The sequence below is a fragment of the Aedes aegypti genome, chromosome 1 (assembly GCF_002204515.2).
Source record: "Aedes aegypti strain LVP_AGWG chromosome 1, AaegL5.0 Primary Assembly, whole genome shotgun sequence".
Lineage (NCBI taxonomy): Eukaryota > Metazoa > Arthropoda > Insecta > Diptera > Culicidae > Aedes > Aedes aegypti.
The window spans coordinates 273,423,671-273,567,849 of record NC_035107.1 but is presented as its reverse complement, the minus strand read 5'-3'; the positions used below and the strand labels follow the sequence as shown (position 1 = coordinate 273,567,849).

General features: G+C 37.6%; 1 long non-coding RNA gene across 1 annotated transcript; it reads right to left on the bottom strand.

Annotated features, from left to right (window-relative positions):
• Positions 1 to 80,921: 80,921 nt before the first annotated feature.
• On the bottom strand, positions 80,922 to 129,718 carry LOC110674126. The gene is made up of 3 exons (XR_002498688.1): positions 129,395 to 129,718; positions 94,513 to 95,257; positions 80,922 to 81,474 (listed from the first exon to the last, which is right to left on the bottom strand). It is a non-coding gene; the product is annotated as an uncharacterized LOC110674126 (long non-coding RNA).
• Between the last annotated feature and the right edge of the window lie 14,461 nt (positions 129,719 to 144,179).

The following is a 144,179-nucleotide window of genomic DNA, read 5'->3' as shown; positions in this document are numbered from 1 at the left end:
AATTCATAAGGTATTGGAACAGTTGGAGTATTAAAAGGTACAAGAGGTTTGAAAAGATACAAGAGGTTTTAAAAGGTACAAGAGATAAAGAGGAGAGGATGCGCGGTGGCTTCGGTGTATCTCGTTATCAGCTATATCACCGCGCCTAAAGCGGTGACACCCAAATTGGGGTGTCACGAATGACCTTTCCTTGCTCCGGCAATCAGGTTAAAGTGACATTAATAAAATGAGGCATTGGGGGGTCACTGATACTTAATTCTATATGATTGTATATAACGATAGTGATTTATGTGTAGAGAATCGAATATAATCAGTTAACAAGTAAAATTGTTTCATCATTTTTCAACATATCTTGACCCCAACGGGATCCGGAAAAACTAAGAAACCGTTAGATTAACCTAGAGGGCCTGGATAGCCATAGTGGTAAACACGCAGCTATTCAGCAAGACCAAGCTGAGTATCATGGGTTTGGATCCTACCTGTCGATGATCTTTTCTAGTTGGAAACCTTCTCTTCTTTTCAGGGCATAGTGCATCTTCGTACCTAACGGTGTGTTTCGTAGAACAAGTTTATTACAAAAAAATAGGTAAGTCTGAAACTTCTCCACAATAAAGTCTAGGTTTCTAGCGTTCATTTGCTGCTAAAACCAAAATAATCGGTCGGGGGGTCCAGAGTTTTTTTTTTTTTTTCGAGAGACTTGCACATATGTTTGAATTTGCCTATCTATGTGTTTATGTACATTAGGGTGGTTCAAAATTAAAAAATGTTTGAGAATTCAATCTCACATATGATCCTTACTATCCTTACTATAAAAATAGTGTTCTGTGAAATTCGCAGTTTTCTAGGTGGTGATTTAAGGTGGCCCAAAAACAATGTAGGTTTATATGGAAATTACTATGAAGAAATTTTGAGGTATGTTCCAAACACGCTTGTACTGTAATGTAAGTACAAACTTATTATCCCATTGTAAAAGCTTATTCTTCAAACCATAATAAAGAAATTTGCTGAAAAGAAAAATTCAATTCGACAGATAGCAGAAGAGATATTCATGAGTTTTTTTTTGCTATTATTTAGCTTAACCCCTCTACCGGCAGCTTCATTTTTTCAGCACAAAAATATATTTGAATCGTGATAAATTTTTTGTTTCTCTATATTTTTCCACCATTTTTTCACAACTTCTCAAAAAACTCTTCTACTTTTGGAATCTATGTCGGTATTGACCATTGGTCAACTGGTTTTAAAAATATTTCGGTGTTCCTTGGGGGACCGACACTTCCCATATAAAATTTAAATATGATGTTTTAAGAAGTTTTCAAGATCTCGTTACGGCTAGAGTGGTACCAAAAACATAAAAGCTCATTGCTAAAAAACAGTTACACCGATTTGTTCAATTTGTTCACAATAGACTTCCATCAAAGTTTAGTTTTCAAAAGCGAATAACCGAATATGAGAAAAAATCTGTAGCCAGAGATAATTACGAGAGTTATGGCTATGCGTCGGTCCCCCAAGGAATTTTGGAGTATCTCCGAATATAGATGACCAATGCTCAAAACCGATACAGATTCTGAAAATAAGAGAGGTTTTTGAGAAGTTGTGGAAATTTTTTTCAAAAATATTGAGAAACAAAAAAGTTATCGCGATTTGAATGAAGCGAAATGAAGCTGCCGGTAGAGGGGTTAATATGGGGTTATAGTACTGCAAACAAGTACAAAAATCCCAAACCCATTTTAGCCTCATAATGTTAGTTTCTGATCTTTTCATAAGCACTGTGCCATTAAGAAAATAACATAAAAATATAAGATTTGAAGCTTCTCATATACCATCCAAATTAGCGTATTTTTCAGCACCATGGGGCAAGTATATTACATGCCTTATAACAAGGTTTATCACATGCGAAGCCCTCTACTAGTTAATTCGAATAACTGAAATTGTGTTGTTTGAAACGCGGATAAGTCACTTTTGTATCTAGGAGTCATGCACAAATTACGTCACGCTCCAAGGGGGGGGGGTGTTTGCTGGTTAAGCCATGCGTGACAAGCCTTACAAAATTATCGAAGGACTCATACAGAAAGTGTGACAAAGGGGGGGAGGGGGTCGAAAAAATTGAAATTTAGCGTGACATTATTTGTGTACCATCCCCTAAGAGTAAAAAGAGAAATCTCGCATAATTTATGATCTCGTCCTAAAAGCCATAGCTTGTTATTACTGAGCAAACGAATGGATTTACACTTTATTTCACAATGCTACGACGAAGAGAAGATCCTCCTCTGTCTCCCAGCGGTAACAGTTTTTATTTTGGTTCGTTTATTAGACTGGCCCTTAAACAAAAAAGTTGTAAAACTCAACGGGGCACCCCCTAGATATGAGTTTTAGGGTAAGAAAAACGCTCTCTCAAAATTTCAACTCAATTGGTTGTTCCACCAGCTGGCGCATTCGATTTGAAGTTTGTATGGGATATTCGTCTCAAATATATTGAAAATTGGTCCTATGTCACTGTTTCGTTCCGTATACTAATTGTTCGCGTTCAAATAAGCCCAAAATGACAAATACACTAGTTGATACCCTAATGAACATAATTGCAGAAGGTTGTATCTGGATTTAATCTCATTTTCATTACTCTTTCAGTTGTTGAAAGTTAGGCTTAGATCAGCACGCCCGTACAGTCACTTATATGCATGCGACATGTGCCTCAGCTCGCCCAGCGTCATAGGTGGCTATGATGCATTTAGTGGCTACCTCCAAGCTATGTTGAAGAAATACAAGCAGTAATGCATGATGAACTTCAGATAGTTAAAACACCAACTTTATCAATTTTGATCATGGTACAATCTTCTACAATATTCTTCGCTATTACATCAAGTAGTGTTTTTGACAATCTGGGTCCAATTGAACGCGATCATCAATTTTCCTGAATCGAACAGTAGATAATGTGCTGTTGCCCATATGTTTGAGCTGAAAATCCCATAATAATTTCAATTCAAATGCGCCAGCTCATGGAACGACCAAATGAGCTGAATTTTTCAGAAAGGCTTCCTCTAACCCCAAGAAATAATCCTGGGGGGTGCCCCGTGGAATCATACAACTTTATTTTTCTCCCATACTGAGCTGGGCCAGTCTATTCGTTTATCTGCTTAATAACAACGAGCTACACACTCGGTTATCAATGATTTTAAGGGTGAATATACATAGAAGCCAAACCTCGAATTTTCAAAAGCACAAGTCTAGAGAAGCAGACAGCCGGTAACTCACTGGTCACTCGCTGGTGGCGACTAATCAATAAAATGTTTAACGCAAAAGGTTGTCAGGTTCTCAAGATACAAATCTACAAACAAGTCCTTGAAAATTCGAGGTTTCGATATCGATGCATCTTCACCTATTAAACATATTTCCTAATAACTTCTTACATCATTAAGACCAATTTAAGTACGATTTTCAAGGTTTTTCGTGGACAATAACTAAAATGACGTTTGAGACAGTTTTGCAATTATGCGTATATCATATGTCATATATGCTTATTACAGCTCTTTTGAGCAAGAACAACTTTACCTTCCAAGCCAAGGTGTTCAAATGGTTTGATCTTGCGGTTTGTCCCTTATCTATGTTCAACGCAATGTGTGTCGGTACAAAAACACATATCCATGAATACTTCACACAATATTAAAAAAATGTTCTGGACTCCCCGACCGATTATTTTGATTTTGGTCGCAAATGAAAGAGCAAAGTCTAATTGTTATTAGTTCGAAATTTCAGACTTACCTATTTTTTTTGTAAAAAAGTTACTCCACAAAGACACCGTGTACCTGCGCATGATATAAAACTGCAAATATGGTCAATTGACAAATAATACTCTTGGTTTATAACCATGCAAGTGTTCATGAGAATGGTAAGCTGAGAAGCAGGCCCTTTCCCTGTTGGGACGTAGCGCCAGAAAAAGTAGAAATTTAACCGGTTCTCTAATGTGGCCCTTGCAAATTGGACCAAATCTGGATCAGATGCCATTTGCTTCGAAAAAATCGTTTGGAAAATGAGTTTTCGACAACTGCTAGAAGATTTGAAAATCCTCTAAAACAAACCTTGAGTATGCAAAGGTTAACCGGACGGAGAGGACCGTCCAGAATCAGCAACGGCAGCAGCAGCATGCTGGAGAATGAAGCAAATTGTTTTATATCTTCTGCGCCGTTTTATTTGCACAAACACTTTCCGCCCTCGCATTTCCTGGGCACCGGACGACGAGGTACGAAAACACTCGAGACAGAGACAGAATACAACCCAACCATCCGATGAAGACAACGACGATGACTATGGCGACGTGATGTGCCAGCTGTTACAACTCAGAACCAGAATCTGAACAGGGAGTCAACGAGAGCGGATTGAATATCGGAGGCAGCTTCTTTTTGGGTGATCGATTTTGATGCCGAGGCGTGGTTCTTCTGCACTTCCGTTGTTTTTTTTTCTGTATTCTTTGGGGATAATACAATTTATGTTGAGTGCGTGATGATGGTCCCGCTTCCTGTCTCTAGTAGTAGCCATCGTACTGCATTGATAAAAAGGAAGACTTGCTTATTGGAGTGTCTGACACTGTAGATACTACGTTCTGGTGGCGGCGTGGCAGTGGCTGTTGAAGTGACTCATAAAATCCGGCTGCTTCCTTACTACTCTGCACAGCTCTGCAGGAATAATGGGTGTTTGCTGCAAAGATGGATTACAGTCGACACCGGAGGGATGCTGGCGCAGGAAATGGCTCATTGATATTGCGGCAGCTTGCCGTAATGGAAGTTTGCAAAATGTTGCTTGGGTGGATGAGTTTTTTTTTGTGTAAAACACGATGAATGACTTCGTGGGAATTCTTTGATTTTAATTTGAATTGGAAAAGAATACGATATTTATTACCAACTATAGACTCTTTTCGTAATGTAAATTTCCCTGACTTCCCTGGGCATAGAGTATCATCGTATCGAAAATGGCAACTTTGGCAAAGAAAGCTCTCAGTTAATAACGGTGAAAGTGCTCATTGAACACTGAGCTGAGAAGCAGGACGTAAGGCTAAGAAAAAGAAGTATCTGAAGTATATTTAGAAAATTTACATCCAGGAATATTCGTTATCATTTTGACACTTAATAGATGATTACTCACAGTTTTTATTCCAATTTTAAAACTTCTGGGAAGGAGAGACTATTACCTGAAAGAAAACCGAAATAGAAAAGGGCTATTAGATATTTGACGATAATAATGAAGAGAATTATACCAAAGGCTATATTTTACTACACAGACAGATAAGTCAAATATGGTGTCAGTTTAAATATCTCATCTATATTACCATAATCAACGATCCGTAATATGAACATAATACATGCCATTTCACGCTGGGCTTCCTGTCAAACAAATTTACATACGCATCTTTAGCTTTTAAACAAATTCATCCACTCCCTATATCAACACTTAATTTTCATCCCCATCGAAGGAAGAGAAGCATGGAAAAATGTTGAAAAATGCTAATCTTCTCGATCCCGACACTTACCCTGCCATCCGGAAAGGACATCACGAGAGGTCGTCCCTCTGGGTGCTTCATCCTTCCACAAACACACAGTTTCACACCCATCCTCCGGAAGTATTCGACCCAGACGACCTCCCCCAGAGATTCGAAGCCAGGAGTTCAAGTCAAGACCTCGAAAGCGATTGGCTTTGGGTGTCATACTCTTGAACGGCGTGTGCGCGATATGGTTTGCGATTCGCCCCCACCCTCTCCGTTCAGTGTAATGTAATTATGAAATTTATGAACACTTGACTGAATTATTGCTCCGGAAGCCCTCCAACCGAGACGACGACGCTGCGCTGGTGGAACAGCTCCGGCTTAGGAGAAGAAGCACTTCCTTGCATGCATGGCGGCATCTATGGGTGTAACCAGGATAGGGGTTTATCCTCCTCTCCTGGCTGATGTAAAAATATTGAAAAACTGGGTTTTTATTGAATTTTTCAAACAAATTGCACGCAGAAACTCATGGGCCATTTTCAGAAGTTATTGACTGATCGATTATCACCTTTGTAGGTGGTAATCGATCAATCAATAACTTCTGAAAATGGCCCATGAGTTTCTGCGTGCAATTTGTTTGAAAAATTCATTAAAAAACCAGATTGCTATTCGCCAACGAAGGACTCTTCAAGTGGTCTCAGTTTGTTAAACAGAATGCAGGCAGTGTTGATAGACTCACACACAACATCTCAATCAATACACGGATAAAAATCTGATCCCCACACCATAATTTACAAATCATGAAATTCATAAATTGGTTAGGTCAAAATATCAGGATCACAAATCATGGTTCCTGGAGTCATAATCATGATTCCTTATAAGCGTAACATCCAGTGTGAAAACACTAAGCGGCGTACTATGCTTCATCTCATTCGTATCGATCACTCGTAATTCAAGATGACGAAGCGGTTGAGTGGTAAAGTACGTGGCTTACAATCGGAAGGTTCTTGGATCGAACCTCTATGTATGCTATTTTTAACTTTTTTTTTTATTTTGTCGATCATAAACGGATGCGCGACTCAGCATTTTTGGCATTTGAATCATGATTCCGAGCAATCAGCTACAAAAACCTAACGTGTGTGTTGCGTTACGGCAATCTGACTCATGATATCATGAGTCCAAATCATGGTGTATTTTCATTAGACGAAAACACGTTGCATGATTGACAACTCACGCATGAAAAATCTCAAGCGTGAGTTGTGAGAAATTGAGTTTTTCACAACACTGAATGCAGGACAGAATTTTGTACACAGAATTCAACAGGGTAATTCCTCGTTTATTGACACACTCCTGCCTGTGCTTTTTCTTGCACATTGAGCGTATTAGGCCATCCAACCAGCCGGTGAGTATTTCTTCGTCCTCCCATACCTTCAGTCATCATCAATGTTCATCCTGTTTCTCGCACCATTTCCATTTTCACTATTGAACAATTGCTGGTACTGATATGGTATTGTGCCCCGCACCATTGACCGTTGCAATCTCCACACATCGTTCCGGATTATGATGTCTTGAGCTTCTGCTACCACACTTGCTTCGTGCTCCCTTTTCGTTGTGCAGTGAATTCCTTTTTCTTCGGCTCTCGCTGCCCTGTATCGTTCTCTGTTCTGTCGGGTACATGCCACAAGCATACGGCTTCTGGTGACATTCTTGACGTCTGTCACTCTCTGACACTCTTAATCAAACCAGTCGCTTCGTCTTCGTCGTTAACCAGTGCCAATCACCTCCCGCGCAGACGCTGTCACAGTTTCGAGGATAGGATCCCACAGGCTGTTGACATCTCCAGAAACGTTACGTATAGGGTAGGTGTACCAATTATGGATGCAATATGTCAACAGTACGGATAAAAATCAAATTTAAACCGCGTTTCTAAAACGTAAGCATGACTTGTTGATGTTAATTACTAGTTTGAAGCCTTGCGAAACAGTTGAATTAAACAGTTTTAGTACTAAATTAACTTAAAGCTTCTAAAAATTGGTTTTAAAAAGCGTTGTCTTTATACCAATTATGGCAATAGCGTTCCTATCATTTGAAATAAAAGTGTACCAATTATGGATTATCGAGTATTTGCACGAAATGAAGTCAAACGCCATCCAGAGAAAATGACAATGCAACGCTAATAACTAATGAAGTGATTGCTCATAAATGTTTCCAACAAATTTGTGTTAAATAGATGTTAAATCAATTTATTGCAATGGGTTCATGGGAGAAAATGAATTTCCGAATAGAAGCCAAAATGCAGTGAAAATTCAAAATATGATACAAAACAGCATTAATGAACTCACATTACCTTTCCAGCACCTAGTTTTGAAGAAAAAAGAGCGAAAATTCAAAAAATCGAGTATCGCTGAAAACCCCTCTCTACCATGAAATTAGCATCTTCCGCTTGTGAACGTTTTCGAAAGCGTGATTGAAAAATCTAGGTAATTGATTACAAAACATGAAGATAACAAGACAAACATGAGCCACCCGTAAAATAGCTTTATTTCTTTTATTTTACTGATCAAAAAATGTATCCAGAGTATCGCCATAGTTGGGCTCTCATACACTTTTTGTACCAGTTATCGACATAGTGGAAGTATCACGATTTCCAACTTAAAATAGTAGATTTAGTTGCTCACCAGCTAAATTTGTTTATTTGTTGTCACTAGGCAACATACATTTTTCGGTTGAAGCAGTTTTACCGGATGAAAACATAAATTTCGTGACAGGTGTTCTTTAGCAAACTGCTAAGAAGGTGACGTATGTGTGAGGCAAATTTTCAAATGTTCATTTTTCAAAGCTTATTGCACGAATGTGCTTATCACGGTTTAGTTATCATCAAAAACAAAAAGGTTTATCCTTCCTGTGAATGTTAGCCGTTGTATTCTATTAAAACAATAAGATAAACCTCTTTTTGTTCCCACTATTGCCATATTTGGTACTATAGCCATAATTGGTACTTCTACCCTACACTGAAAAAACTTCGTCCAAATTTCCATAATGTTGTTTTAGAAATCAACATGATCAAACAAGAATTTTGAAATTATTCAGATTCATAATTATGATCATAATTTCTTCTTTAGAAGCGCTCGTTTTCAATCTAATTTAAATCTAATGCAAAAATTTATTGAAAAAATAGTATAATAATCCGTTTTCATTAGTTATTCGCGATTCTTTATCAAGAATAATAACTCAATACTTTCGAAATTTCTTTGTCCTTGTCCAATAATCCCGATTAATTAATTAAAGAGACCTATTTCATTATTTCATTCAAAAATTTTGCTTTACCTTCGCTACCAGCAGCTTCATATTTATACCGCTAACCTTCATCCATCCAACATACTTTTCACATGCAAAAAATACACTTAAATGTGCATAGCTCTTTTGTTTCTCGATGGATTTTGTTAAAATTTTCAGAACTTACCGAAAAACTCTTCTAGTTTATGGTCCAGGAAACTTGAGAATATGGTCCACGTGGTTCCGGAGTTATTCCGGATTGTCTTGGGGTACCAAAATTGGCCACATCGTCAATTCAACGGATATCTCCAAACCCAGATGAGCTAGAAGGTTGGTGTCTTGGGCAAAATTGTTTATCAAACTAAGGGCTATCTGGCAATATTAAAATTAGTTGAGAGTTTCTCCACGAGGTGGCGCTAGTAACAATTTTCTTCAATCATCTATAACTAAAGAATCTGATGAGCTAGAAGGTTGTTGTTTCGGCGAAGTTGTTAAGCAGACCCAGAGCTATCTGGCAGTAGCAATCGTAATTGAGAATTTATCCGCTAGGTGACGCTAGTAACAAATTTTCTTCAATCTTCTATATCTCAAGATCCTGATGAGCTAGAAGGTTGGTGTCTTCGGCAAAGTTGTTCAGTAGACTAAGGGCTATCTGGCAATAACAAAGTTAGTTGAGAATTTCTCCGCAAAGTGGTACCAGTTACAATTTTTCTTAGATCTTCTATATCTCAAGATCCTGATGAACTAGAAGGTTGGTGTCTTCGGCAAAGTTGTTCAGCAGATCAAGGGCTATCTGGCAACAACAAATTGGGAATTTATCCGCCAAGTGGTGTTAGTAACAAAATATCTTCAATTTTATGTATCAAAAAGTAAATGTTGGGTGGCTCCAGTTTGTCTTCGGCAAAGTGGTTCACATCGTGGCGAAAATTTTGAATTCTCATATATTATGTTCGAGATTTTTAACGCTTGATTTGTAACTAACGTAGCTCAACAGCCACAATGCATGAGATGGATCATCAATTTCTTTTATATGCTTTTTTCACTCAATTATATTTTCACTTATATTTTATTTACGAGATTTTTTGGTGGAACCATCTTTCGCCGAGTGGTTAGAGTCCGCGGCTATAAAGCAAAGCCATGCTGCAGATATCTGGGTTTGATTCCCGGTAGACCCAGGATCTTTTCATAATGGAAATTTCCTTGACTTCTCTGGGCATAGAGTATCGTCGTACCTGCCACACGATGTACTAATACTAAAATGGCAACTTTGGTAAAGAAAGCTCTCAGTTAATAACTGTGGAAATTCTCATTGAACACTAAACTGAGAAGCAGATTCTGTCCTACCCGAGCAGAAGAAAATAACTACTGAATACCAAATTGAGGTATTCCATACCAGATGATTTCCAATACTAAATACCTGAATGAGGTATGAATTAGCCCTGCATAAGAGGTAAAATACCTCAAATAATATCTCAAGCATATTCTACGAACACCAAACTGATAACTAGATCAGGTATTGTAATACCTCAATAATACTTGATGGATTTTCATATAAAAATGAAATTTTTCAATTGTAGTTCAATACCTCCAGCAGACCTCAATAGCTGTTTAATACCTCAATGAAGTATTTTTAATTGTTTTAAAGATTTTTTTCAATACCATTATAATACCAAATTGAGGTATTGACAACTGAACAATACCTAATTTTGGTATGATACCAAAAACTGGTATGCATAAGTTATTGGGGAGTTATTTGTTCCTCCTCGGGTAGTGAGGACGTTATGCTATGGGCTAGTTCATCTCGTGTCCAATGGCTTTACTTCCCTTCAGAAGGAATTCGTCACTAAAATTTGTAACGATTATCTCTTAGATGGGTCGCATCCCAGGTCCTCAGCGTATGTTCTAACCACTATAGTCAATTTCCACATGAAGTCCTAATCCTTTGTTTTTCTGCAAGAATTATAACGAACCTTTTAAATGTAAACAATAACATTGGGTTTTGACAGACACTCAATGTGTTTCATGATTGAATATTTTCGACGGCATGAGCGCGAGCAAGTGATTTTGCATCCAAAAATCATTCGTGAGTATTTCGAAGCATATCTCAAAAGATTTTGCTTTTGTGGGAGAACCTCATGGTTGAGATTTGAGTGTCAATGTACCAACACTGGATGTTCAATAGATCAAGGGCCATCTGAAATGGAAAACTGAACCAATATTCATTCGCAATATGGTGCTAGTAATCTCTCCAATATTCTGAATTTGAGGATCCTAAATAGCTAAAAAATGGTTAACCAAGCAGTTCAGAGTCCCGATATCTGTCTAATAGTGATAAAATTGATTCAAATATTGTTCTTCAGATATCACTAGTGATATTTTCATACAACTTATCTAATTTAACAATTTGATAAGCAGGAAGGTAAGTTTTTCTGCAAATAATATTGGATGGCGGAAATCTACCTAATAGGGATCAAATTTGAAATTCGGGGATTGCTGTGAAGCTAGGGGATGCATTTTGAATAAGATTTGCAACTGCCCAAAAATTCTTGATCTGCTGAAGAACTATGTCAAAGACACCAACCCTCTAGCTTATCAATATCTCGTGATATAGGAGATAGAAGAAAATTTGTTACTAGCGCAAGCTAGCGAATAATTTCCCAATTACTACTAGATAGCTCTTGGTCTACTAAACGACTTTGCCGAAGACACCAACCTTCTAGCTCATCAGGATCTTTAGATATAGATGATTGAAGAAAGATTGTTACTAGTGCCACCTAGCGGATAAATTCCCAATTAAGATTGTTACTGATCAATAGTTTTTGGTCTGCTGAACAACTTCGCCGATGACACCAACGTTCTAGCTCATCAGGATCTTAAGATATAGAAGATTGAAGACAATTTGTAACTGGCGCCACCTAGCGGATTAATTCTCAACTAACTTTGTTATTGTCAGATAGCCTTTAGTCTGCTGAACAACTTTGCCGAAGACATCAACCTTCTAGCTCATCAGGATTTTTAGGTATAGAAGATTGAAGAAAAATTTATTCTAGCGCCACCTAGCAGATAAATTCCCAATTAAGATTGTTACTGATCAATAGCTCTTGGTCTGCTGAACAACTTCGCCGAAGACACCAAAAACCTTTTAGCTCATCAGGATCTTGAGATACAGAAGATTGAAGAAAATTAGTAACTAACGCCGCCTAGCGTAGAAATTTTCAACTAATTTTGCTATTGCCAGATAACCCTTAGTCTGCTGAACAACTTCGCCGAAGACACCAACCTTATAGCTCATCAGGATCTTGAGATATAGAAGATTGAAGAAAAATTGTAACTGGCGCCACCTAGCGGATTAACTCCCAATTAAGATTGCTACTGACGGATAGCCCTTAGTCTGCTGAACAACTTTGCCGAAGACACCAACCTTCTAACTCATCAGGGTTTTGAGATATCCGTTGAATTAACGATGTGGCCAATTTTGGTACCCCAAGACAATCCGGAATAACTCCGGAACCACGTGGACCATATTCTCAAGTTTCCTGGACCATAATTTAGAAGAGTTTTTCGGGAAGTTCTGAAAATTTCAACAAAATCCATCGAGAAACATAAAAGTTACGCACATTTTAGTGTGTTTTTTGCATGTGAAAAGTATTTTGGCTGAATGAAGGTTAAAAATATTCAAAACGAAAAATATTTCAAACGGTTTTTAAATATTTTTGCACCATGTTTCCATAAAATTTCCATTGTCTTGAGAATCTGCATTGATATTGATCATTGGTTCTTTTGACTTGGGATATATTCCGATGTTCTATTGGGACCGACCTTTTCCATATGAAATTTCTTTGATCGCCATCTTGGTTTTAGTCAATTTATTAAAAAAAATCAAAGAATTCATCAAAAACTCTGATAAGAGATATTTTTAAACTGCGGAGTATTTTTAGAAAGTACTCAAAACCAAGAAATCGTGTGTTCTTCTGAATGGATCATTGAAAGTAGTTTTTGCAAGTGCTCACCGCATCAAAACGAAGGCGCCACTGTATATGGGATTTAACATTGTGACAGCATTGCTGTTCTGTCAAACACACAAGGCTACGGTGGCGCTATCTATGCTTTCCATAGCGGCCGTTTTGGTCATTTTAATGATCCATTCGAATCACATAAGAAGAGAAACCTCCAAATTTAAGCCAAAAATGTTAAGATTCAAGTGACTTGACAGTGAAAAGTTATAAAATGTGATGCACAGGAAGTTTTCATAACCTTGGTATTTTCTAACATATTTTTAAACTTTCATCAAAATTAAATTTATTAAAGATTCGTGGAACCTCAAAATTACCTTTAATCAAAACTAGTCTTAGTTAAAAGGAGTTTTCTTAATTTTCTAAAGAAATCATATTTGTGACTATGACATATTTTTATTAATTTTTGAAGCTCAAACTGTGAACATTTAGGGTCGGTGTTCCCTTAGTGGACAGTCCCCTATAGTCGCACTAGTGACTTTTCACGGCCGTTTTGCTATAAATCTTTTCAAAACATTTTTTGACATGAAGGTCAGGACCTATTTATCTAAGTACCATTGATTTACATCTTGATTTTGCTCAAAAAATGATCGAAAAAAATATTTTTGCTTAAAATTTGAGTTCCCTTGCGCCTATAGTAAACCTATTGTTCCTATAGTAGCACTACTGAGAGAAACTATTTTTTGTTATACGAAATAATTGATGAATTGATAACTTTTTTTACATCAAACGAAAGCTTAAGATCCACACTTTGTAGGAAAAATATAAAAGTTTTGTAAAAATACGGTTTTGATAAGTATTTTGCCAACGCCGTGATGCTAGTGCTACTATAGCAACAGAAATTAGAAACAGTGCTACTATAGGCACATGTATTCCTATTGTGGCACAAGCGATACTAAATACAAACATTTGAGTTTTCGTAGGTTTTATATTTTTCCTACAAATCCAAGATAAAAAGTTATCAGATGATGTAAAAATAATGACGCTAGCATTATTTTTCGATTTTATACGAACTTTTGTTCTAAGCTATGCGGCTATTGGTACATCGACCCTACTACACATTTAATTTGAATATTGATCTAACTAAGTTATTTGAGAAAAACTGCCTAAAAGCAAGATTTTTTTAACGAAACAAACATTTTTTTTTCAAAATTCCGCCAGATAAACATTAATGCTAATGCTAAAATTGGTTATGCTTTATTTGATAAAGGTCTTAAAAAAAAACTGGTAGTTATAACAAGACGCTTTAGAAACTTTAATTTAAACACTTACAAAAATCTTATTGGGGGACGGATCTGGTGTAGTGGTTAGAACACACGCCTCTCACGCCGAGGACCTGGGATCGAATCCCATCCCCGAGATAGTCACTGAAAATTTCAGTGACGACTTCCTTCGGAAGGGAAGTAAAGCCGTTGGTCCCGAGATGAACTAGCCCAGGGTTAAAAATCTCGTTAATAAAGATAGAAAAGAAATCCTACAAAACAAGATTTTTTTTTCACTGGCTTATGTAGTATTTATGAAGTTATGGTAGAACAAAATTATTTTTCTGGCGAAATGAAGAAAAAATCGAAGAAAACTTTTGATAAATAATGCAAGCTTTGATTTAAGACAATAGATGTTCCACAAACTTTTGTAAATTAAATACTGAAGAAAATGATGCAAGAATCTTCAAAATTGGTTAAAAAATAAGAAAGTTATGGAAACTTGATTGAATTTCATATTTTAAAACTTGAAAATTTATCTTTCTTTTGTTTGCGCCGCCACTATATACTATATTTTCATCCCAAACTTTGAGGTTTCTCTTCTTATGTGTTTTAAATCTAGAAAAACACGCGAATTTTTGGTGACGAGAGATTTCGAAAAATAAGTCGCTTTCTTATGAGCTTGAGCTTGAGCTTGCTTGAGCTTGATTGGCCGCCCGTGGATGCACTCCAGTATCGCCAGATCAACTGCACTTACACAAGGAACCAACCGAATGACTGCTTGGGACTAACAGGCATCCTCAGTGTATAAGTGCTGGTGATCTTCTATTTTTAGGCAACAATGGCACCTGCCACGTCAGAATGCAGACCAATGAGGAGAAGGGGGAGGAATTGATGATGCATTGAACTGACTCCCACGTAGACCGTATATTCCACTGCATCCACGTCAGTTCATGCGGGAGTGTATGGATTGGGGGAAAGGCATGGCAGAGAGGTTTGCTTTTGTGGTTAGCAGACTGCCTATGTATCAGGCGTAAGAAAGGCGTGCGCGTGGAAGTAGGAAGCGTTAGGGAAACGGTTTCTTGTCCGTCTCTGGTTCTAGCGTTTGCTATGAACGAATAGTTTGAGTGTGATATATTATTTAGAATGGAAGATAGAAGCAAGTGAGAGATATACAACTACAAAGTACGAGGAAAGGGACGGGCCTGGGATTGAACCCATGACCTTCTGCATATGAAGCAGAAGCGGTAGCCATCAGACCACCAACCCCGTCTTTGAAAAATAAGTCGCTTTCTTATGTTCATTAACTTGAAACATTTATTAATGAATTTTTTATGATAATAAATCTTCGAGCTGTTTAGTAGAATACCTATAAGTAGATGAAAAAACCGAATTTAGTACTATACCATTTAATTCCACTAGAGTTTGTATCCTTTGACAGATACGCGTATTTCGACCTCAACTGTAAGGCCGTCTTCAGTGTCGTGTACTAGACTCGACTAGTACACGACACTGAAGACGGCCTTACAGTTGAGGTCGAAATACGCGTATCTGTCAAAGGATACAAACTCTAGTGGAATTAAATGGTATAGTACTAAATTCGAATTTTTTATGCCAATCTGATCACCTTTTGGCCCATGGACCGCCTTTCGTGATAACAAATTAACCCGTTCAGGCTTGAGTGAAAGAAAAACAATTAAAACTCTCACCGCTCAGCGAATACCTAACGGATTTCAATCATTTTTTGTCAGCATACTCACACACATATCTAGTTACGAAAACGGAGTCAGAGGATCTCGGGAATGTTCTTATGGCCGGAGTTATTCCGGTGAGGCCCTTGGTCAGGTCGGGTGAAAAGGGTGCTGTGTGTTTGTCTCCCTGGAGGTAGGCAAATTTCAAGTCACAGATAATTTTCGGAATCGGCTATGAATCGACTTTTAGAACTTAACAAAACGCAAATTTCCATGCAAAAAGATTGTTGATATCTATTTTATTTTAAAAGTTATTTAAGTTTTTGTGATAAAAAATATTTGTTTTTTAAGGTATTTTATAAGAGTTACAAAAATAACACATCTGTAATTTTTTGATATAATATACACTTTAGATTTGTCTATTGAATGCTGTCAAAAGATATTTTTTATGTTTGCCCCAATCAGAGATATTCACAATCAAAGTAGGCATGTTTTTGAGAGAAGATAGCGAGTTTCTTCACTCACCAAATTACGCATTTTTAAAGCTCTAAAAGTGTTTCATTGGCTACTTTGATGAGATATAAGAACTGAAAACGCTAGAGCCAGAAAACCAATTTTTCTCGGACCACCCTATGTCACCGTAGGTAAAAAGCTCTAAATCGGTCAAAAAAACCTTTTTTAGCAAAGTTGCTTGAAATTGAATGGACTACAACTTTTCTGCAGCATGTTTAATATAATTTCTACGAATAAGAAAGTTAGTTGCACAATTTCTATGAAAACGTGGACCACCCTAATTTTCAAAAACACCAAACAAAGGGCCTTACTAATACAAACAACTTTGTAGAAGACCGTTTTCATCTAATCTTTCATTCTAAGGCTCAAAATGCATCTTTCCGCGTAAAACTGCTTTCTGGACCATAGTGCACTGATGGTGGCCGTACAGTTGAGGTCGAAATGCGCGTATTTGTCAATGGATACAAACTCTTGTGAAGTTAAATTAAATCTACTCAAAAATTAGAAATTTTCTCTCATTTTGAATATTTTATTCAAAAGGTAAAACATCCGTTAATTATTCAAAAACGAGCAAAAATTGTAACACTGCCGTCTGATTTTTTGCTAGAGAGCGATTCCACAGAAAATGACGACTTTTTTTCCCAAATTTCATTTTTATATTTTATGATTTGGATTAAATTTTGCACTTGTTTATTTTATGCCCAAAAATGCCTTTTTGCATCATCGGTTCGCCATTTTGACTCTAGCCTTACTTTTAAGAAGGGCCTAAGAAAAAACATCCTTAATAATTTTCAAAAAAAATATAACTTAGAATCGGTTTGTCCGATCAGTTTGGTGTCTTCCGCAAAGTTTTAGGTTATTGTTTGGGCTATCTGAAAAAATACACTGTAAAAAAATGTTATAATTTTTTATATTTCAAAAATAAAGATTAAAAATCAATTTTCTCAACAATCGTATCTTTGATTTTTTTTATATGTTAAAGTAGACAAAACATGAAGTCTTTTGCACAGTGGGTCAAGATGGAAAAATCATGAACAAAAAAAGTTATGATTTTTTAAATAAAGGTCAAAATGGTCATAATTTACTTTTTAAATGTTTTTCAACTCGATTTTATGAAGGTACGCAAAATTTACTACAAAAAAGGGATTTGGAAAAATCAGGCTAACTTTTACCGTTTTAGAGATACAGCGATTTTAATACAAAATTATGATATAAGTTTCAATTTTCGGTCATTTTCGAATGTTTTTCGAGGCTCATAAGCATAGATATTTGTTCATTGTCTGAAAGAGCAGATAATTTTTGACTGAAATGTTTGAAAAAATATTGATTTGGTAATTTTTCATGGTACAGGTCGGACTCGATTATCCGGGATTCGATTAGCCGGAATTTTAGACTCGATTATTCGGAATTCGATTTTTGATGTTCTTGTTTTTCAATTTTTATGCATAAATCTTAAAAAAATTGGTATTGCAATATACAAAATGAATGGTTTTGCAGTTTTCAACGTATTTGGGTTTGAAAAAGTGTTTTTTGTGTATGCTTATCAAATATTTTTTTTCTTTTAAAGACCCCTACTGTTCCTAGAAATAATTTCTGGCTACAACACCGCATCATATAAATTAAACAACGAAAATTAATAATATTTGAGTTCTTTTATCGAAGATTTCAACTTTTTCTTAGTGATTCGATTATCCGGAGTGAAATAAAAATCGATACTCCGGATAATCGAGTCCGACCTGTATGAGGCGAAATAAAAAATATGCCCTGTAAAAATGATTTACTTATTTTTCTATCGAAACACAACTTCAAAATTCAACATTGTGATATTTTGATATGTAATTATCAGGAAAATATGGAACAAAATGTCGAATATAAAACAATCAATACGTGAAATGTATTAATATCGATTTAAGATAATGAAATCTTTCCATTCGAAAACAAAAGCTTTATGAGTAGAGGAGTAACGTACCCAGTTGTCTCGCACAAATATACCTGATGTTTTCTTAAACTACAGCACGTTAGGATATTTTTGTGGTCCGACAGAAACGTACCCAATAATTGATTCAAATACCCATGTTGGTATAAAAAAGAGCTGATGCAGCAAAGACACAAGCAAGTGATAATCAAGTGAAAAGTAAAAGATAGCTTAGAACAATGAAGTATAAAATGAACACCATCAACAAAGGTTGTGTAAATGTGTTTTCAAAAAAGTGTTCAAAAAGTTACCGAAATCTCACGGAAAGTAGTATTGCCAAATTAGTTGAACTAGGATTTGCAGATGAAAATCAGCTCAATAAACACTTTAAAATTTGCGATTCGTGTCGTTTACAATTGACCAAAAGAACAGCATTATCAAGCAGTGATGACTTATCAAGTAGTGAAGAGGAAGATGGAAGAGGAAACAATAGAAGCATCAGCATAAGCAACTTCAATACAGTCAACGGATTCCAATATGAATATTCCTAGTCATGAGTCATTGGAAGCAACATCAACCAGTTCAATAGAATCAACGAACTCCAACTTGAATGTTTCTAGTAAGGAGACATTAGAAGCAAAGAAATCTGTATCAAAATAGGATGCTCCATCATTGTATAAAAACATGAAATAGAATGCTTTCAGAAAAAAAATTCTTTATTTTATCAACTCGAAAAACACCCGAAAACAACCAAAAGTTGTGAATTTTCAGTAAATTTAATTTTAAAATCGCTCTATCTCAGAAGCAGTAGCAATTAGCAAATTTTTTTTTTGTTGCAAATTTTGCGTACTTTCATAAAATCGGGTCGAAAAGCATTCAAAAAGTTTATTTAGACCATATTGAAAAACCAACCTCTTTTTTAAATCATAACTTTTTTGTCCATGATTTCTCCATCTTAACCCACTGTGCAAAAGACTCAATTTTTTTTGTCTACTTTAACATATAAAAACAAAATAAGAAAAACGATTTTTAAGAAAATGGATTTTAAGCTTTATTTTCGAAAACTTTGCGGAAGACACAAAACCGATCAGACAAATAGTTTCTGAGTTTTATTTTTTTGAAAATTGTAAAGGCTTTTTTTCTTAGGCCCTTCTCAAATGTAACGCTAGGGTAAAAGTGGCGAACCGATGATGCAAATAGGCATTTTTTGGTATAAAGAAACCATATGCCAAATTTCATCCAAATCAAAAAACACAAAAGTAAACCGACATTCGAATTCAAATGGAACCGCTCTAGAGTAGATCTCTTATCTATCATTGTAACGAATGGATGGAAAAACATATTAAAAATAAAACAAGCGCTAAAATATATGATCTGGTAACACTTTTGTGAACTATTTTTAAATGTCAGTTGTTTAAAACTACTAATTAAACTTTAACACTTCACTTTTTGCAAAAAATAAAATACTAAAAACACTAGTAAGGCGAGCAAATACCTTTAAACTCTAATATGTGTTGCTTATCTTGACAGATAGGCCTATTTCGTCTGCGACTTACAGACTTCTTCAGTGTCGAGTGCTCGACTTGTTGACACATAATTAACTAATCCTAATAATTAACTATGTGTCAAATGTTGTTCATAGCATAGCAATCGAACAGGATGTAAAAAAATAAATCTTTGAATCGCTGTTAAAAATTGTTTGCTTTCGACGTTTTGAGATTCGTCGGTTTGGCATTCGATGTCTTGGAATTCAACGTTTGATCTTTCGACATTTTATCCTTCAACCTTTTAACACATATCAAATGAATAATCCTTTCACCAAAATTTGCTTGTAATCGGTGATGGTCGATTACACGTTTGTTTTTTTAACTCGGTGCGAAATAATACATATTTTTAGAAAGTTTTTCTTGCATCCCTCTCGAGCTACACCAGAAATGTCACTCATAATAACACTTAGGAAATCATATTATTTCAAGAATAACTTCAAAAATCAGTTTAGGGACAAAATGTCGAAAGACAAAACGTCGAATGCCAAAACGTCGAAAGCGACGAATTTTCAACATTGTTTGCGAGACTTCTTTCTTCACATAGTGAGCGATTTAATATGGTGTGAATAACGTTATAATATTTACACGTTATATTATTTATTAAGAGAATCATTATTCCAAGAAATTGCGTTTCCTTGAACTTCTTTCTTCTCGACGTTTTGTCTCTTAGACGTTTTGCCCTATCGACCTTTTGTCATCCAATCTCAAAAACCGTTTCATTTTGTTCCTTGTTTAACTCGTCCAGTTTTTTTTTTGTTTATACATTGTTATTCTTCAAGATAATTCTACCCTATTACCCCGAATGCCATTACCTCGAATACCATTTCCCTGAACGGTTTGGGATCAAAATGTTGAAAGGACAAAACATCGAGAGGAGTAAAATTTCGACAGCGATTTATCACCCAGCCACCCTGAATTAGGGACGTTCCGATATTACAAAGTGTCGATATTTGATTCGATTCGCTTATCGAAACAAAGTATCGATACCACCGATATATTGATTCAAAATATCGATATATCGGAATATCATATGATATATTTCAATGGATCAAAATTCATGTAGTACTTAGTGACTTGCCGTTTAGTTTCCTAAAATTCGACAAAAAAATCTTTGAATACTCTAGATTATTGATGATTTGACCGACAATTACATAAATATCTTCTGTTAACATACATTCTTGTACAGTTCGAACAAAAAACTGCTTTGGGTTTTCTAAATCCAATTTATTAACTTTCCAAGTCCAATTTATGTCTTGAATTTAAACAAGAAATATGTTATATTTGCAGAAAAAATGGTTTTTCACTAAACTCTCGTCAGATCTTTAAATAATTTTAATTTACGCACATTTTGCGTACAAAAGGCGAGTTTTCTGATGGATGTAAATAGGTGTCCGGTCAATTATCTTTACATATCCTTTTGCAAGGATATGGCCAAGAGAATTCCCAATTGTTGAAGGATGCGTCAATTTAGACATAGAGGGATATTTCTCTCAAAACTTTGTCTATGATAACTGCCGGAAAGGAGGTAACCCTCATACAGCGGTCTAGCACTATACCAGTGGTAAAGTATACCACCTACAAATGCTTAATGGTTATACTAGTGCTAATGCTAAAACCCTACAATTGTTTTCTATATTTTAGTTTACGATATATCGGAAGAAAATATCGATATCACCGATATATTGAATAGAAAATATCGATACCAAAATATCGAATATCGAAAGCAAAATATCGATATTCCGATATATCGGAAGTATCGGAACGTCCCTACCCTGAATGATCCATAACCCCGGATGCTATTACCTTGAATTCCAATATTATGAGGCAATGTCTTTCAAAAAATATTGTGCATTCGGGGAAATGGCATTAGGGGTTATGAAGTTCCGGGTAACGGTACATACGGGGTTTTGGGTCATTCGAGAAAATAAAATACAAACTGATGAGGTAGAATCGATCCCTTAAGAAATCCATTTTCTTAAAAATGTATCTGGAAATCCTTGATGTAACTGCGACTGATCCAAAAGTTTGTTCTGAGAATCCTATATTATTGCTCGAAGGACTCGTTTGGATTTATTTTCACTAAAAAATCATTTCTCTTCTGAAATTCAAAGAGAATTTACACTAAACGATGCCTTAGGCAGGGATTTCCCTAGAAATTACTCTAAAGGTTTCTCCAGTAACTTGAATAAGTAGTTTTAACATATTATCCTGATTTTTTTTTCAGGAGCTTGCTGAATGGATTTTCCAGGAATTGCTGTGAAAGTTTATGTATTAATTTCTGATTAAAATTCTAAAGGTTTTTTTTTTCTATTATGCTCATGGGAACGCTAACAATAGATCATGTGAAAATAGATTCATTATTCTTTAGGTGTTGTTGGTGTTGAATCTGAAATAATCGTAGAAGGTATACTAAAAAAAAGGTATGTTGAACAAGGCATGCTAAAAAATATCTGAAGAAAATTATTAGAGAATGTTTAGAGGTTTCTCACAGAACCTGGAAGAACTTTTGGTGAAATCATCAGATGTATTTTATTAAGAATGTCTAAAGAAATTTCTACACAATGGTTGAATCCTTCTCAGTATTCTGGAACATGTATGTGCAGTGTTCCAGAAAAAAATACTGGGAGTAATGTCTAAAGCTTGCCGATATCCCAAGAAAGCAAAAGGGCGCTATTCAAAACTGAAAAGAAATAGATGGCTCTTTTTCAGTGGTAGTAAAAACGAAATGTTGTAGCAATGAAAGCAACACGGAAGATTAACTAAACACAAAAAAAGTTATGTATTCACATTACGCTTGATTTCTATTCACTACTTTTTCGATCCAGTTTCCTAATTGCAAGTAATTTACGTTTTTCATTATTTTCCACACATTTTGACAGTTCCCGACTACCATTCTTACATGCGCTTGTGACGGAAGTTTGAGAAACGAGCGAAACGCGATCAGTGAGTGGAATGCAAACATCAATGTCGCCGTTCGAGGGTCAGTGAGAGAAACTGCATATTCGAAAGGTTGTTGTCTGTACATTTCGCCGCTGGCGTCAACTGTTACCATTTTAGAACGATGTAAATGAGCCCATGCATGCCATAAAACGTTTGACTTATACTGTACGCCCTGTTTTAACGTTACCCTTGGGAGAGAGCAAGACAGCACCAGCACACGACGCACAGTAAAAGTCAAAAAAACAAAAGAATTTATGGCACGTACAAAGGCTCATAGTCGTTACCCTATTCGGAATAAATTTTTTGTAATAAATTGTAAATGGTTCCTGAAACAAACATTTACATTCTTCCTGAAGCAGTTCCTAGATGAATTCCGAGTGAAATTTATGAAGGAGTAATATAATCTTTTAAAGTTGCGCCCTTCTCTCCCCTTGGAGGGAACCCTATCCACGCCCATGACGACATCGTCATCGCCATTGCTTCAAGGCGGGAACCATCTGGAGCCTGGTTTGGAAGTGCTTTGGAAGGAATTTTTGCGAAAAAAATAATCTCTCCGGTGGAGAGGTTGGCTTGGGGTCGCTCCGGGTCCCTGTCTCTGAGTGTCTTCTGGGCTGTTGGAAGAGTTGAAAGCATTCTAGGAATTTATTAGGTCCATATGTAACCGGCAGAGCACTTTTTCATGCGCAGTTAATTTCGTTCGCCAAATTTCGGCAATTTTGTGCCAAGATTCGCCCGGGTGGGTACTAATAAGATCGCAGCCAGAGATGACGCATGAGAGGTTTTTAAATTGAATAAAAACGGAGAGAAATTGAAGTTTAACGATGTTGAAAAATCCAAGAAGAAACAATTGGAACTTTAACCTAGCGTTGTTCATTTTTTTTTACCAAACTTAACCTTCCATCGTAGCAACAGAAGCAAACAACGATTTGTGTAAAAAATCGAAGGAAAGTTTGTAAAAAAATGTTGAAAAGTTTCAAATAAAGAACTTTTGCTTTATGAAGGTATGCAATAAGTTGAATTTTGGAGGCAGAAAAAATATCCAAACTTTTTTGCAATCGACTACAGATGACACGCAGTCATGTGTGAATTTATTCTATAATACTTGTCCCAAAATACTGCCATGAGGAACACCAGTTCTTACAGGAAGCCTTTTAGACTTGGAGTTCTGATAGTTAACCTGAAGTGTACGATTTGACAGATAATTTAGGATTATGCTAACAATGTATGTTGGAAAATTAAAGTTTTTTAATTTAATAAGAAGAAGAACAAGTACAGTTGAATAGCCTTCAGATTTGTTGGAACGAGTCAAATTTGTTACACGATGAAGTTGGTGAGTGGTCGAATATCCATGTAGGAATCCGAACGTTCATTGGCAAAAAAAATGAATTTTCGTTAATAAGGCAACATCAACTGATAAGGCAATGGTACTCAAATCATTTGCCTAATCATAGGGCTTAAAACGAAATAAATAGTCTCGTAAAGACATTCCTACAAACGCATCAAGAACATAAACATAAATCAAGACGGACTCAAAAACCCGTTTAACCCACTGATGTACCCGATCCGAAATGTAATCCCCTATCCCTCCCACTAATGGCGACAATCACGGCAATAAAAGAACAAATTATGACACAATTTAACTGGAATCCCTTTCGATGCAAAACGGAATCAGTGGCCTTCTCCATAAGCACATTGTTGCGCCCTAATTTATGACGTATTACGTGGTCCATTTCCGGAATTTCTCCCACCTCGAGAACCTCTAGGAAGCGATTAGCCCTTCTTCTATTTGGGGCTACCATTTAAGTCGTTTGTTTATTCTTTTCACACAACTGCCGTAAAAGTTTGATGTATGTCACACGAAAAAACATTCCGACGGATTATCCTTTGCTGTTTACGTCGTCCTGGACCCCGTTATGGGGCGTTTCACTCTGGCGGAGACGTCGCCGTCGTTGGAGTCGTTATGTCCGAAAGCATTTTGTTCGACCATTTAGAAGCTTTAATCCTTGTTCTGAAGTTTCATCTTCTTTCCTCTCTCTGTAAGGGGAAAATGTCATTCTTTTTTGTTTTTCTACATCGAATGTGTTACAGTGAAAGGCTAATGATTCTCTCTTAGCTTTAAGGTTCTGTTCAGATCAAACTGCAATTCTGGCATTTGACTGAATACTTATATTTCTACCAATGTTACAGTTCTTTCTATATTTCTCTCACGAGTTATTATAAATGTTTATGGAATTTTGGAGTAGGTGTTATAACCTTTCTTTCATGTTATTTATCATTTGTTGTTATTTCTTTCTTTCATGTTTGTAATGATTGGTGTTTTTTTGGCTACCACCTCTTCTTAATAGCAGAAAAATTGAAGAAGAAGAATTGGTTCAATTCCAGGCCCGTACCTTTCCTCGTATTTTGTAGTTGAATCTTTAACTTGCTGTTTTCTTCCACTCTTAATCTTTCACATTCAAACTATTCGTTTATATCAAACGCTAGAACTAGCGACGGACAAGAAACCGTTTCCTTATGCCATTTTTCCATAATTATAGCAAGCCTTTCCCTATGCCTGATATATAGGCAGACTGCTAACCAAAAGCAGGCCTTTCTGCCATAAAATCACTTTACTCGTATTCCATCTTGCATGAACTGGCGTAGATGCAGGGGTATATTCGGTTTACTGTGGATAAGTTTTAAATGCATAATCAATTCTCCCACTCATTGTTCAGCATTCTGATAAAGCAGGTGCCATTGTTGTCTACAAATAGAAGACCACCAGCACTTACACTAGACAGTTTCACAAAAATCAAAATGTCTGGGATTTAACCAGTCACCCCCAAGTCCTAGTTGCAATACTAAAACAAACTACCAGACAAATTTTCATCCAATTTGGAGAAGATTAGGAGGTGCCTCAAGTCGAATTTGTGTTTTTTGGCTATATTTTACATTCAAAAAATTCTAACGAGAATTTGGAAACACGAAAATCAAAATAAATACCACTAGTTGAACGTATTATTAGTACTTTACAACTTTTGAGAACACTGTATGTCGATTAGAGATGGTTTTGACCTCATAAAATTGATTTCTGTCCATTAAAGTACCTGTAAAACATACATTTCTCTACAGTTTTTGTTCTACGAGATTCTTAACCTCATGCATAATCATAAAAGTTCAATCGTAGTATTATTCCTTTGTCATTTCTGAACATTATTGTAGTACATCATTTTTGTATCCGAATTACAGATAAATTGTTAAAAATCATCGGAAATACGACATTCCTCATTCCCCTGCATTTAGAGCTGCTGCCAAATGGCGCAATTGCTGACATGTTACAAAACTGAACATAGTAGCTTTGCTTTTTCAATGATGGATGATGATTGAAGAAAACAGCTATCAAATGTCGTCAACGCAGTCGTGTTTCAAACAACATTTGCATTTGATGCCAAGCAATTACAAATGTGCTATAGTCCCGAGGTCAAGCTTCTCGACTACCGATCTTGAGGATTAGAGTTTCATTACGGGAGTTCATTAAGAGTGTTATTTTTTGCCGACCAAATGACTTGAGACCAAAAAATTTAATCACGATTCGTTGTTCAAAAGTGCATCTTGTGACTGAGTCTTAATCAATAGGACTCACAAAAATCTCCCACTCCTAAGTGAATGAATAGAAATGCTCAAGTAGTGATTTGCACCTTTAGTAGGGGAAGGGGTGGTAAAATGAACACCTTAAGGAAATCATCTTGTTTCTGATAGAAAAACGAGAAATTTGTATAGTTCTATCGCACAACATCAAAAATAGGGATGTAATCTATAGCAGAGACATGGATTCAGACTAAAATTGCTAAATTTTCACATATTTTCATCGCCATCAAAAAGCAATGCAAATGTTCATTTTACCTGCACTATGTGGGTAAAATGAACAGCGGTTGGTGGCAAAACGAACACCATGCAAAAAACGTGAGCAAAACCAATATTTCTGCAAATTTTCATTGCCCCACTGAAAATACATCCATTAAAGTTTGTAACCCATTCAAAAAGAATTCTAAACGTATCAGATTTGACATCATATCATAATGATATTCACCTCACTGAAAAGCCTCAAGTCTTCCGAGCTAAAAGTTACGTCAGTTGTAATTTTCAAACGTGGTTTTCTAAAATCTTAGTTTTCGTTGATATTTTTACTTCAATTGACCTACGTATCAACTCGAACACTCAGATTTATGCTCTAAATCGTCCGTGCGTGATAAAAAAATCATCGAAATTTAGTTTTTTCTCGGTAAAAGGCACGGTGTTCATTTTACCACCCCTGTTCATTTTACCACCACTTCCCCTACTTTTTCTCTGCTGCATTAATAAACATTGGTTACACTCGAAAAAAAAAAAAATAATCATAATTGAACTCCGATCCTCAAGATCGGTAGTCGAGAAGCGTGACCTCGGGGCTATAGCACATTTGTAATTGCTTGGCATCAAATGCAAATGTTGTTTGAAACACGACTGCGTTGACGACATTTGATAGCTGTTTTCTTCAATCATCATCCATCATTGAAAAAGCAAAGCTACTATGTTCAGTTTTGTAACATGTCAGCAATTGCGCCATTTGGCAGCAGCTCTAAATGCAGGGGAATGAGGAATGTCGTATTTCCGATGATTTTTAACAATTTATCTGTAATTCGGATACAAAAATGATGTACTACAATAATGTTCAGAAATGACAAAGGAATAATACTACGATTGAACTTTTATGATTATGCATGAGGTTAAGAATCTCGTAGAACAAAACCTGTAGAGAAATGTATGTTTTACAGGTACTTTAATGGACAGAAATCAATTTTATGAGGTCAAAACCATCTCTAATCGACATACAGTGTTCTCAAAAGTTGTAAAGTACTAATAATACGTTCAACTAGTGGTATTTATTTTGATTTTCGTGTTTCCAAATTCTCGTTAGAATTTTTTGAATGTAAAATATAGCCAAAAAACACAAATTCGACTTGAGGCACCTCCTAATCTTCTCCAAATTGGATGAAAATTTGTCTGGTAGTTTGTTTTAGTATTGCAACTAGGACTTGGGGGTGACTGGTAAAATCCCAGACATTTTGATTTTTGTGAAACTGTCTAACTTACACACTGAGGACACTGCTTATTAGCTTAGTTCTTGAGAGCATTTCCACTGTTATTGAATAACTGAGAGCTTTCTTTGCCCCGATTGACCATTTTTGCATGTGTATATCGTGTGGCAGGTTGACTGGTTGGATTTGAAACCCACGACCCTTAGCTTGGTCTTGCTGAATAGCGGCGCATTTACCGCTATGGCTATCTTTGCGAGTAATTATTGGCCATATTAGTTTTTCACTACAAATTTTCATGGAGTGTTCTCTTATGACTTAAGAGCGTGACAGATGCTCCATCGATGAACTTCGCATTATGTTCTCGGAAATGGGCTGCATAAAGTACTGTACATATCATCTGACTATGGATTTATGTGGCGTTCTGTAAGCTCGGTTTCAAATCACATAGACGAATGGTCGTTTTTGCCCAATGAGCGGGAAGACCAGTCATTTTTACCGAAATTCTTTGATGCCCAGCGAGCTACTCAATCAGTAAGGAGCTTCTGATACACAGCTTGGTTCACTTTAATAGAGATGGTCGGGTTTCACATTTTCAAACCCGGACCCGACCCGAACCCGAGACAATGATTGAAAAGCAAACCCAAACCCGATCCGAACCCGAAAAATTTTCGCTGTTCAAACCCGAACCCGACCCGAAACCCGAAAAAATTTTATTAGAAAAACCCGAATAGAACCCAAGTTCAAAATATGATGAATTCATCGTTTCTGATGCATAGGGAAACTTTCATGTTGTTACTCTGTTTACAATTCTCACCATACCCGACCCAAAACCCGACTAAACCCGACTTTTTTCAAACCCGAACCCGACCCGTACCTGATAATTCTGTAGCCTCCAAACCTGACCCGAACCCGAACCCGAAAAATTTAAAATTTTCAAACCCGAACCCAACCCGAGCCCGTCGGGTTCGGGTTCGGGTCGGGTTTCGGGTTTGAAAACCCGAGACCCGACCATCTCTACACTTTAATTCCCTTGTCGATGAACATCAAAGGTGTTTGATGACTCCTTGAAACACTTCCTCGTTGTTTAGAAGATGCTGCCAGAAGTATCATCATCAGGGTGTCTACTCATTGACAGAAATGAAATTCTCTGATATTTCCTTTTTTTACTAGATTTTAAGAATAAGTCCTGGTTCAAGCAATTCTCCAAACGTTTTTTTTTTAATTTTAGATGACTAAACATTGTTTAAGAGATAGAAGTTTGGCTTTGAAACACTTAAAAAAAATCATGATAAAATTAAAAGTATTTTTCACCTGAATGGTAATTTTGTTTTAATTTTCACCAAAACCAAGTATGCTTATCAATTGATCTAAAAGTCTTTACCTTAAAATGATTTGTGGACATCAGCGAAGTACCCAGAAAATTCCTCAGGATAACGTTTTGTATTTTTGCATCGATGATATCTTGGGAATATCGTACCAGCCCTGACCGGACTGAACAAAAATAACAACTAGAGAGATTTCTTTGGTGAAAAAAAAAAACAAAATGAAAACTTACGGGAACCACGACATGCGAGTTTAATTCCTCATTTGAACAGACATGTCTTCAAGCATTTTCTAAGACTTTTTTTAATGCTTCGTGACATTACGACAGGTATAACATAACTGAACTGCTCGTTTTGCTGTAGGTTCCTGTAGATACTCCCAAGATCTATCTAGGAGTTTGATTTATGATTTTGCACGAATTTTCTAAGATTTCTTCCGAGAATTTCTTTTTAGATGTTTCATGAATTCAATCTGGGATTTTTCTAAGAATCAGAAGTGCTCCAGAAATTTATCCCTTGACGCTTCTATTGATTTTCCTAGAACTTGCTCGAACATTCCCGTATAGAGCATTACCAAAAATTTAAAATTCCTTCAGAATTTCCTCCCTTTTTGTTTTGAATTTCCCAAGGAAGTCTTCAAAGATTTTTTTCCAATCATTCACTGAAATGTCTCCAGAGAAATGTCAAGGATTTTTTTTTTCAGATTTCATTAAAATATAGAAAACATCCGCGTGGAGTTTCTAAATAAAACCCTTGAGTAATCTTCGATGAAAAAAATGAAAGAAACGCTGGATTCTTGATGAAATTATTTCAAGGATTTTATTAATAAATTGCCAAGGTTACTGAAACAACATCACTCCAATCTCTGAATAATGTCCGACAAAACTTTTCAAACAAACCGCGGTAAGAAATTTGGACGGCATCCGTGAAGAAATTTATTTCTGAATGACTGTAAAAATTGACGTAATATTAAACGTTGTGGAACGTTCAATGAAGTTATGAATAATCCGAGGAGGGATTTCCTGGATTAAATGAAAAATAACGGCGTAGGAATTAATGTAGGTTTTTGTTTTTTTTTTTTCAAAAACTCCGAAACAATTTTTTTAAAACTCTGGAATAATCCTTTGTGGAAAAACTCTGCGAAAGGATCTGTGGGACATCTCTTCCCTCTCCCCCTTCTCCAACTGGTTAAAACGGTGTAAGAACCATTGGAAAAAAACATCTGGAGGGAATCCTAAGCTTTTTTTTCATAGCAATCTCTGTGTAAATTACTGAAGGTAGTGTTAGACGTGCTCTAGGATTCTCTGGATAAAATTCTGGAAAAAAAAATCTCTAGAAAAGTTCATGAAAGCATCCTAGATTTTTTTTCTGATTAATCACTAGAATTCCTGAAGCATTCCTCGTGATCTTAAAAAAAACATATTAGGAACTTGTGGTCTAAGTCACTGAAGGTTTCTTTAGAGCCTCTGAAATTTTGCACCATTTCAACTATGTTTTATATGCTCATGAATGACAACTAATGGAACTGTACTTACCTTTACCTACTTGGAAATCTTAAGTTCTGTTTGTTGCTTCTGTTAAGTTGTCTAAACATATCTTATGCAGAATAAATAAAAATGATGTGAGTACAAGTAGCAAGCAGCGTTTTTAAAGCTTCGCAGCCAATTTGTTTTTATTGAAAAATGTATAAATCACTAGAAGGACATATTTTATCACGTTTTACAAATTCAAAAGAATTTTCCCTGATTGCGACCGAAATTCCCTGTTCATTCTAGGTTTTTCCAGGCAGTCATCAGTGAAAATGTCAACAATTCACTATGAACGATCAGGTGGCCAATAATCGAAAAAACGACTTGTTCTGATAGGTTTTTCTTGTACATCATTCCATAGTAAACACTTCTATTAAGATATTCCTGGAACATCAGGACAAGATTTTTTATATTTTAATTGATACAGTATGTCAAAGTTAGAGTTTTTAGGAAAAATGAAGAATTCAGTGCAATCACAAGGTTCACATTGAATACAATATACTGCATAATCGTAATATTTTATACAGAACTTCATACACTATCTGAAAGCTTATTCAAAAAGCTATCTTAAAAAAATAAAATGAAATAAAAATTCGTATTTTCGGTCAGAAAAATGCGGGGAGTGCTGAAAAACATATATATAATTTTATATCGAAACTTTACACATCCCATACTTTTTTGTCCCAAGTTGTCCCAGGCTAAAATTTATTTTCAAGGGTACTTTGATATTTAAACTAAAGGATCGTGAAGTATTTAGCTACACAAATCTGCACTTGTTTAATATAGGGCATTTTGAATTTTTACAATATTTTTAATCATTTTTTTATTTAAAACAGCTAAAAAATAATTCAGAGAATAACTGAATATCGCTAGATCATGTATATCATCATTTCCATGTAAGTTCTAACATTTAAAATTGTTTACACAACGTTAATCACATAAATGGCATATATGCATCATTAGTAACAAAACTTTTTATTTCGCTATCGGCCCTATTCAAAAGTTAGTCTCGAAAACATGTTTTTGAAAATAAAACATCAAATTTGTATCACAAAACTCATGAATACGACATGAGATGCAAAAACTATTTTTGGCCGCCAGTCTGTATGGAAACCACCCATAGTGCAATTCGAGCAGTGAATGTCAAGAAGCAGGACAGTCAATTGAGCGTAATGAAAGAGGGACAGAGAAAAGTAATTTTTCGTGACGTCTCCATGCACTCTTCTATAGACCCATCCTGCAATGGAATCTATGACATTTGGTCGAAAAGCATTTGGTCGAATGACATTTAGTCGAATGACGTTTGGTCGAAAGTACATTTGGTCGAACGAACATTTGGTCGAAAAGGTTTAGTTGCAACAGAAAGCATAGAATATTTCTAGAGTAACATTTTGGCGCGAATACAAGAGTGATTGAATAACCGAAAAAGTATCAGCTATTTTACCAACAATCTCTATGAGATAAGTAACATTTATGTTATCCAATTTGATGGACGCCCTCCCAACATATTGATTAAGCTCTTGGGTTTTTAATGATTCCTGTTGCTTTTTTGTTCAGGCATGTTCTGCGATTCGAGATAAGCTGATCCTAAATGGAAGCAAACCGACTTTTATCTCCTCAGTCAACTCGTATTACTCACCAAATATATAGAATTAGCCCTTTTTCTCATTTTTAATAATGCATATATAGCTATAGCTTCTACAGCAACCTCTGTTTTTTACTCGAGGTAATCAACACTGCCAGCACAGCCATATATTTGCTTGAGGAAAGTTATTAAGCTGGAAGTCACAATAAGCCACTTGGCCATAAGTGGAGTTACCAACACCTAGCATTCACTTCGTCATAAAGGTTTTCCTTAAAGCATTTTTTTACTGGTGTTTTAATCTTGATTTCCGCTTTCAAAAATCTTACCCAAGCTGCAAAACCCGTAATTCAAAGAAAAATCCCGAGCACTCTCTGAATTTTTCATCAAATTAACATCAGGTGTTCATTATTAAGAAAGTTGGCATTTCAAAAGAATAATAAATAATGAATATATTATGTTCACATCGTTGGGTAATAAAATAAAAGCTTGTTGAGCAGTCGAAGAATGATGATATTTTCAAAGAATAATAAATTCACTAGAGCTAAATATTTCAGTCAATGTACAAAAAACTACGTCTAAAAAGTTTAAGTTCAGTTGAATAATCATCGAAATCCTAGATTTTTGGCATAATGATCAAATGATCTTTCAATAAACCATTTAAAAATAAGCTTTCAACCAAATTTTCGTTCAACTAAATGACGAATGACGACCAAAATAAATGTTCCAAAGCAATTCGACCAAATGTCCTTTGGGCCAAATGTACTTTCGACCAAATGTCATTCGACCAAACGTCATTCGACCAAATGTCATTCGACGAAATGTCCTAAAGCCCCTGCAATGTTGACAAAATTTACTGTGAAAAAGTAAACATAAACAAAAATGCTAACAAGCATGCACTTTTTTATTTGTCTGTCGTTGACCGAAAGCTCAAATGATGTTAAACAAACATCGATACGTTTTCAGTCAGAAAAAATCGACCCGTGTAAGAATGATAGTGTGTTGGTATCCGTGGCACTTTGCATAGAGACTTTTATACAAAAGATGGGCAAAAAGAATCGGAGCCGTTTAATGAGCCATTCTCATTTCGCCATGCCGGGCACGGTTCGGGTGTGCTTGTGTTCCACGACGGTGCTTTTTCGTTCAGTTCACACTGCGACCGTGCGTACCGTGCGGACGGTCTCCGGGTTTTTATGATAAGCGAAATTGCACGCACACTGGGACGAAACTGTCAAATCGTTCTGTTTTTGCAGTAAGCCTGCAGACTGAGATTGCTTCTGGTATGAATGTTAGGGTAATTTGCCCATTGCTGCGGTATAAGAATAAAATGCTCATTATTAATTCTATTTTGTATTGATATATTTGTTGATGATGAAAGCTACCGTGCTGCTTCGAACTGCCGGATGCTTCGAAAGCTGGACACCCACCTTTTTTAACAGTATTTTCGCTCGAAATTCCATATGCTGTGTTGACTCGAAGTGTCCGGATGCTTCAAATCTCAGAAACCAGCCTTAAGTCACCCAAAACATCTTTTCTTGACAACTTTAATACATGGGGAATGTAGAAGACATCATAATTCTCGCGGAACATTACTAAAGGACCTATGTACAAATGAGAGATTCTCTCTTCTCTCGTTCTCTTTCGATTATAACAGTGGAATCTAAAGATTTTCACTATAGATCGAAAGTCAATTTCCTTGACTAGCGTTTCATACAAAAAACGCAACAGAAGAGATTAATGTGACTCAGTTATTAATGAAAGAGAAAGTAAACAAAGAGACAACAATGTTAGATAGGTCCTTTAGTAATGTTCCGCGAGAATTATTGATTGTAGGCAAAACGGAATTTAATCCAAGAACATTGTGAAAAACGCCAGTGTCCGGCTTTCGAAGCGTCCGGCAATTCGATGCAGCACGGTATTTTTTTTCGGGATCCTTAATTAAAACGTTAAATTAGGTCCGGTGTCCGGGATTCGCATCATTCTGGTAATGCGAAGCAATACAGTATATTATATCCTAAGATGAAACAAATACACTACCCATCATAAGTATGGAATCGCATCACCGCTGTTGAATATTGCAGCACCCCTCAGAAAGTTTAGCATCATCTAAAACTATAACATTGATAATGAAATATTTCGGGTTCCTTACTTTCTACAAAGTTGCGATCTTCAGCAAAGTTGCTCAGCAATCTTGTGGCGGTCATAAGGCGAAATATCAATGCGTAATTTGGCCACACTCAAGCAGGCTCTATCATGATCCCGACCACCTAGAAAGTTCGTGTCTTGAGCAAAGTTGTTCAGACATTTGAAAGCAATTTGAGGCAGCACTGTTTGATTATCAATTTTAATGCTACGTGGCGCAAGTGTATGTGTGTATGTAAATTTGGTAATATTCTTTTTTTCTATCTTTATTAACGAGATTTTTAGCCCTGGGATAGTTCGTATCGGGACCAACGGCTTTACTTCACTTCCGAAGGAAGTCGTCACTATGACGTTTTGCGCCTTAAGTAACTATCTCGGGGATGGGATTCGATCCCAGGTCCTCGGCGTGAGAGGCGTGTGTTCTAACCACTACACCAGGTCCGTCCCCATTTGGTCATATTTGAGCAGGCTCTAGCTCATAATTCTGACCACCAAGAAAGTTCGTGTCTTCAGCAGAAGCAATCAGCGATAGCACCGTTTAGTTAGTAATTTTGCCACTGGGATTACTTAAAATATGCGTCAAGGTATTTCTCCAAGAAATCTCTCGTGAGTTGAGGTGGAAAAAATCCTTCAAAAAATCTTCTTGTTATTAGATTTTCTTGATTTCATTGCTTATTTTTTTGTGATGGGGACGTAACGCCAGAAAGAAGAAGAAGAAGAAGGGTGCTCGGTTCTCCAGATTTGTGCTTTCGAAAATTTGAAGTTTGGCTTCGTTTCATCTTCACCTGAAAGTTTCAAAATCTTATGTTGGGGAAAATTGGATTACTTCAACTATAACTTGTTGATTTTTAAGTAAAAACTGAAAAATTGGTTGGTGAAATTTTCGTATACACAAATGTATGAAAAATTTTCGACGGCTTGTCCTCCAAATTCAAAATCTTAGCTCAAATGCTGAACTTTTTGTAAAAGTGCCCAAGGTATATAAAAGTTCGATAATTTTGGCACCATGTAAACTGTGTTTCGTCATCCACCATAACGTTAAAAACTTCAAAACTACCTCCATATTTTCAGAAGCACAAATCTAGCGAACAAAACAGTGGTCTTAAATGAAAAATCGATCATTTAGTCGCAACCAACAAGTTACTCATAGATTAAACTTACAGCATGATCTATTGTTTAATTTTCAAAATTTGTACTCTTGAAAATTCAAGGTATGGCTCGGTCAGTGAAAAGCGAATTTAAAAATAAAAATTTGAGATATTTCAAGGCATTGGTACAAATTTTTAAAACGATCGCGCACCTGCCAAAGCCTCGCGGAGCACTAAGTGCTCCGTGGAGCACGATCTGAAAACCACTGGCGTATTGTTACGCTCATTCTTTTATTATCATCATAATATATTGTAGCACCATGAAAAGTTTCAGGGTTTTAATGTACCGTAACAATATGTTTTTGAAGTTTATTGAGAACAATTTCGAGCTTCATCTATGAATTCAAATAGATTTGTACAGATTTTAAACTTAAAAGTGCTACAATGACTTCATACTTCCTGACAGTAAAATATTTGAATTGATGCATAATGAAATTTCTTGCAAGAATTGCTGAAGATGCCATATGCATAATTAATGTCTAAATTTTAAAGAACCTTAAAAAAATTCTGGAAAAAATTACGAAAAACTCTTCAATTATTTCTGAAAATAAATTGTTAATCCTGAAAAAATGGAGGCATTTTGAGAAAAATCTTTGTAGGAATTCAAGATGCATGACTTGAAAAAATATCAGGTCACTTATAGTCACTTATGACGTAAAACTTCCTTCGGAAGGGAAGTAAAGCTGTCCCGAGATGAACTAGCCCAAGGCTAAAAATTTCGTTAATAAAGATAGAAAAAAAAAACCTGCAAGAAATCCCTTTATGGATTCTTCTAGGAGTCCTTACAGTTATTCTTCAAAGGAGGAGTTACTCCAGGTATTCATTCAGGACTACCTCCAGGGATTTCTCAAGGATATCTTCTGGGAAATCCTTTAGAATATTGTTCAGATATATTTCCAGTGATTCCTTCAGGGATTCGCCTATTCATTCCATCAAGGGTTTTCTAAAGGTATTCCTCATGGAATTACTCCAAGGATGCATCGATGATATCGTTCAGAGATTTTCTCGTCCATGGTGCCTGAAGGCATCTCATCCAAGGATTTTTTTACTAGTTTTTGAATCTTGAATACTTGAAATCATTTTTTCAGTATTTTTTCCAGGATCGTCTAGGGATACCTCTTGAAAGTGCTCCAGGAATAATTCCAGATATTTTTGCAGTTACTCAGTAATTTCTCCAGGAAATCTTCTTGGAATTACATCAAAGACTCCTCCAGGATATTCTCAAAAGATTTCCTCCTCCAAAAACTCCAACAGTTCATTATGCAGGGATTTCCTCCTCCAAGAATGCATCCACTAATTCATTCAGAGATTCCTCCAAGATATTTCAGGATCAAAGAATTCATTTGAGCACTTGTCCACGGAATCATACATAAATTATTCCAGTGATTACTCCAGAGATTTTTCTAGTAATATATCCAGGGGTATTGTTCAGAATTCCTTTCAGGAATTCTTTCATAATTTTTTTCAAGGATTCTTTCAGAAGTATAGAAATTACTCTTGAGATTTTTCATTTATTCGTTTGGAACTTTTTCCACATATTCTTTCAGGGATTCCTGCAAGGGGTTCTTCCGGATATTTCCCCAGATTTTTCTCCGGGAATGCAAGAGTTTTCTTCAGGGAGTCCTTCAGGATTTCAGCTAAGGATTCCATCAAAAAATATTCCTTAGAGAACTCTTCAAGAAATATCTGGAGGATTTTTCGGAGAACTACTTGGAAGATTTCGTGGAGTAGTTCCCAGAGAAATAACTTGCGCAATGTCTGGATGATTTCTGTCTTGGCAAGGTTTCGTCAAAGACTTCAAGAGTTCCTATGGATTTCCCAGAAGAATTCATGAGCAAATTTTTTAAGAGGTTCCCGATGGAAACTCTAATGGAACTCTTACGGATTGTTCTCCACAGATTTCCAAAGAATCACAGTATGCATCATGAAGTTTGCCGAGTGACAGCTAGTTTGATAAAAAACCGAAACATCCACAGTAGTCTATAGAGAATTCTTCGCCAATGTCTACAGAAGCATAAAATGTCCATAGAAGTCAATACTCTATAGAAGGATTCACAGATGTTTCAACAGAAATATTTTATGCATTTTAAAAGATATAAATAATGGAGTATTAATTCAAATGGTAAGCGTAAACAGGTATTCCTTCCTTAGCCGGGTGTTTAGAACCCACGACTACAAAACAAAGCCATGCTGAAGGTGTCTGGGTTCAATTCCCGGTCGGTCCAGGATCTTTTCGTAATGAAAATTTCTTCGACATCCCTGGACATGGAGTACCATCGTACCTGCCACACGATATACGAATGCAAAAATGGTAATTTTGGCAAAAGAAAATTGTGAGTTAATAACTGCGGAAGTACTCATAAGAACACTAATCTGAGAAGCAGGCTCTGTCCTAGTAAGGACGACGTAATAATATTTGTACAGTGCCAACTAATATCATAAGAAAAGGCTTCCATTACCTGGTAACTGATTTCTACAGCTATTCTTTTTTTCATACTGCTTAGACCTACGTCCGATCTTAAGAAACCGTCGCGTGGAAACGGAAGCTCTTGTTCGTGTCAGTCGAGCACGCTCTTGATGGAAATTAATTAGCAAAGTCCGGTCAAGAAGAAAACGATGATGATGGAGAGGTTTTTTCTATATCCTGCTTATTTTCTGATGTTGGAGCGAAGAAAAGGGAAAATGTTTCATTCACTGTGCTTCGCTGTTTGTAAGAATCAGACTCGAATAAGTTTATGAAACCAACTGAAGCATTCAACGCAGCGATTCATCCAGATAATTTTCAGCATCTGATTCAATTCGACAAAAACCTTTTTGGCCGTTAAAGATGTTCCGATCTACCTCACTACCTCATAGCGATTTCCCTCGCGGTCATAAACAAATCGGAGCTGATCGCTCACCGGGCAGGCACGACTCAAAGATAATTAAGTTATCCTCGGAGATTATTCCCCTGAATCTAAAACGCTATGAATGTACGAAAGCAATTTTTCATCACCCCGACACGCCTCGTACGTGTCCGGAATATTACTCACGCATAACAGTTGATACAGTTCAACGACTTTGACGGGCAACGATGGCGGGGCGTAAGGTGCGAAAATGTGAATCATTTCCAGGTTAGACGGGTCTGTCTGGGAAGGCCATCGTGACTCACCAAGTTTCACCAAAATATCGATTACCTTTTTTTTTCGCAATCAACCATGTGACTACCAGAGGACGACAACGGAGTGACGTTGAAGAAAACGGGACCCGCCTTCTCTCGAGTGGCCTTTGCTTGGTCATTTGGTCTGCTCCATGGAAAGCATGTTTCGGGAAGTCGTTAAGTAGCAGATTTTTATGACCTCCTTCCAGGACTCTGAACTATCGTGTCTTTTGAGTGGCAACCGCAATTGGGTGCCACCATAACAAGCCAAGAGGAAATCAGCGAAAGATTTCTCCACAGGAAAAAGCAATAAACAGGCTACTTGGGCTTTTCCTGATTTCAACTCTGCTCACGGGGTGTCTCTACCCTCTTATAAAGAAAAATGTTATAACAATTGCAATAGTATTACATTTAGCTTCTCCATGAATTTTAAAATACTTCAACGAGATAAACGAAATTAATTGTTATCTCCAGACCTATTTAGAAGGGATAATCACAATATTTCTTAACGGTTCATAATTAACAATTTGAAAACCATGATATGTTTTCGTTAATAACAATTTCAAACACACCGTGTCTTCCTCCGGGAACTGGATCCAGCCCACAAACAGGGGAAGCAGCACATCCTCGAATTCGCCATCTCGAATACCGCCTGTCACAATCAACCAGTCGAGAGAATCAAAATTCTGAAGCATTCGTTTCCTTTTTTTTCGATTCGAAACACAACCTGAGATGAGACTTCTGTGGGATAACGCGACCAGAATTCGGTCTGCAGAAATTTCCCACCCAGACATCGAATTCACACGCCCACAATTTGTATGTGGGTACGTTTTGTGTGGTTTCCCAAAAGAGGCTGACAGTCGGATTGTCGGAAACATCACTACCGGGTGGCAGGAAATTGTAATCGCACCGTTGATACTTTAATTCCAGCGGGAGAGAAAATCAATAACCTTTCGTGCCGAAGCGTGAAATTCTATCGATTATCTAGCAGAGACAAAGAAGTTGTGAACATCGTATGTTTGGTTTGTGGGAATCTTTTGATGCTTTCGGTGACTATTGGTGGTCGTAGAGATTTGGCAACATTTTCGTAGTGAATTCAGCTCAGGATTTAGGAAAAATGTTGTAAGAAATTGCGAGATATTTCTGCTCTAGACTCTGAAATAATCCTACCAGCAAATCCCGATCAGGATTCGGAGCAAACACTGCTCAGGATTTGGAGCGAATCGTGCACAGGGTTTAGAGCAAATATTGCTCGGGATATGCAAGTATTTTGAAGCTATTCTGCTCCGGATTCCGATTGCTCAGGGTGCTGAGCAAATCCTGCTCAGGATTCTGAACGAATCCTAATCAGGATTCAGATGAAAAGCTGCTCAGAGTTCTGAGCGAATCAAGCTCAGGAATATTTAAATAATTCTTTTTCACAAAGGTATCTGATGCTACTTTGGATATCTAGCATTCTAATTTTTCAGTTCACTATTACAAAAAAATGGAAAATCTCAAAAAATGATGATAAATTGAGAGTATACTGTTTTGAAAAAGTTGAACAGAAAACAAAATTATCAACACCAATTTCCATCCAACTGTACTACATGTTACTGCATCCAAGAATGTCAACTCTACGATAACAATTAAATGAATTTGCCTGAATTCCGAACCGCTATCTAAGTCGAAACTTCCCCAACAACGATGGTGTGAGGGTACAACATCAGCAGCCTAGCAATCGCCAAATCCATCTTGACTGCGACCAAATCAGCTAACGTCAGTTCCGATTCATCGCGCCAACAACCATTACCGAAATGCTCCGGGTGTGGTGCTGGAAGCGATCAACCCGACAAGCTATACGGGATGCTATAGGGTAGGGTCGGTCGCGACAAGATAAAGGGCAATTTATATCAATTTCTTCAGTCGGAGCATTTAGTGTCGTGTTCAAGTTTTTTCTTCGCTTGCTCACTTTTGTCTTGACTTTGGTGCCGTAAGACTGCTTCACTGGGTTCACTGGGGAAGCAAAACCACAATCCCTAGCGCAGATGGCCTCATTATTTCCGGCTTGGGTCGGCCGCCTTCTTCTGTTTGGTGAATGTTGATGGGGTGATCTCAGAGGCGTACGCAGGATCCATCCGGGCTAATAATCTCAAGTATATTTTAAAATTACGCGCAAAATCGATCATTATATCCAAGTAGCCATAAGTACGAAATAAACCCCAAATCAGCATCATAGATGCATAAAGACAGTATAATAGAACCACAATTTCAGATGTGCCTAATAACAGCACTTCTACCGCATATAAATTCTATTACTGCCATATAAATGCTTCTGAACCTGATGCGTACAGGCTTTAAACAAGCATCTATGGCTCTATAGTTGCATATATTCATCTTCTCAGTGTTTTGAAAAACTCAATTTCTCATAACTCACGTTTGAGATTTTTCATACGTGAGTTGTCAATCACGCAACTCAGCAGTCAAAAAATCATGGATGAGTTGGCTCACCTTTTTGACTTATTGTCTCGTATTTTCCCAGTTTACTCACACACAGCAATAATTTCTTGTTAGTCTGGTAAATTCATAGTAATCCTTTCCAACATAAGCAACAGCATTCGGGTTTCACGAGTTTTTGACGGGTTTTGCGACTGAATCATTTTTTACGGTTTGAGTGTTGATTGCGTGATTTTGCAGCAAAATCTCACACGTGAGATTTGGAAAGCAGATCTCTGATGTGTTTGTTCTCACGGGAGAGCGTATTGATTGAGATTTGATTGTGAGTCTATCAACACTGCATCTTATGTAGCCGAAAGAGCAAAGAAGCAGGACAACAATCAATTCAACATTACGAGAGAGTTTGAGATCGACTAGCAAAGCGTTCGGTTGTGCATTCGACTGTATCCAATCCTCTTTTACGCATTTAATTCGCAATCAGTTTCGTATTGACCTATAGCCCGTCGCCGAGGTGCTAGGTGTTACCGTACCGTCGGTAATATTCAAGCTAGTTAGACAAAAGGTTGGCCGGCTCTCTTCTACTGTGTCCAGCGTAGCGTTCCGCGGAGGCAGAGGAACATTTCGCGGGGGAGGAGAATTCCCGCTTCTGGGGTCAATTACGTCTAACTCCAGCCAAGGAATTCATTTCGCTGTGATTGAACGTGATGATGAAAAAAATCCGTCGTTATTGGGAATATCACCTTTTTTGGTTGGAAGATGCATAAAAAGTTCTGTCTGAGATGTTGAAGATACTCGTTCCAAATTAGATGGTGGCCGTTATGTGGTTAAAGTGCGTGGTAGTAATAAATTCCAGCGTCTGTTGAAGATGGAATGCTTGTCGGACGGTACCAGAATTAAGGTTACTGAACACGCGCAACTCAACTTTTCCAAAGCAGTGATTAGTGCACCAGAAGTGGCTCATATGAGCGAAGATGAAATTCTCGAAGAGTTGGCCGATCAACATGTCACTGAAGTCAAAAGACTGTCGAAAAAGGTGAGTCCATCTAATCGTCTCGCATCAGCACTCGTATTGAAGATCCACAAACCCACTGCCCCGCAATACATCACACTCGGTCTTATAAGAAAACCAACCCGACCATTCTACCCCCGTCATGCTCGCTGCTTCAATTGTCTCGACTATGGACATATTGGCAGAAGTTGTAAAAAAAGCCCGCAGATGCCCAAACTGCTGCAATGCGTGGCATGATGAAGAATGCTCTCTTCCAACCTTTTGTCTACACTGTAAGGAAAATCATTCTATCTACTCTTCGTTTTGCAAAAAGTTCAAAGCAGAACAAGAGATAGTAAAAATCAGAATAGATCGAGATATCCCCTTTCCACAAGCTCGCCGCTTATTTTACGTGCAGCGTGGCTCATACTCAACCATCAAATCATTCGAAAAAATCAGGAAAGAAAAATAGAAACAACACACCCGTTGGTTATCAATCTAGAGATTCCAGTAGGGGAACTGGGGTAGACTCACCTCCACGAAAAAAAAAACGTTACCGTCTTCGTGCCACTCGGACGCTTATATAAACCACCCTCATGATCATGAATCAAGAAGAACGCGACAATCTAAATAAGTCAGGAAGATCCATCCTCCAGTGGAATCTAAATGGCTTGAAAGGACATTACAACGAACTACGACAAACTATTTCCAAGTACAATGTGTACGCTTTGGCGCTAAAAGAAACACAAACGCGTGAAGATTTTAGAATACCACATTTTCAATCCTATTATTGCCACGACACAGGACATGCCAGAGGAACTTGGGGAGGTGTTGCCATTGCAGTGCCTGACGACTATTCCCACCACTGTATTCCACTTAAAACAAATTTATCCGTTATCGCCATTCAAATACATTTTCCGTTCACCTCGACTCTCGTTTCATTATACCTACCCCAAGGTGTACGCGATAAAAACGCACTAACAACTCTGTTCAAACAACTTCCGCAGCCTTACCTTGTGCTAGGCAATCTTAGCGCCCACCACTCAGCCTGGGGAAGCAGTAAAATTTCTCCCGGCGGCGAGATCATTCTTCAGGTCATTGATGAAGAAAACCTCGTACTTTTAAATGATGGATCTCATACACATATGACAGCAAGTACAGGCAATACAGATGCAATCGATCTATCACTAGGCTCTTTAGATCTTGGTACCAAACTTTCTTGGGAAGTAATAGATGATACACACGATAGTGATCACTATCCTATTTTACTTAAAGTTGAAACAACAGACCTAACACTGAGAACCAGGAAAAAGTGGAAAATTAATGCAGCCAACTGGAACGTCTTGGAAGATCATATCACTAATAACTTACCCCCAAGCCGTGAAAGTAATATGCAATCAATTTCCCGTGCGATTATCAGCGCTGCAGAAGTTGCTATCCCTCAATCAAGTGGTCTTTGTCGCCCGAACACCGTTCCTTGGTGGAACCCCGAATTGGCAGAAGCAATAAAAAATCGTCGTAAAGCTTTAAGAGAATTCAAGAGAGTACCTGTTGGACATCCTGATAAACAGGCAAAAAAGGAAGAAGTCAATTGTGCTAAAAAACTTGCTCGCAAGCTAATGTGGGATTCTAAGAAAAGATCTTGGGAAGAATTTGTCAGTAGTATAACGAAGGATACCCCAGAAACAACACTTTAGAGGAATGTTCGTTCCCTGCAGGGTAACTATTGACCATTTAAGATTCCGAGTATTTTGTCTGAAAACCGTCTCGTAACCAAACCAACAGATGTTGCAAATACGTTAGCAAACCACTTCGAACGTGTTTCTTCGAACGCTGGTTACTCTGCTGAGTTTACAAGAAACAAAATACGATCTGAGTCTCGCAACCCAACATTCCCTCCTCGACTATCCGCAGACTACAATAAACCTTTTGAAATGCATGAACTACTACATGTAATAGACACTGTACGTGGTTCAAGTCCGGGGCCAGACGGAATACACTATGAAATGATTCGTAGATTGCCTTTTCATGCGAAACACACTTTACTGCATGAAATAAATCGGATATGGGAGACGGGAGATTTTCCTGATGTATGGAGGGAGTCCTTACTCATTCCAATTCCAAAGCCAGGTAAAGATTTGAAGTAACCCTCTAATTATCGCCCAATATCCCTCACCAGTTGCACCAGTAAGATTATGGAGCGTATGGTGAATCGTAGGTTGTCTCACCAGATCGAGAATCAAGGATTGCTAGACGAACGACAACACGGATTCAGGATGGGAAAATCTATCTACAGCAACCTTACCGTTCTTGAAGGAGAATTTCGAGATTCAATATCAAACAATAGCCACACAGAAATCGTATCGTTGGATATATCCAAGGCATATGATATAACTTGGAGGCGCCTTATCATTGATACCATGATCAACTGGGGACTAGGAGGAAATTTAGTGAAATACGTCATTAACTTTCTTCCAAACAGACGCTTTCGTGTCCTTGTTGGGGGCCAACAAAGTGAGGAGAAAAATCAAGCGAATGGTGTTCCACAGGGATCCGTAATAAGTGTGACCCTTTTCTTAATAACTATTAACTCTTTAATGAATGTTCGAATCCTCTGAGCAGAATCTCAAATAGAGAAACTTTAAAGTAGATGGAGTACCGTGTACCTTTTAATTCCGCTCCTTTTAGGAGCGGAATTAAAAGGTACACGGTACTCCATCTACTTTAAAGTTTCTCTATTTGAGATTCTGCTCAGAGGATTCGAACTTTAGGAGCGGAATTAAAAGGTACACGGTACTCCATCTACTTTAAACTATTAACTCTTTATTCAGTGCTGTGCCGAAATTTGTCAAAGTGATAATTTACGCTGACGACATAATTAAAAAAAAAGCCACAAAGCCATTCGGAAACGATTGCAACAAACGCTTGAATCACTGGAAAAATGGTCATTAAAAACTGGTTTCAGAATTTCTCACGAAAAAACAACAAGTATGCATGTGTGTCGGAAGCGATGAAATTGGAGGGCTTCGAAATAAAACAAGTTCAAACGATGAGAATACTGGGGATGGTTTTTGAAAGCAGATTGAACTGGAACGCGCATATTGACAAAATCAAGGCAGATGTGGAGCCTAGAATCAACATACTGCGTTCTATATCCGGAAATCGACTAGGTGGTCACCCAAAAGTTATGCTCAACATCTATAAGGCAATCATCCAGTCTCAACTCCTATTTGGTTCGCCAATATATAAAGGAGCTAGTGACGCTCAACTTAAGAAGTTGGACGCCTGCCAAAATAAGGCAATACGCATTTCCATAGGTGCCTTCGCTACAAGTCCCATAGATAGCATTATGTCCATCAGCGGTATTTTACAACTTAAGTATTTGATCTGGGAAACTTCTGTAAAAAACCTAATCAGTTTATCCTCAGTAAAATTCGCAGAAAACAGATCTTTTGCTGGCTTGGTACGAGCAAAAGATATTGCTATGAGCAAACTTGACTTCGAAATTCCAAATATCGAAACATATTCAACACACCCAAAGGGCGTATGAACGACCTCAAATATGCTGGAAAATTAAACACGCTAGTGGGAGGACTTTAGAAAGATCAATCGCACGTCAAACATTTCTTCAACTGCGAAATAAGGACTTCGTCACAGCTGAATTTGTCTACACAGATGGATCTAAAGTAACCGGAGAAGTGGGAGCTGGAATAATTACGGAGAATGAAACATACAGTATAGGATTACCAGCTGATCTTTCAATATTTTCAGCTGAGGCTTATGCTATTTTAGAAGCAATACGTTTGCAAAAGAATAGCGAAAGTCAAAGAGTGATCTGCACCGACTCTAAAAGTGATGTTTCAGCAGTTGAAAATGGACACTCTAAACATCCTTGGGTGCAAGAAATAGAAGAACTAATCTCCCTAGACAACAATACACACACTAGAGCCACACATAAGCATCTTTTTGATAAAAGTGACCAAGTTTGTGAAACCTGTAGAACCTTTCTTGATGTCAAGCATATTCTAATAGATTGCCACAAATACACTGAGGAGCGCAAGAATTTCCACATACAAGGATCACTACAGGAAATTTTGAGTGTAGATCAATCCAAGGAACTGAACTTGAGGAAATTTTTGAAGGCAAGCAAACTAGTCGAACACACCTGAAGCATAAAAACCCACGAGGGTGGCCGTGCGGGCGTAGAAGTCATGTTCGTCGCCACACCCTTATCGGTACATGTCTCGATGGTATGCTGATGTTCATGCTTTTTGATACTCACGAGGGTTGGCTGTGCGGAAGAGGACGTTATGATCGTCGCCACTTCCTTATAAGTACACGTCTCGCTGAGCAAGAGTATAACTCGAATCACGGAAAACAGGATGAGGAGCGAAGAAGAAGGCAAAAAGAAATCGTCGTGGGAGGAAACTATAGGAAAGCAAGCTGGTAGTGGACAATAAGGAAAACATGCAGGAAGGAAGCAGACAGAAGAAGAAACGGAAAGAAATGGAGGAATTGGAACCAACGAGAAGAATAGAAGCAGGAGCTCGACGAAGAAATATAAATAAGGATTTGATGCAGGAATTAAAGGAACAAGAGCCGAAGGAAGCCGTCACCGAACGAAACCGAAGGAGGACCGCATGAAGAAGAAGAGTGAAGATAAGTGATGAAAAGTGAGAAAATGAAGAGAGGTTGAAGAAAAGTAAAAGAAGTATGAGTTGTAAGAGAAAATATGGTAAAGAAAAGCAAGAGATGACAAATGAACAAATGTGAAGTGAAAACATTGGAAACATAGATATCGAAAGCAACGAGAAGGAAAATTCAGATGGACGAAAACAAAATACCTAAGATAAGCACAAAATTTTATCATTTTTAGTATTAAGCTTATTTAAATCGAATGCCGCCTCAGGCTGTAAAGATAAATAAAAAACAACAACAACAAACATTACGAGAGTTGGTTCAAGACACTAATAAGAAATTTTCAATATTATGAATCAAGGATCAACATGTTGCAATCGTCGCAATGAAGACTAAAATCGTCAAAAGCAATATGCATGTCAAAGAAGTATGTGAATGCTTTATTTTATGTTTGCTTGTTATTAGAGATTTAAATTTTCGTTCATTAAGGTATTAATTTCGTGTACCAGGTTGTAGCACGCTCCAAAAATCGTACAAAAACACCTGACGTTTCTCTGATTGTCTAATATTGACATTAGTAGTGCAAAAAAAAAACAAGATTATATCTCTGAATTATAATGGAACGCTTTTTCGCCCTTAATGGCATTTTGATGCCATTACATGTATACTTATATAAGACGAATTCCCTGTCAAATCGGTCAGTCACAGAACCCGACCATCTTTGATTTACAGTAAATTTTGCATATGTTTTCGGGAATCGATGACATTTGATTGAATGACATTCAGTCGAATGAGTTTTAGTCGAAAGTACGTTTGGTTGAACGGACATTGTTACAAATTGTTTGCAACGAAATATAATAAAATCACTGCAGCACACAACACTGCCACATCATCATGAAAATCATTAAGATTGTTGCCGTCAGAGCAACTCTACACATACCAAAACTGCACGAAAACTCTCGCACTCTCACGCTCTCGAAAAAGAGAATCGAACATCTATGGCGACTAAGCTCACGAACTTGTACGTTGCTGATCATTCGTTTTCTGCTGGCTTAAAAAGTGGACGTACGGGAGGTGCATGACTAGCGAAGCTAGTGCACAGATTGAGTGTGAAAAAATCAAATCTCGGCTCAAAGAAAAATCATCAGGTAATTCGTCACGACGTAGTTCAGAATTGGACGTAGTGCTAATATCACCATTTATGCTTGCAGGTGTCCGACGACTCCGATTTGCTCATCAATCGGAAAGACACGCTCAACCCGCATGGAAAACGATGAAACGACGCTTACCAGTATTCCAAAAGGTAAAATGGCGTCATATTACAAAGAAACCTAGAAGATAATGTCCTTTCACCAACAGAACCCGTCCACACGCACTCAACACTTCGATTTGCAACCGAACGACGTTCATCTAAGGTAATGGCAGCACATTTCCTCATATAGGACTTCTAACTATAGCGTTTAAATTCAGCCAGCAGAAACAAATGTCAAATTAACTTGGGAAGATCGGCAAACCGGTTGGAAATTACCTGGCCACGCATCACGGAGACGAGAAAATCGAAAGGCTCTCTACGGAGGTAATTTCAACTAGAAATTCCAATTGGAATGTGATTATAATTCCTGCTTTGTCAAACAGGGCCTTTTGTTCGGATACCTCAAGCGTGATCGCCATCGGCTACGAAGAGTGTGTGAGAGCAAGAAGCACACACCAACACCATTAGCGCTATCTAATCGCACGGCGGTCACCGAGTCACACACACGAACATCCAAGTCAAAGCTCTCAACGAGCGTGCAATCTCGAGCCGCAAGATAACGACGCAGCTACGGGAGCGGGAGAAGCAACAGCAACTGTGTTTAGAACATCAGCGTGATCACACGCAAGTGAAGGGAGTGATCGGCGTTGAAGAGCGAGAGAAACGTTTGAGTGTGCGTCGAACAGTACAAGTGGCCGGAGAGCGATCAGCGTAGTTAAGACCGACAGGACCGTCGGTGTGTCGGCGTGCATCCCCGGTTGCAAGTGGTATCAGGTGAATGCATCGCATAGTGAGGTCGGCTTGCAGTTAGTGGCAGTGTGTGAGTGCATGTGCAGTTGAATCTGCTCGAGTAGTGAGCGCTCGGGAAAAGCGCGTTCTGAAAACCAGTTGAAAAGAGAGAAGAAGAATATCATCATCATCGCATCGATGCGGGGGCCCGGCAGATGCATCACCATCAACAGCATCGGTGCAGCAACGTCAGCGTGTGAGAGGAAGGCACAGGTGTAGTACCTGATTTATAAGGTAGGACAATATATGAGACCTATTGTTCACAAATAGATTGTGAAGATGAGAATGAATATGCTTATGCTTGTTTACTTTATTGTTTATGGCCACCTATTGGCTGAGCGAGAATTTCAAATCCTTTAAGAGCGCCATAGCCGGGCAGGGACTTTCAAATGTTACAAATCTCAATCACCCAATTGTGTTGGACCGTGAACATGAGTTGATTTATGCGAGTTGAGCACTTGGAGGGAAACTCTTTTATTATTGGGCAACAAATAATAAAGAGAGTAATAACATTTCGTCAAATGGAGATTAAAGAAGGGTATGCGTATGCGTATATGGTATATACTATTACTGGAGTTTCTTATACTGGAACAATACGCCAGAGTGCAAGAAGTGCCCTGGTGTACCGGTGAAATTTTTTGAAAAAGCTTCAAGTCAGTAACGAGCTATATTTTGGGATGCCAGTTTATTACCCATACTCTCCCACAATATCCATTAACCTCATGCGGTTTTTATGTTTCTTGCTGTCATTTTCTCATTCAGGTTTATTCTGCAAGTCGGATGAATCACGACGAACTGATCTCAAAAGGAAGCAAATAGCTTTTGTCACCTCAGTCGACCCATCTCACCTCATATAACGGCTGAAGGGTAATTGAAGAATAATTCAGATAGATTCGTTATTGACTTTTGGTGAGAAGTGTGTTTGCTTAAAATCATTATTAGATCCATTGTTCATTCAATGAGCAAAAACTTCGGTTCGGTTGGACCAAACGAATATTCAACCAACCAATACAAAATAATCTTTCGACCAAATTTCCGTTCAATCAAACGTCATTCGACGAAATTCAACAGAAATTCCTTCTGGTTTTGAGATTCCTGTAGGAATTCGTCCAAATTAGCAAATATCTCTCTATGAACTACGCCAAGTACATTTTTATTGAATTAATGTTAATGAATATTGATTTTCATGGAAAACTATGTAGTTTTCCATAAAAATCAAGGATTGCTTCAAGAGTTTTGCAAATGACACATCGAGATTCAATTGTAATTTTTTTCTTTAATTGCTTCAAAAATAATACTTGTATGAGGTTGATAAACTGGTTAATTAAGTTTAAAGCCTCATACAAAATAATATGATTATATTTGTAATTTCCCTAGAGGCTTTTTTTAGGATACTACGTTTTTCAGAAGTAGAATCAAGATTATTTTAAGATATTATTATAATAAGGTTTAATAACACCATCACCTATTCCAAAAATTTTCCTTAATTACCTAAGTTCTTACAGAAACTTGTATTTTAATTTATCTAAGGATTTCTTTTGAAACCCCTCCAAAATGGCAACATAAATGTTATCAAGAGCTCTTCTTCGATTTCCTTAGAAACTTAAAAAAAAATTCTTTAGAAATCCAGAGACTTCTAAACACAATTTTGTCCTTAAATCCTTCGCAAATTCATCCAGAACTCTCAGAAAATGTCCAAGAATTCAGCAAGATATAGTGTTCAAGCACCTTCTACGTAAATTTGAAAATATTTTAACGTAGGAATCTAAAGTTATTGAAACTTGAAGATTTTGACCTTTTTTAGAAGGGATATTCAAATGCTTCAAAATATTCCATAACAGTGCATCATTATCAATTTTAGAAGTAATCATCTAGTTTGCATTCAGCATTCAAAACATATGATATCAAAGCATCTTGAAATTCCTGGTGGACTTCTTGAAAAATTAGGAAGATGACTCCCAGAGGAATCTCTCGAAAACCATCGCAATACTTTTGGATTCTTAAAGAAAAATTAGAGGAATTTCTGAAGAAATCTCTAATATAGTTAGAAAAATATAGATTATGGAGTCTCAGATTGCGTTTGATCCAGAATTATCAGAAGATATAAGAAAGGGGAAATTGAGTACCGTAAAACGGGGTAACTTTGATAGAGGGGAACTTACAACGTACTGAACGAGATAACATAATTTCTGTTAGTCAGTAATGCTAAATGAATGCAGAAGTAAATAGTATTAGTATAACACTTCATGTTATATTCAAAATTGACGAGAAAATAAATGAAAAATTGATAGAAATAATCTGTTCTTTAATTTTAAAGGGTTCATCGCTTATTCCCGACAGCCCAGTTATAGTAGAACATGAATCCGGTCTCACAGCGATCAGTGATAATCATTGGTAAAAACTGGGACCATTTTTGTAATCGAAGTCAGAATTCTCCATTTTATGTTAAACGCCTAGAGGTATGTAATGCCCTATTTGCTCTAAGTAATTTAATCGATTTTGTCCGAAACCGAACATCTTTTAACAAGTAGTATTGTATACCAATTCATACAGACTTATAATGGTGTTTGTCATGCAAGTTTCAACTCATAATACTTTTGTAGGCAATTTTTTCTATAAATTTTGTTATTTTATTAACAAAACTCATTCCACGTTATTTTTTAACATTCTCCAATCAACCTTCAACCGCAATGATGCCAAACAGTAGTTTGGTTGTCGATTGTGTTTGCAAACCCATTATCAAAGTTAGCTCAAAACGGAAAAAAGACTTTTGATTACATAAAATGTTATAAGTTTTTTCAAAATGAATCGTTAAGCAATTTTTTAACTGCAATCGATAACTGTGATACCAGCACTTGTTTAAAGAATATAAAATAAAAATCTTATAAACAAAGTGCAAATGTATTCAGATGTTCTTTAAAAAAAACTATCAAAGTTACCCCATTTTACGGTACCAAGCATGCATTTTTATCAGTATGGGAAGCAACTAAAATTTCATAAAATTATTGAGAGCTCAACAACACTTATTTGAAGCTGAAATTTTGTACACCTCATACCGCATAGAATGAACAGGAAATAATTCTGATAGAAATTTAATTACTCCTACTAACTACTACTATGAGGCTCATGTTATATCTCAATGTGACTATAATGGGATTATATTTAGCAAATGCGACAAAACACCTTGGTATTTTCTTGGAACTTTGTTTAATAATCTCACAGCTTGTCATGAGCATATACTGAAGTAAATCTTGGATGAATTTCCAAGAAATTGAGGAAGACAATAACAATAAAAAGAAATCCCAAGTAACCAAATGGCCCTTTATACACCCTTGGTGCTAGAAAAAGGCTGCTATAGACCGGCTTTTACCACCATCCACGGCCGATGGCCAACTGATTCTTATTCTTCTCAACTCTTCTGAACATGGTTTTGGTATTTCATAAAGTAGAAAAACTTGACATCTCAGTAAATGCCATAATCAGCTTAGCTTAGCTTAGACTGACTACACATATCAATAATTGCTATTCCGCGATTGACCGAAGTCAGTGGAAATGCACAAAGAATCAACTAGAAGTTCGGCTGGGATTGGCCATAATCTTCTTCAGTGTGCATGATTCAGTGCCTCTATTTATGGTCAATAACGGCGCCGGCCACGTCCTTGTAGTCAGATGGGATTGGGGGAAGGAATGTTAGTGTATAACCTTTGCTATTTGGAGACCATGTTTGCCTCTGCATCTCCACTGGGAGGGATGTTTTTTTAATGGGGATGATCGTTGATTCACTTTGATAAACGATTAGCGACCATCATAAATAATTATTTGTGAGATATAAACATGCTTATATGTAAATATAATATTTTCATTTGATATGATCAATATCTATGTAGAGAAAAATTATGCCGACACTTGAGGTGACGAACCTTTTAAAGTTTGTTGAATAAAGTGAACCTTTCGCAAGTCTACACTTGTAGTGTCGAACCGTTCAAAGTTTTTTCTTAATTACAAAAATAAAGGTAAAAAAAGGAGTTTTGAAAAAAAATAGCCATAAATAATTTATGAATCAGAGTTTATGTCGACACTCACAGTGACGAACCTTTCAAAGTTTGTTGAAAAATCATTTTCACGTCTCACCGTTGTAGCGACTAGAGGTGCAGTCATACATATTTTATAGATTTGAAATAGTAGCATGAAACGAGCTTACCAATTGATCCGTCGTCCTCTTTCAGCTTCACTCGTTTGCTCGGCTATATAAAAGCACTCAGAGAAAATAGGCGCGCGACCCGAGAGGGAAAACAACTGACGACTGCTCGGGCTTTCTTGACGCACTGCCCAGGAGCAAGCGTCAACGTCGAAAAATAAAAAAAAAACTAATCGAACGCCGCACTTTTTCACTTTACTCGACCGACACATGTTTGATCCAGCCCTCATCACGAGCCCCCACATGAGCAAGCGTCAAGGTCGAAGGATCAAACACAACTCGATCTCAGTAAAGGCCATAATCAAAATAAAAACTTGCTCGTTCTTGGAAAATGTTCTTCATTCAATATTACCTAATTACATCATGTCATATTATCCTATACCACTGAACAAACAAACTGTTGGAAGAATTCTTAGAGGCGTTTTCAAAAATTACCTTTCGGCCTGGAATCCTAGGAAAAATATCCAGCGAAACATAAAGTGGAATTATGTGAAGAATTCCTCGCAAAATATGTCTGGCTTTCTCTGAGCAAAATCCTTTTCAGCAGCCTGATTGTATGATGGATAACAATTTTTTTTTGGAAATTGGTTTTTGGAAAAGCTTAGACAAAAAATTAATTTGTAACATTTTTTTTCCGTCGAACGGGGGATGCACCTGACTACGCCCATAGATAGACTGCGTGGGTGGCGTGGATTGATTGCAACTTGCCCAGATGAGTACGGAAGGGAAGCAATTCGGGGTGGGGTTATACGAAGCCCGAGTAGCCGTACACTAAATTTTATCGACCCCCGGTTCCGGGAACGGCTTGGGGTGATTTTTCAAGCTGTTTCCTTTTTTTCGCCGTTTGATTGCTTCGAGTCGAGAACGTTGATGTTGGGCCTCCTCCGGCAAGAAAATAGCAATAAAATTCACTCAGATGTCGCCACATGTGGTGAATTGACTTCGAAACGATGGATGGACGGCCATAAGAAGGGGAAAAACACGATGTGAATTTGTGTGTGTGTTTGGAAGTTGGTCGTTAATGGGAGAGTGAAACATTCGCAGACGATGCTTTCAGCAGCTTGTATGTCGTAATCCGCAGGATGTTGAAGCCAAATCTCGGTTAATTCATCTCCAATTACAGTGTAATCCAAACCATTCGAGAGCACAGTGTACTAGATTAGGGAAAAGGGACGCAATTTACCTGCGATCGAATTCTAAAAGTGCTCACCTATTTCCTGTAAAACATCAGTAAGTGCCCCATTTTTAGGGATGTCAAAAATATTTGTTTGCGGATGACACAGATCTCCCCGCCAAAGAACGAAGCCTGCGTATCATCTGTAGTAGATTGCAAAAGAGTTTGGTTATTGTTCTTCATACTTGCAAAAAATGGAATATATCTCCTAATGCTTTCTAAACTCAACTTATAATATTCCCTCATAAACCAAAGCATTTTATTTGAATTCTTCAAGTAGACACGTTGTCACGATGAGAGGAGTTCCAATAAAATGGTCAGATAAAGTTAAGTATCTAGGGCTCATGCTAAATAAAACTTTCAAAAATCACATTGAGGGCATTCAAGCCAAATGTAACAAATATGTAAATTGTCTCTATCCCCTTTTTAATAGAAAATCAAAACATTGTCTCAAGAACAAGCTTTTGATATACAAACATATTTTCAGGCCAGCCATGTTGTTTGCTGTACTAATATGGACTATCTGTTGTAATACCAGGAAGAAAGCTCTGCAGAGAATTCAAAATAAAATTTTGAAAATGATTCTGAAGCTTCCTCCCTGGTATAGTACCAATGAGTTACATAGTTACTAAAATCTGAACTGCTACAGCAAATGAAATGTAATATGTTAACAAAGTGTTAATAAAAGCTTAAATTTGTTTTACTAAATTAGGATGATAGTGTTGTCTAACACAGAACACCTATAATTAAGAAAAGAATGTAATTTTAAAGATAATAATAATAATAAAAAAGCATTTTTTAACTTTTTGCCTAATTACTATTTTTTTAAGCCTCTTATTTAATCAAAACGCAAGGATGACATATCACCATCATTTTTACTGAAGAAGTCACGATTCCATCTCTTTAATCCAGAGTGTAAGTATAAGGTATAAGTATAAAAAAGTATTTCACGTTTTAAACCACTGTGCATCACGCTGAAGCTGGAATGTCCCTTACTCCCTTGGATCCAAAGTAAAATCGATCGCCCCGGCACACACTTCACCGAAGCGAAGAAAAGCGACCTACTTCAAGCTTGAACTTCAAACCATCCCGCCCCCCACTTCAGAGTTTGACTTTGAAGCGCAATCAACAGTCATGCTCCGTCCCCGGGATTGAAGAGTTTCGTTTTCGTGTCATACTTATGACGGGGGCTTAGTCATATGCTCTAGTCTAGATTCCCCGCCGCCAGTTCTGCCACAACCCCTAGCAAATTGTGTAAGGATATTAGAAACAGTCGGGAACAGTTCGAGTGAATCAATCCGAGCATGAAATGTGAGTCACTCTCAGCATGGAGCAAATACGCGAGAAAGGGTATGCGGTATTTTGAAGGATTTCGTCACGATGATGTGCAGCCTGCTTCTCAGCTTAGTGTTCAATGAGCACTTCCACAGTTATTAAATGAGAGCTTTCTTTACCAAAGTGGCCGTTTTTTCTTTTGTATATCGTATGGCAAGTACGATGATACTCTACGCCCAGGGAAGTCAAGGAAATTTCCATTGTGAAAGATCCTGGACCGACCGGGAATCGAACCCAGAAATGTTCAGTGAGAACTCGCAATTTTCCAATTTTTGCAGTGAATGATGCCTATACAAACCGATACCAAATAATTCTTTCCCAAGATGGCTTTAGCTTTGCGCAATACGATTTTGATAAATCTTGATCGTTTATTGGAAATAACGCAATAAAATTATTACTTACCGTTACCTCGTTCGTCATATTAGTTTTCATTTCGGGTGCAATCAGTTTTGATTCGTCTCACAACTAACGACTCACTGTGATATAGTGAGTGGTCAAAATACAACACTTAAACGCTGTAATAAAATGTTTGACTAGAATATCTAGATCAATGTGCATCATCCTGCATTCCTTCAGCTTGATGAAATATATGGGTTCTCTTTAAAATTCATTGTCGCCATCAAAATGCAGCCCAAACATATAAGCAAAATTCTCACAAACTCAGGCAAATGGTCTATCGATAAACAAAGGAACCCCTTATGAAAATTCGCCACAAGAAATCGAATTGAAATTCATAAATTTGCCTCATGAAACCAGAATTTGAAAACAAAAAACGTGTTCGCGGCATCCTGGAATCGAACCGAGAACCAGTGGAGTGATGCTGAAACGATACGTTAAGCGTTCGTATTGCAATAATCGTTCCACCTTTCATAAGGCAAAATGTATGAAATTCGATAGTCCAGTTCGCTGCGTGCAGTTCATATCACACACACACATTGATGCACACAAGTTTTTTCTCAGTCCGGACGGATGCAAAACTTTGTTTACGTTCTCAATCATTTGCGGTCGTTGAGGGAATTTTTCAAAATTTCGTGAATTATAGAAGTTATACGATATGTGATTGGAATGAAATCCTTCAGTGAATATGCACGCAGGTTCCCATAGTCTATATAAGGCCTGGTGAAGTAAGTCACGCAGGGAGATAGGTGGAAATGTGAATTGCAATGTGACGTGGCCCAGTCGATCGCTAATCGGATTTCACTCGGCGCGTCTTAGTCCATGCGATTTCGGTGAAAAAGTGTAATGTGGATGATTGAACCGAAGTTATTTATCGAAATACAGTAGTTTTTTTTGCATTTTGATGTACAAGTGGACGAACCATAACAGCTTCCACAAAACTACACTTGAAAAATTAATTTGTGAAGCAAGAAAGTTTGAATATCCGCAGTAGTGGAGAATTTAATGTTTGAATTGACGAGTAATAGCGCTTACGGCGAAATAAATCGTAACCCTACCGTTCGAAACGGAAAAAAAGTTAAATTCCACGGAATCTAGTGAGGCAAAATTTTTCTGAAAGAATCCTGCTCAGGATTCTGAAAGAATCCTGCTCAGGATTCTGAGAGAATCCTGCTCAGGATTCTGAGAGAATCCTGCTAAGAGCTTTGTCAGTGGTTCCTAAGCAGTTCCCAAAAATTTCCAGTGGTCTTCAAGGTGTACCTAACAGATTTTCAAGGCTTTTAAATGAGTTTCTAAAGTTCACTAAACATCTTAAAGATTTTCATGGAATTTCCAATAGATTCTTATGGCTTCTAGAAGTTTTATTTTTTTCAAAAAAAGTCCCTGGTAATTTCCATGGGACATTTTGCTAGTTTCCTTAGGCCTACCAATAGGCTTCTAATTTTCCTAGGTTTCCCAACAGAGTTTTCAAGTTACCCAGAAATCCTTGAAGTTTAGTGATTTCGAAAGTGTTTTTTTTTTTTCAGGAATTCCTCTAGACATCTTAAGGCGTTTAGGTAGATGTTTAGGAGACCCTAGAGGTAAGCAGCGCAGCGTTTCAAAGTGACCTTTTTCAGAGTTGATTTTAAAAGCTGTGTAGGGGATCCTTGACAAGCCTTCACGAATCCCGGGGAACATCCAAGAACCTCCATAGTAGGCATGGCAAGCTCTGTGAAGCTTTGGAGAGTTCTTGGCTACATCCTGTTCAGGATTCTGAGAGAATCCTGCTCAGGATTCTGAGAGAATCCTGCTCAGGATTCTGAGAGAATCCTGCTCAGGATTCTGAGAGAATCCTGCTCAGGATTCTGAGAGAACGCTGCTCAGGATTCTGAGAGAATCCTGCTCAGGATTCTGAGAGAATCCTGCTCAGGATTCTGAGAGAATCCTGCTCAGGATTCTGAGAGAATCCTGCTCAGGATTCTGAGAGAATCCTGCTCAGGATTCTGAGAGAATCCTGCTCAGGATTCTGAGAGAATCCTGCTCAGGATTCTGAGAGAATCCTGCTCAGGATTCTGAGAGAATCCTGCTCAGGATTCTGAGAGAATCCTGCTCAGGATTCTGAGAGAATCCTGCTCAGGATTCTGAGAGAATCCTGCTCAGGATTCTGAGAGAATCCTGCTCAGGATTCTGAGAGAATCCTGCTCAGGATTCTGAGAGAATCCTGCTCAGAATTCTGAGAGAATCCTGCTCAGGATTCTGAGAGAATCCTGCTCAGGATTCTGAGAGAATCCTGCTCAGGATTCAGAGAGAATCCTGCTCAGGATTCTAAGAGAATCCTGCTCAGGATTCTGAGAGAATCCTGCTTTGGATTCGGAGAGAATCCTGCTCATGATTCTGAGAGAATCCTGCTCAGGATTCTGAGAGAAACTTGCTCATGATTCTGAGAGAATCTTGCTCATGATTCTGAGAGAATCCTGCTCAGATGAAAGAATCGTGCTCAGATGAAAGAATCGTGCTCAGGATTCTGAGAAAATCTGAGAGAATTCTGCTCAGGATTTTGAGAGAATCATAATCAGGATTCTGAGAGAGTCATGCTCAGGATTCTGAGACAATCATTCTCAGGATTCTGAGAAAATCTGAGAGAATCCTGCTGAGAATTCTGAGAGAATCCTGCTCAGGATTCTGAGAGAATCCTGCTCAGGATTCTGAGAGAATCCTTCTCAGGATTCTGAGAGAAACCTGCTCAGGATTCTGAGAGAATCCTGCTCATGATTCTGAGAGAATCTTGCTCAGGATTCTGAGAGAATCCTGCTTAGGATTCGGAGAGAATCCTGCTCATGATTCTGAGAGAATCCTGCTCAGGATTCTGAGAGAAACTTGCTCATGATTCTGAGAGAATCTTGCTCATGATTCTGAGAGAATCCTGCTCAGGATTCTGAGAGAATCCTGCTCAGATGAAAGAATCGTGCTCAGGATTCTGAGAAAATCTGAGAGAATTCTGCTCAGGATTTTGAGAGAATCATAATCAGGATTCTGAGAGAGTCATGCTCAGGATTCTGAGACAATCATGCTCAGGATTCTGAGAAAATCTGAGAGAATCCTGCTCAGGGTTCTGAGAGAATCCTGCTCAGGATTCTGAGAGAATGCTGCTCAGGATTCTGAGAAAATCTGAGAGAATTCTGCTCAGGATTTTGAGAGAATCATAATCAGGGTTCTGAGAGAGTCATGCTCAGGATTCTGAGACAATCATGCTCAGGATTCTGAGAAAATCTGTGAGAATTCTGCTCAGGATTTTGAGAGAATCATAATCAGAATTCTGAGAGAGTCATGCTCAGGATTCTGAGACAATCATTCTCAGGATTCTGAGAAAATCTGAGAGAATCCTGCTCAGGGTTTTGAGAGAATCCTGCTCAGGATTCTGAGAGAATCCTGCTCAGGATTCTGAGAGAATCCTGCTCATGGTTCTGAGAGAATCTTGCTCAGGATTCTGAGAGAATCCTGCTTAGGATTCGGAGAGAATCCTGCTCATGATTCTGAGAGAATCCTGCTCAGGATTCTGAGAGAAACTTGCTCATGATTCTGAGAGAATCTTGCTCATGATTCTGAGAGAATCCTGCTCAGGATTCTGAGAGAATCCTGCTCAGATGAAAGAATCGTGCTCAGGATTCTGAGAAAATCTGAGAGAATTCTGCTCAGGATTTTGAGAGAATCATAATCAGGATTCTGAGAGAGTCATGCTCAGGATTCTGAGACAATCATGCTCAGGATTCTGAGAAAATCTGAGAGAATCCTGCTCAGGGTTCTGAGAGAATCCTGCTCAGGATTCTGAGAGAATGCTGCTCAGGATTCTGAGAAAATCTTAGAGAATTCTGCTCAGGATTTTGAGAGAATCATAATCAGGATTCTGAGAGAGTCATGCTCAGGATTCTGAGACAATCATTCTCAGGATTCTGAGAAAATCTGAGAGAATCCTGCTCAGGGTTCTGAGAGAATCCTTCTCAGGATTCTGAGAGAAACCTGCTCAGGATTCTGAGAGAATCCTGCTCATGATTCTGAGAGAATCCTGCTCAGGATTCTGAGAGAAACTTGCTCATGATTCTGAGAGAATCTTGCTCAAGATTCTGAGAGAATCCTGCTCAGATGAAAGAATCGTGCTCAGGATTCTGAGAAAATCTGAGAGAATCCTGCTCAGGGTTCTGAGAGAATCCTGCTCAGGATTCTGAGAGAATGCTGCTCAGGATTCTGAGAGAATCCTGCTCAGGATTCTGAGAAAATCAAGGTTTAGAGAGACTCATGCTCAGGTTCCTGCCAGCATCCTGCTTAGGATGCTAAGGGAATCCTGCTCTCGATTCTAAGAGAATTTTGCTCAGGATTCTAAGAGAATTCTGCTCAGTATTCTGAGAGAATCCTGCTCAGGATTCTGAGAGAACCCTGCTCAGGATTCTGAGAGAATCCTGCTCAGAATTCTGAGAAAATCTTGCTCAGGATTCTGAGAGGATCCTGCTCATGATTCTTAGAGACTCCTGCTCAGAATTCTGAGTGAATCCTGCTCAGTGAATCCTACTCAGAGTTTGAAAGCATTCTGAGATAATCCTGATCAAAATTGAAAGAGAACCCGTTTCAGGGTTCTGAGAGAATCCTGCTAAGTGTTTTGAGTGAATTATGATCAGGATTCTGAGAAAATCCTGCCGGGGGAGAATACTGGTCAGGATTCTGATAGAATCCTGCTCAGAGTTTTGAGAGAATCCTGCTCAGGATTCTGAGGGTATCTTACTTGAGATTCTGAGAGAATTGTGCTCAGGATGCTTAGAAATTCCTGTTCTGAGAGAATTCTGCTCAGGACTCTGCGAGAAGTCTGCTCAGGATTCTGAAAGAATCCCAAGGCCAACCCAACATTTTTTGGCACAGACAAAAATTCTGAGCAACGTTTTGTTTCGTAAATACTGTAATGCGAAAAATGCATATCACATACCCTTAAGACGTGAGGTTCTGCCGTCATGGGGTTTTCCCTTTTGAAAGGGTGCCACGCGAGAGCGGTGTAATGCGAAACACTTTTCGCCAATTGAAGATAAATTGGGTATCGGATGTATCGTTTCCCCCTTTCCGCATCCCGAAAGCCTTTGCCTCTTTGCCTGCTGACTCCTTCGGGAAGGTAACTTAAGCGGCTTTGGCTGTTATTTCACGCTGACTGAAGCTGATTTCCCATATACTGACTGATATAAATCTTGACGCAATCTGTTTTCCGACTGCTTGTTACACGTATACGCTTTTCGCCGTTTTCTGCTAAGTAGGTTTGCTTTGAAGGTACTTTGGGCTTATGGCGAATGGTATGTTTAGTACATATGGAAGGAATTTTGCGCAACGGTAGACAAGGTGATTTCCGAAGGATTTGTTTCAACGATTGGCAGACGGCGAGTTTCTGGGTGGAAAAAAGGGCCAGAATTATTGTATTTTCTGGGAAAGCCCCAAACATGCGAAACGTCATTCAGAATCATGGATTATTGTCGGAAAAGCTAGGAACTTGATTTAGTATGCTTGTTGGGTGAGGTGCTATTGAATTTTTAACGATAAGGAGTGTCTTCTGTGTATCTACTGTGATCAATTTCTCTTCGTCGATTCTCTCTTTATATTAGTACCCGAATTTCAACTGATTTTCGTTCCTTTTTTCGATGCAGCATGTAGAAAGGGCGATGAGAACTTACTACTCAATCAAAAAATGCGGTCGAAGTGCAGAGGACTCCTCGATTCCCTTGAAGCAAGTAACATTTTCCTTGCATCCCAAATTGACCTGCTTTCGGATGTAGTTAGGGCCGGTATCGTTTCAGCCAAATTAGGATACTAGTGTTTTCTAACACAAAACACCTTCTCCTTCTTCTTCTTCTTCTTCTTCTTCTTCTTCTTCTTCTTCTTCTTCTTCTTCTTCTTCTTCTTCTTCTTCTTCTTCTTCTTCTTCTTCTTCTTCTTCTTCTTCTTCTTAATGGCATTACGTTTCCACTGAGACAGAGCCTGCTTCTCAGCTTAGTGTCCTTATGAGCACTTTCATATTTATTAACTCAGAGCTTTCTTAGCCAATTTTACCATTTTCGCATGCGTATATCGTGTGGCAGGTACGATGATACTTTATGCCCAGGGAAGTCAAGGAAATTTCCATTACGAGAAGATCCTGGACAAACCGGGAATTGAACCCAGACACCTTCAGCGTGAATTTGCTATGTAGCCGCGGATTTTCACCACTCGGCTAAGGAAATGTGTCATTAGTGTGATTTTTAATAAATATTTCAGTGATTCCTTCATTTCATAGAGAAATCCATTAAGAAGTAAATTTCATGTCAAATACCTGCTTAAAGGATTCCTTAAAAGATTATACGAGTAATTTCTTAATGGAATCCTGGAGAATTTTTTAAAACAATTCTTAAAAAAATCAGAAGATTATAGCCTTTTTAATGATGTTTTCTATTGAGTTTGCAGAGAAGTCATTCCGCTTACCACAACACCGTAGTTGCAAAAGATCCAGAAAACAGACATGAATTTCAAAAATCTCTCGATTGGACATTTGAAACTGACAAGCCCCCGTATAGCTGTATGGCTTTTCTCCTTCAACCAACTTCGAGTATCATCTTGAATAGACTTGATGAAATTCGAAAGCCCCACTTCACTCCCTTCTCGAGAAAAAGTTCATTGCAACCGACACAGGCGTAAATTGCTTTCAAGTTTCCCATATTCCCCTGAACGTTGCCAAGAAAATTGAAACTTTGAGGATATTTATAGCCTGGATCCCCTCCCCTCCCGGTAGACCCCGCCGATTACCACCACAAACCCATTAGTACCACACAAAATTAAGAACAAAACTTTTTGCTCAGGCTGTCACCGACTCCTCGTCGCCATCGCCACCCAAGTCTGCGTGTTGACATAGGCAAAATAGGGCAAACAATTTTCCATCTTTTTTCTTTGTGTGGTGTCTTTCCCGAGAGGCCGATGAGAAAACGAGCCCCCTTTTATCCGCCGCCACTTAGAAGCAATAGCACACGAAGCTCGGGTGAAAGTTTTTCCTCCGGAATTTTCCATAAGCAATGAGGACCGAGAAGCGATGCGAAATAGGTTCAGCCAGCCGCCGTTGCTATTTTGGAGCCCGAGTGATTCAGACGGTGTTGTTTTGCAGTGATGTTGATCTTTTCTTCCGTAATGCGTTTGTTTTGATAGCGATACCTCCGGAAATGGTTCGATGAGGAGCAAAACAACCACTGGAGTCGAAGATTGAAAATAAGGTTCTTTTAAAGCTGTATATAAGAATGTTTTGAAATAGTTGTGAATTCTTTTTCTCATGTCGTGAAAGAGTTGAGCTTTGAATACATCATGATTGAGTTTACGGATTGTTTCCAATGAAAAACTAAGAAAATTATTATCACAAATAATAATTGTAGGATTCTCTTAGAATCCTGATCAGGATTCTCTCAGAATTCTAAATTCTATTCACCAAGAATTCTGTACAGGATTCTCTCAGAATCCTAAACAGGATTCTCTCAGAATCCTAAACAGGATTCTCTCAGAATCCTGAGCAGGATTGTCTCAGAGTCCTGAGCAGGATTGTTTCAGAATCCTGAGCAGGATTCTCTCAGAATCCTGAGCAGGATTCTCTCAGAATCCTGAGCAGGATTCTCTCAGAATCCTGAGCAGGATTCTCTCAGAATCCTGAGCAGGATTCTCTCAGAATCCTGAGCAGGATTCTCTCAGAATCCTGAGCAGGATTCTCTCAGAATCCTGAGCAGGATTCTCTCAGAATCCTGAGCAGGATTCTCTCAGAATCCTGAGCAGGATTCTCTCAGAATCCTGAGCAGGATTCTCTCAGAATTCTGAGCAGGATTCTCTCAGAGTCCTGAGCAGAGTTCATTTAAAATCCTGACCAGGGTTCTCTCAGAACCCTGAATAGGATTTTTTTTAGAATCCTAAGCAGAATTCTGTAAGAATCCAGAGCAGGATTCTCTCAAAATCCTTAGCAGGGTTCTCTCAGAATCCTGAGCAGGATTCTCTCAGAATCCTGAGCAGGATTCTCTCAGAATCCTGAGCAGGATTCTCTCAGAATCCTGAGCAGGATTCTCTCAGAATCCTGAGCAGGATTCTCTCAGAATCCTGAGCAGGATTCTCTCAGAATCCTGAGCAGGATTCTCTCAGAATCCTGAGCAGGATTCTCTCAGAATCCTGAGCAGGATTCTCTCAGAATCCTGAGCAGGATTCTCTCAGAATCCTGAGCAGGATTCTCTCAGAATCCTGAGCAGGATTCTCTCAGAATCCTGAGCAGGATTCTCTCAGAATCCTGAGCAGGATTCTCTCAGAATCCTGAGCAGGATTCTCTCAGAATCCTGAGCAGGATTCTCTCAGAATTCTGAGCAGGATTCTCTCAGAGTCCTGAGCAGAGTTCATTTAGAATCCTGACCAGGGTTCTCTCAGAACCCTGAACAGGATTTTCTTTAGAATCCTAAGCAGAATTCTGTAAGAATCCAGAGCAGGATTCTCTCAGAATCCTGAGCAGGATTCTCTCAGAATCCTGAGCAGGATTCTCTCAGAATCCTGAGCAGGATTCTCTCAGAATCCTGAGCAGGATTCTCTCAGAATCCTGAGCAGGATTCTCTCAGAATCCTGAGTAGGATTCTCTCAGAATCCTGAGCAGGATTCTCTCGGAATCCTGAACAGGATTCTCTCGGAATCATGAGCAGGATTCTCTCGGAATCCTGAACAGGATTCTCTCAGAATCCTGAACAGGATTCTCTCAGAATCCTGAACAGGATTCTCTCAGAATCCTGAACAGCATTCTCTCAGAATCCTGAACAGGATTCTCTCAGAATCCTGAACAGGATTCTCTCAGAATCCTGAACAGGATTCTCTCAGAATCCTGAACAGGATTCTCTCCCAATCCTGAGCAGGATTTTTTCAGAATTCTGAGCAGGATTCTCTCAGAATCCTGAGCAGGGTTCTCTCAGAGTCCTGAGCAGAGTTGTTTAAGAATCCTGATCAGGGTTCTCTCAGAATCCTGAACAGGATTCTCTCAGAATCCTGAACAGGATTCTCTCAGAATCCTGAACAGGATTCTCTCAGAATCCTGAACAGGATTCTCTCGGAATCCTGAACAGGATTCTCTCGGAATCCTGAACAGGATTCTCTCGGAATCCTGAACAGGATTCTCTCAGAATCCTGAACAGGATTCTCTCAGAATCCTGAACAGCATTCTCTCAGAATCCTGAACAGGATTCTCTCAGAATCCTGAACAGCATTCTCTCAGAATCCTGAACAGGATTCTCTCAGAATCCTGAACAGGATTCTCTCAGAATCCTGAACAGGATTCTCTCAGAATCCTGAACAGGATTCTCTCAGAATCCTGAACAGGATTCTCTCAGAATCCTGAACAGAGATTCTCTCAGAATCCTGAACAGGATTCTCTCAGAATCCTGAACAGGATTCTCTCGGAATCCTGAACAGCATTCTCTCAGAATCCTGAACAGGATTCTCTCAGAATCCTGAACAGGATTCTCTCAGAATCCTGAACAGGATTCTCTCAGAATCCTGAACAGGATTCTCTCAGAATCCTGAACAGGATTCTCTCAGAATCCTGAACAGGATTCTCTCAGAATCCTGAACAGGATTCTCTCAGAATCCTGAACAGGATTCTCTCAGAATCCTGAACAGGATTCTCTCAGAATCCTGAACAGGATTCTCTCAGAATCCTGAACAGGATTCTCTCAGAATCCTGAACAGGATTCTCTCAGAATCCTGAACAGGATTCTCTCAGAATCCTGAACAGGATTCTCTCAGAATCCTGAACAGGATTCTCTCAGAATCCTGAACAGGATTCTCTCAGAATCCTGAACAGGATTCTCTCAGAATCCTGAACAGGATTCTCTCAGAATCCTGAACAGGATTCTCTCAGAATCCTGAACAGGATTCTCTCAGAATCCTGAACAGGATTCTCTCAGAATCCTGAACAGGATTCTCTCAGAATCCTGAACAGGATTCTCTCAGAATCCTGAACAGGATTCTCTCAGAATCCTGAACAGGATTCTCTCAGAATCCTGAACAGGATTCTCTCAGAATCCTGAACAGGATTCTCTCAGAATCCTGAACAGGATTCTCTCAGAATCCTGAACAGGATTCTCTCAGAATCCTGAACAGGATTCTCTCAGAATCCTGAACAGGATTCTCTCAGAATCCTGAACAGGATTCTCTCAGAATCCTGAACAGGATTCTCTCAGAATCCTGAACAGGATTCTCTCAGAATCCTGAACAGGATTCTCTCAGAATCCTGAACAGGATTCTCTCAGAATCCTGAACAGGATTCTCTCAGAATCCTGAACAGGATTCTCTCAGAATCCTGAACAGGATTCTCTCAGAATCCTGAACAGGATTCTCTCAGAATCCTGAACAGGATTCAGGATTCTCTCAGAATCCTGAACAGGATTCTCTCAGAATCCTGAACAGGATTCTCTCAGAATCCTGAACAGGATTCTCTCAGAATCCTGAACAGGATTCTCTCAGAATCCTGAACAGGATTCTCTCAGAATCCTGAACAGGATTCTCTCAGAATCCTGAACAGGATTCTCTCAGAATCCTGAACAGGATTCTCTCAGAATCCTGAACAGGATTCTCTCAGAATCCTGAACAGGATTCTCTCAGAATCCTGAACAGGATTCTCTCAGAATCCTGAACAGGATTCTCTCAGAATCCTGAACAGGATTCTCTCAGAATCCTGAACAGGATTCTCTCAGAATCCTGAACAGGATTCTCTCAGAATCCTGAACAGGATTCTCTCAGAATCCTGAACAGGATTCTCTCAGAATCCTGAACAGGATTCTCTCAACCGAAGGATTCTCAGAATCCTGAACAGGATTCTCTCAGAATCCTGAACAGGATTCTCTCAGAATCCTGAACAGGATTCTCTCAGAATCCTGAACAGGATTCTCTCAGAATCCTGAACAGGATTCTCTCAGAATCCTGAACAGGATTCTCTCAGAATCCTGAACAGGATTCTCTCAGAATCCTGAACAGGATTCTCTCAGAATCCTGAACAGGATTCTCTCAGAATCCTGAACAGGATTCTCTCAGAATCCTGAACAGGATTCTCTCAGAATCCTGAACAGGATTCTCTCAGAATCCTGAACAGGATTCTCTCAGAATCCTGAGCAGGATTTTTTCAGAATTCTGAGCAGGATTCTCTCAGAATCCTGAGCAGGATTTTTTCAGAATTCTGAGCAGAGTTGTTTAAGAATCCTGAACAGGATTCTCTCAGAGTCCTGAGCAGAGTTGTTTAAGAATCCTGAACAGGATTCTCTCAGAATCCTGAACAGGATTCTCTCAGAATCCTGAACAGGATTCTCTCAGAATCCTGAACAGGATTCTCTCCCAATCCTGAGCAGGATTTTTTCAGAATTCTGAGCAGGATTCTCTCAGAATCCTGAACAGGATTCTCTCAGAATCCTGAACAGGATTCTCTCCCAATCCTGAGCAGGATTTTTTCAGAATTCTGAGCAGGATTGTTTCAGAATCTTGAGCAGGGTTCTCTCAGCACCCTGAACAGGATTCCTTAAGAATCCTGAGCAGGATTCTCTCAGAATCCTGAGCAGGATTCTCTCAGAACGCTGAGCATGGTTCTTTAAGATTCCTGAGCAGGATTCTCTAAGAATCCAGAGCAGGATTCTCTCAGAATCCTGAACAGGGTTCTTTCAGAGTTCAGGGCAGGGTACTTTAAGAATCTTGACCAGCGTTTTTCCAGAATCCTGAGAAGGATTCTTTCAGAATTCTGAGCAGGATTCTCTCAGAATCCTGAGCAGGATTTTCTTTAGAATCCTGAGCAGGATTCTCTAAGAATTCAGAGCAGGATTCTCTCAGAATCCTGAGCAGGATTCTCTCAGAGTCCTGATAAGAGTTCTTATAGAATCCTGACCAGGGTTCTCTCAGCATCCTGAGCAGGATTTTCTTTAGAATCCTGAGCAGAATTCTGTAAGAATCCAGAGCAGGATTCTCTCAGAATCCTGAACAAGGTTCTCTCAGAATCTTTAGCAGGATTCTCTCAGAATCCTGAGCAGGATTTTCTTTAGAATCCTGAGCAGGATTCTCTAAGAATCCAGAGCAAGAATCTCTCAGAATCCTGAGCAGGGTTCTCTCAGAGTCCTGAGCAGAGTTTTTTTTAGAATCCTGACCAGGGTTTTCTCAGAATCCTGAGCAAGATTCTCTCAGAATCCTGAGCAGGATTCTCTCAGAATCCTTAGCAGGATTCTCTCAGCAGGAGCTGCTAAGAGAGCTCTAGAGAGCTTCTAAGAGAAATATAGAGAGCTGTTAAGAGAGCTCTTGAAAGCTTCTAAAAGAGCTTGAGAGAGCTATTAAGAGAGCTCTAGAGCTTCAAAGAGAGCTTTATGGAGCTACTAAGATAGCTCTAGAGTGTATCTAATAGTTCTCTAGAAAGCTTGTATATCTCTCTAGAAAGCTTCTATATCTCTTAGAGAGCTTCTAAGAGAGTTCTAGAGAACTTCTAAGAAAACTCTAGAGAGCTTCTCAAAGAGCTCTAGAGAGCTTTCAAAAGGGCTCTAGAGAGCTTCTCAGAGAGCTTTAGAGAGCTTCCAAGAAAGCTCTAGATTGCTTCTTAAAGGTTTCTAGAGAGATCCTAAGAGAGCTATAGAGAGCTTGTAAAAGAGCTCTAGAGAGCTGCTAAGAGTGCTCTAAAGAGCTTCTAAGAGTGTTCTAGAGAGCTGATAAGAGAGCTTTAGAGAGCTACAAAGAGAGCTCTAGAGAGCTTCTGAGAGTGCTTCTAAGAGCTGGGCTGATGAAGAACTACTAACTACTAATGAAGCGCTGCTTGAGCTCTGGAGAGCTGCTAAGGGAGCTCTAGAGGGCTGATAAGAGAAATATAGAGAGCTCTAGAAAGCTTCTAAGAGAGCTTTAGAGAACTATTAAGAGAGCTCTAGAACTTTAGAGAGCTTCTGAGGATGCTCTGGACTGTTTCCAATGGTTCTCTAGAAAGCTTCTAAGAAATTGCTAGAGAGCTTCTCAAAGAGCTCTAGAGAGCTTCTCAAAGAGCTCTAGAGAGCTTTTAAGAGAGCTCTAGGGCTTCTCAGAGAGCTTCTAAGAGAGCCCTGGAGAGCTCTAGAGAAATTTTAAGAGAGCTCTAGAGAACTTCTAAGAGAGCTTTAAAGATCTTCTAAAAGAGCTCCAGCGAGTTTCTGAACGAACACTAAAGAGCTACTGAAAGAACTCTAGAGAGCTTCTAAAATATTTCTAGAGAGCTTCTAAGGGAGCTCTAGAGAGCTTCTAGTAAAGCTCTAGAGAGTTTCTCAAAAAGTCTAGAGAGCTTTTAAGAGAGCTCTAGAGAGCTTCCCTGAGAGTTTCTAAGAAAGCTTTAGAGAGCTCTAGAGAACTTCTAAAAGAGCTCTAGAGAACTTCCAAGAGAGCTTTAGCGAGCCTCTGAAAGAGCTCTAGATAGCTCCTAATAGAGTTTTAGAGCTTCTTAGAGATTTCTAGAGAGCTTCTCAGAGAACTTTAGAGAGTTTTTAAGTGAGCTCTAGGGAATTTCTAAGAGAGCTCTACAGAGCTACTAAGAGGTTTCTAGAGAGCTCTAGAGATCCTTTAAGAGAGCTCTAGAGAACTTCTAAGAGAGCTCCAGCGAGTTTCTGAACGAACTCTAAAGAGCTCCGGAGAGAACTCTAGAGAGCTTCTAAGAGTGCTCTAGAGAGCTTTATACGAAAGCTCTAGAGAGCTTCTAAGAGAGCTTTAGCGAGCTTGTAAGAGAGCTCAAGAGAGTTTCTAAGAGATTTCTACATAGCTGCTAAGGGAGCTCTAGAGAGTTTCTAAGAGAACTGTAGAGGACTTCTAAGAGAGCTCTAAAGAGCTTCTAAAAGCTTTAGGGAGCTACTGGACTTAAGAGAGCTGATCTTATCAAGAATCTGTTATCGATAGCATCTAAATCTTCTCAGGAAAATACGTTGAGGAAATAATTTTCAAAAGTTTTTTAAGTCATCCACTGAAACTGTGTTCAAATATCGTTCATCAATTCTCCTGAAATTGTGGGCAAACTAAACGAAATGACTTTGCAAAGATGTTATTTACGCTAAACTAAATATTTCAAGGGATTTGACATAGATCTCAACTGAACACCTGTATAAAGAGAAATGCATTAGAATTTTTCCAAGCATTTCCACAAAAGTACTTGTTAGGAATCTAGCAAATATTTCCGGACAAATTTGTAAAAAAAATTCGGCAAATATTTAGCAAATATTTTACGGATCACAACAGGAACTTAGAATTAGATTTAGAGTTTGCTATAGAAAAGTGTTGAAGAATTACTCTAAAGAGTCACTTAAGAGCTAAAGCGGTAAAGAAATGCATAAAACTATTTAGAAAAGCTACTTAATAGCTGCTCTATGGAGCTGCTGAAAAGCTACTAAAAATCTGCCATGATGCCAAAGTGCTGCTCTAATGACTGCTCTAGAGAGCTCTAGAGAGCTGCTAGGGATCTAGAGAGCTCTAGAGAGCTGCTAGAGCTCTAGAGTTCTGCTAGAGCTCTAGGGATCTGCAAGAGATGTACAGAGCTATTAAAGCTCAAGAAATCTGCAAGAACTCTGAAGAGCTGCAAGAGCTCTAGAGAGCTGCTAAAGCTCTAATAAGCTGCCGGAGGCAAAGATATGTAGAGTAAGTGTACATAGGAAAGTATACAGAAACTAGGGACTACGATTTTCTGAATTTGATCAGAAAAATTGAATGAAGTTTTATACATTTTCCCATATTTTCTTATTTTCCTAGATATCTATCTACCTTCTAGCTCTCAACAAAATTGTTTTCTAATTTTATGGTCTATATTTTTAATACAGAAAACACAGCTTAACAATGTGTATCTCAGGGATACATAGAATAGAGAGCGGAATAACAGAAAAACATTAAATCCAAATTGATATATATCACTACTACAGGACCTTGAAAACAGCTGTTTATCTTCAAAAACACATGCCAATTCCTCAAGTAACAAACCCAATTGCGATCCACCTTGAAACTTTAAATGAATCCATTCCCAACAAACCGGAAAAAGCACATTAAGCGCGCGAGAGCAAAAACAGGCACTCTCATCAGCTTAAAAACAAAGCGCAATCCGCCAAACTTCGGCCGGAAGCACTTTCGCTCAATTGAAGCAAACTGGAATCAACTTCGAAAGCGCTTTCCGGTGTCCTGGCAGAAAATTTTTCGCAATGCCGCAAGGACACAAGGAGTGCCCGGGCAGAACACCACACACACGTGTCCTACCTAGTATATTGTTCAGCCGAGATCGAGACGACTCGCCATCGGCGACAGGCCCAAACTTTTCCTCCAAGGCCAACAATTTTCCTCAGCTCTTGTTTTATACTGACTGGGTCCGCTCTATTTCTGAACGACAATAAATTTATGACAACGTTTCCGTTCTGCTAAATGTACAGTGCTGGTCGAAAAAAAAGTGCAGGACCAAAAAGTATAACATTTTTCGTAAATTGCCAGTGTATACGAAAAGATATAAACAAAGTTCGTTGGAATTTTTGATAAAGTTTCGAGAGCATTATCTGTATCAAATATTGAATTGAGAAATATCCTGAAGAGCATCCATTAAATAAAATTCTTCTGTTGGAATTGCTTTGCGAATTATTCCATGATTTTGATTCCATTATGCTTATGAACATTCCAAGCTTATGAACTTGCTATCCAGTGCATTGAAATAGGCAAACAGGCAGTTATAAAAGTTTATTTGCCAAGCTGTGTTTTAACAGAAACACTCAAAGTTTCAATAAAATGTTTTCAAATGACGAAATAAGTTGATGTACGCCCAATTCACCACGACAGCCGATTATTACGATGAACAAAAATATGTGGATCAAATGATTCACTCAAGCAAATGATGATAAACACATTTTAAACACACATTTAAAAGGAATCAATTTTGATTGAGTTGAGCGCTTTTCTTCGGCCACTACTGTATCCGGAGACGACTCCGGACCGGTCCAAAGTGAACCTTGGGGCGCCGGTGGGTATTATATTTTAGCAGTGGCTATCAACCTGGGTTCCCACGGGGGTGCAAAAAGGCGATTCCTTTTCCTCAGTCTGAATTTTACCCGATCTCGTTCCGTTGCAAGTTATGGATTTCAATGAAACCGATCCCTTCCGCACTACGGGTTGGCTGGGTTTGGGGCTCCAGGGTCTCGTTTCGATGGATGTCTGGGTACCGAAAATTCTTGCCGTTTCCTCTCCATTATTTGTGAAAGTAAACAAGGGACAGAAAACAAATGTTGAGGGTATTGGAATGTAGCAAACCTGCATTGCGTGGGCAAACATTTCAATCGGCACACAAGCGAAAATAAGTGGAGTCCTACGAAGAGCTTTGCGGCGTAGAAATAAATCCAGAATTTGAAATAAGAGAGAATTAAAATCTTACATAATATTATAAAACAAAGCAAAAACATAATTTTGGAAACAATCAGTTTTTTAATTTGTAACTTTTGTATTTTTTGTAAGCTGTTCTGTCACGTAGGTTAATATGTTAAAATTTTCACTATTTTCACATTGAAATTATCATCACGAATATATTTTTTTGAATCCTTCTTAGGATTCTGGAAGAATCCTGCTCAGGATTCTGGGTGAATCCTTTATCTTTCTCTTTATTGGAGCAGGGAAAAGCCCGTTTGAGTAGAGCTTTCTTAAAAGCTCTTTCTCAAATGGGCATAAATCCTGCTCAGGATTCTGGGAGAATCTTGCTCAGGATCCTGGGAGAATCCTGCTCAGGATTCTGGGAGAATCCTGCTCAGAATTCTGGGAGAATCTTGCTCAGGATTCTGGGAGAATCCTGCTCAGGATTCTGGGAGAATCCTGCTCAGGATTCTGGGAGAATCCTGCTCAGGATTCTGGGAGAATCCTGCTCAGGATTCTGGGAGAATCCTGCTCAGGATTCTGGGAGAATCCTGCTCAGGATTCTGGGAGAATCCTGCTCAGGATTCTGGGAGAATCCTGCTCAGGATTCTGGGAGAATCCTGCTCAGTATTCTGGGAGAATCCTGCTCAGGAATCTGGGAGAATCCTGCTCAGGAATCTGGGAGAATCCTGCTCAGGATTCTCCCAGAATACTGAGCAGAATTTCTCCAGAATTCTGAGCAGAATTCTCCCAGAATCCTGAGCAGGATTCTCCCAGATTCCTGAGCAGGATTCTCCCAGATTCCTGAGCAGGATTCTCCCAGAATACTGAGCAGGATTCTGGGAGAATTCTGCTCAGAATTCTGGAGAAATTCTGCTCAGTATTCTGGGAGAATCCTGCTCAGGATTCTGAGAGAATCCTGCTCAGGATTCTGGGAGAATCCTGCTCAGGAATCTGGGAGAATCTTGCTCAGGAATCTGGGAGAATCCTGCTCAGGATTCTGGGAGAATCCTGCTCAGAATTCTGGAAGAATTCTGCTCAGAATTCTGGAGACATTCTGCTCAGTATTCCGGGAGAATCCTGCTCAGGAATCTGGGAGAATCCTGCTCAGGATTTTGAGAGATTCCTGCTCAGGATTCTGGGAGAGTCATGCTCAGGATTCTGGGAGAGTTCTGCTCAGGATTCTGGGAAAAGCCTGTTCAGAATTCTGGGAGAAGCCTGTTCAGGATTCTGGGAGAATCCTGCTCAGGATTATGGGAGAATCTTGCTCAGGATTCTGGGAGAATCCTGCTCAGGATTCTGGGAGAATCCTGCACAGGATTCTGGGAGAATCCTGCTCAGGATTCTGGGTGAATCCTTTATCTTTCTCTTTATTGGAGCAGGGAAAAGCCCGTTTGAGTAGAGCTTTCTTAAAAGCTCTTTCTCAAATGGGCATAAATCCTGCTCAGGATTCTGGGAGAATCTTGCTCAGGATCCTGGGAGAATCCTGCTCAGGATTCTGGGAGAATCCTGCTCAGAATTCTGGGAGAATCCTGCTCAGGATTCTGGGAGAATCCTGCTCAGGATTCTGGGAGAATCCTGCTCAGGATTCTGGGAGAATCCTGCTCAGGATTCTGGGAGAATCCTGCTCAGGATTCTGGGAGAATCCTGCTCAGGATTCTGGGAGAATCCTGCTCAGTATTCTGGGAGAATCCTGCTCAGGAATCTGGGAGAATCCTGCTCAGGAATCTGGGAGAATCCTGCTCAGGATTCTCCCAGAATACTGAGCAGAATTTCTCCAGAATTCTGAGCAGAATTCTCCCAGAATCCTGAGCAGGATTCTCCCAGATTCCTGAGCAGGATTCTCCCAGATTCCTGAGCAGGATTCTCCCAGAATACTGAGCAGGATTCTGGGAGAATTCTGCTCAGAATTCTGGAGAAATTCTGCTCAGTATTCTGGGAGAATCCTGCTCAGGATTCTGAGAGAATCCTGCTCAGGATTCTGGGAGAATCCTGCTCAGGAATCTGGGAGAATCTTGCTCAGGAATCTGGGAGAATCCTGCTCAGGATTCTGGGAGAATCCTGCTCAGAATTCTGGAAGAATTCTGCTCAGAATTCTGGAGACATTCTGCTCAGTATTCCGGGAGAATCCTGCTCAGGAATCTGGGAGAATCCTGCTCAGGATTTTGAGAGATTCCTGCTCAGGATTCTGGGAGAGTCATGCTCAGGATTCTGGGAGAGTTCTGCTCAGGATTCTGGGAAAAGCCTGTTCAGAATTCTGGGAGAAGCCTGTTCAGGATTCTGGGAGAATCCTGCTCAGGATTATGGGAGAATCTTGCTCAGGATTCTGGGAGAATCCTGCTCAGGATTCTGGGAGAATCCTGCACAGGATTCTGGGAGAATCCTGCTCAGGATTCTGGGAGAATCCTGCACAGGATTCTGGGAGAATCCTGCACAGGATTCTGGGAGAATCCTGCACAGGATTCTGGGAGAATCCTGCACAGGATTCTGGGAGAATCCTGCACAGGATTCTGGGAGAATCCTGCACAGGATTCTGGGAGAATCCTGCACAGGATTCTGGGAGAATCCTGCTCAGGATTCTGGGAGAATCCTGCTCAGGATTCTGGGAGAATCCTGCTCAGGATTCTGGGAGAATCCAGCTCAGGAATCTGGGAGAATCTTGCTCAGGATTCTGGGAGAATCCTGCTCAGGATTCTGGGAGAATCCTGCTCAGGATTCTGGGAGAATCCTGCTCAGGATTCTGGGAGAATCCTGCTCAGGATTCTGGGAGAATCCTGCTCAGGATTCTGGGAGAATCTTGATCAGGATTATGGGAGAATCTTGCTCAGGATTATGGGAGAATCCTGCTCAGGATTCTGGGAGAATCCTGCTCAGAATTCTGGGAGAATTCTGCTAAGAATTCTGGGAGAATCCTGCTCAGTATTCTGGGAGAATCCTGCTCAGGATTATGGGAGAATCCTGCTCAGGATTATAGGAGAATCCTGATCAGGAATCTGGGAGAATCCTGCTCAGAATTCAGAGAGATTCCTGCTCAGGATTCTGAGAGAGTCATGCTCAGGATTCTGAGAGAGTCATGCTCAGGATTCTGGGAGAAGCCTGTTCAGAATTCTGGGTGAATCCTGATCAGCATTCTGGGAGAAGCCTGTTCAGGATTCTTGGAGAAGCTTGTTCAAGATTCTGGGAGAAGCCTGTTTAAGATTCTGGGAGAAGCCTGTTCAGGATTCTGGGAGAATCCTGCAAAGAATTCTGGGAGAATCCTGCTCAGGATTCTGGAGAATCCTGCTCAGGATTCTGGAGAATCCTGCTCAGGATTCTTGTTTCAGGTTTCAATTTAAAAAATGATCGAATTTTTCATAGCTGGATTCTAAATATTTCTCTCCGGAATTTGAATAATTGTTGGAACTAATGTTAATAAGTAATAACCTTGAAAAGATTATTCCGATGCTTGTAATGTGAAAAGTTTCGTGTGTTTATTAGCTCAAGTTTAGCAAGAACAATTTGCCTTTCCATGATTTTTTAATTATTTTGATAAAACAAAATCTCATTGAATTATAGGCCCAATTTTCTCAACATCCTGGTCATAAATTCCACATAATTCTTAAAACGGTTTAAAGAAAAAATCTGACATGAATTTTTGGAATTCTTGGGCAGGGTGCTCACCAGAATTCGGCAATATTTTCAGAATTTTCGACTGGATGGTTACTGCATTTGGGGCGAAAGGCACATAAAATTCTGGACTAGGCATTCAAATAATCCTAGACAGGATTCTGACAGAAGTCTACTTCCATGGATCTAGATCCATGTAAAATCATGACCGAAATTTCACCGATTTCAACACAATACAACAATTCTTGGGCAAGATTGTGACAGAATCCTCAGATACATTCGCTCAGAGTCCTGCGCAAGATTATCACTTTTTCATTATTTCTGGAAACATCTTAATTAAAGTTTTGTGACAGCTATGCAAAGTTATTTAGCTTATAATTTTCGAAAGATTGATAGCCGCTTTATGAACATAGTTTTAGTGGATTTCTAGAAAATATTTCAATATCAATGAATGATGAGATTTTGATAATATCGATAACAGACGCCTGATGAGATGAGCTCTCACTTAGCAGCTCTCTAGAGCTCTTAGCAGCTCTCTAGGGCTCTTAGCAGCTCTCTAGAACTCTTAGCAGCTCTCTAGAGCTCTTAGCAGCTCTCTAGAGCTCTTAGAAACTCTCTAGAGCTCTTAGCAGCTCTCTAGAGCTCTTAGCAGCTCTCTAGAGCTCTTAGCAGCTCTCTAAAGCTCTTAGCAGCTCTCTAGAGCTCTTAGCAGCTTTTTTGATAATATCGATAACAGACGCCTGATGAGATGAGCTCTCACTTAGCAGCTCTCTAGAGCTCTTAGCAGCTCTTTAGAGCTCTTAGCAGCTCTCTAGAGCTCAAAGCAGCTCTCTAAAGCTCTTAGCAGCTCTCTAGAGCTCTTAGCAGCTCTCTAGAACTCTTAGCAGCTCTCTAGAGCTCTTAGCAGCTCTCAAGAGCTCTTAGCAGCCCTCAAGAGCTCTTAGCAGCTCTCTAGAGCTCTTAGCAGCTCTCTAGAGCTCTTAGCAGCTCTCTAGAGCTCTAGCAGATCTCTAGAGCTCTAGCAGATCTCTAGGGCTCTAGCAGCTCTCTAGGGCTCTAACAGCCCTCTAGAGCTCTTTGCAGCTCTCTAGAGCACTTAGCAGCTCTCTAGAGCACTTATCAGCTCTCTAGAGCACTTATCAGCTCTCTAGAGCTCTGAGCATCTTTCTAGAGTTCTTAGCAGCTCTCTAGAGCTCTTGGCAGCTCTCTAGAGCTCTTAGCAGCTCTCTAGAGCTCTTAGCAGCTCTCTAGAGCTCTTAGCAGCTCTCTAGAGCCTTTAGTAGCTACAGTGAACTCTCCCTAACTCGATATTGAAGGGACCATCGAGTTAGGGAGGTATCGAGTTACAGAACACAAAACCAGTGCAACTTCGATCCAAGGGACCATCGAGTTAGCCATGAAAACCAACTTTTACTATGGTTCTCTAACTCGATATCGAGATACGGAATATCGAGTAAGGGAGAGTTAACTGTATCTTTATCTTCAAATAAATTCCTTTTAAAATACTTCTTTCATACCGATGATATTTTTAACGTCTTCTATTGATGACTGTTGATGATTTGTACATGATTTTAATTGTGGAGATGAGTGTAGATCTCACGCAAATTTCTGTTGTTATCCATAAAATATCTTTAATGAATACTACTATTTCGCAACGTGTTTGACGATTTTTTTTTACAAATTATTCCAGTAAAAGTTGACACACTTTTTTTGAAAACAAAACTGCAGTTGATTTCGGACAAATTATAAGTGAAGTCTTAAGTGAGCTTCTCACCATATATTTTCTAGATTATGTTGAAATGCGTGGAAAACTGCATACGCATTTCTCTTCGTTCAGTTGACTACTAGATTGTTGTTCGATTCATGGCCAAATCCTTCATGGTTATTTGACAAAAATCAACTTAGTTCTATTACAAATCCCTTGAAATATTTGGTTTTGAGTGCTTATGACATCTGTGCGAAGTCATTGCGTTTATTTTACCTTAATTTTTTTTCCTAAACGCTTTTAATGAGAAGCTCTCTAGAACTCTCTTAGCAGCTTTCTAGAGCTCTTTTAGTAGCTTTTTAGAGCTCTTATAGCTCTCCAGAGCTCCATCAGCTCTTCAGAGTTCTAGCAGTTCTGCTGAGCCCTAGCAGCTCTCCAGAGCTCTAGCAGCTCTCCAGAGCTCAAGCAGCTCTCCAGAGCTCTAACAGCTCTCTAGAGCTCTAGTAGCTCTCCAGAGCTCTAACAGCTCTCCAGAGCTCTAGCAGCTCTCCAGAGCTCTAGCAGTTTTTCTAAGCTCTAGCAGCTCTCCAGAGCTCTAGCAGCTCTCCAGAGCTCTAGCAGCTCTCTAGAGATCTTGAAGCTCTCCAAAGCTCTAACAAAGCAGCCCTCTCTTAGAAGCTCTCTAGAGCATCGTTTTCCAAACTTTTTTCGCGACCCCCCGTGGCTGGGTTTATTTTGTGGCAGATTCATGTGATTCAGTGGAATAAACTGAAAAATAGTTGGAAGGGTCATATGACCCGATTCACTTCAGCTGTTGGCTATAGCTTGTAATTTTCAACTGCTTCCGTCTTTGTCCGAATTGCGTGCTACTTGATATTCATAAATTTTTGCTGTGCAATGTGAGGCGACAACAAGTCGGGGATCGCAAAAGTCAAGTTTGGGAAACGATGCTCTAGATCTAGAACTCTTTTAGAAGCTCTTTAAAGATCTCTCTCTTAGTAGCTCTCTAGAGCTCTCTTAGTAGCACTCTAGAGCTCTCTTAGAAGCTCTCTAGAGATCTCCTATGTATCTATTAGTTGCTCTCTTAGAAGTTCTCTTAGAAACCCTCTAGAGCAATTTCAGAAGCTGTTAAGGAGCTCTCCAGAGTTCTAGAAGCTCTCTAAAGTTCTAGAAAACCTCCAGAGCTCTCTTATCAGTTCTTTACAGTTCTCTTTAAAACTCTTTAGAGATCTCTTAGGAGTACTCTAGAGATCTATTAGTAGCTATCTAGAGTTCTCTTAGTAGCTCTCTAGAGCTCTTTTAAAAGCTCTCTAGAGCTCCCTAGAGCATTATTAGTAGCTTTCTAGAGCTCTCCTAGCAACTTTCTAGAATTCTCTTAGCTCTCCAGAGCTCAAGCAGCTCTCTAGAGCTCTACCAGCTCTTCATAACTATAGTAGATCTCCAGAGCTATAGTAACTCCTTAGAGCTCTAACAGCCCTCCAAAGCTCTAGCAGCTCTCTAACCCCATACATTGACCTACGTAATTACAGAGAAATGCTTGTCTTAATAATGCTCTACTGAAACCAACGATACCTACATATAGAAAACTATTGAACTGTGCAATAGAGAAAGTTATACTCCATCAGTGCAACCCTCACAAGTCAGTCAAACCTTCAACATTTTAATTAGTGCTGATGGAGTGCCACAGAGAACATCAATCTGAGCTACGAAGCTAAACCTTTATCTCAAACCACATCCATTGTCTGCTAACCGATAACCGATACTCGCATCGATACATCATCGCATTAGTATCCATTTCAATCGTCAGTCAGCCTTTTAATGTATCCAACAACAAAACACATTCTCGTTTTATCAGGCTAGGCCCTCATCCATCCTCCATTTCCCCCTTTATCTAGCTGCCAAATGGATTGTATCCCCCGAAAACTGACTGACTGACTCCGTTACATGAACGCACATCGCTCTTGTGCTTCCAATGAAGAGCACAAATGGATCGAGATATTGAGAGCAAGACCACCCTTACACACAGAGATTAACCCACCGATAAATGGGATCATTTCGGAGGAAAAAGAATGAAGAATCGGCTGGCTTTTTTCGAACGACTTTGTTCGCAGTTCGCAGAACCTAATCGCCCCTTGGCCCCTCCCGTTTTGCCCCGCTAGCAGCCTAAGCAAAGTTTGCTATTTTTGACTCAACTTCCATCGACAAACAAGCCATCAACCTGAAGCAGGATTCAATTTCGGGGCTTCAAACAGGACGCCAAGCTCTTTAGTCGCCCGAAAGGCGCCGTTTTTTCCGAGAAGCCTACCTTTGCCGAACAGCAGCAACGTGGAATATTCGATTTCGCTTTCCCACGTCGGCACAATGGGAGGGAAAAAAGAGCTACTTTCAAGAAAGGTTTACCTCTTGCCGTTTGAGCCCCTCAGGCAGGGTAACATGGAAATTCACTCGACGCTGTGAGCTCCTCTATTGGTCGCTGGCATCGATTCGGAAGAAGCAAAGTGGATACTACGGTAATGTGGAGATCAACTGAACCGAGTCGGAGGTCTACCGATTATGCTTCATGGTGTTTGCAATTCAGAACATGAGCCGGGATGTGCGGTTACTGTATTGAACATGAAACATGAAGTGTGGAGTTTTGATTTTTGATGATGGAAACAGATTTCAACGTATTTCATAAGGCAAGACAAAAAAATTGGCAGCAATTCTCATTGAAAAAAATAAGAATCAATTAATTAAAAAAAAAAAATGCATGAGAAATGGAGAGCGGTTAGAACTCATCTAAAACATTCTGGCGTACAAGTTTTGACGATAGTTGTTAAAAAAAACAATATCATTGAAAAGCATGCAAATTGAAATCAGTTGAACTCATTTGAAGTAGCGCTAGAGCTCTAGTAAGCTGCTAGAACTGTAGAGACCTGATAGAGCTCTAGAGAGCTGCCGCAGCTCTAGAGAGCTACTAGAGCTCTTGAGAGCAACTAGAGCTCTAGAGAGATACTAGAGCTCTATAGAGCTGCTAGGGCTCAAGAGAGCTGCTTGAGCTCCATAGAGCTACCAGAGCTCTAGAGCTGCTAGAGCTGCTAGAGCTCTAAAGATCTGTAAAATGTCATAGTCAAATGAAGTAGGGTCCTAAAGCCATAACTCAATTTTTGTATTTGGAACATTAGAGCTTGATCTTACGTCAAAAATACACAATTTTCTAATGTTTTGGGATTTTTATTCAGATTTTTGATGAAAAATGTTTTCCATGTACTTTCCGTATGCCAGATAGCAACAACCTCAGTGGGTTTTTATCGAAGAAGTGAACGTCAAAGATGATCAAAAGTGTCAAGGTTAAAATTTCAATACATATTGCAAATTAAAGTTTTGCTGTTTTAATTTAACGAAAACAATGCCAAAGATGTTGAAGAAACATGTTCTATCGTGTTATTAAATAAAACAATATTTCATTTAAAAGATAGGAAATTTAGGAGAAAATGTACAACATTTCACATCAATCTAAATCATGCTGGTTGAGATGTACAAGCTAAAACGTATGATATTGCAATAGTTAAAGTGCCTTTTTTTTGCTCTTAGTTAGGTATTCTGAATATAAAAAAAAAAATCATTTCTACAAAAATCAACACGGAATTCAGCAGTGTCTCAAATAATCGATTCTAGCATAGAAAACAATCCTCTTCCGTGCGCAGTGCCACTGCCATAACCCGCATCCCACTCAATCGGTCTATTATCCTGATTCTACACACATCTAACTGACACCTTCCACCCATCCATCCTTCCCACTCCCCCCGCAATAGAAAAGAAGTCATATCCCCATAAATCCCCATTTACCTGTTCCGGATAAAATCCCGTCACAATAGCTGGATCGGTGGAACGCTGCCACCTCCTCGCCGGGTTCTATAATCCATCCTGATGGTTGTACTCTTCTTCCTCTGACACTAGAGGTACTGTACAGCACACTTACACACACAGACACCGAAATACAATCACTACTCCACTTGGGATACCACGAGTATCAACGACGACGTACCATTAGAGCAACCCGTTGCCGGATGGAAATCCACCTGCGTGTTTAGTATGTGAAGTAGGGTGGCCTATAAGGGAGAAACCGTAAGAAGATTACGTTATATCTCCCGTATTTGTTTTCAGTTTGACGCCCCGAAACTACAGTGTAAGTTTGAATGGAATCCTTCATATCTAAGGAAGCTAAGTGAGCTTGAAGTTTGCTGCCCTTGAAGGCATAACTGTCGAGTATAGAAAACACAGGTATTGAGAAAATAACGCTCTAAGTTGGAAGATTGCCTTCTCATACAAATCGTCATAATTTTTCAGGACATTCCGCATGCTATATTCATTTAGCATAACCGCACAGATTACTTATGCTTCTATTGAACAGCAAAAATATAAACTGGACCATAATTCAAGTTTTACAGCTGCTATTGGGGTTCGAAGTTCACCCAGGCAACCAGAAGTCACATAGCAGTTTACTAACAAAGTCGTTTATGTGTACCAATTGCATCACTCCCGCACTATATAGTGAATGAAATCGTTTGATCGATGAGTTTCCTCACATAACACGCTATTTAAGAGTTCATATGTACTAGAGATGGGCAAAATGAATCGGAGCCGTTCAAAAGAACCGAGTCACTCAACTGACAGAGTGAACCGTAGCACTTTTTTGGCGAGAGTCGGTTCATTTGATCAGCAGTCACCCAACGGATCAGATAAAAAGCGACCCGTAAACCGAATAAACTAACTCTTTTCTTATATTCGCTTTCGTTTATATCTTGGCTTTATTCTAAAACTTGACACATGCCTTGCTTTGTGCGTCACGTCACACATGCAAGCAAACTTTGCTGGCTGCTCCGTGCTCTCAGCTCTCTCAGCGCTCTCAGCATAGATCGACAATTTTGTCCCGCCTGATTGCATTGAGCTTGAGCTTGAGCTTGATTGGCCGCCCGTGGTTGCCATTCCAGTATCAGCTGCCATTCCAGATCAGCTGCACTTACACAAGGAACCAACCAGATGACTGCTTGGGATTAACAGGCACCGTCAGTGCTGGTGATCTTCTATTTTTAGGCAACAATGATGCCTGCCACGTCAGAATGCAGACCAATGAAGGGAAGGGGAAGGAGTTGATGATGCATTCAACCGGCTCCCACGGTTGACCGTATATACCACTGCGTCAACGCCAGTTCATGCGGGAAGGGTGAAAGGGTGGGGTAATTTTTATGGCAGAGAAGCCTGCTGGTTTGGTTAGCAGACTGCCTATGTATCAGGCGTAAAGGAAGGCATGCTATAACGATGAACGAATGGAAGCGTAGGGAAACGGTTTATTTCTGTTCGTCTCGGGTTCTAGCAAATGCTATGAACTGTGATATATACATCAACTGTGATATATTAAAAGTGGTAGATAGAATCAAGTTAAGGTGAAGATAAATCGAAGTCAAAGTTCAAATTTTCAAAAGCACGGATCTGGAGAATCAAACATCCGTATGAGCTGAAAACCTAATCAATTGCTCACCATCAGCTAGTGACCAATCGATTAAGTTTTCAGCTTAAACGGATGTTTGGTTCTCCAGATCCGTGCTCTTGAAAATTTGAAATTTGGCTTCGATTTATCTTCACCTTAAAGATACAACTACAAAGTACGAGAGCTTATGAAGCAGAAGCGGTTGCCATTAGACCACCAACCCCGTCCTTTTTTGTCCCACCTGATTGCATTGCAGACAAACGAACCATAAAGCGAGAAGTTGCTGTTCGTGTCGGGCTGAATCGTGCGTTTCTAAAAAAGGAAGAACTGAGAATGAGGAAGCAAAAGATCGTACAGCATATGGCGCGTTATTCGGAATGAATCGTTTGGTCCGTTCGTCCGGTTAATTTTGCTCTTCCTTTGCGAGTCGCTGAAGCACTGAACCGTTCAAAAGATCCGATTCACTAAAGTGAGTGATTCTGTTCGAATCCGTTCACCAAAAGAGCCATTTTGCCTATCTCTTATATGTACATTTCGTTTCGTCCCGTGTACTCATACAAAGTAAGTCGGATCAATCCGTAGCAGCTGTCAGATCATGTTTTTTGTTATCATGAATTAAGTTTCATATAGGTTCATATATTCTGTTATGCCTTTATTTTTCAATATAGGACTACACTATCTTCACATTTTTATACAAGATTTTCATATGCATAGTATAATATATATCAAAACATGAATGTTGCAATGAAAAAAGTCTTTTGTTCGAAAATCAATATGGGACAGTATGTATGAGGAAATTGACGTATTATATGGGTAAATTTGTTCCAAATACAAATTTGGCTTCATGATACTTGGCGAATGACATTTGGTTGAAAGTGCATTTATTCAAAGGGCATTTGGTCGAAACACTTACAGAATATGGCCGAATGACATTTAAACCATAAGGTCGAAAGCTAAGTTGAGGATAGTTGTATGAAAACTCATTTGTTCGAATGGCTAATTACAAAATAAAGTACATTACACAATTAACCGTATGAATTGAACTGCATAATTGCTTTATAGACTTTCTTGGTACATCTTATCATTGTATCAATCAATTTTGTTAAAAAATGACCCTGAATGTCTGATGCCAACAAGAAGGGACATTTGATTTGAACTTGGGGATCCTGAATTGACTCCCTTTGACTAAATTTTTGGAGCTCTTTCAAAAGAAAAGTGTTGGCAAGTAATTTTCAGGGATCCCTCAAGATATTATTATAACGATTCCTTTAATGTTTCTTTCCGAAGTTCGATTTGAAGAACTTTAAATGATTTCTCAGGCTATGCTTAGACACATTAAGGACTGTTCATTTTATAAAGTGGACACTTTGGACATGCAATATCTTTTCAATTTATCAATGAAATCGAAATCGGTTTTCTGTACATCGTTCGACTAATACAATGCTGTGGTAATAAAAAAGTTACCAAAATAATATGATTTCACACTAATTAGGCACAACGTTTAGAACGGTCGATTTTTGGAGGTTATCAAAATCAAGGATTATTAAAAATCGGCAGGAAAATTTGACAATTTATATTTTTTATTTTCAAAAAATGGTTGTACTTAGAAAGCATCATCAATTAGAAGCTTGCTAAATAGTATCAAGTTATTTTTGGAGAAGCAATTTTGCAGATATCATAAAATAATTTTTTATCAATTTTTTTTAAAGAAAAATATCCTAAATTTAAATGGAACTGATATGAGTAGAATTTTAAGGTTTAAAGTACGTCCAGACGGAAGTAATAATATAGTCTTTATAATAAAAATAACTTACGCCTTCAAAGAGTTGCTGATTTAGGCCCCACGTCATATTTTAAGCACAATAGAAAAACAAATAATTTATTTTCAGAAGACCACTCAAAGCACAATGACAATCATTAAGATTGGGAACACTGCTTGAATTAAATCAAATTTATTTTGCATGTATTATTTACAGAATGTGTTATTCTGAGACTACCTATCAAAATATTTTGAGAAAAACGCTTACAGTTTGCTCTAGATCGATAAACATGCGTATATAATTTAAAAAGCATGGGATTTTCAATAAAACGACCATAAAGAGTAAATTTGGTACCCAAGAATGCGGTTAAAACTCAAGATTTTGCTTTTTTTTATAAATATATAGTTTCTTTAGTAATCTAAACCTATTTTGAACACGCTTATTACTTTACTTTTTTGCTGGTAGTAAAAAGATGGTGTATCAGCAAATTTGACCATAAGGAATAGATCGCTAAAGCGACTCAGCGTCAGGAACTGATGGAATATTATTGATGTTTTTAAAAGCTCTACCTTAAGTTGAATAGTAAAGGATACCAACATACAATTTGTTCATTAAATTTAGGATTTTTTTCATGCGAAAAATAATGCTTAAACTTGACGAACAGTTTTTCTTAGGAGTTTTTGCAAAAAATATTTAGTTCTTCAACCGAAAGCATTTTGTAAGTTTCTGCATTTTCATAACATTGTAGAATAATAGTTGAACGATACACAGAAAACCGTTTACGATATAAAAATAAAAAAGATATACATAATAATATACGATATAAAAATAAAAAAGATATATATATATAATAAAAAAGATATAGCATAAACAAGGTGTCCACTTTATAAAATGAACAGTCCTTACTTCAGAATTTACTACAGGCAATTGTTCATCAGTCCAACAATGTGCTAACTAGTGATCCTTTATAGAGAGATAAGCGGAAGTAAAATGGAATGATTTGGCAACAGACCAGCAGTGCTGATTTTGCTCGGCGTCGAGAATAATATTGTAACACGGACATGACTTCCTCATTGCTAAAAAGTGTATTTTGTTTCGTTATAGATCTTTGAACTACATATCCAAATTAATAAACAGCCGAAAAAATCAACAACTAATAATCACATTGACAAAAATTTAAATAAGAAAAATATTTAATTTTTTTGCTTCATGCAATATTACTTTTACCGAAATAATTTCAAGCGGATTACATTACTCTTCAAGAAAAGTTCAAAACAAACATAACGCATGTTCGTTTGGCTCACACTTTGACAGCTCTCGCTGCTCGATTGGCTCTCACTTTGACAGAAATGTCAGCTTCCGCGAATCTCTCTTATAAAGGATTACTAGTGCCAACTATCCCAGAAATTCTTACAGAATATGCTTGAAAGTTTCTTTCAATTCTACCTATATTCCAGCAATTACCAACTACAGAAATATTCCTCCAACAAGAATACTTCCGAGAAATTATACATAGGTTTATTCCAGAGATGAAAACATACGTATTGAAAATTTCACGAGAAATCAAACAATAAAAGTTCTCATGTAGTTTTTTTTTTTCAGTATCACTTTGCGTCATATTAGAACCATCCCTTCAGTCACTTATCCACAGATTATCTTAGGAATTGTTTCAGTTAATTTACATTAACTACATTCAACCGAGGATTGCTCATACAGTTTTTTAAAACATTTTAGTTCTTTCAAACATTTCTTGAATAATTTGTGAAGAAAATTCTAAACATATCTTCAGTAATGGTTTATTTAGGATCTAAGACCACAAAATACCACAACAACTATTTCTGTAATTTCTTCAAGAGTTCCACTCAAGATTTTCCAGGGATTTCCACTAGGAAATCCTGCAGGAAATTATGCATGGTTTCGTTTGGTTATTACTTCATCGGTTTTTCGGGACTTATTCAAGAGTCTCGAAGAAACCTGGAGATCTTTAAAAAGCTTCTCCCTTGTAGTAAAGTATCATCTATTTTACCTGAATTAGTGATTTTCTTAGGACAAATTCCGTCCAATTATTTCTGGAAAACTTCTTAAGCATCTTTTTGGAGGCGTTCTTAGAGAAATCCTGGATGAGTTCTTTGAGAACTTCTTGTGAAAATTTTAAGAAAACCTGTTGTAGAATTCTTGAAGGAAAATCTCAAGATAGTTTTAGATAAATTTCTATTGCAATATTGAAGAAACTGTGAACGAAAATAAGAGAAAATAAAAAAAAAAAACAAATCCCTAGGAAAACTCAGAAGTTGTTTCTTAATTCTATGGAAGAATCGCTGGATGAGTTCCGAGAAGATCACTTCCTTGAGAAATTAATCTTTGGAAAAAAATCCTGGATTAATGTCAGAGGGTTTCTTGGGGAAAAAACCCTGTAAGAATTTTCCTTTCCGAACCAAAATCCGAGGGGAATTCCTTGTGGAATTTATGAAGGAATCGCATAATGTACTTCAAAAGAAATCTTCTTGTATCATTGAATTTTTTTATTAGTGTGACCTTTTTCGAAATAGGGTGACCAGAAAATTCGCCTCTTGCAAAATTTTTATTTCTTTGAAAATCATAACTTTTGAACCGCTAACCGATTTTAAATTTTCCTGGTCGAAATGAAACCTAAAGATTTTGACTTTTCAAGAAAATATAAAATTTCACAAAAAAAATGTTTTTTACATGAAAAAAATCAAAAATTTCAGTGTCTTCGTGTTTTGAAGGCCTCGGGACAAAAAAATATATCTTAAAAACTAAAAAACATACATCGCTGAAAATGTGACAGAAAGCGTAAAATTTTCTGAACTTTGGAGGAAAACTGAGAACAGCAATAGCTTCTTTTGTCCCGGAGCCTTCAAAAAAGATTCTTTGGAATGTTCGGCAGGTTTCGGCCAAACGACCCTTTTGGCCTAACGGCATTCGGCCTAACGGGATAGAACCGAATTTGGGGATCCTGAATTGACTCCCTAAGATTTAATTTTTGGAGCTTTTTCAAAAAAAAAAGACTCGTGTTTACCTCAACTCTTGCTTAATTATCGCAAAATCTCCTGAAAAGCTCAAAAAAGAAATGAAAAATGCAGCAAAAGGAATTCATTTTGCTGTGTCCTATGGAGGGAATCACTTGATTAATGTTGTTTCTATGAAAAATTCCAAATAAATTGTAAAGGGTCATACTAAATAGAAACACCATTTTGCGGTTATTTAGGACTTCATTGAGTATTTGTAAATATTTTTGGAGTGGTTTATTATGTCTTTCAAATTTTCTTCAAAAACTTACCTTCAATCATTATTATTTCAAATATTATGCTAGGGCAGGTGAACCAGTTTTTGACATAATGGTTCCTTATTTCGCCATACATGAGCATTTCATTGTTTTATTTTTTTACCGTTTTGTGTGTTTAAGTAGTTCCATATCAACCCAGTGAACCACGTACCGTATAACTATGTGCATCCAAAATCACATATTCGTACATCAAATATCAGTATCGCACAAGATGCCAGTTAAAGCGTTATTGATGTCAACAAAAGTTGTATATAAATCCCAATACGATTCAGAAACGACTATCTGTGTTGACAGCAAAACATGTCGTAAATAGTGCAACATTAAATCGCGTTATGTTGTATGAACTGACTGATCATATATCAATCCAAAAAGCATCATATAAAATCGCTAACACTTAGCAAAAATTGCCACCCAAACCTGGTATCTGCTGACGATGGGCCTCAGAGAACAACAAAGCAAGTATCGCTGTACATGAAATATGCATTAATATTAGCAAATAATCAGGAAGCTGTCATGTAACCCTTGGTGGTACAGTGGTAAGGTGTCCGGTTCCTAGTCCAGAGGCCTCGCGATCGAGGTTTGCTGGAAACATTTTTTTTTTTAATTTTCATCAACACTTTGTGGCATCGTACCGTTAAGTCACCAGTCACCGTGTGGGCTCCATTCACCGTGCACATATACAAATTCCTACAGAATATTCATACAATTTTCACAAATTATTCTTTTGTCAGCAAAATGAGATAAAACTGATGAAATGAAGTAGTTTTTGTCACAAAGCATTTTGAAAAACCTAGTTTATGTAGTCAAAATCATGTGAATTCTGTTTGATATTGAGATTTTTCAACACTCTTAGTAGAAACGCCAAAAATTACCATTTTTCATTTTAACGTTAAAGTATGAAATTTTTAAAAATTTCAACAAGTTTACACTGTGGGTACTACTAGTTAGATGTATTTCATAGTATGAGCAATGAAATTTTATGCAATTTATAATTTTTTATTGTGTTTCAGTCAAAACCCAAATGCACGGTGAATGGACCCTTTTCAATATGTATGGTTCCCATTACCGTGCATTGCTGTAAAAAGCTGGAAATTATTCAGTAATATTAGATTTATTGTTATGTCGTGATTAAAAAACTTCATATTGAGTATTTGAGTGAATATGAAATGGTTTGGACAATACAGTCAAACCTCCTATAACGATTTTAATGAAAAATTATTTATTTAGTAAATTTTTAAACTTTTTATGGTTTTTATTATAAATGAAGATTTTAATACTCTTAAAAATGTGTGCGCACACTACTAGCAACATAGTTGCTGCATTACCAACGTTTCTTCAAGATACAAAATTAAATCATGACGAAAACTATATGCACGGTGAATGGAGCACCAGTGTGCACGGTAAATGGTGACATAGAACGGTACGAGGCGACCATAACATGACATTTTAAAACATATTTTTAGAGTATTTTTTGTTATCCAACAGTAGTTTTATATTTTTTCCTGAATTATTATATAATTGCACGCAACGTAGTGGTATTCTAGTACGCATCAAATTATTTGGAAAAGTTGTACAATTTATTGAAGTGCATTTTTTTCTTAAATGCACGGTGAATGGTAACTTGACGGTATATCTGATCGCAGAAAGTCTGTAAAAGTCGTGCCAAGTAGCTTCCACTTTGGGAGGTGTATAGCCTTTTCATGCATCATATAAGATTGAAATGAATCATATAGAATGATGTATAACAAAAGTTAGGTCAACCAATATGTTGACTGGGACCCAACCCCGGGGTACACTTTGCAATTTTGTGTATTTTATCGTAGCTCGGAAATCAAAATGATTTTATTGTTGGCTTAAACCTTGGCTCATAACACGAAATGAAAAGACCAAAGTTTTTTTAAAAGAGACCAAACAGGGACCATAATTGAACTAAAAGGATTTGATAATACGAAAAGTTTAAAGACTTATTTTTTGGATTCCTCGTGACATTTCAACATGTTATGATGTTTATCTGGTACTATGATGCATCTTTTCATGATTTTTTATGATTATTTTTTTGCTTTATTGAGGTGGGCATACATAGATTACTACAAATATCACTTCAAAGATATTTCAAGGAATTCATTTGGTAATTTTTGAGACTTCCTAGAAAGATACCTTACAGAATTCAAACTGGAATTTCCAACCACAGAAATTACCACATAGGTCTAATTGAGTAAACCTCCAAATTTCATTCAAGAAATTTTTCAAGATAATCATAAGTCCTCCAACATTTTTTGTGTGATTTTTAAATAACTTTCCCTAGAAAATTCTCTCGTAGAAAATATTTTCCAATGATTACTTATCTTCTACGAAATTTAAGTTCAGTATATCTTTGGGATTTTAACCAAGAACTTCTCTAGGTGTACCTTCAGGAATAACTCTAAGGATTTTTCATAATATTTCCCAACGAAGGTTTCCAATACCTCCTGAGATATCTTCAGAGGAATACTGAGGAATTCTTTCAAAAGTGAGTAGAGAAAGAAAATCCCTAAGCAACCTCTGATGAAACTTGTGTAAGTAATAATCTATGAGAAAACTTCTGGTCTTTTGTGGAAGTCTTAGACGATTTCCAAGATAAATTAATGAAATTATTTAAACAAACAATTCTCGAAAACTTAGTTAAACAGTCTCAAGTCAGAATAGTAAACAAACTTACTTCATCGATCCTATGTGTTTCGCAGACAAAATTCTACACGTTCCGCTTTAAACCAACACAGTTTTTCACCCTTAGAACGTTTAATTTCCTGATTTACAAAACGGCGTAAGTAGGATTCTCAACTTTCGCAAGCTAACCGCTACTTTCACCGCTCCGTTGCATGGAGAGACAAAGTGACTTAACCACGAATCAAAACAAAGCACTACTTGAGTCGATTTTACACTGGTACAAAAACGTCGTAAGTAAATGAATGAAATGGTTCAACATATTGCCATATTTTTTTTTTAAGGAATTAATAGAAATTACCTAGTTTTCAAACGCGAGCTGATTGTATGCAAAATTTAAGCAATGTGCACGGCGAAAAATATGTTAAAAAGTTGATTCATTTTAGTACAGTTTTAGAAGACCGTATGAAAGTTACTTACATCGATTTGAAAAAGTAATTGAGAATTTAATCTATGATTAATATCCTGCCACATCTATTTAAGGAATTTCTTGAAAAAATGGTATCTCTGAAGAAATTTATGTCAAAAGAATTACAGCAATTACTGGAATAATTGCTGTAGCACCAACTGGTGCCTCAGGAGATATTTTTAGTTCAATTTATCAGGGAATTCCTAAAAGATTTCTTACAATATTTCTTAGAGTAATCCCTAGAGGATTTTTGGAGCAATTATTAGTAGTGACCATGAATGAATTATTGAATCAACATGAAAATACCTGGCAGCACATCTAGAAAAATCGGTTTAAGGAATTGTTGTAGGATCCTTGGAAAAGTTGTCCCAAAAAGTTTTGAACAATCTTACTTTGAAGAACTCCTATAGGAATCATTGGAAGATCTGCCAGAGTACCAACTGGAGATATTGTTGAAAAATTTTATGAAAAAATAACTTTTGGAAACCTTATGAGTATTTCCGAGAAAACTTTCATTGTGATATCTATGGATATTATTGGAGGTAATATCATTGGAGTTTTAAGGGATTTTATTGAGCAAATCCTTAAAAAAATCTTTTTAAAATTATTCATCGGAACAGCCTGTTTTTCATCACGCCAATATGTCATGAAACGACTTTACGCAACAAGTTACAGAATGATTATTTTACAGCACGAGTCGCAAATATCAAGCTGTAATAATCATAATTTCGTAACATTTTGCTTAAATTACTATTACAGAAGCCTCGTTGGATAATTATGACGAATACTGTAGAAATCGAGTTCAACGAGTTGCTTACAACATTGTTAGAAATTTCGTAGAAAACCACTCAAGGATATCCGCAATTATATGGAGAAGCATTCATCATTAGTTTGCAATTCCTGATTGATTTTTACCAACACTTTTTTATTACGCAACTGTTTTGATTTCACTTAGAGAGACACCGACACGTTAATGCTTTCAGTGGACGATTTGCCCTTTGAAGGAAGAAATGTTTTAACACCCACTACAATAAAGAAAAAAAAAATGTTGTGTCCATATTTCTGGTACTACACGTCTAATTGAAACTCTCTACGGCTCATCCGGAAGTCAATACGTTAATCTCTCGTAAGTATTTTGAAAAAAACATTTTTTTTTTAATTTTCACTTGAAGCTGTGATATTTTTCAAAAATTATACTTAAAAAAACAGTGCTTATTTCATCACCATTGGATCGACCAAAATTTTCAACCGTTACAGCATTGAACTGTCATCTCATTATCTTTGATGCTCACTTGCAAAACATTGGTGGAAAAATCTGCAAATTGAAGTGTTATCTGATCAAATACCACACGTTATACACTGATTATTTTCTTTTTTTTTCGACCGAATGTTCTTTTCAGTAAAAGTCCTGTAGGTCAAATGTCATATGATTCCTATTGAAACCAACTGATTTTCGACCAAATGTCCATTCGCTGAAGTTTACTTCCAACGTTATTCGACGAAATGGAATCTGTGACATTTGGTTGAAAGAAATATGAACGAATGGCAGAAGGGAAACTTTGTCGAAATCGTTTGTGTGCAATAGAACACATATGACGTTTGGTCAAACCGACATTTCGTGCGAAGGACATTTGCTCGAATGAAATAGTATGAAAACAAAGTTTTACGTTTAGTACGATTATGGGTGAGAGTAGCATTTCGTTGCTAATACAGAGAGTGATTGTATAATTGGAAAAAAAAAGAGTTCAAGCCATTTTACCTCAAATCAATGCAATGTGTGGTTTGCAATATTTCATTATTCAATTTGATGATGCATCATATTCTTCCATCCATTGTTCAACCCTTTGTTTTTTGACATTTCATGCTGCTTTTCATTAAGGCTTCTTCTGCGGATCGAGACAAGCTGATCTCAAATGGAAGCAAGCCAATTTTTGTCACCTCAGTCAATTCGTATTACCGCAACCGATATACAGCATAAGCACAGTATTCTTGTTTAGGGCAAATGTACTATTGCCTAATGTTCAAATGTACCTAAGCAAAAACAGCTGGAAATGCTGATAAATTCATAAAAAAATATTATTCAAACTTATAAGTCGATAGATTTCAAAAGCTTATATCATGCAAATGGATAAAACTCACGATTTGTTGCAAAAATAGCCCTTCAAAAACCAATAATAGAAACACTGTTCCATTAGTGGAGGTATGTTTAAGCATGGTTCCTTTAATGGCGCAATCCGTTTATTTTGAATATGACCCTCCACTATGCTTTTGCAAAAAGCCAAATAAGATTAACAAAAGGATTTGTAGAAAACTATAATTAATGCATAAGTAACAGAAGGCCTATTCCAAAAACACGTTCCCCGCCGATTGGGAGTCTGCCAGTGTCTTCTTAATAAGCTTTAAATCAAATAAAACTACAAATGAACTTTAACACTTCACTCACTTCTCACTTCTCACTTCTTCAGTGTCGAGCACTCGACACTGAAGAAGTCTGTAAGTCGCAGACGAAATAGGCCTATCTGTCAAGATAAGCAACACATATTAGAGTTTAAAGGTATTTGCTCACCTTAGTGATTTTAGTATTTTATTTTATTTTTTTTTGCAAAAAGTGAAGTGTTAAAGTTCATTTGTAGTTTTAAACATATTTTAATAATCCCTCCCAAAGTTTAATATAAAAAAGTGTAGTTTAAATCAAATGTCATACAGTTCAAACCATGCATTCCATTGTGCAAATTTTGTCGTAAATTGCAAATTCCATTGCATTTCGGTCGTATGTATCAAATGACCTTTCAATAAACCATTTCAAAATAAGCTTTCGAGCAAACGTTTTTCGACCAAATGTCATCCGACGAGATGTTCTAAAGATTTTCTATCGAATGGCCCTTCGACTAAGTGTACTTGCGATCAAATGTCATTTGACCAAACGTCATTCAACCAAGTAGCCTAAAGCCGACAAAATATCATTGATTTATTTGGATGATTTTGTCTGTGAAAAATTGAAGCTGGCTTTTGAATGATGATTCACAAGTCATGGAATTCATAATTTGGTTAGATCATAACTTATAAAGTCATGATTATGATTCTTCATAAGCGTGAGCTTCTAATAAACTCATTCGTATCGATCATCTACAATCCAACACGACAAAGTTGTGTGGTAGATCAATCAAAGGGATCATGGTTTAAATCCTGTCCTAGCATTTTTTTTAATAAATGCATGAGAACCACGATTTAGAATCATGATATCACACTGAAATCATGATACAATGAGTCCTAATCATGATTTTGGGATTCTGGTTCTACCAGTGTAGAATTGGCGGAGTCCATTCGAAATTTCACAGTATTTTCTGGGTGCCACATGAGCAAAATTGGTAAGTGTAGCATAATTTTGATATTTTTTTTCATATCAAAATGAACCACCCTAATGCATGGGTACATCTATAGAGGAACTAGGATCCCATCCGTCGTACAACACAAACTCACCTTTATTCTTCTTCTTCTTCGTTACTCGCGTCCTACCGGATTCTGAACGACGACGGCGACGGCAATCGGTAGCAGAATGTGGAACTTGACGAGGCGTGAATTTGATCCATGATCCCTGGTCCCACTAGAAGAAGGACACGACCGTTGCTTGCTGCTGCCGATGATTCAACCGGAAGCACGGAAACGCTTTTCCCCGGTATTTTTCCCTCACTCCAAATCGCACACACGAATTTCTCACACTGCTCTGGATCTCCTGACACAGATGGGTTCAGCTGGCTGGCACACAAACCACGATGATTGATGCCCGTTACGAGGTGGGAAATTTTCAAATTTTCCGTATAATCCGTTTATTCAGCGACTTCTCTTCCGGGGGTGCTGTGGTCTCTTCTTTTCGGAATCAGAACAAATACACCCAATGGCCACGTGACGTTAGATATTCAGATTCTGCACATTATTATCAGTGGACCGCGGAATGGTCCATCACAACACACTCACACGCGCGCGAGTTTCGTTTCCAATTAATTCTCACTTGTTACGCTCGATGAAACACAAATATTTTCCGGGTCTTCTCCACAACTACTACCCCCAGCATCTTCTCCGCGCAACACTTTCACCTTGATTGGCTCGACGATGACGACGACGAACTTGTTGGTCAATTAATGCAATCATGAATATTCAGCAGAGTATTTACTCGGATCACTTCACCATCGACGACACAAACATGAAATCACCGAACTGGATTCGACTGGAAAAATGAGAGAAAAGAAAAATAAGCAAACGTTGACAGATTTTTATTCGATTATACTTTTATGCAGAAATTAGCATTACACCATTCGCGCATTTTGCGATAAGTTTAAATCGGATTAACCGGTGGTGAGAATTGGGACGCACTTTTCGCGATTTGCTCTTAAATATCCACCAAGGGAGGAGAGGAAGCAACCCCACCTACTTCTCTTACTTTGATCGAAAGTCATGACGATTGGACGAATGCGAGTATGCTTGTTGAGTCCGATACTGGAATGTTTGATTGCTAATCTGGTTGGAAGGGTTTGGTGACAAAACGTCGAAAGACAAAATGTCGAATGTCAAAACGTCGAATAGAAAAAAATGTGAATATGTGGTAAAACTTCAATTTATTCGATTTAAAGCGAAGAAATGTGAAGAAAATCGATAAAAATTGCTAAAACTTGTTGGTTTTGTTTAAGGTATTTGTTTTTAATTTTCAGGTTATAAAACACTTTCATCAAAGTGCTTATTTTATTCAAACACATATTTTGAACTGAAACTATCAATTACCGTAAGTTGGAATTAAATGGTATCCTACTTAAGACAGTTGTCATTTACTCAACGATACCTGTATGCTTCATAAGGTGCTTCTTTCCTCGCAAGAAATGGATGTAAGAGTTACACTTTTCTGAAAATTTGTTCTTTGCTTACTGTGGTGAAAATTGAGAATCTTGCTGTTTCCAACACCGTTTGCATCGCAACCATTTGTTCCTTAGCAACACTATTCATCCAAACACCTTCGCTAGAAAAATGACTGCTTTCGACGTTTTGTCCCTTCCGACGTTTTGGGATTCGACATTTTGGCATTCGACGTTTTGGAATTCGACGTTTTGTCTTTCGACATTTTGTCCCTAAACCGGTTGGAAGAATCAAGATAACCAAGTTCCGGTCGACTTGTGACAAACAGATCCCTTCAGGTTTGTTACAAATCGTATCGAAATGAGCAATCATTTCAATTTTTAAGAAACATCTGCCGAACTTCAAATCTAAACAGCCCCCAGCCCAGATTTTTCAATCCAAGTGAGGAAGCAAATGGTGCCGCCAATCGTGGTCAGTATTTTTGAATTTGATGGATTTAGGCAGAAGGGCATTTGTTCAAGGGCATTTTTCGGCTATACAGTCTAGAAAACCTTTGCGTTGATTATTTCAAAATCCTCGCCAACCTTTCAGTCCTTGTTGAGATCTTCTCTTCTTTGAAATCATGAGATGACGATTTGACGATTTTTCTTGTTGAGTCCGATACTGAAGTGCTTGCATGCTATCCGATTGGAAGAATTGATTACTTTCGAGATGTGAGTGACTTTTGGGGGACCGAGCTGCGACCAACTGACGACAAACAGTGTGCTGATTGATTTCGTTTTATGCTGGGATCTGGACTCGCAGACGGTAATAAATGCTTTTTATAGTGTTTCCCTTTGTATGTCCCGAGGGCTTTGTTCGTTTAGATTTTATTTCTTTTACTTCTCTTTAGTGCGTTTGAAGTTGATCTGGTAAATATCATGGAAAAGTTAGGGAAACCCTGGATTTGGCTGTATTTTGGACGACAGTTGCTTCTGTAACTGCAGCTGGACGAAACTAAAACCAAAACTAAATTTACAGGCGTCGACAAACTTCCTTCCAAGAATCTATGTTTGATGTAGGTTTTCGTCGAAGGGAAATGTTTGAAATGGATGGTCCAAACAACCGAGTCCAACAAATTGACCAAAATGATGAGCATCATACGGTCCAGGTGTAGGTAAACACAAAAGTAAATCATCAACTTGCAGTTAGGACTTAGTTAAACTATATGTGAACCATTTTGATGTGTTTTGGAATGGTGTGTTATCAACACCGTACAAACAAATGATATTTTGAGTACCTTTTGAATGTATTTCAGGGAAGAAGCTTCAAAGGCTTCCAAGTTACGGATACGTATTTGGCAATACCTAGAAGAAACGTGTATGTGACCCAGTTTCTGCTCCAGCAATATATTTGAACAATTTTGGACAAGAGCCGAATGGGTTCTCCACGAGAGTACGAAACAAAGTTATGATGGGTTTCTGTATATTTCTGGAGAAAAACTGATATGTGTTCCACATTCCGATGCATTTAATTTAGCCTGGGTGAAAATTACATGGCTCAGATTGAGCTTTGCACAGTTTTCTAGTTCCATCTAAATCGTCATTTTCCGATATCAAATCTTCAAGTTGAGTCACGCCTAACTTTTCAAAAGGGTGTATGTGAAAATGGTTCAAAAATATTCAAAAAGCTGCACAGCAAAAACGGTTCGTTCGATTGTTAGACAACTAAAGAAACAAAGTTAGTTGTCTAAATAAAGATTCCAAAAAAAAATACACACAGTAAATTTTTTTTTTTTTTTTTGTATTTAAAAACATAATTTTTGACACAAAAACTCAAATATCTCAAAACCCTATCGGAATACCAACGTAATTTTTTGAGGGAAAACGGTCCATTATATTAGCTATCTACCATAAAAATTTGGTGATGATAAACCAATAAACAAAAGTTATGACATTTCAAACATGTCACAATTTTCACATTTAGAAGAAAAAAAATTGTTTTTTCGGTGTAAATTATTACGGGAACCGCAGTTTGTTGCTGATTTTATTGTTAAGGGCCTTGCGTGAATTAAACAAGTCGTTTTCATGTATTCATTAGTATTATGTATATTATATGTATAAATATTATGTATATGTATAAATATTATATGTATATGTATATATGTATATATGTATAAATTAAAATGAATTAACAGATTACACGAAAATATTTTTTTTTTTACCAGGATATTTTTTTTAGAGTATGATCGATGAGTTTCTAAATGTTATATATAAACTTTAAAAGTTTTGGATTTGGGTATGCGTTATGAGATCATGAAAACATTTTATTAATACTTATTTATTTATTTATTGTTATTCAATTTTTTTACAATATTGAACACTTTTGCATCATTATCAGTACAGTTCGAGGATAGTTTTGCTTTAATTTTATTTTCTGACAATGGAATGAAACAGTGAAATTTTTGGGTTCCTTGGATCGTTTTCGCGTTATTATATTGCTCGCTGAGCTCTGATGCCGTTAATTCGTACTCGTCAGTAGTAGTAAAACAAAATGATAATTTTGTTAAATCTTCTTCTTTTCTGCGATTCGCCCAATCAAATAGTTCTTTTGCAGTTTTAATTGGATGCTCACGTTATTTGGCTAAACTTGCTCTTGTGGCCATGCGCTTTATGGTTCCTCCAATAGCATCACAAGGACCTTTGCCATGTGACGTAGCAAAGAAATGCCATTCTGCATCAATTCCGTACTTTGATTTAAATTGACATAGGCTCGAAAAATTCTTACGGTTTTTGTACTGCGATGCTGCTCCATCAGACATGAAATATATCTTTCTGATTTCTTTATCCTTATCAACGCGTAAAAAGTTAATCATTTTGGCAATGAACAAATTTACAGATACTGAGTCGTGTCTTAAATCTTCGGAAATTACAATAAAACTAAAATGTTCAATTTGCGTACTTCCATTGAAATAAATAACGAATGGATGAATTGTAGCTTGTTGTACGTTCCAGTGATGGGACTGCACTTCATATTGCAATACAAAGCTATAGTTTTCAGAAAAATCACAAATGACTAAAAATTCACCATCTTGTAATGTATTTTTCGTATTTTTTAAAAAGCGGGATTGCTCTGTTTTAATAAAGTCGTGAGGAATTAAACTTTCTAATTTCAAGCAAAAAAATGACACAAACTCATCTACAGGTTTTACAATAGTTCCTAGGTCACACCTATCCGTGGTCACCCATTGCTCAAATGATAACTGATCAATATAATTTTCTTAAAACTCAGCGAATAAAGTATTTTCCAATGATGAAGAATCTGGACAATCCAAACAAGATCGTAGATAGCAATTTGATGTTGTATTTTCACACAAAAGACTACCAGTTAACATTTTAATACTTTTATTCCAGCTATCCTTTCGTTCTGGATGCACTCATCTTCTGATTGATTTGTTGAAACAGATGTCGCTGATGGTACCGTGGCAAGACTATCTGCACTTGGTACTTCTGGTAACTCCTCAGTTGTTGTCGGTAAATCTAGTAATTCCTCAGTTGTTGTTGTTTTCGAACTTCCTGCAACCTGATCCACCGATGATGTACAGATTGCCCGTTTGTCAACGTTTAAACGGCAGGACGTACAAATGCGTAAATTTGTATTCAATGTAGACATTGGAGCATAACCAGCCGCTTTCAGTTTATCTATGGTGCTTTCGGTGACATTTCGTAGCTCTTTCGAACACTTTTTTTCTGCAAACGGCCTGCAACAGTTGAGAAAGCGACTACTCATGTTGCTCGTTAGATTTTAATAAACAAAATCACTTTTAAGTTTTTACTGACTAGTTTGGTGTCGTTTGCTTGACTGAGACAAATTTTACAATTAAATCTTTTATAACCATAGTGGTAGTATATTTTTAGCTTTTTCGTGAGTATGTTCATGGTATGTACCTATCATGTTTTTGATGTTGTTGAAGTTACTCGCTTTCTCCCAAATATGATTAACAAAGTCTATTCTCTACCAAGGCGGGTCTATAGCCAGGTGTAATCAGATTTTAACTTTGTGGAGAAAACCGACCTGCTTTACGTATACTAGATCACCTGGGTATAGACCCTTGTTCTCTACGAGGTAAACTTTTTGCAGGTAAACTAGTCGTATATCTGTATAGAAAACTTTTTTTGTAGCTTTTGTCTTCAATATTAGATTTCTTATAGGTTTCTTTTATCAAAAGGTTTCAACACTATTGAGAGAATTTTTCTTCAGTTACGTACAATAAAAAATATGACACTATCAAGACTTTAGATCACAACACTGGATCGCGTCTAACTTTCTAATAGATGCTATAATAGTTATGAATAATTAAATAAAATATCATGAAAACAACTTGTTAACCTCATGTGGTACCCTTAACAAAAAATTCAGCAACAAACTGCGGTCCTAAAAAAAAAATAACAATGAAAAAAAAAAAAATTCACTAAGTGTCAAAATTGTGAAATATTTGAAATGTCATAACTTTTGTTTATTGGTTTATCATCACCAAATTTTTATGGTAGATAGCTAATATAATGGACCGTTTTCCCTCAAAAAATTACGTTGGTATTCCGATAGGGTTTTGAGATATTTGAGTTTTTGTGACAAAAATGATGTTTTTTAATGCAAAAAAAATTTTTTTTTACTGTGTGTATTTTTTTTGGAATTTTTATTTAGTTGTCTAACTTTGTTTCTTTAGTTGTCTAACAATCGAACGAACCGTTTTTGCTGTGCAGCTTTTTGAATATTTTTGAACCATTTTCACATACACCCTTTTGAAAAGTTAGTCGTGACTCAACTTGAAGATTTGATATCGGAAAATGACGATTTAGATGGAACTGAAAAACTGTGCAAAGTTTCAGATATTTTTGAAATGGTCGATCAGAATCGACTTGCATGCCTCCGTGGAATCCCTCATCTTCAAAAAAAACTCTAGTGTATGTGTGAAGGAATTTCAATCAGCATAACTAGAATTATAAAGGAGAGTTATAGATGAAACACAACGAGATACTGCTGGATATATTTCTAGTGTAGTGGCTCCACCCCATTACTCGAACGCCACCCATTACCCCAAATAGTTTAGAAGGGTATAGGGGGAGATCCCCCAGTGCCGGACAGCACCCAATACTGGACAAAGCCGAAACATTGAGAAATCATGGTCCAATCAAGATGGTGTATTAGTAGAAAGGAAAGCTATTAAGTAGACTAATGATTGCGTAGAATAACACATCCTTGAAATATGCATGCATTTTTAAAAAAGTAGAAAAGTTTGAAAATCTTTAAAAAATTGACGTATCCACTAAATTTTGAGCCAATTTAGTAAATATTTTTAATATGAAAAAAATACTTTGGATCCCGCAAGCATGATCAAACATAATCCGTATTTGATAGTATGAATGTATTTTGTACCTTAATGGAACTAAATATGGACAAATTACAATTTTGGTTAAGCACCTCCTGTCCCTCAGTTTCGGACAGCTTGATTTGTTATATGATATCTTTGTAATTATTGCATCGGTGTCTCAGAATACTTTCATTTTTCATGGGTTCTGTCGATCATGGTATCAAATATGCAATAAAATTAAGAATAATGAACATTCAGAGCAACATCGTAAAATGTGCTATTTTTCATCATATATGAAAGAGGTTTTTGACAGGCATCTTGCAAACTAAGAAAAGCTCAAATTATTCTTGTAAATGTAGCAAATGCATTGAATTGGTAATTATAAACTATTCCTATAGTGTACACATTCGATGATGTTCAAATTTACAGAATACGAGGCATTTCCAGATCTTGTCCAGTATTGGGTGCCACCTTTCGAGATCGATCAATTTGGTACTTAAACTCATCATCAAAATGCAATATCAAAATTCATATTTATATTTTCAAATTTATTTTTGTACACTATAAAAATGATAATATTTATCATAAATGGGTAACACGAGCACATAAAATCAATATTTTTCGAATTATGAATTTAGTGGCTTAAGTGTCCGGTACTGGGGGATCTCCCCCTAATAGCAGTGGGGGCGAAAATATGAACGATGGTGCAATATTGGAACGACCGAGGTCCAGCGTAACGTCTGTAATGTAAGCTAGTGGTTACCAACGATGGTTAGCTCATAGTGAAATTTTTTCAGATTATTTCGCTTCTTCAATATACCAGCTGTTCTTCCGAGTTATTCCGTTAGTGATTATAATCTTCCTAACAAACTTAAAAGAAACGAAATTTACCTGGAGACTGCAAACATGTCGAAAAAATCGATTTAATCTTAATTTTGTCGTGCAGTTCAAACCAAATGGTTTCGCAAATGAAAGTTGAATTCCTATTTTGCATACTTCATGGATAAGATCACTAATATAATTTCGATAAATCATACCTTGAACATCATGTAAACAACAATAAAATCACTGTTTTACACAACTTTGGCGACCTGTAGCGCTAAATTGTAAGGTGCTGGAACATTTCATAGAATGTCATTAGATTCAGCAACCTCAAATTTACTAGATACTACTAATTTGATGCTTGAGACACGCAAAAATGTTATTTTATTACGCTGTATTTGTGGCATTATACAACGATTCAATCATTAAAGTTCCCTTCTATCTAACATGAGCTAGTTTTTGAGTTATGTCTAGAAAAAACAGCCATTAATACTTTCGTTGGAAACTGTAATTCATATGAAATTTGGAATTTCCTTGAATAATACTAATGCTGTTGTAGTGGTTATAGATTAGTATTAGTATTAGTTCTTCTCTTCTGTTGCTGTTGAAGCAGCTATAATTTTAATAAGGCTTAAAGTAAAAAAAATTGACAACGGCTCTAAGAGATCGTGCACAAATTACATCACGCTCCAAGAGCCCCCTCCCATCCCAAGCGTGCAAGCCCTAAAAAATGTTTCTAAAGACTCATACAAAACCGTAACAAATGGGGGTAGTCAAAAAAGTTGAAATTCAGCGTGACATGATTTATGTACCACCCCTTAGGGTCTTGTTCATAAATCACGTAGTCTTATTTTCCCAAAAAATGCTTTTTAGACTTGAACCAAAAAATTACATTTAAAAATTGAGTAAACATGTGTTTTTGACCAAAAATTAAGCGGAGGATCCTATTGTTTTATTTTTCAACTGAACAAAAATCAAAAAACATAATCGAAGATTCTCGATTAGTGGGGTTCGACCCTATTACAGTCGAATTTCGATCATTGCACTACCTTTAAGTGGGCTACGTTTTGATTGGGCTCCCGTTAGTTGGGCTATAGCCCACCTAAAACGAAAGCAAACGTCATTTTCTGACAAAAGACGCAATTTATAAATGTTGATAGCTCTGTTTTTCTTTTATTCTATGTTATTTGACAGCTAGAAACTCAGCCTGATTTGTGAAAGTCTTTGACTAAGTGGGCTACAGGTTTAGTGCAGCGAACGAAAGTTGACTGTACTCTCAACATAGTCTTGCTAAACAGAGAGAACTTCATGGTTCAGACAGTATCAACTTTCTTAAACAGCACGCAAACTGAAAAAATAAACTCAGCGGTCAATTTCTTTATTATTGTTAAAAGAAGATTTCTTATGAACATAGGCTTACTCTTTGATTCATTTTGTTATAGTTATCATTCACGTCATAGCTGCAATCAGTAATCAGTAACCCCTTCTTTCGTAAATATACTGTTCTCTCGAGTTATCGTCGGAAAGGCTAATGGTTTCGTATAGAACTACACTGTCTTCAACAAACAATATTTTTTTTAAGAAAATTAACAATAATTTTAAAGCGGCATTATTCCGGTATCCTACCACTTTTAAGGATGTTCCGGATTTTTCGGAGGACAATAAGGTGACCTTGACCGCAATTGGTTGCCTCACGATATAAGGCAATCCATGAGACAGCTGCGATCAGCTGGTTATTTTGTTTACCAAGAGCTTTTGACGTTTCACGATCGGAGTGACCGTTCGATTACAAAGGAAAATGTAAAGCTCCGGCAACACTCGCATGCTTTGTTTACTCATTCGTTTCGGTTGCATTCACACTTTGAGCAAAATTATAAACATCCAAAAACATCCTAACGCGGAAAGTCCTTATGGATAGCCTTATCACAGTATTAGCAGAGGATACATCACTTCTGTTTTCCGTTTAATAAGAGGGGTTTACTATGGTTAATCTGTTCAGAAAAGGAAGTTGAACAATTTTTTACGCGACCTGACCCAGGAGGACACCGGAATAACTCCGGCCATAGGAAATAAATTGGTCCACTTGTGCCAGTGTATGAAACTAGAAGCCTTTGGATTGCATTTAGTGAAAACTGCATCAAAATCATTTGAATTGAACGTTTACAATAACAATTTGAAAAAAAAAAAAACAAATCGTAACCCGGTCGGATACAGGTTAACGCGCAAGTAAGATCATGCTGAGGCTGACAGGTTCAAATCCGACGATCGATCTCTATCTGGGCCCCGATGTTACTTCAGAAAAATATTGAAGAGCCTAGGGATGGTACACAAATTATGTCACGCTAAATTTCAACTTTTCAGACCCCCTCCCCCTCCCCCCCTATGTCACGTTTTTTGTATGAGTCCTCCAATTTTTTGTAAGGCTTGTCACGCTTGGCTTAACCGCCTCCCCCCCCCCCTTTGGAGCGTGACGTAATTTGTGCATGACCCCCTATTGTTGTGCCTAACAATTGTGAAAAGGGTCGGGTAAATTGATTGTTCGTTAATTTCATCAAGTACATAAGTCACTTCCTGCATTGACACCACAATGAAATCACAAGCATCTATCTCCGTTACAGCGAAAAAATCGCTTTGATATGCGGAACTCTTTAGCTAAATTTATAAAAACAAAAAATCTTTAGCTGAATCCCAAATAACAGCTGTTGGACAAAGGTATATAAAAGGAAGGCAGATCAATCTGTCAGAATACCGCATCCGTCATGTTGAAATTCCAGGTAACAGCTGGCGAGTTTGTTTTGGTTGGAGGATGCTAGTGAAAGTTATGTCTCACACAATTTGCCTGAATGTTTGGATTGGTTGAAATCACAAATTATTAAATTAATTTCTTCAAACAGGCTTGTATCCAAGATTTCAAGTTCAAAATCGCTCATTACATCACTTCAAATACAAGCGAAACACAAATTAAGCTCAGGAATGCGGAGGAAAATGCTCACATCACCGGTAGGATTTGTTTTCTGTGGTAAACAATACGTAATAATCCCATAGAAACGATACATTTAAACATACTCACCAGCTGTCACTTCCACTTTCCCCGCAATAGGCCTCTGCACTGTTTTGATTTTGTATGGGATTTTGACGTTTACTGGCCTTGTTGTTTACACGTTTCGTGAAAGAATGAAAGGGAGAGGTACTTTTTTGTGCAGAGCCCCATTGACCACACTTCGCACCCACTGACTGCTTAGATTGATAAACTTCCCTTCAAAAAATCTTGGTTAGGCAGCCCTATAAGAGATCTGAACTAACACCTAACAAAAATAGCTCTACATCAAAATTCAATATTTTGATCAAAATTATAGCTCCTGGAGATTGAATTGAATTATAGAACACTGGAGAAAAATGAGCTGCTTACTCTCTTATAAATAATCTGTTAGTCTTGCTTGTTTATGTGGCTTAAGGCCCAAACGCAATGATAGCGGAACGGCAACGGAATGCGGTACCGGTTCGCCAGGATGAATCACACCATCTCGACTGAGCTGACAACGAATGAAATTGAACTAACACTGAGTCGACAAGCTAGTTGTGGTTCGTGCTGGCGAACCGGTTCCGCTTTCCGTTGCCGTTCCGCTATCATTGCGTTTGGGCCTTTAATCTCTAATTCAATAGTCTACTTTTCATTACAATTAACAGTATTAGAAAATATCAGTGGCTAGCTTTTGTAACTATAACTCGAAAGAACAGCACAATGTTATGTGATCCGGCCAAAAATAAATTATCATGTTCAATGAATACCTCCATCCACAGAATTTAGTACGCGGTATAACTTGTATACGTTCCATACAAAGGTATTATTGTCGATATGAATTCATCAACGCTTTCATAAAAGCTCTAAATCGCAATTTATTTTATTTTGTAGTGAAACATATTTTTTGGCCAAAATTGTAAGCATTTTTCACACCATGCGTGCTTTGTTGACAATTTTTTTTATTTCTTCATTAGTATCATTCCAAACATTACATTCATTTCTTATATCTAGGTATTCTGTGTTCTTAGACTACACTGTCATCCTAATTTGGCAAAACAAATTTAAGATTTTATTAACATTTTGTTAACAACATATAACATTTCATTTGCCGTAGCAGTTCAGATTTTTACAGGTCAGTTGATTTCACCTGCTTATAAGAGAAAAAAAAAACGCTTTGAATATACTTAACCTAACTTAACCTAAACATATAACGCATTAATAGTAGCAATAGAAGATTGTAACGATTTTTGCCTGAAATCATTGATTATTTTATTTGACATTTGTTCCAATGTTTCAACATTGGATATTCTATGTAACTCATTGGTACTATACCAGGGAGGAAGCCTCAGAATCATTTTCAAAATTTTATTTTGAATTCTCTGCAGAGCTTTCTTCCTGGTATTACAACAGCTAGTCCATATTGGTACAGCATACAACATGGCTGGCCTGAAAATTTGTTTGTATATCAAAAGTTTGTTCTTCAGACAAAGGGGATAGAGACATTTTACATATTTGTTACATTTGGCTTGAATGCCCTCAATGTGATTTTTGAAAGTTAAATTCTTATGTAGCATGAGCCCTAGATACTTAACTTCATCTGACCAATTTATTGGAACCCCTCTCATAGTGACAACATGTCTACTTGAAGGTTTCAAATAAAGAGCTTTTGGTTTATGTGGGAATATTATTAGTTGAGTTTTGGATGCATCAGGAGAAATCTTACATTTTTGCATGTATGAAGAAAAAATATCCAAACTTTTTTGCAATCGACTACAGATGACACGTAGGCCTCGTCCTTTTGCAGAGAGGCCTGTGTCATCCGCAAACAAGGATTTTTGACATCCCTGAGGTAACTCAGGTAAGTCAGATGTGAAAATATTGTATAATATTGGTCCCAAAATGCTGCCTTGGGAAACACCAGCTCTTACAGGAAGTCTTTCAGATCTGGAGTTCTGATAATTAACCTGAAGTGTACGATTTGACAGATAACTTTGAATTATTCTAACAATGTATGTTGGAAAATTAAAGTTTTTTTTATATTACAATCAAACCTTCATGCCAAACACTGTCGAATGCTTTTTCTATGTCTAGAAGAGCAAGACCAGTAGAATAGCCTTCAGATTTGTTGGAACGGATCATATTTGTTACACGTAAGAGTTGGTGAGTGGTCGAATGTCCATGGCGGAATCCGAACTGTTCATTGGCAAAAATTGAATTTTCGTTGATGTGGGTCATCATTCTGTTCAAAATAACCTTTTCAAAAAGTTTAGTGATGCAGGAAAGCAAACTGATTGGACGATAGCAAGAAGCTTCTGCAGGATTTTTGTCTGGTTTTAAAATTGGAACAACCTTAGCATTCTTCCATTTGTCAGGAAAATATGCTAATTGAAAACATTTGTTAAATATATCAACTAAAAATGATAAGCTACTTTCTGGAAGTTTCTTGATGATGATGTAGAAAATTCCATCATCGCCAGGAGCTTTCATGTTTTTGAATTTTTCAATAATAGTTCTCACTTCTTCCAAATCAGTCTCCCAGGCATTTTCGAAAACGTTCTCTTGATTGAGAATATTTTCGAACTCCTGAGTAACTTGATTTTCAATTGGGCTAGTAAGTCCTAAATTAAAATTGTGCGCACTATCAAACTGCATAGCAAGTTTTTGAGCTTTTTCGCAATTAGCTAGTAATAATTTGTTTTCCTCTTTCAATGCCGGTATCGGCTTTTGAGGTTTTTTTCAAGATTTTAGATAATTTCCAAAAGGGCTTAGAGCCAGGGTCCAATTGAGAAATTTTATTTTCAAATTTTTTGTTTCTTAATTGAGCAAAACGTTTTTTGATTTCTTTCTGCAAATCCTGCCATATAATTTTCATAACAGGATCGCAAGTGCGTTGAAATTGCCTTCTCCTCACGTTTTTAAGACGGATCAAGAGTTTAAGATCATCGTCTATAATCACGGATTCAAATTTTACTTCACATTTGGGAATTGCAATGCTCCGGGCTTCAACAATGGAATTTGTTAAAGTTTCAAGAGCTTTGTCTATATCAAGTTTTGTTTGTAAGGGAATATTAACATCAAGATTAGAGTCAATAAATGTTTCATATATATTCCAGTCGGCTCGTAAATAATTGAAAGTGGAGCTGATAGGATTGAGAATCGCTTCATGCGATATTTGAAATGTAACAGGGACATGATCAGAATCAAAATCAGCATGAGTAATCAGTTGGCTACAAAGATGACTAGAGTCGGTTAAGACCAAATCAATCGTAGATGGGTTTCTTGAAGAGGAAAAACATGTAGGGCTATCAGGGTATTGAATTGAGAAATATCCTGAAGAGCACTCATTAAATAAAACTCTGCCATTGGAATTACTTTGAGAATTATTCCATGACCGATGTTTGGCATTAAAGTCACCAATGACAAAAAATTTTGACTTATTGCGAGTCAATTTACGCAAGTCAGTTTGGAGCAAATTAACTTGCTGCCCAGAGCATTGAAAAGGCAAATAGGCAGCTATGAAAGTATATTTACCAAACTGTGTTTCAACAGAAACACCTAAAGTTTCAAAAAATTTAGTTTCAAATGATGAAAACAGTTGATGTTTTATACGCCTATGAATGATGATTGCAACTCATTACGATCATTACGATAAACAAAAAAGTTAGGATCTCTTTTGAGTTTAGATCCAGGTCTTAAATACGTTTCGGTAATAACTGCTATATGTACGTTATTAACCGTTAGAAAATTAAACCATTCAGAGAACGAGCATTCCAATTTAAAATATTTAGATTATTATTTGAATCCATTAGAAAAACGTAATCCAATAACAATTTGATTTGTAAATTTTACACCTACTTGGACTGCTTCAGTCATAGTAGTGGCTTTGAACATTGCATCAATCATTAGATTCAATTGTTCAGTTAGAAAATTAAAAGCTGAGGCAGACATATCACTTGAAGTGGGTCCATTTGATGATTTCCCATTCGAATTTTCGGTAGACGAAGAAGCTGAGTAAGAGTTACCTGTGGCGGTAGGGTTTTTTGCATTTGATTTGAAACAAGTGGAATGGGTACCCATGGAACGAACAGGGGAGGAGTTCAAATTTCCTGCTACGATATCGGCAAAGGATTTTCCGTGGGTAGATACATTCGAAATTGAAAGATTCGAACGGCTACCCGACGGATTAAAATTAGTTTGTGAATGAACATGATTATGATCTTCCTGATGGGTATGATTCATGATCAAGCGATCGTTAACTGAAAAAAAGAGCATTGTTCGATACTCTACCAGGCAAATTCCGGAAACGACCGTTATCGTAACGGATATTATCTTTCATCTGCCTGTCACGAGTCTCAATGACCTTTTAGCGTGAAGGACAATTCCAAAAATTGGAATTATGGTTAGCCCCGCAATTACAGCATATGAACTTGGTGGTATCTTCCTTCACTGGACAGACGTCTTTTGCGTGAGAAAAATCTCCGCAAATCATGCATTTAGCATCCATGCGACAATTTTTTGTACCATGACCCCACTTTTGGCACCGACGGCACTGAGTGGGATTCTGGTAATTTCCTCCAGGTTTCTGGAAATGTTCCCACGTCACACGGACATCAAACAAAAGTTTTGCTTTTTCCAAAGCTTTAAAATTATTTAGTTCTTTTTTGTTAAAGTAAACTAAATAAAATTCTTGAGAAAGCCCTTTCTGAACAATGCCAGATTGGGTTCTCTTTTTCATAATGATTACTTGGACTGGGGAAAATCCAAGTAAATCATTTATTCCATTTTTGATCTCTTCAGGTGACTTATAGTCACTTGAGAGATCTTTCAAGACAACTTTGAACAAACGTTCAGTTTTGTCGTCATGAGTAAAAAAAAATGTGCTTCTTCTCTTCAAGATGTTTGAGAAGAAGTTCGCGATCTTTAAGAGTTTCCGGCAAGACGCGACAGTCTCCTTTCTTTGCGATTTGGAAGGAAACCTTGATTCCCCTAATGGAGTTCAAGATCTCCTGCCTAAATCCCCCAAATTCGGAACAACTGACCACGATAGGCGGCACTCTTTGCTTCCTCACTTCAATCAAAGAGCCTGGGCTAGAGGCTGCTTCGATTTGGTGTTCGGAAAATTTGTCTAGAGCATCGAACTGATTGCTCATTTCGATACAATTATTCATTTCACCCTTGGAAAAAAGTTCGCATTCCGGAGAAACGTCCTTTCTTCCATTCTTGCCACGTGTAGTGACAGTTTTAAAACCCACTTTTTTGGAAGGAAGTAATGAATTCAGTGATTCACCCTTCCTTTTGTTTGCTGTTGATACCATGTTTAATTAATAAACGAAAGAAGACGTGACCTTCGAGAGGTTTTTTCCCAAGACGGTGTCCAAGAAGGATTACCACCGCTAGCTTTCGCCAACGGGTCCAACGAAAAATCGAAGGCACGGATCCAAACAAGGATCGTAAAGGGATCAATAGTAGAAAATAGTACTGAAAAGTACTTTTTTAGTAGCACTGAAAAGTACCGTTTTTTATTTTAGCACTGAAAAGTACTGTTTTATTGCTTTAGGTAGTTTTTAAGAAAACTTCCAAGAGCAGAGAAAATTCATGTACGCACAGCACGAAGGTACGATGCGCACTGCTTTGTTGACATTATTTTTGCAGTTTTCTTCTCTCTTCTCTCGCTTCTCACGGACGGAAAAAGTTGCCATCAGTATGCATTTGAATTGTACGGTCAATTGTAGTGTATGGTATCTCATATTCATTCTTGCTGTTAAATTGCGTCCCATATGAATTTTCTCAGACATAAACATGTTTTGCAACACTTGTGACATTGTGTACACCTTTTGTATGGTTTGAAATTGTAGAATACGTGGTTGAAGCAAGCGTATGAATACCAAACAATTATATTAATTCCAAACATAAAAACCGACATCACTTCCAATCAACGACAGCTGTGCATCCGGTGTTGTTTTTCGAGCACAAATCGATGAATTTAAGTGATTTTTTGCTCCGGCGCGAGAAGAATTATAGTGTTTCAAGTATCGCAAAAGATTTTTGAGTTGCTACAGTGAGTAGAAATACAATTAAAAGTGCGTTTTAGAACGGGCACAAAAAAGCCAGCAAACAGCAACACGGTGCGTAAAGAAGAAGTGATTCGGTAGTGAGTGATATTTGAAAACACAAATCCCAGCAATAACTACGTGTTTGCATTCAAAAACTGGTAAATTGTGACAAACATATTATGGAATACCTTCAGTTGAGAAACCAACCCTCTACGATAAGGTTAGGACCTCCAAATAATCATATTTTGTGATCACTCTCGAAAACACTGTGAGTAAGGAGCAGAAAATGAAGTAAGGTGCCATATTAGAGGCCATTTTGGTACTCAAGCAACTATGTCCTTAAGAAAAACTGCTAATTGAACTTTAACACTTCACTTACTTTTGCGAAAGAAAAACATAAAATACCAAAAAATCACTAGCATACTCTAACAATACCTCCATAAAAATGTACTTTGAATGTGTTTTCAATTCATTTGCAGCTGTTTCTGACGTTTTGCTAGACAATGAAACATGATATAACGAATCTTATCCACACGGTGTAAATTTTTTCTACATCATCGTTTATCATTCGGGGTAAGATTTTGTAATTAGAAGATGATTATGTCGACCAAAATTTCCCCATATACTTTGTATTGGACAGTTTTGGCTGAAAAAATTGAATTAAGTATGGGGTCGTCCATATAAGGTGCCGTGGGGTAAGTGGATACAGAAAAATCATTAGTCAACTTCATTGTTATGTACAGCTGACGTGAATAATCTAATTTAAACTTTTTTCTGTGGATAGCAAATGAGGGACTAATATACTTCAAATCATCGATTATTTAGATTTTTCTGATTGTTATGTATTGAGTATTAGGGACTTAAAAATTTGCGCCAAATGATCCACTTGCCCCACAATGGTGGGGTAAGTGGATCACCAATAGAAATAATCTGTTCTCAAAACAAATGTGATGTAATTATGTATAGTAAGAATGATATTACTCTCGTTCTTGTTATTAGTGCTAGTAATGGTACATTTTAGTACTTAACAATGAAAAATTATATTTTTAAATCAAAATACATTAAAAATATGTATACATCAGTTTACACTAATTCGAACAACAAAAAACATTGCAACTAAAATAATTTGGAGAAAATTCATCCATTGTAGGTATTCCTAACGATGTATTGTAGGATTATTCCTAACGGATTCTATGACACTACCCCGAACGCCACTACCCCGAATGCCACTACCCCGAAAGCCATTACCCCGAATGGGTCATTACCCCGAACGCCACTACCCCGAACGCCATTACCCCGAATGGATAACATTTTGAGACATTTTCTAGTTAGAGAGTGGGAGATAATTGTACGATTCCTTTTGAGTATTTCACGAGTTTGGCTCAAAAATGTATTTTTCAAATATTAGATGATAAAAAAGCAGCTAATTGTTCAGCAAATAATTTTTACACACAAAGTTTTGTCCTCTAATTTTGAGAAGATTCACACATCCACATTGCAATGCTCTGAAGAACAGCCTATTTCGAAAAGAAGGGTGAATTTATTAAGAGAAGGATAGCTATAGTATGTAAAAAATTAGGATGTAGTAAAGTCTCTTATTGCACGTCGGTAGCCACTTCCTTTACTCATTTTATAGGTGTCGTGCATTAAGATTAAGATCTTCTTAAAGATTTTGTTTCGTAAACGATGGTAATGGAAGTTCACCCTGAGATAGTCGCTGCAAAAGTTGTTCTATGGAACCCGCCTAAAAAACAACCTAATAGACGACCGTTCCGCTATCGCACTTGTACACTTGTACATGTTAGAAAAATTGGCGGCCTCTGACTGACGCTACAGTAAGAACTTTTGTTTATTTGTGGGATCATTAATTTGAATTTCTGTGAGATAACCACAAAAAATATATATATTTTTGATTCAAGATAATGAAGTGGTGGTAAATCCAAAAGAGACCTGTCTGTTTTAATACAAGAAGATAAAAGAAAGGAAATGCCTTCAAGATATATCCCTTTATAGAAAGCTGTTCTATATGGAAATATTAGTGACTAGCTTATCCAACAAAAACGTGAAAGAACAGCCTATTTAAAAAAGAAGGACAAATTTCTGGTGAAATGTTTGCAGCTATGACGTGAATGATCACTGTAACAACGTGATGCTATGACACAACCTATATTCATAAGAAAGAAAAAAAATTGTTCAAAAACAAAATTGAAATATGAACACCACCAATAAGTCCAAATACCGGTGATTACGCATCTGTTAAGCAACACAATATTGAGGGTTATGGACTTGAATTCCTTTCAGTCAATAAAAGGCTTATTTTTTTAAAGTCCATTCACAAATTTCGTAACGCTGAAGGGAGCAAAAAAGTTTGTGGGTGGTTGTCCTCAAAATGTTACAGCCCATTCACAATATGTAGAATTTCCATACAAAAAAAAAAGTACGAGGGGGTGGGTAGATGTTAAAAATGGCAATTGTTGGCGAAATGAAATTTGTGAATGAACCCTTGAATTGCGAAGCTGCCCACTGAGCTGATAAACAGGCACTGTCTCAGAAAGAATGAGAAGAATATAGTTGCCATCAAGATATTTCGAAAGAATATTGTGCATCCCGATAAAATTCAGAAAGAGAACTTCGCTTAATTTCCTCTTCTTTATCAACGAACTTAAGGTAACACACGATAGACTCATCGTGGCATCCAAAGAAAATATTTCTGTTTTATATCATATCGGTCATTCGGTGATCTACCGGATCATATGCTTGCTAACAACAGGCATGTTGATACATTTTCAGTTCATCTATGTCCGGTAGAACCGATACATCCCCAAAACTATAAAATTGATCATCATTTATGGATAGCAAACAGTTGCACCTTAAGCACAGTCAACACATTTTCAATCTGACGTATTTTGGCGCGCTCGAACTGACAAATCCTCCGTTGTGGTGAAACTTCTTCCGTTGACGTGATGTTGGACTGTTTCCAAAAACAGTCGAGATAAAAGCCGAGCCGGCAGAGCAATGACAGTTAATTCGTTCAAAACTTCGCTTCGGAAGTCCAACCGACAAACTCCAGATTGGTGCTGCGGAGTCAATAAATATATGATGAACTTTTTACCGACGAATTTTACGTGCCATTAATTACCAGCCTTCATTAGAGACGCATTTTAGTACGCAAAACAAGATACTGTACTGTATCTCATACTATTCGGGGTAATGGCTCATTCGGGGTAGTGGCGTTCGGGGTAATGACCCATTCGGGGTAGTGGCTTTCGGGGTAGTGACCCATTCGGGTTAGTGGCGTTCGGGGTAGTGGCGTTCGGGGTAATGGCGTTCGGGGTAATGGGATGGAGCCTTCCTAACGATGTTTTCGAAAAACACTCGTAGTTTGAAAATATTAATTGTATTTATTTTTGAATAACAAATTGAAAATCTTTTATTCTTTTTATTTATATGTTTGTATCATCGGTCTAGAATTATTTATATGGTCAAATAAGGTATGATAACATGATTTCAATTGGAGAATTAGTATATTTTGCTCTTTTGCAACTCAGCTCAGATAAACCACGAAAAGTTTCATGTGAGTTTTGAAATTATTATATTTATATGTATTTATTTTACCAGAAAGGTTAAAAAAAACTTTTAGGTGGATTAATTTAAATTATCTATGGTCAATTTGACAAATTTAAGCTGGGAATGAAAAAAAAAAATAAGGAAAACAACGTTTGCGGTTATTAAAACTTATTAAAATTCTTGTAGGCAGTCTGCCAATAAATGATAATAATACTTGATCCACTTACCCCACCCCATAAAAAAGTGGGGGTAAGTGTACCATGTACAATATTTCTGTATTTATTTATAAAAAATCACATATTTTTCATTGTGATTCATTCAATTAGAACTGAAATGCTCACCATGTGTCGAAAAAACTAATAGTTTTCGATTTTAGACAGAGATACAATGGATTTTTGATTGATGGAAAACAATTTTGAAATTATTTAATTTTTGCAGCTAACAGGTTTGCTTGTGTTAGTGTACGTGTAGTAACATTTTTGCAATAGTATAAGTGTGGACGTAAGAATATAACCTAAAACGAAACAATGGTGCGAAAACATTCAACATATTCAAGTAATTATACTTAATATTGACGAATGATACACTTCCCCCACTGTACCTTACCACATTGACAGTCATGGAAACTGCGTCCTCCATAAGTGAGATTACGTTGAAAAGATTTAAAGGATAATCAATTTGCCCCCACCTTTGTTACAATCGATTCCAGCTGCTAGAGGATCTTTTCGGTTCGGATGTTTTTTTTTTCGATTTCCCGGAACGTGAAGTATCTTCGTACCTGTTACACGATATACACATTGAAAACTGATCAATCGACAAAAAAAAACTCTCATATTTGTGGAAGTGCTAATAGAAACGCTTAGGAGCAGGCTCTATTTCAGCTGAAACGAAACGCCAGGAAGAAGAAGCTACATCTCCTCTGTAATAAAACCTGCTACTCAGCCTAATATTCTCACGAGCATATCCACAGTTATTAACTTAGAGTTAGTTTAGTCAACGAATCATTTTTACATAAGTATGTTGAGTTGCAAGCACTAATGTACTCTATGCCCTCGATCGTTGGATTTGAACCCATCACCTTCAGGATGTGCGTTAAGGGCTATGCCTTTTTAGGTTCCATACGAATATTACCTGTTGATCGAAATTCCACATCACAACACTTCACAATTATCCATCTCAAAATATTACACTTTCGGGGTAGTGACCCATTCGGGGTAGTGGCGTTCGAGGTAGTGTCATAGAGTCGTGGTAAACATATTCAAAAACACTAAAATGAGAATTTTTGTTCCACAGAAACTCGCTCCGTTGTTCGAATTAAATTTGAAAATCGGAAAATTTCCCAAAGCCATTCGGCCGTTTTTAAGCCACGAATTTAGGAATATTTGACGATAAACTAAATATAATACAGGTATGTTCCGTTTTTATCACGTTCCGATTTTGTCACGCTCCGATTTTGTCACGTTCCGATTTCGTCAACAAATTATTCCGTTTTTATCAACACAAAAAAAAAAAGATTTTAATTTATTTTTAAAATGCTTGAACTCTAAACTAAAAACTTATTTTGAAGCAATTCAAATGTTTTACAGTAGCATCAGGGTTAAATTTTTGGACTTTAGTGTTAAGCACCTACGATACATGGTAGGTGTCAAGCCATATTCTTCTTTCTATTCGCTAATCAATTAGAGTTTTTACACTTAGCATGGGCTGTTAGACAAGATTGATGCATCCTTCAACAATCAAGAGTTGCTCTGGCCACGTCCTAGCAACCAGGCTTGACAGGAACTTCTCGGCGATGCCAAAATGAGACGATTATGAGGTTTTACTGAGGAGTAAAAATTGCTCTCCAAATTTTCAACACAGTTCCTAAGTATTCAAGTATTTGATTCGAGTACGATTGCAAAACCGTTACTCACACTTTAAAAGAACTCTAGCGCTAGCTCTATTGCTGGGAAAAGGGCTGAAAATTTGAATTTGATACTGGATGGTCACGCACGTTCTCATCCCAAATTTGTTGGGATTTTGATCTTTGAGCAGACACGCACCTCTTCTCCATATGAAGACCAAAAGTTTAAATAGGAGCTTATACCATATAGAACTTAACAAAATTTATTCTAACCAAAAATTTCTAATTTGGTGATGCTTGTTCTAGAGTAATTACACTTTTGTGTTTTTGACGAGCTCATTTAAAACTGTTTTACGTAATACAATAATAGAATCTTAGTTTAGTTTAAGTGCTAGTCTGTTCGTGATCTAACGCAGAGCTAAAAGGTGAAGGTGGCGCTGTTCTTGAATGGCTATCAGTGCATCCCAGTTGAAGTTGGTAGTGATAACCTTAGAAGAAAAATCATCACACTCATTTTACTGAATAGATTTTGACAATTCAAATCTCAGGAAACCGTAAATATTCATTAAAGTCTGCAGAACTTTCGCAACAACAACCCTACATTTAATCCGCAATCGGGTGTCAAATATGCAAAAAATGTACCTTGACAAAAAAGCTCTCAGTTGATAACTGCGAAAGTGTTCATAAGAACAGTAAGCTGAGAAAAAGGCTCTTTCTCAGTTGGGATGTAATTCCAAAGAGAAGAAGACGCAGAAGTATGAGGACGAAGAGAAGAAAAAAAAGTTGTTTCTTGTTAAATCTTAAAAAAAAAAAACAATGATCAGCTTGACCCACTTCCCTCATAAAGCAAAGCACATTTATGTATATTAATCGATTGGAGTCTGCAATCAACTTCATTTACGAAATTATATAAGATTGAATAATCTTAATGCTAATCACAGCTTCTAAAAATCAATACCGTACATTTAATTGATGAAATTATGTATTATCCTGACAAAACTGCCATTTTATTTCAAAATTTGTTAAATATTTCGTCTAAGAAAATGATTCCGTTTTTGTCACGATTCCGTTTTTGTCAACTGAAAATTGCCGATCGTGTTGATAAAAACGGAACAAACCTGTACCATTTAGATGCACAACTTGTCACAGTTTAAGGCCGCACGGGACGTCATTATAATCATCCAATCCATTTGAAGAAGCAGATCTCAAGTACCACTCCATATATGGATGTGAAAAGTTTATCACTATATTCTATATATGTGGTGCACAATCGATTAAATTTTCAGCTTCATCGGTTCACTAAAACTCGAGATTTGCTTCGGCAAAGTTTTGATGATAATTGTTAGAGTGAGACAAAAGATAGGGAAAATAACACGGTCTCCCGTGTCCCCTTAAGCCTTACTCAGTAAAATAAAACAAATCCTTTAAGGATATCTTCGGTAAGTAGGCCTTGACCGGGTTACAGGTCTTTTTTTTCTGCGCTTGTCATTTTTTTTCGTTTCAGGTGAATTTCTACCCCGAAGTATTGTCCTTTGAAGGTGATTGCTTTTGCGTGTTGGTTGCTGATTAGAATTGCGTAAACAGAGGAATAAGTGTGCTGCAAAACTTCAAATAGCAAGACTCCTGGTTATTGTTGGTGATACAAGCTGTTTGTCGTTTTTGAGTGCTGTTGCTGGTGTCACTGAAGTTTATTGGCGTTTGTTAAGTATTTGTTTTCATTTTTAGTTAGATTAGTGTTTCATTTTATTATTTTTTCGGTGTTTGCTTAGTTGAATTTCGTCCCCGTCATTTTTCCATTATGGAAACTGACGGGGATATAGTTTCTGTAGTAGATAAAGATTCTGACAAATCTTCATCTACGGTTAAACCCATTCGCATTAAAACCTATCCTTCTACATATCTTGGTCCTTTTGTTGTGTTTTTCCGTAAAAAAGAAAAACCTATTAACGTTCTTTTAATTTCGTCAGAAGTTTATAAATTATATAAATCTGTCAAAGAAATCAAAAAGATTTCTCTTGACAAATTGCGGGTCGTTTTTGGATCTCGTGAGGACGCTAATGCGTTATTAGAGTCCAAATTGTTTTATAATTCATATCGAGTCTATGCTCCATGCGACTCATGTGAAATAAATGGTGTAATTTATGACGAGTCATTAGATTGTGAGGATGTTTTAAATTATGGCTCTGGTGTATTCAAAAATAAAACGATTTCCCCTGTAAAAATTTTAGAATGTGCTCGGTTATCTAAATTACTTTTTTCCGATAAAGGTTCCTCATATACTCATTCGAATTGTATAAAATTAACATTTTCTGGATCTGTCCTTCCTGATTATGTGGACATTGATAATGTTAAATTTCGCGTTAGGCTCTTTTACCCAAAAATCATGCATTGTGATCGTTGCCTTCTTTTTGGCCATACATCACATTTTTGCTCCAATAAACCAAAATGTTTAAAATGTGGTGGGGTACATTCTCCATCTGAATGTTAAAAACAATCTGATAGTTGCATTTATTGTGGCAAAAAGCATGAATTTTTGAAAGAATGTTCGGTTTATATAGCACATCAGAAACAATTCAATCTAAAAATAAAAAATAAAAATAAATCATCTTATTCGGAAGTTATTAAAACTTCTGATGTGTTTTCAACTAAAAATATGTTTGAACCTTTATCTCAAAACAATGACCTTAATTTGAATGAGGAACCTAATAATTTTGTATATAAACCACCTATTAAAAGAAAAAGAATAAATAAATCAAATAACCATAACCATAATTTAAATCCACAACCTTCAACTTCTTATGATCAGAATTTTCCTCCAATCAAATGTTCAAGCTCAACTCAAAATATTCCTGGTTTTCAGAAAACTACTCCTGGTTTTTCTGGTAATCATAATGACTTTAACAAGAACAATAATAAATCTCATAATTATGAGCATGATGGTGATGAGGGTAGTATTTTGAATATTTTGGAAGATATTGTGATTTTTTTGGGATTGAATGATTTTTGGAAAAAAAAAATCATTGAAAATGTTTACCCTTTTTAGCAAAAATTCTTGAAAAATTGAATTCATTTGGACCCCTCTTTAGTTCCTTGTTTTGTTCCTAATGGCTTCATTCAAAAATAGTAACTTGAATATTTTACAATGGAATTGTCGTAGTGTCATTCCAAAAATTGATAGACTTAAAGCTTTAATAGCAAATTTTGAAATTGATATATTTTGTTTAAATGAAACATGGTTGATTGATACTAAATTTTTTCGAGTTCCTTCATTCAATATAATTTGTAAAGATCGTAACATAGCTTATGGGGGTGTTATGATCGGGATTCGTGAAAACATTGAATTTAAATTTTTGAATTTCATTGTTGATTCGCCAATTGAATATGTGGCTATTTTAGTCAAACATAAAGGTTTGGAATTTTCAATTGTATGTTTGTATATTCCTCCCCAAGCAAAATTTAGCTTACAAAACCTCAGAACAATATTGAATAATGTTCCTTCGCCATTTTATGTACTTGGTGACCTAAATGCTCATAATTTAGCTTGGGGTAGTGACATAACTGATGGTAGAGGTGAACTAGTTATGAATCTAATTGATGAATTAAATTTAAATATTCTGAATGATGGATCTTTCACTAGAGTTGCGGTCCCTCCTGCTAATCATTCTTGTATAGATTTGTCGCTTTGTTCAAATAATTTGTCCATAAAATCTTCTTGGTCCATCATTAATGATCCAAATGGTAGTGATCATTTGCCTATTAAAATATCAATTCATGATCCTTCGCGTGATCAGTTTCAGCATGAACCTTTTGTTCATGATTTCACTAAAAATGTTGATTGGAATAAATTTTCAGACTTAGTTTCTTCAGCTCTTATCAATTTTGATAATTCGCTTCCACTTCTTCAAAATTATAACAGTTTTTCAAAAATGTTAATTCAATGTTTACATAAATCTCAGAGCAAAAAAATATTTTTAGGTCCTTCTAAAAAAAGACCTCCTTGTTTTTGGTGGGATCATGATTGTACTTTAGCACTTAAAAATAAATCAAATGCATTCAAAAAATTTCAAAAATCTGGATCTAGGGATCACTATATTTTCTATTGTAAAACTGAAGCTCAGTTTACTCGAGTTATAAAATTTAAAAAAAGAAATTATTGGAAAACTTTTATTGAAAATCTTGATTCTGAAACATCATTAACTAAATTATGGGCAGTTGCTCGAAATTTAAGGAATTATAATATTCCTTCTACATCTATTTTGGAATATTCAGAAGATTGGATTGATCAATTTGCTTCTAAAATTTGTCCAGATTTTGTTCCTACCCCCATCACATTCAAAAAACATCAATGTTACAATTATTATCCTGATCTCTGCAATAAATTTTCAATTGAGGAGATGGAATTGGCATTAACTATTACTAACAACACTGCTCCTGGCATTGATAACATTAAATTTATTGTTTTAAAAAATTTACCGATTGATGGTAAATTACATTTACTTTTTTTATATAATTCATTTTTGTTTCAGAATATTTTTCCTATGGAATGGCGTTCTATTAAAGTAGTTAGTTTACTTAAACCTGATAAAAATCCTTCATTAGTAGAAAGTAGAAGACCTATTAGTTTATTATTGTACCTCCGTAAACTGATGGAAAGAATGATTTAAATCGTCTTGAATTGTGGGCTGAGAAACATAATATATTTTTATCATCTCAATACGGATTTAGAAAAGGTCGTGGAACTCGAGATTGTATTGCTTTACTTGCTTCACAAATTGAACTATCGTTCAATAAAAAACAGGATGTAGTTTCAACATTTCTGGATGTTTCTGGTGCATATGATTCTGTATTGATTGATTTATTGTTTAATAAAATGAACGATTGTAAAATTCCTATCATCATTTCCAATTTTATATGTAATTTATTTTCTTTCAAAATAATGCATTTTTTCCATAACGGATCTTCAAGAATGGTCCGTTATAGCAATTTCGGTTTACCTCAGGGTTCTTGTTTAAGCCCGTTTTTATATAACATATTCACCAGAGACATAATTTCCATTATTCCTAATGGATGCTATTTTGTTCAATTTGCGGATGATAATGTCATTTTTATCAATGGCAAGAATAGAGAAATCATTCGTCACTATATGCAAAATTCTTTAGATAATATTCACACTTGGGCACATAATAATGGTTTTACATTTTCAGCTCAAAAAACAAAATTTATATTATTTTCTCGCAAACATTCTACAGTTCATATTGATTTGTTTCTTGACAATCATCAAATTGAACAAGTTTTTGATTATAAATATCTTGGTATATGGTTTGATTCGAAATTGACGTGGAATAGACATATTCAATATGTCCAAAAAATGTGTTCTAAAAGAATTAATTTTCTTCGTATGATTACTGGTACATGGTGGGGTGCTCATCCAAATGATTTGATAACACTTTATAAAACAACTATTCGTTCAGAAATGGAATATGGTTGTTTTGCTTTTGGAAGTGCTGTACAAACACATTTTTCCAAACTTGAAAAAATTCAACTTCGTTGTTTGAGAATTAGTTTAAAATTAATGAATTCTACTCATACCAAATCTGTTGAAATACTTGCTGGTATTATTCCACTAAAAAATCGTATTTTTGAATTGAACTGTAAATTTTTAATACATTGTTTTTCAATTAATCATCCGCTGATTGATATATTAAAATCCTTATTTGAAATAAATTCTAGTAATAGAATGTTGAAATCGTTCATTTATTGCTCTTCAGAAAACATTATTCCAAATTCTTCACCTGGTTTTCATGAATATAGTATAGATCTTCTTCTTCTTTCTGGCGTTACGTCCCCACTGGGACAGAGCCTGCTTCTCAGCTTAGTGTTCTTATGAGCACTTCCACAGTTATTAACTGAGAGCTTACTTTGCCAATGACCATTTTTGCATGTGTATATCGTGTGGCAGGTACGAAGATACTCTATGCCCTGGGAAGTCGAGAAAATTTCCAACCCGAAAAGATCCTCGACCGGTGGGATTTGAACCCACGACCCTCAGCATGGTCTTGCTGAATAGCTGCGCGTTTACCGCTACGGCTATCTGGGCCCCCTATATAGTATAGATATTCATTCCTTTTGTCCTTACATTGATTTTTCTTTATACGAAGAATTAAAACAAATTCCTTATCACGTTCATTCAAATTATGCTAATATGTTATTTAAACGCAAATTGATTGGGGTGGATAATTATCAAATATTTTTTACAGATGGTTCTCTGATTGGAAATGTAGCAGGGTTTGGAGTGTATAATTTTCATTTGGCCCATTTTTATAAATTAGATTCTCCCTGTTCAATTTTCACAGCTGAATTGACTGCTATATATTTTGCATGCAGTTTAATTAAAAATTATGCACCTAACATATTCGTGGTGTGTTCAGATAGTTTTAGTTGTCTGCAAACTTTAAATTATAGTAAATTTCATTTTAAAACCCATCATATTCTCTTGTCAATAAAAGGGTTATTGCATAATTTATATTCTAAAGGATATATGATTAAATTTGTTTGGGTTCCAGCTCATTGTAATATTTATGGCAATGAACAAGCTGATTTATTAGCGAAATTGGGTGTTTCGCGTGGTATAATATTCAATCGTGATATACAACACTTTGAATATTTTTCTAATTTGAAAAAATATACTCTAAATAGTTGGCAAATTTCATGGAATACAAGTGACCAAGGGAGATATTGCTATTCCATTTGTCCAAAGGTAAAGATATATCCCTGGTTTAGATACTTTTCGGTTGGACGTAATTTTATATGTACCTTCTCTAGATTAATGTCCAACCATTACATTTGTAAATGTTATTTATACCGTATGAATATTATAGATTCAAATATTTGTGAATGTAATTAAACATATGAAGATATAGATCATATTGTATTTCGATGTTCTCGGTTTAATTTACCTAGAGAGCAATTCTTTGACAGAATCAGTAGTTTGGGTTATGATATTCCTGTATCTGTCCGAGACATTTTGGGAAATCATAACCTACCAATATTGAAATTGTTATATCAATATTTGTGTGGAATTTCTTGTTTCGTTTGATACTTGCTGCTTTGTTTTTCTTTTTTTATTTTCAGATATAACAAGTTTGGCCTCCATTTGTGTTGTCGATAGGCATCGTGGATACGCGTGGGAGGACCTATATGACGATTTTTCCGGATGATTCGGCTCTGTGATGGATCCATTCCGAATGAGCCTGTAGTTTTAATATGTATTTTATAACGTTCTATTAGAAAAGATAAAGAGGTTTTGTGCCCTTTTGAGAAAGATTTCGAAAGGAAATCACTCAAAGGGGCTTTTCCCTCTTTCAAAATTATTGAGTTAATAAACAATAACAATAACAATAACAATAACAGCAATAAATCCTTTAAGGATAGAATAAATACATAAAATAAGACCAACATTAATGAAATATTGAGCAACAAAAAAAGTACTCACGTTTTTCGTAGGAATTATGGAGTCAAATTAAGCGTTTTAAAAATCCGGATTCCAAACGAAGTGGTGATAAAAAACAGGTGCTCCGCGCAACAATTTCATTTCAAAAAGTGCTCCGGTAGACAAAAAGGCTGAAAACCACTGAGCTAACATATAACTTTTTTATAAACTATTTGCAGGATGGTGAGCAACGCAATCCTGCAAATTATTTTGAATAATTCTAAATAAATCTTGACCCATTCAATAATTGTTTCTAAGCAAAGCATACTTTTAACTTTGTACAAATATGTGGGCTTCGTAGTTATGCGGTAAGTGTTACCAAGCATTTAGCCGCACCGATTCAAAGAGTGTGGGTCCGATTCCCGCTTCAGTTTGGAAGACTTTTCGTCAGGAACGTACAGTCACCCCACAGTTATGGATCAACTAAGAGTCATATTTCAGAGTAAAGTATGATTAAAAAACATGGTGAAGCTGTACAAAACTATATTACCTACCAGGCACTGCACAATATATTTGTTTTTGAGAATACTTCTCAAAATACCCGGTTATTGACAAAAAAGTGTCGATTTAGATAAAAATTCCAAACGATGTCCACCCCACAGAAGTGGATCAGTGGGAGAGGAGGTTCCTTATTATGGATCAAATCGACTCATATTATGGATCAAGACACTGTAACAGCAACTTATCTGCGAGGTAAACGAATGGTGTGCTAGTGAAAGCATACATTTTGGCGTTTGTTTCGGAATCGTCTTATCTTTGATTCATAACTGTGGTACCGTAATTTCGGGTGAAATTGATCATTTTCACGGTTTTTCTAGTCTGTTTTCTATAATGTGAACAATGCCAAACAACTAAATGCAGGAAAACAAGTACGAAGGTGTGCCTCATCGACTCATATACCGAAATTTTCTAACAAATGTCATTTTAGTGTTAACAAATATCCCTAAAATAAAAAATCAGGGAATCTCATTTCGGGGTGAAATTGATCACTTGTCAATGTCATTATTGTTAGTTTTCAAAACAACTCTACATGATAAATGTGAGCTCCCTGAATTCGAATATGCTTGTAAAATTCTTAGCAATGCAATATTTCTATAAATAACGAATAGTTAAATTTCATGAATTACGCGGAAAACGCCTAAATGTATGCAATTTCCTAAGGAATTCAATAATATCTAACAGAAATTCAATTATTTCAACCATTTGAGCTAATTGGAACGAGTTTTGGTGATGAAATCTGGTTTAGGGATATATCTCAAGCATCCGCACAAACTTTCAGGTTTATACTATGTTCAAATCCTTGCTTAGAAATAGAAGTTTATAGGTGTTTGTCAATACTGCACCGTGCATGATTTTGAAATTTTACATTATTTTCATAGTAATTAACATTCTTTAACGCAAAAAAACTTCACAACACACAATTCGACAATAGTTACGACAAACAACGTTCATTTACTGCAGCTTACATTGATATTTGTGCTCCATTACGAATAAATAAAATCGTGTGATACGATGATCAATTTCACCCTTCTGATCAATTACACCCGATTTTACGGTATTGGTTTCAATACCCCACAATTATGTATCAACGCTTCTTGGAATTCGGTTAATATTTTATTTCCTACGGACGGAAAAATATGCTTGTGCATATTATAATTGATCGCGATGCCGTCCATATTTATGGTTCACATAGGTAAAATGTGTTCTACATAATTGTAACTCTATTGAATGAGATATTCCCGTTTTAATCCAACTCTGGTCCACATCTGTGTGCTATCCATAACTGAAGGGTGACTGTATTACAACTGTGCCACTTGGCGTTGCATGCTAGTCCGTTGTCTAGTGTGGTGCTTTTTTCAAAGGACAAACCGTCCACTGAAAGCGTTACCGCGTCTGTGTCTTTTTCAAAAATCTGGCCTCAAGTTCTGTTCAACAGCTCGAACGAATTTTGCTTAATAACAACTCTTTGACAAGTCACTTTTAGCACAACTACGACATTCTTGCGATTTAATTGTCCATACATTTAATTGGTAGAGCATAGTTTGAAAAACCAAAGCTTTTATAATCAATTAACAACATTGCGGAGCCTTTCCGAATCATTCCCAGTACGTGTTTAGTATGGACTTGTTTTTGCGTAAAACACTTCTGAGAAACTAATGTTATTCGAACAAAATCTGTCATTGAGACCATCAGGCGTATTCTTAAATCTCGATGGATTTTCCATACTGTTAATACGAATAAAATAGTAATTAGCACCATCCCAGACTGTTTCATAGCCTTCTTGTTGTCCATATCCCTAACATAGATATTTGGAGCAAATCTATGACTATCATTCAATAATAAAGACACATGAAACTGTCCTAACATTTTTGACCTTCTATATAGTACAAAGAAGCGGCAATCATTATATTACTGCAACATCCCTCAGCAGACATATAATGAAACTCTGTTTTTAATTTAATTATGAAATTATTAACGGTTCTTAACGTATTCGGAATCTCTGAGCAGAATCTCTTATTAAAAAAAAATCAAAACAGTATTTTTTAGTACAGTACTGACCCGATTTTATCAGCCGCTCTTCGCGGAGAAATTTTATTACCACCGTTTCATAATATAATTTTATCCAAATCTTCTACAATCCAGTTAAACATACTCTGAACACGCAGAACATAGAAAACAAGTAAGATTGATAAATTGTTAACAAAATCAGGTCATCCATTTATTTTCCCCTTTAATTGTTCACTTAAGATAGTTTTCAAAGGTCCAATACAACCTTTTTTTTTATTCCCATGTTTTGTAATACCACATGAAGCGAACTCCCGGTTTCTTGGTCGTACGGTCAAACATGAAAATCCGCATGATACAATTTCATCTCATATTGTTTTTTAGCATAACTCTCGGGAATTGTTGATAACGTTCAATGGATCATGTATAAAAACAGATTAGTTCACCCAGGGATGCGAAGTATTGTTTTTCAAAAATCTAAAAAGGTTTTGAAAATTTTATCTAAGTCTGGGTATTAGAGTGATGCAAATTTTGAAATTTTAGCTCCCCTATGCTAAAACGATTTTAATTCTAGTACATAGCATCCTCCCAAAGTTTGAAGTGATTCGGTAGAAATTTGACTGTGCACACGTCATTTGAAGTTTATATGGAGATTACTATGGAAAACGCCAATCTTTTGTGTTCAGCCCTCTATCTCTTCGTCATAATAATCTATGGAAAAGTGGACAAATTCTTCTAATGTGAAATCCTCTCAGCTACAACTTTGCCGAAGACCACTTTTTGATCAGACGTCAGAAAAAAATGTTATTCATCTTCATAAAAATGGTTTGCATGTAGCATGCTTCACCAACTGTTCGGCAGGCAACAGTGGTGCTCCTGGCGGGAAGAATACATCTAAATAATCCAGGCTACTATGTTCCACAGCAAAAAAGCAGTTGCTCTGAAAGTAATTGAATGATCATCTCAGCATGATATAGACTTTGTTATCAATAATAACAAATTATCTATACGTCCCATCAAAATGTGACCTTCGGCAAAGTTGTAGCTGAGAAGTTTTCACATGAGATGAGTGTGTTCACTTTTCTATATATTGTTATGACAAGTAGTAAGAGGACTGAACACAAAAGGTTTGCCTTTTCCATAGTAATTTACATGTAAACTTGAAATAGCGTGTGCACAACCAAATTTCATCAGAATCACTTCAAATTTTGGGAGGATCATTTTCATCATAATTGACATCGTTTAAGCATAGGGGAGCAAAAATTTCAAAATTTGCATCAGTCTACTGGGTATCCTATGTCATAAATGGAAAACCTTACAAAATCATTGCCAAAATTTACCTGAATCTTCCAGATTTTGGTAAAAAAGGGCCTCAAAAATCTGAAATAATCCAGGCAAATCTGGAAGGCCGACAACGCAGGGTTCACCCAAGTGACCATTCTCCTTGCTTTGAATTTCATGGACAATGGGCATCAATATATTACAGTTTCCAAAAAATGATAGCAAATGCACTGCTCTTTGTTATCCTAAGTTCCCACTTGAAAGCTACCTTTTCATCAGTCTGTTAGAAAATAGGCGACATCTACAGTATAAAGATATAGTCTGGAATGCATAAAAATTCTTCTGAAGATTTGGGACAATTGTAGTTAATTCATATTAAGAACGTTAAAACCAATAACAAGTAGACCGACCGGTACCATCCTCAAAGCCTGCACAAATGACGCTTATGAAGCCTTCGAGTCCAACAAACAAGCTCATGATCTTATCATTTCCCGCCTGGCGAAAAAGTTCCATCCGTATTGCACAGAAAACAAACGTTTCCCAGGAAGCCATAATCTCCGAGAAGTGAAGACAGACGTTGTTTTTTCGCAATAAAAACAAGAGTTTTGTGAAGCACGTGCAAGAGCTGTCTGCCATCCAAGAATCCATCAATTTTTAGACTTATGAAGAATTGACAGGTTTACCTACGCCCATGCATTGAGCCTACACCATCGAAAATCGCGTTGCGAAAACATTTTCCCACTCGTTCTCAACCTTGTTCTTGTAGATGCTCAACTCTCGAGGGATATTTTCCCTTATCCAGCGAAGCGCACAACAATATCAGCATCGTTAGGATTTGGATCATTTCTGTTTTCACACACTGCTTCACAACTCCCGATTCGAGATCGGTTCACGTTTTGTTCCGCTTTTTTTATGGTATCTACCGAGGAAGGTATGTGCGAGGAATCGGATGTCGTGAGCAGAATCCACAAAAAGTGCCGTGTCTTTGCCGATGTCGCGACACTTTTATAGCACACATACACTTATTCACTCACAACGGCGTACCGCAGTCACATCAAACATTTACGCGACCCACGGAATCCTCCATCCCGCTGAATCGGCACACAGAATCTTCAAACGTTTAATATCTTCCTCTCCAATTAAACTCCCCGTGGATGGCCGCCCCCGCATTTCAAGCGCGTCATCGTAGTAAGCGCTGTGTCACACAGTCGAGATAGGCCACACTTCATCAAAATGCAATTCCGTTCGTGCTTTTCCCACGGGTTGCTTCGTCTCCCCCGGTTGCTTTGCTCACTCCCGTAAACCCAAAACCTTGCTTTCACAGTCGAGCCTTATCCTCCAAATTATGCTTCACTGCGTGCGACGCCGTTCCGTTTCGCTTCCTACAATCCTTCGCCATAGCGGCACCTGTATGGCTGGCGTTCAACCCCCCTCAAATGATAATAAAGAATAAACGATTTACCAAACCCGCACTCAATCACGGTGAAACGCACTCACAGAAGCACCGGTAGCGGAAAATCCAATTTAAACCCTGACGAATCCCTCGCTCCTGCCCATGTGCATGACCCCCTCAATGGGAACCCACCTTCCTCTCACTCTAAGCTACTCCACCTTCACCAGAGAATGCGAAGAATACGTAACGTAGTCGTAAAACCGAATCACGCACCGAGTTAACCGAGTCACCGCAACCGCTGGATTAAGCCAAGAATGTGTGCTGAATATCCACGCTTCCGTCATTAGAGAATCCCGAGCAGCAGCAGCATACTCTCACACTGCATCCTGCGTCCCGTAACTGACTGCGGAGGTGACTTACTGACTGACTAAACGTGCCAAGAGCTAAGCGAGCGAGCGCTGCGAAACGACCATACGTGCACGACACGACCAGCCCCGAACCGTGACTGAATCGGCCGCGGAGACCCCGGGACAAAATCCACCTCGCCACGGCAATCGTCAACGGCGTAGCCGTCGTCGTCGTCGTCCTGTCGGTGATTTGTGTGTTTTTCTCTCTACGCCATCTGGTTACGCCGCCGCCGCTGCCGAAGCCTTGCGAGCCCAGTCAACAGCCACGCGATTAACTCACAACACGGAACATGGTGAGGTGGATCCGAAGAGGAAACGAAGCGAATCCTCGTCTGAGCAGTGAGCACTGTCGGCTTTGGGAGCGGGAGAGCTACCAATCAGTTTTCGAGCAGTTTTTCCAAACACACAGCGCGTTGTTTTGGGTGGGATAAGCTTTTGGGGTGGAAACCGAAGCGCCCCTAGCGGTCGGTTGTGGCAACCGGGTGATCATGCGCACGAAGGGTTCGAGCAGTTGCATCGCTTCGCTCTCGCTTTCGGCCGCTCCGCGACGATTGGATGCACTTCGGTAGCGGGAAAACGCGAGAGAGCCGAATATGCGATGCGATGCACCGCGTCGAAAACGAGGATTGCACACGTGTTTTTGTTTACAATCGGATCAATGAGCGCTGTTGATTCGGATCAGCATTTCAGCACCTACTGCCATATGGTGTTTGTGAGAGAGTGGAAGAGAGGCGTGCGTTTTTAACAGACGATGAAAATAAGTCGAAAGGATAATCGCGATTCATTTGGATTGAGACTTGATCGTCGGTATTTTATTTCGATGAGGAAAGTAAACGAAAAATTGATGCATAAGTAGGGCTTGGTGATGAAAACCAAAATCCGAACAAATATTTCACTTATTGAATTAATTATCAATTATTGTTATACGACACTTTTTTTATTTGTTTAATATATTATTTTAAACATAACATTTATTTCTTGCAAAAGAGTGATCTGCTTGTTTTTTTTTTTTTTTTTTGTAGCACTATCATCCCAATTTGGCAAAAATAAATACCAGCTATTATGGACCTATGCACGGGTTCACTATTTGACGTTTTTGCGGTGTCGTGTTATCTAGGTGACCATGGAAACTAGTGAATTCGGCACCGCTCGAACGTCAAATTAGTGAACTCGTGCATTGGTTCATATACATTTCGAGAGGGATTCGCGATAAGGGCCTATCTGACAAATCAATAACAATGAGAAAATAACCAATGAAATTCACATGTGCAATTTGTAATCCCAATAGGGTCCTAAAATGTTGAATGAAATCTTGTTTTTATTTAATAACACGAAAGAGCATGTTACTGTAACTACTTTAGCAAGTTTTCCCGCTCAAATAACGGCTATATCATATTTAAACTTTAATTTAAAAATTGGGTCCATAAATGAACCTTGACACTTAAGATCATGTTTGACGTTCGCTTAGTCGACAAAAACACCACAGGGGTTTTAGTTTTACCACTGGGGTTGTTCCTATCTGACATTTCGGAAGGGACACGGAAAACAAAATACACCCAAAATTTGAGTTTAAACCAAGGAGTGTGACAAAATCTAAAAAATGTTTTTTGGACTCAAACCAACGGAAAACATTAGAAAATTGAGTAAACATGTGTTATTGGCCTAAACTTAAGCGTTTGGCACTAAAATTGAGACAGGGCTTTAGGACCCTATTGAAGAAAATATATTCAAACTTTAACCTTTCCACTTTAATACACATTTCATAAACCTAGTTTTAAAATCCTCGTCAATACCACACACATCTCCTACAATTTCCCTAGCTATTTCGTACTAAAAACAATATTATAAGGTTTCGCCTTAAACGCACTCAAGGATGCCAGTATCGCCCAATGTTATGAGCCTGTAATCGATATTATTTTCAGTGTCGCCTATTACTTTTGCGCCGTGTTTACATTCTGGTTTCAATTAAGCCCGCCATGTACGCCTTGTTTATTTTTTGTTTGCAGTGTCGCCGTTTACTCTCGCCGTGTTTCGATTTCGATTTCAGATGCGCCCATCACTTTGATAAACAAAAACACAGGCGTAATCAATAAAGTGTGTGGTTTGGCATGAGGTGAAGTTTCGTCTTCTACAAATTTGCGTTTTTTGAATAGTTAATTCAGCAACCCTTAATTAAGTGAATAGCGGTATTTTGATGCTGGAGACAAAAACGTGTTCCGCAGTGTTATCGATAGGGGAAAAGTACAAGTGCAGTGAATAGACAATCAAACTACAATTTCAACGCTATATTTTCTTACATTGTGTACATTTTGTCAGTTTCGCCTGAATCGCGAATCTTTCTAGATTTTGTTACAACTTTTCACATTTCTAGCGTAATTTTTCAAAAGGATTTATCTAAAATTAAGCGGCTTTCTTTGTTTATTTTCTCTTTAATTTATAACCATGTCACATTGTCCTCTTCTATTGCGTTTTTGTATGAAACGCTAGACAAGGACATTGTTTTAACGATCTTCAATGAAAAACTTGCCAAAAGCTTAAGTATTGCACTGTTATAATCGAAAGAGCAGAGAGAATCTTATTGATACATAGGTCCTTCTGAAAAGTTACGCAAGAAATACTCTACAGAAAAAGTTCTTTGTTTATTGTGATTACTTTTGAAGGTTAATTACTGAGAAAATCGTTGCAGGGATAAGAGTAGAAAGTTCAGGAGCAACCATAAGAGAAATTTATAGTATGATATGAATTACTTTAATACGTTTTCAATACATTCACACCAGAGATTCTCTTCCATTTCGTCGTCAATATTTTTATCAGGCATGCTTTCTAGGACAATTTCAAATATTTAAAACCCTAAAATCCAAGACGAACCTTGAATTTTCCAATGCCCACAATTCGGAGGCCTTATAATCCTTGGGTGAGACATCCCCCATGACCCCTCCCCCTTTTCTAGGTAATGAAAAAATAATGGTCACGAGGGGTCTGAAATTGGCCTCAAACGGACATCTAAACATCCAAATGAGCTAAAAGGTTGGTGTCCTCGGCAAAGTTATTCAGCAGATCAAGAGATATCTGATGATGAAAAATCTGATTAAGAATTCATCCGCTTGGTGGCGCTAGTGATATTTTTTTTTAATCATCTGTATCTCAAAATCCATATCAGCTTGAAGGTTTTTATTTTGGCAAAGTTATTAGCAGATCAAGGGCTATCTGGCGAGTACATCCGCTACACGAAAAAAAAAATCAGTTGCTGGATTCATGAACAAAAAGTGATGAATTCATAAAATTTTATGTTCCATGATATCATGACTAAAAGTCATGAAATCGTGACTATTATGCAAGAACTCGTATGTTCAAGGCGTTACACAAATACAACTGTCACTTTCTTTACCTTAGGCACGGCGATCGGTGATGTTTTCTAGAGAAATTATAAAAAAAAGTTTTGTATTTGGAAAAGTTTAAATTCTTCGCAACCTTGTCATCATTTCGATGGTTTTCTTGGCGAAATTCCCGTGAGTTCCCACATTGTCTCACGACACAATCAATCTGTCGGAGATGTTGGATGTTCCACAATGTACTTACTTCATCCTGACAATGCAGAACCGTGCAATATTTTTACTTTTAGCGAACATTTTGCTTGACAAGCTCGTCGGCGATTTGAACGGTTCGGAAGTGATGCATTCCCCACGTCTTATTAAAGAGAAGCTCACAAAAAGCCTTCGGCAGCCGGATGTTCCAGTTCTACTTTCCACATCCACAGGGTCGTTGAGAAGTGTTCCTTCCATCACTCATGCAATCCAGCCCAGGGACCATTTGCCAATTCCATTGATGCTCGAAGCAACATTTTGCGTACAAACCTAACCACCAAATGACCGCGTTCCTGCTAAAGATGTGACACTCGTTAGGTTGACATTAGGTTTTCACGGTTTATTTCGAAACCAGTACAAAAACAGTAATAATTTTAATCTTAATATTATTTGTTTATCAATGCTTGAGCTCGAGCTTGAGCTTGATTGGCCGCCCGTGGATGCTACCAGGGTTGCCACATATACAGATTTATCTGTATTTTACAGATTTTCTCAATTATTTTGTGACCAAAAATCTGTATATACAGATTACAGTTTTTTTTGTTAAAATACAGATATAAAGATTCTGTATACAGAATTTGGGCAAAATTATACAGATTTAAGGCTAAGTAGCCCGTCATTCGTTTTGGCAACAATGATGACTTTTCAGCTTGCATTTCAAAGTGATAAAACTCAGTCTTGATAGTTTATATTGACTTGAAAATGTATCACTGCACGCGCTAACATGCATAACATATGCTGATACTTTTTCAGCTGTGTCAGTGCAAAACCAACTGATTTTCTTTGATTCGAAATAGTGAGATGAATTAGCAACAATCATCAACGGCGCGTACAAATTTCAATGACGGCCTACTTCGCCTTAAACAGATTTTTTGAGTAAAATGAAAATGTCAAAAGAAGTAGCAACAAGATCGGGAACTTTTACTCGCGAGTGATTTATTATGGTTTTCACAGACAAATCAATTGTATAACCATCAAATCGACAGTAAACTACTAGTTTGTAGTCAAAAACCTTTGGAAATAATAAATTTCGGAGGGGAAGCAGCTTTTTCCCAAAAGCACAATGGGGACGGACCTGGTGTAGTGGTTAGAACACTCGCCTCTCACGCCGAGGACCTGGGATCGAATCTCATCCCCGACATAGTCACTTATGACGTAAAAAGTTATAGTGACGACTTCCTTCGGAAGGGAAGTAAAGCCGTTGGTCCCGAGATGAACTAGCCCAGGGCTAAAAATCTCGTTAATAAAGTCAAACCAACCAACCAACCAAAAGCACAATATGACTCTGAACAGCTCCGAACACGATCACGAATCACTTTAGCTTCGGCTACTCGGGAGCAAGACAGATGCGAGTAAACCAGCGCTCTGACGCTCGGGAGCGCATGGTTTTGTTTTTGTTCCAGTTCAACAGCAATGATCGCCACTTTCCATCACTGGTGTCAACAACGTTCAATGTGCGATCTGACATCAGATCTCCCTTATGCAGCCCACAGACGCTCAGACGGTTTGACCAACATTGACTCCGCCCCCAAGTTAGTCAAACCGATTTATGTTGCTGCAACCGTTTGACCGACTGTCAAAGGTCGTTGCAGCAACACCATATTTCTTCGCATGTTTTGAATGCTCTCAGCAAGTCTAGTGAATATGTGAGTGTTATTTTTTTTTATTTCTGTGGGTGTGGGGGTAAATATGTTTACGGCAGTAATCGTAGTGGAGAAGAGCACAACATTTAGAATTTAAGTACCGGAAAAATGGATATTGATGAGGAATTCCAATTATAATTTGCACGAATTATTCCGGCAGAATTCTAAAATTATGAGGGATCTCTGTCGGGGATTATTCTGAACAGTCATCGATATGAGAATGGCTATGATAATTTTTTCAAAGATTCTATCCAGAGTCCTTAGCGGTTTCCTCTAATAATTCTATTTTGAAGTCTTTCCAGAAAACCATTGGTTATACTAGGGATTCTACCAGAAATTCTTCCCGGGATTCTACCAAGAATTTTATCAACAATTCCTCCAGAAATTTATCCAAAGATTCACCCAAAAATTCCTTCGGGAAAAATTCTTCAGGCATACGTTCAGGTGCTTTTCTTCCAGAGGTTTCTTAAAAGGTTCCTCTACTAATTATTCAGGATTTCCTCCATTAATTCTTTCAAAGATAAAAAATCCTCAAGTGATTTCTTCAATAATTTTTCAGAGTTTACTTCAAGGCTGACTCCAAGAACTCATCCGGAGATTTCTAAAACAAATTTTCAAAGATTCCTTTGGGAATTCCTCTTATATTGAACTATATATACTTGAACAGAAAAGTAATCGCCTATTTCGATGCGTGGGAAATTTCTTGCAAGAAAAGCATTTTTCTTTTGCAGTACGCAGTTGAAAAGAAATGTCACTTCAAAAGGAGCTCACTGTACGAAATTTCTTGAACATTTCTTGGGCAGAATTTTTTACTTTTCTTGAGCGGAACAGCATACTTAGCTTTATTCAGGAATAACATAACGAATTCTTGATACTTCTCAATAAATATACCACCAGAAATTCGCATAAGGATTTCACCAGAACTTTTTTCAGGGCTTCTCCTAGGACTTCTCCTTAAATTCCACCAAAATGAAATTCTTCAGCGATTCGTTCTTGTATTTTTTTTCTACAGAGTCCTCCAGAGATTTATCCAAAAACTTCCCAATTTATTTATCCAATGCTTCCTTCAAGAACTCCATCAAAATATCCTCAGAAGATTTATTTAGGAATTCCTCCAGCGAAACTTTAAGAAATTCTGTACAGATTCTATAAGGGTTTTTTCCTGCGCTTCCACTAGGAATTCCTCTAGAAATTTTTAGAGAGATTGCATAATTAATAACCAACCCTCCCCTTCAAGAAATTATGACAGGAATTCCAAAGATTGCTACACGATTTTTGCTAGAAATTCCTTCAAAAATTTCAACAGAAAAACATACAGAGATTCACTTCAGGAAATCTTACAGTGATTCTACCCAAAATTTCTTCAAGGAATCATTAGGGAATTTCTCCAGGGATTCCACCAGGAAGCCTTCGGGAATTCAGCAAGAAATACAGCAAAAGAATTAAAAAAAACTTCATACACGGGATTTCACCAAGATTTCCTTTATAATTCCGCTTGCAATTTTTTGAGAGGTTACCCCCGGTTACTTTAAGGGGATTCTTCTAGGGAATCTTCGATAAATTATTTTATAAATTCTTCCAGTGTTTCCTGCAAAGAGTATTTCTTGCATCCCTTAAGAGAAATTACGAGGCATTCGACCTGAAATTTTTGAAGAAATTTATTCAAGAATCTACCAGATATTGCTCCACGGATTCCTAAAGAAGTTTATCCATCAATTCCTTCCAATATTTCTCGGAGGATTTTTTTTTCAAGGAATCCACCAGGAATTACCTTAGAAAGTTCTTCCAGACATGTATTTAGTAATTTTCCCAGGGAATTTCTCCAGTGTTTTCCTTAGTGATTCCTCCAAGGATTTCACAATAAATTATTCCATGTTTTTTTTTCAGAAATTTTCCAAAAAATACTTCAAAGCATTCAACCTGAAGGCATTCAGAGAAATGCTTTGTACAACCCTCTGAGTAAGTATCAGTGGAATTCATGGGTGAATAATCTTTTAGAATTTTGAAGTTGTCTTCTGAACTTGTGGATTTTTTTGATTGATACCCTAGAGGAATTTCTAATAATCCTGAAAAATTCTAAAAATAGAAATCCTAGTAAAAACATTGAAGTATTTTCTGGTAGAACTTCTGGTGAAGTATTAGATTAGATTTTTCTGGAAAATTTTTTTAGCGAAACTTTATTGATATTCTCAGTGTTAACTCTGGAAGAACTCCACTCTCGGAAAGTTCAGGAAGAAATAGTTAGAGAAAATACTGATGAAGTCTCTGAAGGAACTGAAGGATTTTTTCTAGAATGTATCGGGAAAATATTGGTAAAGTTTCTGAAAGAATTTTTAGTGGAACCCCTTGGAGAATCCAATCCATGGCTGAACCTCTGGAATCCCTAGAGGAAATCTTAGCGAAATTTTCGAAGCAATTCCTGGTGGATTCACTGAAGGAATTCTCTCCTCTCTCCTTTTTTGAATCCTAGGAGGAACGCCTCATAGAGTCACTAGAGGATATACTGGTGGATTCCCAAATTGCTTGTGAAATCTTTATAAGAATTTTTTGGTAAAATTTCTAAATTAATTCCTGAAAACCCCCAAGAATCTCTGGAGATATTCCGTGAGAAATTCCTTGAGAAATTCCCGATAGAATCTCTAGAGTAATTCCGTTGATGAAATTCTTATTGATGAATTTCGGGAGGCATCTCTTGCTTAATTCCGGGAGGTTCTTCTTTGAAGAATTTCTGGAGGAATCCCTAGTAAAATTCTCTAATTACAGGAGGAATCAGTAGTAAATAGCCTGATGGAACGTAGAATAACCCTAGAGGAATTCCAAGAGGAATCTTTAGCAGAATTTCTGATAGAATTTCAAACAGAACTTCTGATGGAATCCCAGAAGGTGTTCTTGATAAAGTCCCAGAAGGATTTTGTAATGAAATCTAAGAAGTTGTTCGGTCTCACCGCAACGACTCTCCCATTCACTGCAAGCAAGGCGCAGTAAGGTACAGCAGCTGCGCAGCAGTGCGTATTCAATTTTTCTCCTTTCACCCCAGCTAGCAGCAAGCAGCCCAATTCCTTTCGTTCTGTTGCTTTGGGCTGCGTGATGCTAGCTGTCGGCGCATCTTACAATTGTAATGCAATGTGACAACCGTACTACCTCTCGGGTATAAAAGAGAGACAATTTCATGTGTAATGTTAGTTGTAAGTTGATCTGTAACAGAAGAGTATCCCCCACCGAGCAGGAGCACTGCCTCTCGGTGGTGGGCAATAAATTAGTCATCGTGAAGGAGAATATTGTTCGTTACTCGTCTGCCCCTTCGGGACCAAAAATAGAAACACAACGTAGGGCCTGGTCAACCCTGGACGAAACAGAAGTATTTCAAAGGAAATCCATGGAAAGATTTCTAATGGAATTTCTGCGAAACTTCTAATGAAATCTTTTGTAAGACTCCTGATGAAATCCCAAGAGAAACTTCTGATGGAATCCTTGGAAGAACTTCTGATGTAATCCCTGGAGGAATTTACGACAGAATCCCCAGAAAAAAAACTCCTGACATAATTCCTGTAGGAATCCCGGATAGAATCTCTGAAGGAACTCCTAAAGGAATTCTTACAGAAACTTCTTGAAGGAACTCCTAATGAAATCATTGGAGAAACTCCTGATAAAATCCCTAGAAGGAATGGAATTCCTAGAGGAACTTCTGATGTAATCCGTGGAGGAACTCCTAATAGAATTTCTGAAGGAATTCCGGACGGGATACTTATAGGATCTCCTGATGAAATCCTTGGAAGGATTTCTGATACATGCCTGGCAAAACTCTTTATAAAATCCCAACAAGAATTCCATAAACAATCCTTGATATAAATTCCAAGTGCAATTTCCGAAGGAACTCCTAATGGAATACCTAAAGAAACTTCTGAAAGGAATTCTAGGTGGAATCTTTGAAGGAGCTCTTGATGGAATTCCTATAAACTTTTGATATAATCCCTCGAAGAATTCTAGGTGGAATATCTAAAGGAACTTCTAATGAAATCCTTGAAGGAACTCCTGATGAAATCCGTAAAAGAACGCCAGATGCACTCCCCAGAAGAATCCATAATGTAATCCCTAGAAGAGCTTAATATGTAATCCTTATAGGAGTTCCAGGTGGAATCTCTGAAGAAACTTCTGATGTAATCTCTAGAGAAACTCTTGAAGGAATCTCTATAGGAACTCCTCATAAATCCCTGCAGGAGTACCCGATGAGATTCCTGATGAAACTCCTGATAGAATCCCTAGAGAAACTCTTTATGATATCCCTAGAAGAAATCCTGATGAAATTTCTCGAGGAACTCCTGTTATAATCTCTTGAGGAACTCTTGATAGAATTTCTGGAAGAATTCAAGATGGAATCTCAAAAGAAGCTTTTAATGAAATCCCTGGAGCAACTCCTGATGAAATCCCCAGAAGTACTCTGATGAAAGCCTTAAAGGTACTTCTGATAGAATTCCTATAGGATTCATTGGAGGAATTCCTAGAAATATTATTGAAGGAATTCCAGATGGAAACATTGGAGGAACTCCTGATGAAATTCATTAAAGAACTCCTGATGGAATACCTACGGAAACTCCTGTTGACATCCCTGATGCCCTGATGAAACTCCTGATGAAATCCCTGGAGAAACTCCTGATAAGATTCCTGATGGAACTGCTGATAAAATCCATAGAGGAATTCCTTATGATTTGCCCTTAAGAAATCCTGATAGAATTCCTCGAGGGACTCCTGATACAATCTCTAGAAGAAATCCTGACTCTCAGAGGTACTCCTGATAGAATCCCTTTAGGAACTCCACTCCCGGTTGAATCATTGGAAAAACATCTCATAGAATTGCTAGAGGAACTCCAGATGGAATTCCTAGAGGAGTTCTAGGTAGAATTTCTGAAGGAACTTCTGATGGAATCCCTGGAAGAATTCCAGATGTAATCCCTGAAGGAACTCCCGATGAAATCCGTAAAAACACATCATCAAACATAAAAAAAAACTCATGATGGAATCTCTAGAGGAACTTCCGATGGAATCCCTAGATAAATTCCTAATGGAAACCCTGATAGAATTCCTGATGTGATTTGAATGATTGAATCTGTATAAGTACCTCTGATGGAATACCTGGAGAAAATTTGGTTGGAGTTCCTGGTAGAATCTCTGATGGAATTCTTGGTGTAAACCTTACAATAACTTCTGATAGAAACTCTCCTGATGAAATCCTTGGAAGAACTTTAAAAGGAATCCCCATCTGGATGAATTCCTGGTTAAATTTCTGATTGATTCCTTGTAGGGATTCCTGGTACAATCCCTGGAGGAATTCCGTATTGAACTTTTGATGGAATCAACGGTGTATTTGCTACAGAAATAGTTTGAAGATTGTGAGTAAACCCCAGTGGAATATACAGAAACAACACAAGAGCGCACATTTGCTAGATCACCATGTCGTTGACGCTGTTTAAATTCACGCATTTTGATTTGCCACCCATCTGCATCAGCAGTTCATGGTATGTCGAAGCTTCAATTTGACATGCTGACGACGATGTTCGTGCAACATCACTACAGACGGTACGATCAGTTCGTCATATATTTGGCTCCGCCCACCGGTGGTTTGAGCAAAATCAAACTTGTTTGATTTTGGCCGACAGATTCACCAACCGTCAAATCGGTTTCACAAACTGTCAGATTGGTTCGTCAAGCAGCATCCCACACGGTCAAACATAGCACCAACATGAGCACCAACCTGGGGGGCGGAGTCAATGTTGGTCAAACCGTCTGAGCGTCTGTGGGGTGCATTACACCGACAGTACGGGAACGGATAATTGTTTCACCGTCTCTCTGCAGTTACGAGGGGTATCGTCAACAAACAAATTTCGAAGTATTCACCATAAGACATATGTTTTAACGCTAATGTACTCAGAAAATAAAGTGTAGAGTACAAATTTGATTTCTGGGCTTGGTTTCATTTGACTAATCTAAATAAATTTTGCTTGTATTTTCGTATGAAAAAAAGGTAAACTTTCGAAAAGAACACACATCCATTTAACCCGGCGAGCCAATTACCTGCCGATTCAATAACCAAAAAATATTATTTCAGTCTTAGTACTAATAGCTTAAAAAAGAGTTATAAAATATGATAATCCACCTTTCAGAAAGCTAGAAATGTGTATCATATATGTATCATATATATATAAAAGACTTTACGGACATATTTCTCACGACATTTCCACAAACGTAATTCTTCAGATCGTTAAAAATCAAAAATATATCATGAAATACCATCTCGTTATCAAGTACGTCCCCGGAACTGAAGTAAATTTTGAATAACGGTCGTACATAACAACGAACAACGTGATTATGCGTAATGAATCACTCCCGGAATAAGGCAACAACTTCATGCAAACTTGATCTAGCTCACGATTTATTTCCGTTAGTTCGCAAGTTCGTGTATTTTAGAAATGATTTTTTCTGTGCATAATCATTCTACAATTCTAGCCAGAGGGACCTTCTCGAGATGATCTTTTAAAACATTGGTCAAACGTTAACGCTTCTTGTTCGCTGTAAAATACATTCGGATATTTACGGTGAGTTTACTTTGTGTACGCTCACTCCAATATATTTTACATTCTTCAAGGTTATTTTCCTTCCAAATTAGCATCGCATTTTCCGGAATCTGTAGCCTTCGGTTTCCGCCAACCATCACTTCCGTTTCCCCATACAAAATGAATCCTGTACCCATATTTGACTTTTCACTAAAGGTAGCCGCGAAAGGCCCCACAGGTGTACGCCAACGCCAATCACGCACGTGCCACACTGAAAATTTATTTCGTTTCATATAACGAAATCGTACGTTTGAACTACGAAATTATTCATTGTTTTCAGCAACCATATTGTTTTATAGCAGCTCCGTAATAATTATCAATCTCGAAGTTGAAAATAAGCAAATGTTGTATTGTACAAAGAATTTAGTAATCTAAATTAGTTTATTTTGTGTTGAGAACAACGTTGAAATACTTATACGAATCCTTCGTAAAATATATAAAAATATCCAAATTTTAAGTACATTCCACAAAATGTGATTGCTAATTTTACTACAAACTCGATAGTCTGGATCAATATACACAGATTTTTACCAAATATATCCACGAAACCATTTTGTTGCAGAAAACTACGAATGATTCCGCGAAGCAGAGGATCAATTTCGTAATATTTGAATATTTGGCACAAACGCACATAATGTGAAATCGCTCATCTGTGAATTAATAATCGCATATTTTACGAATGAATCGCAAGATTGTGTTGAGTAAGTACAAATATATCTACGAAATATTGTGTTTCAGAATGGATACTGTCAAAAAATAAAAAGAGCAAAATTTCTTTTCTGTGCACCCTCGACCAGGGCTTCGTCCCGTGGCAATTCATTTGCATTTTAATTGAAAATTGAAACGCCGAAAACATGCTGTTAATGTGCCGATCCCTCGGACGCCACCGAGAGATGGATGTGTGTGTACGTAAGAGGGAGGCTTGTGGGCGGTCCACTGTTCTAAGAAGGGGTCACAGAAATAGAGATGGGAAGAGGGCACGCATATTTGAATATTTTCGCGAAAAAAGGTCCAACCGTCAGATCCTGAGCTGATAAGCGTGCAAATTTACCAGCACTCTCAATTATGCCGAAACCCGACATCTGAATTACGTCGAGTTGTCGGTTGGTGGAGGTGGATCACACACTTTGGCGCGAAGTTGGATTGATCGGAATACAATGTCACACATGAACATATATCTATTTGTCGCATTTGGTTCATAAATTACTGGTTCATCAATCTTGTGCTTCGTCGAACAATTCCACTCCCTCTGCGGAGGTGACAGTGCTCGATGACGAAGGCGGAAGAATGCCGTATATTGGGAAGACGATGATGAGAGTGACGATAGCTGGTAGTGAACGACAGAACGGTGATCTGCTCGTAGGAAAACAAGAAATTTAACGGTAGATCTGGAGTTTTGCAAAGGCATGTAGTTCCTGTTACTGTCTATTGCTATCGAGTCAGAAGCAGAAGCGGAAACATCACCAATTACGAATTTTGCTCAGATATCAAGCGATTCCTACTCAATTCTTATTTCGACACTTAGCTCTGATATCTTGAAATTCACAAATATAAGGATATTCAAATACCAACTCACATTTCTCCCGTCTCCTGTTTTCGTCGCATCCCGTCCGATTGAACGACGGACGATTGTCTCAAGTATTCCACCATATCGTCGCGTCGCTCACCGGCACCGACAGAATCTCCCAGGAGGAGCCTTATCGATTGGGAGAAACTGCATCCTTCCCCGAGGGCATTTATCACTGTCACACGGACTGACTGCCGGAGGAGCTGCTGTGCTGTTGCCACTGTGAGAGGAAGGCATTAGTGGCGGGAACTAAACGACACGAGACATTGCGCGTTTAAACATTTATAAACGAAACAGTCAAGCAGCCGAAATACATCCCGATTAGTGGATTACAACAGAATTGTAACAGATTTTGTTGTTCAGTTAGCAAGTATTCTGTAAAGTGCCATCCATTAATTACGAATTTTAAATATCTTACGTACCATTCAAATTACTTTTGATTTTCATACTAAAAATCTCACCATGGAGGGAAGAGAAGTCTGAAAACCATCAAAATGATTTTACCTTATTATTGGACATACCCTAACAATATATTTTATAAATTTGGTTCGTAAGTAGTTATATACAGAAATTTCAAAATAATCCTCAACATCAAACAAAATTAAAACAAAGTATGGGTGATTCCATACCAAGTGTCCACAACATGTGTAATCAACCTTTAGCGATTAGAACAATATTCTAGTAATATATTCTTTAACTTGATTTTTTATACCAATCGGTATCGGTCCATGGCACCGCTAGCATTTCTGGAGGGAATCGTTAAAGCAGTGTTGCCAAGTATACTTGCTTCGGCTGTCAATGAGTACGGAGTCAAAGTGCAGTGAAAAAAAAACTCAAGTGCTCCAGTGAGAAAAGTGCGGATAGTGATCTTGTGAAAACCCCAACAATCAACTCAGATTAGCGGATTAAGGGCTATGCTCATTGCGTCGTGCCAAGTCCAGGCCGGGGCCGGGAAGTTTGCATTTCGCGACGGGGCTTTTTCGCTCAGTACACACTGCGGCCGTGCTCTCCACGGCGTGCACCAGCTTTTGATGATGCGAGATAGCACGCACACTACGACGCAACTGTCAGATGATTTTGTTTATGTTCAAATTTATAATGGATCATTAAAATAACCAAACGGCCGCTATGAAATGCATAGATAGCGCCACCGTATTCTTGTGTGTTT